The sequence below is a fragment of the Drosophila willistoni genome, chromosome 3R (genome assembly GCF_018902025.1).
Source record: "Drosophila willistoni isolate 14030-0811.24 chromosome 3R, UCI_dwil_1.1, whole genome shotgun sequence".
Classification (NCBI taxonomy): Eukaryota; Metazoa; Arthropoda; class Insecta; order Diptera; family Drosophilidae; genus Drosophila; species Drosophila willistoni.
Window position 1 is genome coordinate 20091719 of NC_061086.1, and position 118513 is coordinate 20210231.

At 39.8% G+C, this 118513-nt stretch overlaps 4 protein-coding genes and 3 long non-coding RNA genes across 12 annotated transcripts; 4 read left to right on the forward strand and 3 right to left on the reverse strand.

Annotated features, from left to right (window-relative positions):
• Positions 1 to 14529: 14529 nt before the first annotated feature.
• On the reverse strand, positions 14530 to 15586 carry LOC111519204. Its single transcript, XR_002724284.2, has 2 exons — positions 14699 to 15586; positions 14530 to 14639 (listed from the first exon to the last, which is right to left on the reverse strand). It is a non-coding gene; the product is annotated as an uncharacterized LOC111519204 (long non-coding RNA).
• A 24520-nt stretch (positions 15587 to 40106) lies between these two features.
• On the forward strand, positions 40107 to 42562 carry LOC6648073 (translation initiation factor IF-2, mitochondrial). Of its 2 annotated transcripts, none has more exons than XM_023178247.2 (4): positions 40107 to 40281; positions 40392 to 41090; positions 41156 to 41575; positions 41639 to 42562. In XM_023178247.2, the coding sequence occupies exons 1-4, from the start codon at positions 40180 to 40182 to the stop codon at positions 42470 to 42472; spliced, it is 2055 nt and encodes a 684-aa protein (XP_023034015.1). In that variant the 5' UTR covers positions 40107 to 40179; the 3' UTR covers positions 42473 to 42562. The 2 variants fall into 2 exon arrangements, with proteins under 2 accessions (XP_023034015.1, XP_046869479.1); XM_047013523.1 differs by having other exon boundaries at positions 40214 to 40281; positions 40403 to 41090.
• A 1660-nt stretch (positions 42563 to 44222) lies between these two features.
• Positions 44223 to 66335, forward strand: LOC6648072 (papilin). Of its 4 annotated transcripts, XM_023178653.2 has the most exons (18): positions 44224 to 44643; positions 55938 to 55998; positions 56066 to 56244; positions 56303 to 57331; positions 57395 to 57698; positions 57765 to 61353; positions 61472 to 61651; positions 61926 to 62096; positions 62208 to 63256; positions 63325 to 63508; positions 63576 to 63776; positions 63856 to 64026; positions 64279 to 64847; positions 64916 to 65066; positions 65193 to 65618; positions 65749 to 65907; positions 65973 to 66092; positions 66158 to 66335. In XM_023178653.2, the coding sequence occupies exons 1-18, from the start codon at positions 44621 to 44623 to the stop codon at positions 66319 to 66321; spliced, it is 8730 nt and encodes a 2909-aa protein (XP_023034421.1). In that variant the 5' UTR covers positions 44224 to 44620; the 3' UTR covers positions 66322 to 66335. The 4 variants fall into 4 exon arrangements, with proteins under 4 accessions (XP_023034424.1, XP_023034421.1, XP_023034422.1 ...); XM_023178656.2 differs by lacking the exon at positions 65193 to 65618 and having other exon boundaries at positions 44223 to 44643; XM_023178654.2 differs by lacking the exon at positions 61926 to 62096.
• A 984-nt stretch (positions 66336 to 67319) lies between these two features.
• LOC6647196 lies at positions 67320 to 68730 on the forward strand. The gene is made up of 4 exons (XM_002070464.4): positions 67320 to 67688; positions 67758 to 67850; positions 67921 to 68139; positions 68203 to 68730. Exons 2-4 carry the CDS (start codon positions 67773 to 67775, stop codon positions 68533 to 68535), a joined length of 630 nt encoding a protein of 209 aa, XP_002070500.1. The 5' UTR covers positions 67320 to 67688; positions 67758 to 67772; the 3' UTR covers positions 68536 to 68730.
• LOC6647195 (dynein axonemal heavy chain 10) lies at positions 68662 to 101986 on the reverse strand. The gene is made up of 47 exons (XM_002070463.4): positions 100840 to 101986; positions 99912 to 99964; positions 99693 to 99816; positions 99232 to 99338; positions 98138 to 98367; positions 97091 to 97239; positions 96405 to 97033; positions 96156 to 96346; positions 95500 to 96094; positions 95132 to 95438; positions 94683 to 95072; positions 93736 to 94624; positions 93513 to 93674; positions 93267 to 93458; positions 92916 to 93207; positions 92646 to 92804; positions 91773 to 91925; positions 91154 to 91372; positions 90954 to 91088; positions 89068 to 89489; positions 88806 to 89001; positions 87590 to 87823; positions 87027 to 87132; positions 86486 to 86606; positions 85338 to 86082; positions 84755 to 85282; positions 84081 to 84239; positions 83179 to 83289; positions 81929 to 82762; positions 81768 to 81860; positions 81530 to 81690; positions 81133 to 81457; positions 79620 to 79808; positions 78756 to 79561; positions 78329 to 78693; positions 75968 to 78273; positions 75474 to 75545; positions 74257 to 74725; positions 74050 to 74192; positions 73446 to 73776; positions 73239 to 73370; positions 70486 to 70697; positions 69945 to 70085; positions 69735 to 69839; positions 69538 to 69639; positions 69204 to 69350; positions 68662 to 68922 (listed from the first exon to the last, which is right to left on the reverse strand). Exons 1-47 carry the CDS (start codon positions 101510 to 101512, stop codon positions 68773 to 68775), a joined length of 15354 nt encoding a protein of 5117 aa, XP_002070499.3. The 5' UTR covers positions 101513 to 101986; the 3' UTR covers positions 68662 to 68772.
• Positions 101987 to 106734: 4748 nt separating this feature from the next.
• Positions 106735 to 107667, reverse strand: LOC124459777. 2 transcript variants are annotated; one of them, XR_006953792.1, is made up of 3 exons: positions 107107 to 107667; positions 106954 to 107026; positions 106735 to 106839 (listed from the first exon to the last, which is right to left on the reverse strand). It is a non-coding gene; the product is annotated as an uncharacterized LOC124459777 (long non-coding RNA). The 2 variants fall into 2 exon arrangements; XR_006953793.1 differs by having other exon boundaries at positions 107082 to 107667.
• A 78-nt stretch (positions 107668 to 107745) lies between these two features.
• On the forward strand, positions 107746 to 108277 carry LOC124460742. Its single transcript, XR_006954750.1, has 2 exons — positions 107746 to 107799; positions 108135 to 108277. It is a non-coding gene; the product is annotated as an uncharacterized LOC124460742 (long non-coding RNA).
• Positions 108278 to 118513: the final 10236 nt, after the last annotated feature.

Here is a 118513-nt window from a genome sequence, read left to right on the forward strand (position 1 = left end):
GATGTTAAAACACACATTTAGTAGTTATTTGGCAAAAATGCAATCAAATTCTCGTATTAAATTAATTCAATTTATTTGAAAATGTATTTGCACACGCAGACGAAATTAATGCGAAATCATCAACAACATCGACTGGCAACCGCTTCCGGTGCGGAGAAACGGAAGAGAAACGTCAGAAGGACATGGTCCTGGCACAGTTGGAGCGTGGAGCCCGGAATCATGCCCAATGCCCAAATGAACGAGCAGCAACTGACTGACTGACTGACTGGCTGACTGACGAACTAAGTGATTGAGTGAATGAATGAACGAGTGAATGGGCAAGTGAGTGAGTGGTTGAATCGACAACAACAAAACTTGCGCACAGGCAACAATTTCATGCAATCTAATTCACAATTAATGGCAAATTCCATGCCACTTACGAGTCGTCTCTGTGTATGTGAAAATATTTGCACAATAATTAATTGAATAATGTCAATAAATTTTCAACACATTTCCACACACACACACAAGCACATAGAATGAAACATAGAGTCAAACTTTTCCCCACACACACACACACACACACACAGATACACACATGTTCTATGTCCTGGGACAGGACAAACACATTTGCGTACAGAGCTGGGACAATGCTTGAACTGGACAAGTTTGTCTGCTGCCCGCCCGGCTACTCTGCCATATACTCTTGACTCTGCCCTGCCATACCCTGGCTAGCTGACTCTGGTTCTGGCTCTGATTCTGATGGTGGTGGTGCGATTAGGCGAAACGAATCAACAAATCAACACACTCAGCAAATTCGTCAGCAGGATGCGGATGCCTCTCTGCTGCACATTGTGTCTCATTTCCATTTTCCAGCAGACAACGGCAACGACGATGATGACGATGAGGATGACGACGACAATGACGACGACGACAACGACGACGCCAACATCGACGTCGACTGTTCAAAAGTTTGTCTTTCAATTTCGAAAATGGTATTTGTCAAGTGGGCGCCGCTACCCCTCCGCCCTCCGCTCTCCTGCCTCTTCCCTTTTCTATTTATTGTGTGCTTTTGGATTTTGGATTTGCATAGCTCAGCAGAGCAGGCCATCCCAGCCCAGCCCAGCCCAGCCCGGCGCAGCGCAGACCAAACCAAAACAGGAGCCCAGTCCAACAGCCATAGAAATAGCATTTTCCGACATCTCTGACCGTAGGGTCCATGTGTTGCCTGTGTGTCCTTCAAATTACTCAAGTGCTATACTAACCAGGAGGAGACAAGCAAACGGTATCACTTATTTGACACAGAAACCGCCTGCCCCAATTTAAGCCATGATTTTTTCATACTTTTTTCGTGAACCCTTGGTTGTCAAACCTAAAAACAATTGCAACCAAAGGAGATGCTTAAATAAATGAAAGTATAGGAATATCAGAAATTTCAGAAGGATTTTGAAAATTTTAAAAGGAATTCATTTTATTTATCTATGCATTTCTCTATGATGTGGAATAAAACGTTATTTCTCATCAAAATATTCCTTTTAATCCTTGTTACAAATGCCTAAACTCTGCATAAGATACATTAATTGACAGGACAAAAGGTAAATGCATTGCACCTACCTTTTGCCCGGCAGCCAGGCTCAAACTCAGATTCAGTCAGCCTCAAGCCAGCATTCATTGATGCACTTTATGAATGAACTGCATTCTGCAGGATGGAATCTTTCTTTTTTTTTGCGTTTTGTTTGGCCAGCTAAGCCATGACAACAAAGCCATTTCTTTAGCCAATAAAGAAAACAGGATAATCCACTATTTCCGAATTGCAAGTCAAAAAGATTTAAGCAAGCGGAATTCCCCGCAATTGAAGAATGAAATGAGATTCTTCTCAACCAAAAAAAAAAAAAAAGAGCAGCCCAGCAAAGTGCCTGGCAGTTTTTCTTTAATTTTTAGTCATGTGTCTGAGTGGTCTAAGTGCGGGTGCTCAAACAGTATTTTTTTTCTCTCTGTTTTCTGTTTCTGGCCAATTGAGCAAGGGGAAAAACAGTCATAACAACAACTAGCGACTAACAACTGAAGCTTACCGCAACACATGTAAATGTCAAATAAGGCAAATCCGTTGTAATTGATCGACACATGGAGCGAAGCTTACCGACTGTCGCCGCGGGTGCATTCCCGATGTCGATGTCGATGTCGCCAGGCTAGCTTAAGTACCTACCTGCGTGGCCTGGCCTGGCCTGGCTGACTGGCTCTTTGAACAATGGGTGCCCATTCATAGGGTTAAACGTCTGAATGTCAATCAAGCCTATAAACCAAGAAGCAACCCCAATAGAATCAAATGTTAGCAGATGTTCTATGGCCCAAAGTTTTCTTCGTTTATATATTTTTTCAATTCTTTTTGAACAGACTGGCTGAGTATCTGACTGTCTGACTGACATCATGCAAATGAAAATCCGCTCGGACAAGCCTCACGGCAGGTGTTTAAGGTAAAGGACTCAAACTTTGCCGCAAGTCAAGTGGGTAAATGCTAACAGCAGGTCAACTAGCAATATGCCAAAACGAAACGAAAGATCTCCAAAATGGCCAACACCCACGCAACCTTATTCGATTGTTATCTTAGTTTAATGTGCCAATATTTTTACATTGTTAAAACATGTTAAACAATTGTCAGACCCGGTCGAGAGAGACAACTAAATTAAGCCATTTGTCACAGCTTATTTTCCCATATGCTGGCATTTAACACGCAGGTTCTCAACATTCAAAACGTTGGTGGTGACTCTCGCCTTTTGATTGGGAAATATTAGAATAACAACAACAGAAATCCAATGAAAACAAAACCGCCCATCAACACCCTCGAAATAAATTGCCAAAATGTATCAGATGGGCGGGGGTGGCGGTTGATGTTGTTATTGTTGCTCATGTCCCTGCCCCTGCCCCTGGCCCTGCTCTTGCCTCTGATGCTGCGCGCCCCCATGTAGCATTTAATTGAAATGGGCGCAAGCATTTGTTTCTGCATTTTATGCTCACTAGCCGCATTAAAGTGCTAATGCATTGTTGTTGTTTTTACCGGGGGTTTCTCTACGGACAAACGAACGGACTTACGGACAGACGGAACCATTCAACCCCTCGAAGCAAACGCACGTTTCACGTACAATCAACCCCAAATAATAGCAAGGATTACGTTCATATTGAACAAAGCAAAACGAGAAAAACCAAGGGAAAGCAAGCAAGACAGAGCGAGAGGCAGAGAGAGAGAGAGAGACTGAATGAGCGAGATAAAGAGAGAGGGATGGAGAGTGCATTGTCCTGGCATACAAAATACCGCACGTAAAGCAGAAATCAAGCATAAATTCATTGTTATGACACTACTTTATACCCTTACAACCAACATAACAAAAAATCTGAAATTAAGACTAAAATTTCTTACCCTTAACTATAGATTTGGAAATTTCAAGAATACCTTTACATAAAACTATCATTTTTATATATAATGTTGATCAGAAAAGGTTTAAATTAAATTAATTATTACCGATTGATGACTTTAATATTTTCTTGACCAAGTTTTAGCTTATTTCAACACATACAAATGTACAAAGATATTCCATTTAAAGAGTATTCAAGATGACATAGAAATTAATTCATACCGTCTGAATACGTCTGTGTGTGGGGAGAGAGGAGGGGCTGATACATGCGAGATTCTTGGTGTTTTGCGTTCTTCGTTATTGCCCGGTTTTTGGTTGATGTTTTGAGGCTACACACCCAGATATATCAGGGCAATAAAATAATTGCGACAATAAGCGTTTCATTATTCATTTGTGTGACTGCTGCAAGGGGCGCGAGAGCAATTTGTACGAGCAGGTCCTCAGTTCATGTGAAGGGCAGGAGATGACGGGTGACGACAGCGCTGATTCCTGGCGATGGGGTGGTGCCAAAGCCAGTGGCATGGGCTGATGTTAATCCAACTGTGTTCGGTTTTCTTGCATATTGCCCATTTTTACAGTTAATAGTTTGCCACAGCGGCTGAACTTTGATTTCATTACCATTCTCTATGGAATCATGGGGGTGGAGAGAAGTGTCAGTCATTTGGCCGATGATCTTGATTTGATTATTGCGGCGTTAATACAATTGATATATAAGTTCCATGGACTTGTTTAACTCTATGTACCAGCTTAAGGAAATTGTTGCAGTTGTTGATTGCTTTTTTATTTCGCTACGAATGAAGGGGGTGAGGATTGGAGGGAGGGGAATAGAATTTGTGACATTTGTTTTGTATGCAAACATTCTATAGAACTTGGCTTAAGCCAATCTGTTGGCTAGCTCTTAGCCATAGCCTGGCAAACACTTCAAGTTAATTGCAATCTTTGTTTTATTTCACTCTTTTTATTCCCATTTCCTCTTTTTTTTTAATGTTTCCCTTCCAATTGATTGGCCCATTTAATTGGCAAGACGTTTCTTTTTGTTTCTTGAGATAAAATTAAAAGAACTGGAAAATTAAGAAAACGAAATTGCTTGAAATAATTATAATTGAGCGCGCAAATACCGCATGAATTTTTAAATAAGATGATAAAAGTTTTCTTTCTTTCTTACTTTCCTTCATTCAAATGCCATGGAATTGCTGTAGGGTTTTGTCTAAACCAACTGAACAAACTGAAGGGCAAAAAAATTTGTAATTGAGTTTGCATAATTAGACAAGGTAATTGTCAGAAGAACGTACATTAAGGCAAATAAAAAATTTAAATTAGAATTTCCTTTTGCGGCACTTCGTGAGCTTACTCTGACAGTGGATTGGCAGTGGGGAAATTTATGGAACATTTATTAATAGAACCTAATTTGATTCAAGAAGAGCTCAACTTACATAGTTTTCTTTACCAGAAATAGTTTAATAGTTTAACATCTTAACATCTTTTAATCCATTGATCATTTATTATAATTAATTGATTATTGAGTTAGATTTCCGAAAATCCTGTTTATCATTATCAACTGATGCAAATTATCTTTTTACAGTCTAAATCATTATTTGCTCGTTTCGCACATAATAAAATAATCTTTTCAGATAATATGTACCTATAAGATCAATTTAGAATATTTGCTTGTTTGCAATGTCTTCATTTATTTACCACATCGCCCCTCAAACCCTCAACCCACAAAAAGGCATTCAAATTGGGAATTTGTATATTTGGCAACAATACATTCTTCAAATGTGTTCGCTACCTGCGACTTGTTATTACAGCAAACAAATGAAAGTGAAAGCACAAATTTAGCGATGTTTTTTTTTCATTTTTATAATACACACACGGAGATAGACCGAGATATGTACATATATATATAGATAGATAGAGTGAGAGAGGAAAGCTCGCTGTTCGCTTGGGTGCCAAAATTGCTTCCGAAATCAAGCAAAACCCAAAGTCTATAGTGCGGATGTGTGTGTGTGTGTGTGTATGATGGCCCTGTTAGCCATCTAGATCCAGTGGCAGAACTAACACAGAACAAACCCCAAAGAGCAAAAAGCCATAGGAGAAGAGAGAGAGCCATGCCAAGCCGAGCCGTAGCTGTCGAGTTTGAGTTTGCTTCACAAATATTATGCGAACGCAAATATTTTTATTTAGTAAATGTCATTTATTATTTATGTTTATTCGAGCACTTATCTAGCGCTGCTTAACAACTTCGGCTCTAATGCACAACCAAACTGGGGCGTTTGGCTGTGCTGTATTGTGGGCATGGTTGTCGATGTTGGGTGTTTGGTTGGCAAGGCCATGTGGCATCAAATTGAAAACGGAATCAACAAGAAATCGAACAGCAAAGCAAAGCAAAGCGAAACGAACTGAACTCGACGCGACGCGGCGCAACACCCACGCGTGCCTTTGCAAGGATGGCGACGGCGACGGCAGCGGCGGTGGCAGCGGCAGCGGCAACGTTGGGAATAAATTTAAACTCAAACTAAACTTGCGAGTAAATAGAAATACAAAAAGGCAAACAAAAACAACGTTGTTGCAACGTCGTTGTTGTTGTTGTTGTTGTTGTTGGTAAGGATGTCGATTGGCAAGAAGGCAGCTGGGAGACAACAACGAGATAGAGGAGGAAGACTGAGGCAGAGACAGAGGCAGAGGAGAGTGTACACAAGCCGGCGTCTAGCGCATGTCTGCCAAGTGCAGAAATGGGGGCGATCCGCCGTTCACCGCGTTTCACTCTGCTCTGCTCTGCTTCACTCCACTCACTTGGTTGGCTTGGCTTGCAGTAAGTATACTATTTGTGATTGTTTCGTATTCGATTTTCATTTCAGTATTGCAACGTCCTTGGATATTCTGGTTGTCAGATAGAGATAGCAGCAGCCCCCAACAGAAAGACCAAGACCGAGATAGAGATAGCTTTGGGGAGCCTCTTCTTCTATGAATGACTTTTTTATTTCAGTTTACTCTGGCTCTTTCTCTCTCTCTCTCTCTCTATCTGTCTCTCTTGGCTCCCCACCACCTTGGTGGTTTGTTGTTACGATTATTGTTATTAGTCGAGCAAACAAATTGGTAAATAATAAATATTTTTCAGTTAAATATTGTTAGTAGCATGCTTCTTCTTTTAGACTTGCAGAACCAATGTGAGGTGGCGGCACGAGCCTCCTTTTTGGATTCTTTTTTTTGTGCGTGGGTTTGTCTGAATGTCTGTCCGATGTCTAGATGTCTAGATATATATGTAGATCTCTCCCATGGAGGAATCGTCCACGTCACATTGCCAATGACTTGCGCTTTCATTGTGTGTACACATAAGTTGAGTCTTTCTCTCTCTCTCTCTCTCACACTCTATGTGTGTGTGTATGTGTGCTGAGGGAAATTGGTAGCCCACATTTACAAAATCAGAAAAGCGCTTGATTTGTAAAATATTTGCTTTGCGCAAACGAACGCAGCAATTGTTCAATTCATACAGGGCGCTCTGGGCTGGCTGACTGGCTGGCTGACTGGCTTGCTCCCTGGCTTTGGGAGCTGGGAGACGACGACGTTGAAAATGTTTATTAAACGACACCTGTAGGTGATAATAATAAACAATCGACTGAGCACGACTACTACGACTCACAATCGAAGTAGGTGGAGTAGGTGCTGAGACAACACCAGATACATCGCATATGTAAATATGAGGATTACAATTAGCCAGGGAATCAGACAAACAGCGAGAGAGAGAGATGACATTTGCATAGGAGAATGCCGTGACTCTAGGACCAAAGACCACTCAGATGCTCGATACTTAAGAAGTGTATCTACAATATCATTGAGATGATAAGAAGTTAAATAATATTAAAAGCAAAACAAGTAACTATGAAAACGTTTCAATGATGTTGCATTTGATATATCATTGGTTATAGCTTTTCCATTTGAAAGTGGGAAATGCAACAAAATTAAAATGAATCAGAATAGGATTAGCCAGATATAGGCACATATTGTTGGGACACAAATTCTTTATGTCGTAGTATGTTAATTATTCTAATTCTAATCATTTGAATATTTACTTATTCAGATTTTTTATGATCATATCTTGATTAACAGAATTTTCTAAATAACAGACTATAAAGTTATTAGTCATTGTTTTGTGGTTATATTTATTGTAATTTTTTATAAATGTTATAATTTCCAGATTTGTTAATTATTAAGTGTCTTCTTAAAATATTAAATAAAATATAAATAATGTAATTACATAATTATCCGAACTAAATACGGTCCGGAATAACACGAGGCAATGAGGTAAAATAAATTTCTCACACTATAAAGCATTTACTCATTTTGCACTTTGGAGTTCCTGTAAAAAGTATTATTCCAATAGTAAACAGATAAGAGTGATTTTAGGGAGTGCTGGATTACACAAGAGTCGTAATATACAGAAATTGCAAAGTTATGGGAATATACCCTAAGGCAGATAGAGATTGCTGATCAAGGGAATTGTCTCCTCAAAAGAAAAGCCATTTAACTCAATTGGCTTGTATAAGTATCTAAATTATTTCTTTGTAATCACATCCTGCATCCTGGAGAACGTAATAGCAACATATTCCACATTTTTCTCTCCTTTTCGCTGTTTTTAGGTCCATAGTCTTGGCCATGTACTAAACCCTTCAGCTTTACTGTCCATTACTGGTTGAAATCCCAGTTAATGGCTATGCCATTGTACATACATGTGCGAGAATTTCTTGGAATTTGTGCGTGCTTTTTGCTTTTCACACCAACCTCACCTCATCCCCATTCTCCCTCTCGCCCCTCCAAGCCACCCTCTCTATTCCCCTAACTCTGGTCAAGCCTTTTTCTTTTCGGTTTCTGTTTTTTTCTGTTTTTTTTTTGTTGCCTTGTTTGCCAATTTGAGTGGTTTTGATTACTTTAAGGCCAAAAAGAGAGAGTAATAAAGAGAAGGCAAGGCAAAGCTTTTTGGAACTGTGAAATATAATTTCATGCAAAATATCAGAGCCCAAAAGAATTGAAGAATTTTGGCTGGCAAATACGCTTATTGATATTTTTAAATGCGTCTAAATTGGTTAGGCCGGATATTTGTGGACTATTTGCAAAAGCATTAAGCCAAACTCAAAGGGGAGGGGAGTAGAGGGCTAACAGATGTGGTTCATGGGAATCTCTTGCGAGTTCGGAGGAGAGTTAAATAGCCGGGAGGTTTGGAGGCAACTGGGTGTTGGTCTGGGTGTGTGTGTGAGTGTGTGTCAGGTATTTTTACAGCGCCTTATTAAACGACGCTTTGGTCGGCATATATTTTTTGTTGTTCACCTTTTCTCGGAAAAGTTGTAAATTGCACTCTGTAAATAAAGCAGAAAATCAACGCTAAGACCCAGAGAGTGTGTGTTATCTCTCTTGTGGCATATGATAAAGTCGCGGTCTGTGTAAAATCTACCGCATTATCTGGGCACTAAGGCGATACACGGATGTGGTGAGAAAGAAAGAGACAACAGAAAGAAAGAGAGAGAGATAGAGATAGACGATATACCTGAGAACAGGAAGAGCGTCCAACAAAAAACGTTTGTATCGTATCGGGCATATTAAGACAGGGCATTGCTTATCTAATCAGACGCTGCATAAATGCAAATAATGAAAGATCGCTTCAGTACCGCGATTGCCGCTACGAACCCCGGATCCCTATGGGCTGTATAATGAGACACAGTTGTCGAGGTTAGCGATAAGCCAGCCCAACAGGAGAATGTGCATCCCGCCATTGAGGCGACAATGACAACAGCAACAACAACAACAACAACAACAAGAACAGAGTTGGTAAACAATCACAAGAACAGAGCAAATTCTTTCTTCTTTCTGGGCAATGAGATAAGAAGGAAGGAACGCTGGGCGAAAAGGTCGACTGTGTAAGCGTCTATATATAGAATCGGGCCCGGGCAGACTCAATCTGCTCTAAACTGTAGTTCGCTCTTCTTATCGGCCGTTGCGGCCAGGCAAATATGGCTGCTGATTAAGATTAAGGCAAGAACAAAATGGTTTCCTATCATCAGCTGCTGCTGCTGCTGAACTTTCGTTTGGCTGTTGACCCAACTAAAAGTCAGAGTGAGTAATGCGGAGAAGGAGGTGGAAGTCGGTGTAGGCGGAGACGGCTAGGTTGGAGTGGGGGTGGCCTTTTATAACCTGGCTTAATTAAGAACAAGTTGGCAAACATGACAGACAATGTATGTATATATATACATACATACTCGCACATATATATACATAGTTGGCCTTGCTTATCGCTCTCCATCAATCAGCCACGAATTTTCCCGCAGGACAACGACTGCGCACCAAATGACCTGCCCAAAACTGAAATGATTACGTAAACAACACTATCACTGAGAGCATGGACGACCTTTGGATATCCTTAATTTGATTTTGTCTTAAGAAAACGCAACTCAAGTTGAGGATTTTAAAGCCAAGGACAATTTCTTTTAAGTAAATGCCTTTGTCTTGGTTTATCGACCTTAATTTGTTGGATTTGCCTTTTAAGAAGAGGACATAGGTGAATCGACTTTAATTTTTATGCTTGTAATTATTTACTGGACTAAAGCCCCAAGCGGCTCAAGCGCATATTCCCATTTTGGGGACTAAGTCTGGTTAGCGTGTTCGGTAGCCATTGCCCCGGGCACACACTCATACACACACACACACACACACACACGTTCACAACAAACTGTCTATCTCTCGATGTGAGTCCTTATGACAATTTGATGAGGACGTTATTTACACTAGTTAAAAGCCAGGGACTCCCCGCGCCCGCACATCGACCAATCTCGCTGTTGTCAATAAAACAAAATAAGCAGCAGCAGTAGCAGGATTCGAAAAAAAGCAACGAACAAAAAAACATACCTCACCTCGGCCCAAAAAACAGGAATGGGGCTGACCCTAGCATTCGCATGACAAGCAGCCATTTCCATTTCCATTTCAATTTTGATGGCCGTTGGCCGGCTGACATTTTTTGGTATACGCGCGTATCCAATCAAGCATATATCGTTGGGCGTTTGATGGGTGGGACAGACGGGGGTCGGTCCTGGTGGTGCGTGGTGGACGTGGTCAACATTCCGTTGATTACGTATACGACTGGGGCGCCAATCAACCAAACGTCAACGTCAGCAACGCGACGCGACGCAACTCAACGACTCGTTTTACGTTTGGTTATATTGCCTCTTATTGTTGCTTTTTACTGTTGTTGTTGTTGTTGTTGTTGCTGTTGCTACTCAGTTGCAGCAATAGCAATGGCAAAAGCAACAACAACAAACAATGCGTTGACATTTTTTCTCGTGGCCCGAATCAATATTAGTAATTTGAATTATTCAGAAGACAAATATGAAGCTTTAATGGCCAAACAGTTCGCCCGCACATGGACCCCAAAAACTTGCACTCTACCCTCCATCCATCCATGCCCCACCCTCTTGTCAAAGAGCTCCCATTTTTGGGGGGCGGGTGTAACTCCTGCAGGCCATTGGGTTGACATTCTGCCTCGCGACAACTCAATAATTTGGCGAGCCGCCCAATTTAATACCAGTTTTCGAGGGTGGCTAAAGGGGGGGGACGGAGGCAAGCTGGGACCTCTACCATCATTGTCTGCTTGTTCTCGGCCAGGCCCATCGCCACGCCCATACCTATAGTTCCAGAGGCTCTGCCATTGCTCAGGTAAATACGTCAATTTAAATCCGTGGATTGGATTGTAAGTCAATGTTTGACTTTTGCTTGCTGATTGATTGCTCAACAGCAACTGCAACAGCGGCAGCAGCAGCAACAGCAGCAGCAACCATGGCCAAAAGTCGAATTGGAGACGCTGTTACCTGCATATGCATACGTCCCACGGCTGATGACTCTCGGCCAGTTCCAGAGGGCAATCGAATTGCTATTGGAATTGCCTGGCCAACTGGCTGTGTATGAGTTGGTTGAATGGGTCGAATTTGGGTGGCCGCCACATCAGCATCAACAGTTTACCCGATTTACTCCCAGTTGAGTTTGCATAGCGGAGTCAACCGTATGAATCAACGATTTTCTGCTGTGCCGGCATAATTTCCAAAAAAAGAAAAGGGAAAGAATGGAAGAAATTTACACACTTGCAACATCACGACACACAGACGACAAGGCAATATGCATTGTGGCTGGCTGACAGACTGGCTCGACTTGAAGGAGCTCCTGCCTCTACGACTTTGCCTACTGCTGCTGCTGCTTGTGACTTTAAGTGGCAAAATCAACAAATTATAGTGTGTGTGTGTGTGTGTGTACTGCTAGTTGGTACCATTCATTGTGCGTGGCTCCCCACAGGGATCCAACCACCCGCACAACTTGCTGAAAGTTCAAATTTGGTTCCCACTGCAACACGTAATACTATTTAACTTTAGATTTTGGTCGACAGGCATGCGGACAATGCATATGTAAAAGACATTCCTGGCAACTGTCTGTTTACGACCATTTATATGTATGTACATGTATCTATACTTACATATACATAGATATGTTTAGGTGCGAATATTTCAGTAAATGTGACTGGGTAGCTTGAGAAGTTTTAAGATCATTAGATTTTGACCAACTACTGCTATTTTGAGCATCTTCTTATCAGTAAATTCACTTTCTCTATTGGCAGAGACTTTGAAACTAGAAATTGTATTATGAAAAGTCTCATTTAAGTGCTTGTGACCTGATAAAGTAAGATGGATATAGTTTCTTATGAGTCATTCTTAGAACAAAAAACTATCTCTCTAGAATTCAATCTCCTGAAATGTTGCTTCTAAGTCTGCTTATCTTTTTGCGCTGCCTATGGATAAAATTGACTTCGAGCTAAGATTTAAACTAGAAGTTTTCGATGAGTTTGATGAGCGAAGTTCTTTACAGGTCCTTGTAAATTTTTGGGATTGTTACAAATTTAGAACTATTTTCAAATAAAAATCTATATAGTACTGTATTAAAGTATAGGGTATAGTTGTAAACTATCAACATAACTATATTTTACAAGCACTGGCAACAAAGGCCTTCGGCTTAGACGAAAACTACATCCATACACTAGCCTGGGATTCGAACTCGGATCCTCGTTGTTCAGTTGACTAAATGACTAGGCCACTTAGACAACTCATCTACCGAGGACTGCAAAAAATCTATTAAATTTATCATGCCTTTAGCTAAATTTTAAACTATTTTATATTTATTGTCAGAAAATATTTCACAAATAGAGTAACTTGTAATCTATTACTATGTAGAAATTCATAGTTTGTCATCATTTAGCTCGGAATTAAGCGTCAGTGATTCATGGTTTTCGCTTTCTGTTATAAAATTTGTTTATTTGAGAATGTTTTAAATTATGCTTTAAAGAGCAAAAACATTAAATATAATTTCTGTAAGTTACTTTAAACTTTTTTTTGGTTATTCTTAAGCTTTAGTTACTCGATTCTCTATGATCTTTATATACTAAGTTGCAGTTTGCGTTTTTATAGTTATTGATTACTGCGACGCCATTACAAATGTACGTAATGAAAATAATAATTTTTTTTTTTTTTTTGAGTGATGTAACCTGGAATATACATATGTTTGTATATATAGATTGTTGTTTTCCCACATTGTATTGCCCCGATATTTGCATAGCAGTTTCCCGTTACTGATCAGTTGATGTTTTGTAACTCACTTACTGAACGAGCCAACCATGTTAATGTTTATGTGTAAATTCTTAAACACAAGTATATATATATTTATATAGGTATATATATTTATATGTATGTATATTTAAACTCAATTTTAGACACATGTGCATTATTGTTGCCTATCTGGCGGATGTTCTCTATCCGACCGCAGCAACAATGCCAACAACAAATAGACAGGACCAAAGCCACCGCAACAGCAGCAATAACAACAATGACAACAACAACAACAACAACGATTTCGCCTCGTCCTTGCAGCAAATGCAGCTCATATAAAACCGTTCGCATATCCTTGTGTGGTGCGGCCTCAACAAATGTGTGTGTGTGTGTGCTGGTTAGTGTGTTCCGTGTGTGTGTGTGTGTGTAGAGGTATATGCATATCCTTTGCGTTGCGTTGTTTTGCCGCTCTGGATAATGATGCTGGCCGGCATATTCATAATGAAATTTCATTGCGGCAATATGCGTATCAGTATGTGTGTTCGTGTGTGTAAGTGGCTGTATGTACACAGTGGGAAACTGGGTACACCCGGACCCAGGCATATTATGTATAAACACAAATTAATTTCGTTTCAGTGGCTCCAACCGTAGTAGCCTCATATACATACAAAGCCATAGCCATATAGCTACAGCAATAGCCTGGGACCGTGCAATGACGGACCCGGACATTTGCATAAAATATTTGCACAGCTTTCGGCTAGTGCAACGCTGTTGCTCCTGCTGCTGTTGCCGTTGCCGTTGCTGTTGCCGTTGTTGTTTCTGCTTCTACTGGCCAACTACTACTAGCATCTGTGGGGGTTTGCCTTTGCTTTGAGCAACCCGTGTGTCCATAAACTAGGCAACACAACACAAGCATAGATTTAATGAATCAGCAACAGCCTAAACTGTAGGATGTTTTCATACGTTTTAGTTTCCGTTTCAACAGAACCTGCCGCATCAGCAAACGTCTTTGGCCAATGTTCAACAATCTCTCCACCTCTCTCTCTCTCTCTGTCATTCTCTCGGTCATTTTTGATAAATTAGCACAAATTCACCAGGTCCCAAATCTGAAACTTACAATCATCAATTATTGTAGCTAAAAAGCAACGACCCATCATTTACCCTGGAAATTAGAAAAGGCAAATGTAAATTGAAACAAATTGCAAAATATTTTTCAATATAATGTAAAAAAGGTGAATTAAAATAAAAATTTCTTTTAGTTACAATCATTAGTACTCCTAAAAAAATGTTTTTTACGATCAATAAAAGTTTTTTTTAGTGGTATTGAGTTTTTCTTGTATTTCTCAACATCAAAAATAAGTATTTCCAAAATTTACAAATAGAATACAATGACTTTCAAATGCTATTCTTAATATTTACTTTTCGTTAAGCTAATGTATCACTCTAACTATTACAAGAATGATTTAACATTTCTTTTTAGAAAATATCTAAAATGTATTTTGAATAAAATATAAAGATTATTGCCATTTATTCTCAAAATAAATCTTCAAAGTGACGTTCAATATAAATTTCTTCTTAATATTTCAGTAACAACTTCTGATGGGTATTAGTCCTTGCTTAGCTAATTACAGGGTATTCAAATACATATAAATAAACGACATTTTCTATATATGTACATACATTTGTATGGTAAGTGCATTTGCACATAGAATAAAGGTTGCTTCTGCTGCTGCTACTGACTGCTGACTGGGTTGGAGTCAACCTTTAAAATATGATGGTGGACCTAATCAAATAACCAAAATGTCAGCCATTGATGCATTGCCTTTAACTAGGTACATATGTGGCCATAAATCGAGAGAGTGATATCATATTTCAAGATTTTATGTAAAAGGCATTTTCTCTATCTGCGTCTCCCCCTTCTCTTTCTCAGCTTGACAAGGAGACAAGACTCATCGTCGTCGTTGTCCCATACTTTAGCACATAATTAACCTAAAAATGTAACTCCATCTTGTTTATCAGCGAAAATACAGCAAAAACGCAGGCGATGGCGTGGGCAGAGTGGGCAATTGGCATGATGAGAGAGGGCTACGAGGAGGTTGGCGGTGGGAGTGGGCTTGATGGTGTAGAGCCAACTGGGGGAAAAAAAAGGCGCGCATCTCATTATCACTCGGACGTGAATATCTCGACATGTTTGTTGTTGTCGTCGTCGTCGTCGTTGTTCGTCATCTTTGAGGACGGATAGACGGACGGGAATGGAACTGTTGTCGTCTTACCCATCACCCATCATCTCCTTACGTCCACATCCAAGTCCAGCAACAACTCAAAGTCTTGACATCTCCCCCGTCTCCGTCTCCATCTCCATCTCCCTCTCCACCGTCACACGCAAAACATTTAAAGTGAATTTGTGTTGAGCTCACATCGTTAAAATATCCGTCAAAAACTTATGCAAACAGACATAACTACGTGCATTTTAAATTGAATTCGAACACGAACAAAACGAACGAACGAACGAAAAAAATAAAAAAAAAAACACCAAGCGACAGTGAAAATTTACACATATGACTTGAAAATAGCCTGTGTGATATCTACCTACTACATACATACAAACAGATATATGTACATATGAATGTATGTATATATACTATTGTGATGATACTTATCCCACCTATCACTTGCCTATACCTCAAATTAACCTGCTGTCCGCGCCCATTTCTTTTGCCTTTTACCCCTCATACCCTCCAGTCCAGGTCATTATTTGCCAAAAAAATTAAAGACAAGTAAAAGTCGTGATTAACGTTGAATTGACTCGCTGTATCTGTCTCTGACTCTGCCGGGCAATGGGGCTTCGGGCAACGGGCATCGGACTCTCCTCCGGTCGTCTCTGGCTCAAGCGTCATTATCACCGCAAACAACATCTTTTGGTCGCCATAATGAGTGTTTGAAATGAGTATAGGGTACATTGTACTACAAAAATGCCGCGCTCAGTTGACTCTAAATGGTGGATAGAGTTTTTTTTCTCGTTATTTGGTGTTTTTTTTTTTGGTTTTTTGTTTTTTTGGGCTTGGAGTTGGCCAGGTTGTAGTTGGGCTTGTTGCTGTTGTTGCTGTTGTTGGTGTGGCAAGCAAAAGCTTTTGACTTAAGTAAACAATATTCATATGCCATTGAATGGCTTTTAATTGCCTTGCATATTGGTAACTTGTTGTTAAACAAAGGTTTTGTTGATTAGAGACCAAATGAAAATTAACCACTTGCTAAAGGGGGAAGACTCCGTTTGTGATTCTGTCTTAAAAGGTTTAAAATAGCTCGTTAGAAATTTCAATTATTTACCCACATATGCAAATGTTTTACCTTTTGCGGAAAGACATTTGAAAATGTCTATTAGACCACATACATATGACAAATAATCATATAAAGGAGTTAGCAAAAAGCTCTTCATAGGAATTATTAGAGAGGCTCATTGTAGGAGGACCTTTCCTCCTCAAACAATCGAAAATGAATTTATTGGGTGGTATATGATGATAGATGCCAAGATTGTAAAGGAAAAAACAATTTATAACCCCGTAAATTCTTAGGTAAGTCCCGAGTTTGATCTATTTAGCCTTACTGTTTAATTAAATGACTTCGACTTGACAACCTAGAAGAAGCAAGTATATATGGGGAATCCTCGAATCCTCTTCTGCAGACTTCTTTGTAGAAGTTTCTTACTCAATAGTAGATATATTCCATCTTATATAGTCTTCAATTGCAGGAAATAGTTTGCTAGTTCTATTTTAGTTGGTTTCGAGTTCACAATGTCAACGGGCCAATCAATTGCGGCATTTCATAGGCAAATATACAAACGGCAAGCCCGTCGCACATGCGCAAAAAAGATTGCTAAATCATTTGCAGGAGCGCCGCCTACCGCACTGCACCGCACCTTGGTTTTTGCCTAGTATCGCCATCATATTTTTGCTAAGGCATTTCGCGTTAAATATTTATGCACACACACACACACACACACACACAAACACGGCCAATAAGCAATATAAGCAAAGTGTGCCAGCCAGCAGCAGCAAAAAACGATGGCGGGGTCAAGTGCCGCATCGATCGTTGGGGCTGGGGCTGGGACTGAGGCTGACGCTGGAGCTTCATCCTCCTTCATCTCTCATATGGGCATGACGTGACGCGAAGGCGAGTGGCTGGCACTTTGCATATTTTAGCGCGTGCATTTTTTCTCTCTATCTCTCTGTTGGCCCCCTTCCGTTCGGTTTGCTAATTGAAATAGTGTCGCTGCGGTGGAGATCATCATCATCATCATTATCATTATCGTTGCGACGTTATGGCCGACCGATCGATGGAACGTTGTTGTTATGTGTTTGCACATTGCCAGAGATGCGCAACGAAGTGGAAGTGTTTGCCACTACGTCGACTACTGCTGGGCGACCTCGCCTAGGCTAGAAAGAAGGTGCGTGTGCGTTGCTTAGCCAATGGAAAGGGCTGGGGCCAAGTAATAATCGCATGTGTTTAATATAATACCCACAATTGCGTCACAGACGCGTACCTCATCCAGTAATAGCATTCCAATCGAATGACTTGTTGTTGTTGCAGTCACGTTTGCCTTCTGTTACCGGACAGCCAGGATATAGGTATGTATATCGACCATGTCGGGAACGTCATGATTTTTTGATTGATCTGTAAGGTACACAGCGCAATTGGCCTTCCACATGCTTACATACATACATCCGAATGTATGATGGTTTTCTTTTCTTTTTTTTTTATTATTATTTTTCTTTTTTTTTGTTATGAAAAATGAAACGATTTTCATTACGTGGACTCTGCCAAAGTGTTGCCTGGAGGCATTTGCTGATGCATTTTCATATTTATAAGATAATTGAAAGCGGGTATTGCCAAATTAACAACGCTCGGTAAACAAAAGAAGGAAACGAAATAAAGAAAAGCCAGCCAGAGTGACGACGACGACAAGGACGACGGGCAATATGGCGATTGCCAGTGCCACACAGAAAAGAGGCAGGAACGAGAAGTTCCACCTATGTATATGTATATGTGTGTGTGTGTGTGTGGAGAGACAGAAGCATATCCCTTGTGTACACAAACGCGCTTTATTGTTTTGCGCTGGCTTTACTCCTTGGTTAAAGGCAAGCCAAAGACCAGGCAAGAGCAGAGCCACAGATGAAGAGAACCCCAACCAACCCCGCCGCCATGGAATACAAAACGCTGCTTCTGCTGGGAATGAGAATCCACCACCAGAAAAATAACGTAATGTAACGTTGGGTGCTGCCTTTACCGGGTTCTCGCACCAATTTGTCTTTTATCCTGGGCAAGTTGATGCTGTTGGTGTATTTCGCTCGTGCACGGATTTTATTAAATTGCATTCGTAGTTGTTTTGAATTGATTCGACTACGTGAAATCGCCCGCAGCGGCAAGCGAGATCAACAACTAAAGAACTGCTTCCTCCTTCATCCTCCAGCCCTGTCATCCCCCTTCTCTTTCTCTACATATATCTTTTATTTTCTACTTTGTTTTACTTTTGATTTTTACTTTTATTTCAGTTTATTGCTGTCTGCCCGGCCAGGCAGGAAGCACCCCGTCAACTATTACAAATGGCAGCAGGTCCTTTTCACTCCCACTGGCACAACCAGCATCGCCCTCTCCTGCAGCCCCCCTTCCTCTCGCATGGCCAAGGCTTGGGCATATCCACATTCTCATCTAAACAGGCACTTGAGTATTTTTTTTGGGTTTCCTCTTGTTTTTCTTGTTGCTTTTGTTGTCTTAATATTTTTCTTGAAATTTTCTTCTTGTGCTTTTCTCGTTGCCGCTGCTCTCGGCTCAAGACTACAAGAGTTTCATTTGTTTTATGCGCTCTCCTTTTTGGCCTTCTGTTTGCTAATACTTTGTCGGTACTTTTCGGCTACTTTTTCAAGGAGGCACTAGTGGCCCAAGTTATTGTATCTTGTAGATACACATGGAGCCAGCTGAAAACGTTTGCCATTTCATGGCATTTTGTTCTTGAACTTTTTTCGTTTTGTTACATTTTGTAACTTTAAAGATTTTTCATTACAACTGTGACGGAAAGTCTTGGAAATTTAATTTCACATTTAAAGCCCAAAAAATTAATTTTATCTCCTCCTAAGGGTACATGCAAACATTACCCGTTTTTTCATACATCCACCCGCTACCACTCACATGTGTTTCTGTGTGTGTGTGTGTGTGTGCGTGCCTTAGCCTACACACGCATATGGCGCATCCTGGACATAAAGGATATTATAAGAGATTTAGCAGTTTGTTTGCACACGGATGATGCATTGTCATCGAGCTGGGCCGAGATTTATGATGGATTCGGTTTGTGCCTGGAGAGCGCAAAAATTATTAGAATTTTGCCAGACCTCCTTGTCCCCTACAATGAAATCAAGCGAGTTGATGACATTTTTCATCAAATTTGAATAAATTTCAGCAAAATCAGAGAAATTAAAAAAAGGCAACGTCAATTATTGAATTAATTAAAACTAAATTTATAAGATAAAAACAAAGTAAATGAAATATGTTTTTGAGTAGACAGTTATTATTTACATATAAATAATTTGTTTTCAGTATAAAAAAAAAACCAAATAATCATTAAATTAATATGTGTATAATTCTCTTACATAACTTTGTATAATAAATTTGTATAAAGAGATCATGGAAAAGGACCACAAATCAGCAAATATCTGCAAAATCTAATGGTTTTTGTGATTTTGAAGTTATAAGATTGAATTTAATATGCGTGTTTGCAAATTGAACTAAAAGTCAACTCAAGAGAACCCACTAAATCTTTGTAGAATTCACAGAATTAATCAGTTAGTTATGAGATTAAGTCAAGTATTTATGAGATTAATCTTTAGATTATAAATATTAGTTAAAGAGTTGAAAAAAAACATATCAATATTCCATTAGTCTTAGGAACTTATTCTTGTCTTGATTCTACTAAAGTTATTGATTATAGAATATGATGATAATAAAAAGCAATACGAATTTTCAACCATCAACTGAATATTCATATATCAATATAATTTTAATTTCAACCAAGCTGTTTAATTCATTATATAAATATCTGGTAAATTGTTTTAAACAATAAAACTGTTGGTTTAATTTCAGATCAATGGAAATCGAAGAGATTTTTCAATACGTTTTGACATTCTTTATATTATGATGAATTTTTCATTTGTTCTTTGTTTTATTTTATTGTCTTTCACATTAGAGCATAAAAACTTCGCTATGGCCCTAAAGCTATTTGCTTGCTCTTATATATTAAAAAATATTCTGTTTTTTTTTCATTTTTTGTATTTTCTGTTATGTTTTTTTTTCTTTTTTTTGTTTTGTGAAAGCTTTTCCGGTTCGGTTTCGGCTTTCAAACTTTCTTTTTTATCATCTCTTTTTTTTTTTTTGAGTTTAATATTCAACACGCAGTGAAAATTTTGCGATAAAATTGTGACACATGCGCAGGATTTTGCCGCGTTGGCAACTTGGCTAACACAGACACACACACACATAGAAATATATACACATAGACATAATGTCAGGACGTACAGTTGTCCTGGCGAAAGTTATAAATAAAGAATGTGTGGGTGTGTGTGTGTGTGTGTGTGTGTGTGTGTGTGTGTGTGTGTATACACGTAAAAAGCAGACACAAAAAGCAATTCAATTGAAAAGCCAATAGACTAGCAGGCAGGGACCCATTCGCTTGTTCGCCCATTGTTTTTATTTGCGGCGTGTTGAAAAATTAAAACATAAAATACGAGTATAACAATAAATGCAATTCTTTTGTTTTAAATAAATTATTATGCAAAATTAAATGACCTAAAGCCACACACCTACCCATACACACATACACACACACACACAACAAACAAATACACACATGTACATATATGCATATGTTGTAAAAATTATACTCTTTAGTCAAACATTTTGTTGTTTTTTGTTTTCGCTTAATAAAATAAAATAGAATTTTCAATTCAAACTAGTTGACTTCAAAAAGAAAATTATGGGGTTGGGCAGAAGGGAGGGGGGTTTTGGAGCCATGTAGACGACGTCACCAGGCGTCAACGTCGCAGTCACTGAACGTTTTGCTATATATGCCAATGGTAAATATTTGAAAAGGATTTTGTTTGTTTATTGTTTGCACACACACCTCGCACGGTGTTAGTCGGTGTTAGCTTTTTAATTATAAAATATTTAACCAAAAAACTCACACTCGACTGACTCCAACCTGCCCCGCAACCGTGTAGTGAAGTGTAGTGTATATGAATGTTTCTATATGTTGTTGTTGCTGTTTTTTTTTCTTTTCTTGTTTTGGCATTTTTATTAGTTAGTTTTGTTGGCAACACTCTGGCTAAAAGCTTACCTACCGCCTGGTTATCGCTCACTAAACACAACAATGGCCAAGGCAATTTAGCATTTTAAAAAATTCACAAACCAAAATTGATGACATTCTCCCCCCCGCCATCATCACCTTTTCCAACCTGTGTGTGTGTGTGATGGGTGATGGGGAGAAAACAGCTTCATTGTCATTTTTATTAACTGAGAATTGAGAGGGGCCTTGCAAATTAAACAAATATTGGCCCAAAGCAGCAGCAGCAGCAGCATCAGAGTGGAATGGAGGATGACTGGTCGCAGGATTTGCGCTAAGGCAAATAAGAGCAACGACTTTGTCTCTGGCTGATTGCTGCATTAGGACAAATACAAAATACAAAATGCCGCCAAACACAGAGAGTGGGCACAGACAGTTTGACTAATCGTCCAGCCAAGATGATGATGTTAAAACAAAACTGAGAAGGATAGGCGGATAGGGGCGGTTGAGGGTATTAAACTTAACAACTTTTGCTTCAATAAAATTTAACAAACAGATTTTTGCCTAAGCTAGAATAAACACAGAAAATTGTATGGACAAATAGTGGAAAAAAGTGTGGGGAAAACATTGTCTGAGTGAGAGGGGGCCAAAAAAAGATTGTTGTATTGCGTATACGCAACGTTTGCCAATGCAATTTGATTTGCCACGCCTTCTCACATCGGCCTCAGCCTGAGCCAGTTCGCAACTGCAGCATCACAATATTTGCACTCCCAAACTACAATACAACAAGTCGAAACCCCTTCGCAAAAAGGGCTTTTCGGCCGAGAAGGGAGGCTGCTGGCTACTGTTGCAGATATGTGTTGGTTGGTTGCTTATTGCAATAAGCCAAACAGAAGGCTACCCTCAAAAATCTAGGGTATTTGCAAATTGTTAGATGCGAGGAAACATCTTCATTTCCTTGAGCTGATAATTCTATTAGAGATTTCATCAACCATGTCTATTGAGGGTTCCCATAGCTAATTGAGGCTAAAAAGGCAAGTTCTTTAAGTACAAGGCAAGACTAATGGGATTTCTTTAGATAGAGTATTTTAGGTTTCGCCTTTGCCAAATGGGGAAATTTGCTCGGCTGTTGTTCTCACTTGGACAAACTTAATTTTCCTCGTCGAGTTTTCATTTGTTCAAAAAACCGCGATTTTTGATGGAATTTTACATGTGGCCACGTGCAATAGAATTCTTCGTTTTCTATCTGCAAACAAAAACATAAAAATGCCATTTGAAGTCATCTTGCTTGAATGAAATTCCATTGAAATTATGTGGAAAAAATTCTTCTTTTTTTTGGCTTTCTATTTGCTGACGATTGACAAATGAAAAATGGCGGCTAAAGGCATTTAATTCTTATGCAAATTTCACAATTACATTTATTGCTAATTGGAGGCTCATGCGGCCACAGCTGCCCCTCCTCTTACTCTCCTTCACTCTCTCTTCCTTTCGCTCCTCTTTGCCTCTTATATGCGCTGTCATATGTCCTCTTTTGCAGAAATCGGACAAATAATGGCCATTAATGTTGTTGGCAATGGCCATTTAATGTTTAATATTTGTCTCTGTTCAGCGTTGTGTGAGATTTGTACACAAACAGACAGATACACACACACACACACATCCAACCACACACATACTTAAATTGTGCATACTATAAATAAATTATTATTATAAAATTTATATTACCGTTTTTCGCTACATATAAATATAATTTTATATAAGTGATTAATTTTCAACAGAAATTATTGCAATTATAAATAGCCAAGTACATATTATTCGCTTTGTAATCACGAATTTCATTTAATAAGATTAATCACTACAAATTGAGATGACTTGAGTATAAATGATGATGAATAATTAAAGCAAACAGGATATCTTTAATACAGCGGTGCCCCACCTATATGTGATTTATTGATATCACCAAGCCTGTTAATCAAACATTTTGCGGAGGTCACTTGATCCACTACAAAGATAAATTATTTATTATTTAAGTTCCCATATGGCTATCTATTATCCTTTTGGTTGGATACTTTATATGCCTATACTAAATACCTTGCAAAATCAATTCCAACTTAGTTAAAAGTATTCTAAATAAGCCAAGTCTTTGGTATTCTCTCTCTGATTTGATAATTTATTCATTTAAAACTCACTTTAATCTGGGATTATATTAATCTTTTTGTTATTACAATTATTGGCATTATCTATACCACAAAATGTTAGCCTTATATTTCTCATTTCGATTTGCCACTCATGGTGACAGACAACCATGTGAACAGACAACCATCGCCACCTACATACACTTGGCCCCAATTAGTTGACCAACTTAATGGTTGCCTCATTAGCCATGCCAAGAAGCACTTTGACTAAGCCAAAGCCGTGCCGGAGCTGAATGCTAAAGCGCCAATATCGCTTTGGCGGCATTTTTTGTTGTTTCATTTTTGTGGAGCATAATAAAGGCGCAAAAATTTGCATACAGCATCCGCTACTGTATTGAGTAGAGAAACGTGAGCGCCCCATTGAACACACTGGAACTCTCCGTCGATATGAACGGAAACGGGCTCCACTTTGAGCCCTCGGTCTGAGCCCTGGCTAGTTGGTCTTTGGTTGAATTTCGTAATAATGTGGAATAAATTGCATGAGGAATATTTCTCAGTGGCAGCAAAGAAGATTTGTCATTCGGGCCGGATGTGTTTTGTGTCATACCATGACAATGTCATGCCCATCGTTGTCTCTTTGGCTGACAGGTAGTCTTGGCCCCAGGGCCATATAAAGGCCATTGTTAGAAAATGTGCGGAAGCAGCAGTTTCTTTTTCCTTCTATACATCGTCTCATTTTTTTCCTCTTTTTGTGTTTTTTTTTGGGCGTGCAAACATTTGACGTGTGTTTTGACGCGAGTCAAGATATTGCCATAGACTATAGTCGTTGGATATCTATCTATCTATCTATCTATCGTAACTCGGGATCGTCCAAGATCGTTACAAAAACTGACTATAGAGCTCTCGGCCTGTGTAAATACAATTGAAATTTTCTATTATATTGATAGGCAAGAAAATTGGAACAAATGCCAGATCATGTTTACCTAACGAGACAATGTGAATTGTATTTTTGTTATTTTTTTTTGTTTCTTCCTCTCTCGCTCTCTCTGTGTGTGTGTCGTATTTTCCTATTTATTTGGAATTTTGCTGCGACTTACAATGCAACAACTGTGCAAATAGCAGGCGACAACATCAACAACAACAACCACAACAACAACAACAACAGTAACAACGATATGCCAAAAGCTGTTTGGAAAGTTAGAAACATGGCATGGAATCGTCCAGCAACAACAACGACAAATACAATGTTCAAGATCGAGATCTCTGTCTGGTGTAAGTTTCTGTTTCTATATATGTATGTACATTTTTTTTTTTTGCTGTATGTACATTTCAATACTCTACTGAAGGGTATGCAAATTAGATGGAATTCATATATGCATGATATCATCGAAGTACATACAAAACAACGGGGAATTTTATACAATTTTGCATGAGAAGATTAAAAATGAATCAGTTTACCTTTAATTTTTTTTGGAACGAACAAAATTTCTCAGGAAAACGCACTTTGTTGAGAAAATAAATTTAGCATTGCTGAAAAAGATTTCCTTAAAAAGAGTACAACAATTAGTAATGGCATCATATATAGTTTTACCTTGGAGGTTATATAACTAGTTATTGAATAACAATTTAATCAATCAACATTGTGTACTTTGAGCATCGCTTGGTATTTGCTTTAACCAGTTGATATCAAAGTGGCAGTGGATCAATAGATCAATTCAGAAGCTGTAAATTAATACAAATATTTGGAAATTAATCAATTACCAATGCAAATTTTGTTTCGTTTCACTTATAAATAACTTTATAATTATTAGTTAGATGTTTTTTTAAACATTTCATTAAACTTGCGATCTTAATAATCCACTTAGAAGATAGTCCTATAAGAGGTTGCAAAATTTATTTGTTATCTTTTTTTCCTTAATAGAAATTAATTTAATTAAGTTTAAGTTCCTTTAGATTCCATTTTGCAGCTTTCTTTCCTTGAAATTTTAACATTTTAGATGAATATTTAGAAAACTAAATCTAAACACTTAAAGTTAGTTAACGATTATCTATATTATTTAATATTTGAAAACAAAAGAGATTTAAAAACATAAATCCTACATAAAATACTATTGTTTATGCTTTGTTCATTATTGTTCTTACTACATTTGGTTAATAAAATTTTGCACTCAATTTATTTCTTCAAATATAAGACTTTTATAAACAATTTCATTTTAATTTCCATTAATTTTTATAGCCACTAATTAAGCAAAGCAATTCACTTTTCATTCCTTAATTAAAGAGCATCAAATGTTCTGCAAAGATGCATCATTTAATACCACATTTTGTTTCTTACTTGTTCTTTTTTTTTTGATTCTGTCTTGTTTCTATTTGTGGTATTTGAATTTGAGGCGTGATATTTGCTTAGCTGAAACACACATACACATATATACATACATATATATGTATATGTGTATGTAGTACTTATTATTTTTCATTTAGCACGCTTTGAATATAATATTTGAACAAGCCGGAACAGTTGTTTTTGAGGCAAGACAATAGATTCAATTTAACATTATCGCTGCATGATGATAACGGAGCGATTGTTGCTTTTAATTACACACACACACACACACGCACACAGACACATAAAAACGATGTCTGATACCCTTACCCGCCTTCTATCCGCCTTCCCTGCTGTGTCGACCCCAAATGACCTTCGGCCTTTTTTCTCCTCGAAGAAGGAGACGGAGGAGGATGGAGTGACGGAGGCTGTGGTGTGTGTGCGGCGTGTGAAAGTTGTTTGCTGACCAAAATCTAAAATCTACCATGAAAGTGTAGACAAATTGCATGTGTATGAAAGGACATCATTGCCCACAAAAACATACAAAGAATGTGAGAGAGAGAGGGAGAGAGAGGGAAAAACAGGACAAGGCCAGATCACTGAGGAGAACAACAAACAGATAACGCCCCGCTCGTTAGGCTCACACGGACAAAGGGACCAAACAATCAACTACCGGGTAATTAGAGTTGAATGCGTTAGTCAAAAAGTCGTGTAATGCGATTTGTATGGCCCAGCAGGAGATCCCAACAGGATGGCAAAAAAAAAAAAAGGAGAAGAAAAACTGTCATAAAGACACATTGCATGGCCCATTAGATGAATGAACGGGGAGCCGAGAACGGGGATGACGACAACATTTCGGTTGCAGAACCTAGAAAGAACAAATTTATGAACCAAAATGGCACAACAATGGCAAATTCGTTTTGGTTTTTATTTCCTTTGACACATCATTTCCGTCCCTCTGGACTGCTGGATAAATATTTAGAAATTCTTCAAGTCCATTCTTTTTTTCTGTCTTTTTTTTTTTGGACCCAGATGATGATGATGATGATGCTGCTGCTGCTCCTGTTTCTACTGCTGGTTTTTGACCAGCCGCCCGTCGGCTATTTGTTGCTGCACTTGTCGTCTTAGGCCTGCCTCAAATTGTGTTAGGGTTAAGACTAGGCCTACGTTTTAGCCTGCAGGCGTCAGGGCTCGAACCGGATTCAGTGCAGGTTGTAGTCCTGGTTCCTGGTCACGCTTATTATAGCCACGGGCGTAGTGCGACGACTATTTGTCCAAACGCTTGACTGCTGCTGCTGCTGCTGCTGCCACAGTAGCAAAGGGGCCGTCTCTGCTCTTTGGTATCCTTTTGCCTGCTAAACATCAGCACAATATCCGTCGTACGTTGTGCAAATATAGCTGCTGCGACCTAGCGAGCCAAGTTGAAGCTGCGTCCTGTTCTGCCACCATCTTTGTGCCCTGATGATGTTTGCTTAGCTGTCTTTGCATCTTTTTGCAGCAGCAAGCAACATCGCTGTCAGTTGAGCTCTAAAACGGAAATGATGGCGGGCCGCCGCCGCTTGCAGAAAGCTGTGTTTGCCCCGCTGCTCTCTCTCTCTCTTCCTTTCACTCGCCTTTTCACAGACAATGGCCAGGACAATAAAATGAATTTTTAAGAACGCCAACCCGAACCCCAACCCCTATCGTAGTCTCAGTGTTCCTGTTGCCCTAGATGCGTTCAGGCACTTCAAAGTCATATGCCCAGGCAGCATCTTAAGGGTGCTGCATTCGGTTGGTTGGTTGCTCGGTTGGCACAGGAGTCCCAGCACATTTTGCAGTTGCTGTGATATGCAGTTTTCCGTGTGACCGAACGCTGGGAAGGCTGCGAGTAGCGTACAACATTGTTTGCATAAGCATGCAGGTGCAGTTGCAGTTGCAGTTGCCTTCACATTCTCAGCTCTCTCTCTCTCTCTCGGTCTCTGTCTCTTCTCTGCAATTTGCATTCGACCAACCGACAGATAGGGAGAGGTACATATATAGATGTGTGTCTGTGTGTACTGTTACTGCTATTTGCCAACCGTTTTTCGTGTGTGCACGTCAAATTCAAACGTTTGCATATTTCGCAAGACCGTCAGGCACAATTAACCAACATCATCAGCTTCACCATCATCAGCAGGACGGTCGACATAACGAAAATGACAAAAAAAAAGCATTATAATTTGCTGTGCTAATGAAACACTTGCTGCACTCCGGGCTCGACATATAATGGGGCACAAATGTATAAGTACATACTTGCACTTGCAACTCACTTGCTAAGAAGGCAATAAACAACATTTCTTCATCTCCATGAAAACAAAGTCATACGAATAGAAAACAAAAACATCCAAGTCGATGCCGAGAAATGACAAAGGAGTGTGTCTTTTTGCAGTAGTAAATATTTGAACCATAGGAAAGTGTTTTTCTCAAACTGTAAACGACAATAATTTTAAAAAGCAACTTCATTGCATTCCAATGATTTTATTGGGATTCTTTATTTATACCGAAATATAAAATTATTGTTTCTAACTTTGACATCGAAGAGCATTTTTACATAAGACATTCCGGAAAAAAGATTCGTAGCAAAATGTCGAGGTCTTCCTAGGAACCATAAACTTTATATGAGATAAGCAAACTCTCTTACATAAATTTTAATTAAATGCGAAATAAAACTCTGTTTTATAATTAACTATAATTATTAATATATATACATATATATTTTTAAATGGGAATTCTTTAGTTAAGATCTGTGCTTACTACAACAATTAAATCTATGAAAACATTATTGAATTTCAGTTGTATAAGAATTATTATATTATTTTTATTGATTTATTTTGCAACATCTATTTACTTTTCACTTGAATTATGATCATTTTTATTCTGTTTAATATTAAAGTACTAAATAGTTTATAAGAAGGATGAACAGGACTGGTAACAGAATCGCTTATCAGTAGGATTTCATATTATCTATTATATAGATATACTGAGATATTTATAACTAGAAACCCTGCCACGCTTCGCTGTGCCCGCTTTTGAAAAATTAAAATTGCGACTATAATTTGAGATTTACACGTATGTATCTCTCAAGTTAGATCGACTTGCACATGGTCTGCGAATTTTATTATAATCGGTTAAGTGGTTTAGGAGTCCATTGAGGACAAACATTGCGACACGAGATTTATATGTATTAAGATAGGCAACGAAATTTTATAGAGCTCACTGAAAGACTTAAAAACGTTGGTATAAGTCTTTACTTACTAAAATCTTTTGAGTTAAACGAGAAAAAGTCAGTAAAACTCACGACTGATTTTTCTTTACATCATATATGATCAGCATTAATAAATTGCTTAAAATTAAACCAAATAAGCAATTTATTTTATACAATGAATATAAACAATCGTTTATTTTTAAGCATGCATTTACACATTCATTATATAAACTTTTAATTTATTTGAATTTATGTTTCAATTTGATAACCTTAACAGAATTGACTTATTCACAAAAGTCTTGTTAAAACACTAGTTTAAAGATTTTTATCTAATATTAGACTCAGTCTAATTCTCATAAATATATACATAGATATAATTAGTCTGAAGAGATTTCTATTGTAAGTCTGAATTTATCATCTATTGTGAGGTAAGCCTGATTTATGATTGTCTGTGTCAAATAGTTAATTAAGTGACAATTCTAAATTGATTTGGTAAATAAGTATATGTACTTATATTTACAATATAATGACATTGGAAAGCAAACTAATTTGCTTGACAAACAACTTGTTCTAAGTACAACAAATAACAATATATCAATAACAACTTATTGAGTTCAAATTGGTATTAATAAATATATATAGCAAGTGAGATACAAATATCGAGCATATATGTACATATCGATCTATATCTATATCTAGATATAATAAGTACATAGATGGAATATGAAAATAGCGTATTGTTGTGCATTTACAAATCTGGTTTATTAATCGACATTGACATATTTTCGATTTGTTCTAAAAAATGTTTTTTTATTCACTCAGAAACTTAAACTTACAATTAGATATCTTTGATGAACATAACATGACCAATTAATTCATTCGCCTTTGGGTTAAAGCTATTAAAAAGTATGTTTTAAAATTCACCTATAAATATTTCCAATACAATATTTGGAAATCTACTGAGAATATTTCAACCAAATAAGGATATGGATCCCATTGACATTGCAGATGGAACTATTTTTATAAGCAGTTCTCAAAAGCTTTATAAACAGTTTCTTCCCTATGACTAAGTCTCTCTAACGAAACTGTCATATCTCCCAACTAATTAGTTATCTTTAAATGTTACTCATAGAACTTAAACACTCTTGGGATGAGAGCTTATCAACACACAACACATACAACTCTTGTAAACGAAACTAAACTGTGATTCATACATATTTGGATGGCTAAAGCAGAGTTAGTCCGGGCAAAGAACCCTTCACATGGATGATAATGTGGAATGATTGTTAGCTAGGTGACTGTTAAATTGAGTTTCATTTGGGTAAATGATGCAATTGAATGCATGATTTTATTTTCTTTTTAACGTTATTTGGTTTTTATTTTCGTTTTTTTGATGCCACACTTGTACGCTAATTAATCCTTACGCCGACAAACGCAAACACAGTCAAGCCAAGTCGAGACACGGACAGATGGAGAGTGAGAGGGATGGGGGCAGAGTGCGAGTGAGAGGCAAAAGAGAAATGGCGATGAAAGAGTGGAGTCAAATATGCACAAATATAAAAAGCTGACGACTCGTTGGCTCGCCTGGCTGACTGGATGGGTGACTGGGAGGCTGACTGGGTTGGATGGTTGGAGCCTTCTATGTATGTGTGTCTGTGTGTGTGTGTGTGGGTTAGTGGGTGGGCGTGGAGCGAACGACTCGCTATGTACATATTTGTGCAGTTATGTTCACATTTGTACTGATCATAATGTACACACACTAGCTAGAGAGAGACAGCACGAGAAGGAGGACTGAGCAAGGGGAAAATATATCCTGGCACACATACAACACGAGAACTGACTGACTATATGTATATAGATTTCAGTCAAACACTCGAGCAAGCACAGACAAATTCTATTTGCAAACATTTCACTTGATTTGCAAGCTAGTAGCAGGACCCTAGCAGTCAGACTCCCAGAGTCCTTTCATTTCCCTTCGTCACTCAGTTTGTCTCTCTCGTTCTCTCTCTCTCTCTCTCTCGCTCTGTCTCTCTTTTATATGTGTGTTTTGTGAACAGAGAGCAGCAGCAGCAGCAGCAGCAGCAACACACACAGTTGACATTCGTGTAGGAGACGACGACATCGGGTGTCAAGGACGAAAGCAGGAGTTACTCTGCCAGGGCATGGGGCGAGCTGAAGCTGATGAGTACGATGAGCGCCAAAGTTGCACTCGACAAATCGAAATTGTGTGCTCTGGAAAAATATTGGCACAAGAAATCATTCCTTCCTGTTGTTGGTGTCGTCGTCCTGGTCCTGCTCCCCGTCCCTGTCCCTTTTTTTTCTCCCATGGCTCTCTTTGCTCTTGTTGTTGTCGGCACTTTGCTGTTGACATGATTGGGCGGGCTTTCATTTGCCAACTTGTCGCAAAATGTTTTAATATTTTCAAGTTGCATTTAATCCATCCTTTAGCCATCATCCAACCAAGCATTCAACATTCTGTTCCGGTAAGGACGCACAACCGTCTACGATCTGCCACGTGAATGCGATTCATGTAAACAAAAGGCACGCGCTGAAGTTGTTTCCCTTGGGGGGGCCGAGGCGGGCGGCAAAGAGGTGGAACTTGCCTAGGTCTAAAAACTTAATGGAAAATTAAAAATTTGCTCTTGTTGCGTAAAAATAACAAATTGCACGCGTCCCACAGATGAAAAAAAGAAGGATAAGAGTTCAGTTTGGGAATTGAGGGATGTCCTCCACTTTTCATTTTTTTTCTTTCTTTTTTGTTTCTTTTACTATTTGCACGCTCATTTGTTTGTATGTTTGAACTTTCTCCTGTTTCGTTTGCATTTGCAAATATAAAACGAGTCTTCCTACTGAAGAAGAAGAAGAAGAGAGTTGCAGTCAGTCAGCTCTTACAACTGGAGCTTGTTGGCCAGGCCAAAAAACAACGGGCCAGGCACATCTCTATCTCTCTCTCTCACACACTTTTGGCAGGGGCGGAGGAGCATTTTTTTTCTTATTTTTTTTTTTGAGAGGGGAGGAGGCGTGTCTGGTTAGTGGAATCGAACAAATATGTTTACATTTAGCACATGTGCAATTATTTGATTAAAACTGTTAAAAGCACACAAAATCAGGCAAAAGTTTACCAACACCAACACTGAATGAGAGATAACTAGAGAAAGGTAGAAAGAGAAAGAGAGAAAGCCTGAGAGGGGAGCGGATGGCGGTTAAGATAGACCAGGCAACGCGCAAATGGAGCAGTCTCCCCATATTGAAGTTGGATGCCTGAGATGAGTTTAAGGTTGGCTCATCGTACATTTTGTGATGTAAACTGGGCGTGTAAACAGACAGAGACAGAGAGCTACAGCCTGAGATAGCGAGTGTGAGAGAGAGAAAGCCAAAAACAGAGAGAGAGAGAGAGAAATGTAATAAAGGCGGCTTGGTTTAGCTGGGGCACTGGCTCTATCTCTGGTTCGGTCTCCGGCTCGGTCTCGGGTTCGACTTGGGTTGTAGGTAATGCGAAATGAAAACAAATTAAAATCAAACTTTCCAATTACTTCGAGTCTCGCATTTCAATGTAAATTTAACTGACAACAACCCAATGGATAGACTCAGACCGGGTGTCGCTTTGGCATTCCAACAATGTAGGGGGATTGTAGGGGGGGATGGGTGTCAACGTTGGGAGAGTTGCATAAATTAGGGTGAGCCACAACCAAATACATTCACATAAATACATATGTAGGTGCCAATTTACAAAGTGTAAGTTATACAAATACGAGCAAAATGGAGAATATTCAACATTTTCTCTCAATTGTAGTTCCTTCGAGAGATTAATTTAGTCACAGCTAAAGTCCTTTAGTTACTAAAGGTTTCTTAAGCCTATAAGAGGCAAAAAGCTTCACCCATTAGGTCGTTTATAAATCTCACCTGATATCCCCCAAAGGAAAAAGCAGGAGAGAAAAGCTGTAACATATTTTCGGTTACATTCTCGATCTGTTAAAAACGCATTTCAAAGCGAAACATTGTTTAACTAAATGATATTTTAGTATCAGTTCATTTAAAATGTAATTAAAAATGCCAAAGTCCTAATCTACATTAAGACGTCATTGAAATTTTAATCAGACCTTGCGCTTAAAACGGCTCGAAGTCACTTTTGAAGAAGATTGTTTCGAAGGCAGCACAAAAATCCGTAAAAATGGTTTAATTGGCCATTTAAAGGACATTTTATACATGAAAAACTCTGTGCCAAGTCTTCAAAGACACAAACATTCAGATGACTCCAAATTAGGCGAGGCAGGGAAATGGAAATGGGAAATTCTAGTTACATTCATGACAATACGATAATAAAAACAAATTTTTCATTCTCTTTTTATCAATGGCTTTAATTGGAGACTTAAAACAAGTATTGAGACCTGCAGTCGGTCGCCCTCTTTTCAGTTTGGGCTTTGGTGTTGAAAATAATTGAAAATTTCAATAACTTGTTAGTCGCTCAAATGTTTCGCGTTCATTTTGAAGGACTTTTTCAAGCATATCGTTGTTGATTAAGTGCCGCATTGTTGTTGTTATTGTAGTTGTTGTTTATTGTTGGCATTGTTATTGTTATATTGGGCCTTATGTTTATTACCACCCTTTGAATCCCGCCCGCTCACTCACTCTAAAGCTAAGCAAGACACACACACACAAACACAAACACGCGTTACCTCAATGAACTTTAAGTGGCATGACCCCGCCTCAGTCTCTTGCTCTCTCTTTCTCTCCCTTTGACCCGCACCAGTTTGCCAAGTCCGTCCCCCTCTTCCTTTTGCTTTTGGTATTTCGTCTTCGTTGTTTAATTTTCGCATTTTCCGTTGCGCGTTTTCATCTTTGATTGACATACAAACAATTTAGGCTGAATGACACTCGAAGTAGCAGCAAACCGCAAACAGTAGCCGTCGACAACAATGAAATCCAATGAACATCCCACCCTTCTTCCCACCCTCCTCCTCCTTCTCCTCCTCCACCTCCTCCTCATTCACATTCAACTAAACTAAATGTAGTAATATTTTTTGATATTTTGTATTTATGGGACACAAAACTTGCCCTCAGCAGCCCTCAGATACTCACACTCACACTCCCACTCTCATATACTCCAACCCCAAAAAGCATCTCCCATCCGGACTTTGGCTTGATGTAGTGGCCACTAGAGAGAATCGAGCATCGAGCATCGAGAGGACTGGTGACAACTGCAGAATTTGTTTGCCCAAGTGCTAAATGGAAACTTCCTGCAGTAAATTAACAACAGACTCGCTTGGCTAGCAGGGACGCTTGAGATGCGATCAAAGCATCAGAGATGATGATGATGCTGCTGCTGACCACCAGCGTTGATGGGTTTTTTGCATCTCGCGAACGCTCGCTCACCATCTCACCAATCAATCAGCTCAAGTGTCCACTGGCCATGTGTGTGGTCCATCCAATAATCAAAGGGCAAGGCCGACAGAGAGACAGAGTCAGCGTCAGCGTCAGCCACAGCGAGATGCATTTGTTGTAAGTGGCCGTGTCTGTCCGTGGCCATCTACTCCTCGCATACAGGTGAAATTTACCACTTCAATGGCTAAAAACAACAAAATTTTGTTCGAATCGACAGCGACGACAGTCGGCAACGGCTACAACGGATGTCGGGTCTCTAATGTGTGTAAACAGTGAAAACTCAAAAAAATAAAACACAAAACAAAACGTCTGTATAGTTGGGTACCTGAACGCCAAAAAAAAAGAATAAGAAAAAAACACCAAAGTAGAAGAATCGGCAACGTCATACGTCTATATCCCACATATATATGCATATTTGTCGGTGTCGTTTGCCTTAGACTTTGCCGCTCTGTCAATATTTTGCTTATGTTTGAAAGCCGCCATCGAAATGATTACCTGTCCCATAGCGAAAAAAAAAAAAAAAAACAAAATGAAACCCTAAAAGACCTCAGCGCTCTGTGTGGTAGGATGCACTCTTGAGAAAGAGTGACCAAGTCGAGGCGACACTTTTCCTCACAAGTGCTGCAAGCCAATGGTCAATAACTTTTGAGAAACACACAACTTTTCCAGCTTTCAAGTACACCGATTTTTAAGTGCCATGTGACAGGGTCATCATCACATCACATCACACACACACACACACACAGAAGCCAACTAATTAACTGAAAATGTTTTATAATTAAAAAGCGCTTGAAATTCAATAGATACAAAAGTGTTTTCCCCCATTAAAAAAGTTCAAGTGCTCGGAGACAACATTTGGACCCATTAAATCATTTGAAATTGTAAATATACATGGAAATCAAAGAAAGAATGCTAAAACTTGATTAACTAATAAAGGGAACTTCTTTTTTGGTTTATAAGATTGTATGAGCATGAGAGAATGAGTAAGGATTCAAGGATTAGAGCCTTAGCTAAATATCTTAAACTCTTTAAAACAAACACTTAATAAATATGATTACAAAATTAACATATGCGAATATAACTTATCGATTTAAATATGCAGATTATTCTAATGCCAAAGTAAAGCCAAATTTGCTACTAGTTTTCAAAAGTACTCACTGCAATGTCTGGATTTCGTCTCTAAGTTAAAGATCTAATCTTAAGGCTGGTAAAGTTAATATGTTCCTTCTCTAATAATGCTTATTTTCTCTTATGAATGTAGTCCATTATAAAAGTGTGGAAAATTTACAAATTTATCTACCAAACTTAACCATTTTGGACCTTAGGGCATCTTCAATTTCATTTCTAAAAAATGAAAATGGACTCTGCTTATATTTGCTGTAGCTATTGTTGTCTTAACTGATACAATATTTTACTTTCTTAAAAATTGTAATCCAATATAAAATACATAAACAGAAAAGCCCTTATTTTCAAATCCTTATTCAACTTTAAAAAGTTTAATTTTCAAGTTGGAATAAGAAAATACAATTGAAATATTTAAAAGCGATTTAATCGAACAAATTAATTTGAAATTTAAAGAAAAACCACAAATTTATTTGAAGCTAAATAGAGAAAAAATCCCTAATATTTTTGTTAATAGATAATAATAATTAAATATAAAAATTTTAAAAATGAGACTTTTTAAGTAAGACTAGAAGAAGTTTTGTGTGCATATCTAAAGTAAATTAGGTTCAAAAAATAAAAAACAATTTGTTCGCTAATATTTTTACTTAAAACAATTGTTACCTGAACAATAAGAAACTGAAAATGAAAGGAATAACCATATAAAAGTTTGAAGGAGAAGAGAAAGGAAAAACAACTACATATAAAGATAAGAAAGATCAATAGAATGAATAATATTTTTAATAATCTACAATGTAAATTCTACATACATTCATTATTAACTTTTTTTTTTTTTATATATGTACATATACATAAATATAAATATATATACCTATAAATATAATACACATGTATAAATACTTAAGTAGATTTAATTACTCGTCTGTACAACTTAGAGTTTATATATAATAGTTGACTCAGTGGAGCCGACTATTCCTGTTATGTTTTTATGTATCTCCAAATTTACTGATTGTCCAAGGACAGATTGTAAATAAAAAGAATTGGTAAAAAAAAAAAAAAAAAAAAAAAAATTCATTATTAACTTACATATGAATACAACCAAGCATGAATTGTGTTAGCCTTAAGTCTAAAGTCTAAATCTAAAAATAAGTATATTAATTACTTCTAATATAAGCTATAGACAGTAACATATTGAGGTGGCTTAAATATGTATTTATGCTATTTGGATATACGAGATATCAGACTTTGGAATTAAGAGTAGAGAACAAACTCGCCATAATTCCACAACCCAAAGATCTGTCAATTGCCTACAGCATAATTAAAAACACTCAGTAAATATTTATAAAACTATTTAAGAATAAGTTTAATTATTTAATTTATAACATAGAATTATAACAATCGTATAAAAAAATGCATAAAGACTAAACAATAATTCCATAAATTTCTCAAAGAAGAAAAAAGAAAGAAAAACAAAAAGTCAACAGTTTAAGCAAATTTGTTGAAGTTTTCGCAGACTTTAATTAATCCTCTTGATTGCTCAATAATCAAAAATTATTTCAACATTTTCATAGATCAAAATGTTTATTGATTTGAGAGAAAAGCGGCAAAGAGAAATCATTTGAAAAGTTTGGACTTTGCTGTGACTAACACCTGGTGAAGTAGTTTGCAAATCTTTGAGATGAATTTTGCGTTAGTTTTTATTTTACTTTTGGCCTTAACCATATTTAGATATTTCTCTTCAAGTATGCATATGTAAGTGAGTGAGTGAGTGAGTGTGTTTCTGTGTGTGTAGGCATTTGCGTTTGTATCAGATTATGAGCAACAAACATTTTCGGCCATGTTTGTTTACTTTGCTCCGCCTTATTCGTCTCTTTTAAACGTGTATATCTCTCTGTGTGAGTTTCTGTCTCTGTGTGTGTGTGTGTGAGACCCGCAAACCCGCATCTATGTAGAGATACAAATGTATCTGTGAGTACGCGTGTGTGTGTGTGTGTGTGTGCCGTCTGTGCATCTGTATGTATCTCTGTATCTCAGCCGCATCGAAAGTCGCTCTTGCGCATGTCTTATGCGCAGGATGTATAAACAGTTTGGCCAGCCACTCAACTAAATAAACCCGAATAACTGATGCGGCCAAAGTCTTAAAGTGACCCTCGCGCAACGCCATTTTCACTTTGCTGGCAGCAACAAAAATCAATTTCTTCTAGCACCAAAAACCTCAACAAAAAACAAAATATATTGAATATCTGCCGGCGGCCAAAATTCATGGATTTAGGACATTTTTCGATACGAAGCAAATGCATTTTAAAGCTGTTAAAGCAAAATCCTTATCTTACTTTGCCTCTCTCAAAGTTGGAACGACAAATTGACAATTATTTAAATTGTGAGGAATAGTTTAGGTGTCTCTCAGAACTGTTTGCCTAAAGGTCGATTGTCAATTTAAAATGATTTTAATTAAGCCAACATAATTTGATTATAGATTATTTTAAATGGATTAAAACCTTTTTAAAACTTAAGACGTTAAGCAAGTTTAATAAGTCATTGGAATAATTATGCAATCAATTAAATCTCTTAAAGGATAAATAATTCAATAAATATTTTCCTGCGTTTTCTCAAAATAAATTTCGAATAAAGGGAAAAGATAATTCCTTTTCGGCAATATAGCAATTATCTATATGAAAAGAAAACTTGGTTTAATTTCTTAGTTTATTTTCAAACTAAAAAATAAGAAAAAAAAATAATTAAATAAATATTCAATCACGTATTTAAAACTATAACTAAATAGAATTTAGACAGTTAATTATAGGATTATTATTTATTATTCTATCTTTTAGAAGTGTAAAACATATAAATAAATGTTTATGTGTATATTATCTATAAAATAGAGAATAGGTCTATATTAATTTAGACGCTTGGATGGAATAATAAAAAATTAATATAAATTACAGACTTGCAAATTTTCTCATTATCTAAAGTTTCTTATACACTTTTTTTTTTGTCGGCCTTTTAACTATTGTAAATACTTATGACTCTTTTTAGTTTGCTCTTCAATTTAAAAGCTTCTCAGGGATTTCTGCTCTCTCTAAAACAAAATTTAATTCCATCTGTCGACTAAGTCTTAAAGTCAAAGTGAAACATTGCAACCCACACGCACAACTGAAGGCGTATCCTTGCCCTCACCCGCACCTCGTCTCCCTCTCTGTTTTGGTTGATGGTTTGAGGTGCCTGCACCAGGATCCTAATTACATTTTACTAGATAAATTGTAAACTTTTTCTGTCCTCGCTGCTGCCTGCTGCTGTTGCTGCCATTGCAGGCGTCTTCTTTCAACAGTTATATTTTGTTTGAGTTCTCAACGTCGCTGGCGTCTTTTGCGCTGCAAAGCAAACAGATGAACCCCACCAACACCATCATCATCAACATCACCCTGGACTGGAGGGGGGCCATGTTGAAATGGAGTAGTTAGAGGACTATGGACAGAGCACCCTGTATGAGCTGGTAGATGCTGCGTTTGTAAGCATATTTCCGGCAACGGATGTCTGCAATAGCAGCAACAACAGCAACAGCCACAGCTACGGCAAACGGCGGCAGCAGCTGCGACTGCAAATGTTGGCTCCGGCCAAACGAGTCCTCTGTCCGGAGGTCCTCGTAGTCAGATAGGAGAAAGTCAGTCAGTGCCGGTTACACATTTTGAAAAGTGCTTGGCGCTACCGACATGGCACGCCTGCCTTTAGTTCTCCGCCCGAAGGATGGGCTAGGTAGTAGGGGGTTGCAATGGAGGAGTGGGCGACTGAGTTGAAGAGTGTCCTGTATCTGCAGCTACATATTCCTGGGCAAAATAAGTGTTGCACTTCAAACTGCCATGTGTGTGTGTGCCAGTGTGCGTGTGTGTGCGAGTGTGTGTGTTTGTAGTTTTGCACAAATATTTGCATCTGGAATATTTGCGCGCTCCATCATAATTCAAACACAGATGCGATGTTTGCAGAAGAGCAATCATTTTGACATGCAACTCGCTTCAAAACCGAATTAAGTGGCATTCAGCGTCAGTCGGAAACCTCCAACCACCTCCATCCCTAAGCCCTTATCTCATTGTGTGTGTGTGTGTGGTGTTTCCGGCTCTGGCTGTCCTTCGAAACTTATTGACTCTAGTTGGGGAAAAATTGAAGTTCGCTTCTCATGGCAGTGATTGGCATTCACGCCATTGAGAAGGGCAATTGAAAGTTTCCCATTTCAAAAAAAAAATAAGTAACCATACACATTGTTTTAAATTTGCCCGCCAAATTGATCGATTATTTACAGATCAACCAGCGCCACCTAGCAGGCATGGTGGCGACGCCATTCACTCACTGGCGACCTCTGGGTGGGCTATAGTAACTTGCGAGTCGTTCTAATCTGTATGTCTGGCAACTCTATTGAATACTTAGTGTCGCCTCCTTTTCGAACATGGTGCGGCGAATTTAGCAGGCACAGTGGCGACACCAGATACTCACTAGCGACCTAGCTTTGATAACTTTCGAGCCCTTCTTATCTGTATGTCTGGCAACTCTCTTCTTTTCACCGCCTCCCACAACAGACAAACCGCTATCGATAGTAATTCGATAATAACATACATAACAAATGAATTGCGAGGCATTGGATTTAAATAATAATGCAAAATGTTGAACGTAAGCTGTTTTTATAGACTGAGTAACTCGCTTAGGAGACAACTGCACGTCGGTTCCACACATCTGAAGCGTAGGAAGACAGCAGAAGAGAAGGTAAATTGTAATTTACAACCCACAAGTGGTACAGTTTGACAGTCACTGCGGCGCATTAACCAAATAACAGCGGCTGGTGCTAAAACTGTACACGCTGACTAATGATATAGAAATCCCCCAGAATTATAGAGTACTCCCCCAAGAAGACACAAACGAGCAATGGGGAAGCATCCGCTGCAGCAAGCATCTGGCGGCACATGAGCGTAGCTCAATTGGCCAAGACCCTCGGGAGACCCATTGACGATGTGCAAGAGGCAATGTTGTATGTAAAGGGAGCGGACAATATTGAGGCCACGGCCAAGCTGCAAGATTTGAAGATCATTCAGGAAATCGCTAAAAAACTGGGCACAAAAACGCGGATTGTGGCCACACCCGAAACTGCTGTCGAGGATGAGCAAAAGGATCGCGATGTGGCACCCAGGCCACCAGCATCTGCGGAACTGCTGAAGGCACGTCCTCCCGTGGTCACGGTAATGGGTCATGTGGATCACGGCAAGACAACTCTGCTAGACTCGCTCCGTGGCGCCGATGTGGCCGCTGGTGAGGCTGGTGGCATCACCCAACACATTGGGGCCTTCACTGTGACCTTGGAAAATGGCGAGCGGGTCACATTTCTGGACACACCCGGTCATGCCGCATTCAGTGCCATGCGGGCACGTGGCGCTGTGGCCACAGATATCATTGTTCTGGTCGTGGCTGCCGAGGATGGGGTAATGGCTCAAACCCGTGAGGTTATCCAACTGGCCAAGGAAGTGGAAGTGCCCATTATTGTGGCTCTCAACAAGATTGACAAACCCGAGGCGAATATTGTAAGCCAAGTGACTCCCTTTCTTAGTAATCCCAATTAATCCTCTCTCTCCGTCTATAATTGCAGGAGAAAAGTAAACAACAATTGGCCCAAATGGGTCTCACGCTGGAGGAGCATGGCGGCGATGTGCAAGTCATACCAATCTCGGCGCTTAAGGGCACTAATCTGCAGCTCTTGGCTGAAGCTGTTAGCACGCAGGCCACATTGATGGGCCTGAAAGCAGATCCCACTGGTCTAGTCGAAGGCATTGTGGTGGAATCAAAGACAGATCCACGTCGAGGAAAACTATCCACTGCCATTGTTTCCAGAGGCACTCTCAGAAAGGGTTCAGTTCTTCTCAGTGGTCTTGCCCATGCCAAAGTCAGGGGTCTCTTTGATCACAATGGTCAACCGCTGACAGAGGCGCCGCCTGGAACACCAGTGGAGATTCTTGGCTGGCGTGAGCTTCCCCTGGCCGGAGAACTCATCTTGGAGGTGGAAACTGAGGTGAGTAGATAACAGATTTAACTCTCAGAGTCAAGTTATAATTAAGATTTCCAATTCTTGCAGAAAAAAGCCCATGCCGTCTTAAAATATCGTGAGCATGAGGCTCAACGGGAAAAGATCGAGTCCAGCGGCGATGAGATTCGCAAAAAGGAGGAGGAACATCAGGCCAAGTATCGAGCAGAACGAGAGGCACGTCGTTTGGCTGGACGGTTTCGTACGAGAGGTGGTCAACGGGTCAAGCAGATGGACATAAATGATGGCATACCCAGGGTCAGTGTGATAGTCAAGGGCGATGTCCATGGATCGGTGGAGGCCATTTTGGATGTGCTCGAGACCTACAACAGCAACGAACGCTGTCGCCTCGATATTGTCCATTACGGGGTCGGCAACGTCTCCGAGGGTGATCTGGAATTGGCCAAGGCATTCGATGCCATCATTTATGCCTTTGCCGTGGAAACACCACAAGCCAAAGCAGCGGGAGATGTGAAAATACGTAGCTACAATGTGATCTATCGGCTGATTGATGACCTCAAAGAGCAACTGAGCAGCAAGTTGCCACCTGTCGAGGTGGAGGAACAACTGGGCGAGGCCAATGTACTGCAGAGTTTCATCATCAACGAGGGACGCAAAGAGGTGCCGGTGGCCGGATGTCGCTGTACCAAGGGCGTTCTTAAAAAATCACACAAGTTCCGCTTGCTACGCGATGGAGAAGTGATCTATGACGGCCATTTGGAGTCTATGCGTCATCTAAAGAACGAAGTGGACTCTATCAAAAAGGATGTAGAGTGTGGTCTACGCTTCAAAGATACAAAAATTCTGGCTCAAGCTGGTGATATACTTCAATGCTATGCCACACAAATGGAAAGTCAGCAAACAGATTGGGATCCAGGTTTCTAATAAATGCACCACTGTTCCTACAAAGCCATCGACGGCGTTGTTATCGTTATCCATTACTACACAAATTGAATGAATTATATTATATATATATACATATATATTTGTGTGAAGATTATATAAAACAAATTCTCTATATAACATATCCAACTTCCTGTTGATCTCGCGCCCGAGCTATGCTACTCGATCACACACCCTTCACCCACATGCGCTTAGAATTGCTTAGGAACCACAGTACAATATGCAGCTGATAAGGAGCTCCCATGGACGGAAGCTGCTCCAAAATGGGTCAAAGCAATGCTAATTGGTGGTTCGTCGCACTTCTTTCTCGTCTCCAGTACCGCCCCCAGCCCCTGCTCCACCCGTTACCGCAGATAAACGATTTCCGTTGATGCCTGCCTAGGCCCAATTAGTATCGCATTTAGAAGAGTCCTACATACATATTCATACCAAATGAATGAATGAATGCCATTTACATACATTTTAGCGCGCCAAGTCAAGTGTATTTCTATAATATTATCTATCATTCCAAGAGTCAAGAGTCGTTCTATATAAATTTTTATCGCATATTCCCTTGAAATTCTAGCAACATTTTGAATGAGAGTGAATTTTTTTTTCTTTCTTTTTTAGCAAATTATAGATTTCAAATATCAAATTGGAACATTCTAACGAAAGCAAAAGTAATTTCCAAAAAAAACTTGAAGCCTTGAAGATTCAAAAAAAGAAACAGTTATTGATCAAGAAACTATATAAAGTTTTCAAGTTTTTTGGCTTGATATTAAGTCTTCAAATTTTTTTTTGGAAAGGAAAAGCAGAATTATCAAAAACCATGACAGGAAGTGTGGCTTAGGATTGATAATTAAAATAAAATAAATTAGAATTATAAATAGAATGAATGGTTTAATCGGAATGCGGAAGTAGAGACCAAAAAAAAAAAAACTTCTGGAAAACGTTACTTTAGTTTTGTTTTATGAATGAACTAATGGCAAGTAATCCACACCATGGGCTATTCGATATTTTACAACAATGTCAGACAAATTGAATGGCAGACAGACAGAGAGAAAGATCATGTGAAATGGACATGCTATATCCAATACGTCTGGGGGGCTTGTTAAAAAAAAAAAAGCAAGAAATCTGCCTACGCACACATGTGTTTTGTTTTGCTGTGGGTAATTAAAGGCCAAAGGATAAGCGGCAAAAGAGCAAAGGATCGCCTAGGCTACTGAAATTAATGTTGTCGACACATGTGCCCAACTTATCCAACTCATTAGGGGGTGTCAAGTGCAACTTGAAGATGTGTAAACGCATACAAAACACACACACACACACACACATGGACAGAAGAAAAGAAGGGGAGAGAGGAAGAGAGAGAATAACCAGTTGAAGACTTGGAGTTGGTTAAAGAGCATAACGAAAAGTTAGTCTCTTTTGATGGCTACAAGAAGCCGGTTGACCAAAAGGATCATTGGCCAAAAAACAAAACAAAAAAGTTAGTTATTCACTAAGTGGAGGGCCATTAACTTAAATACATTTTGGTATACGTTTGATCTTTCGTTTTTTGACTCGAAAAAAAAACCCTTTTATCCAGTGCCTCAGCCCTGATTAGGCAGCGGAAGCGATTGTATTTCTGGCATTATCGCAGCAGCCAGCAACAGCAGCGACGACGCATCGACGCAGCGCAACGTCGATCGGGGGGAAACTCATGATGATGGCACAGCACACACAGAATTAGAGCGATCGCATGTGCTGCGACTCGATCAGTTGCTGGCGGGCGCTCTAACCCTTCGGTTGTTTCAGTCTCATTGTGTGTGTGTTGCAAGTAAAGAAAGAAAGTGACCCGCGAGTGGAGTAGTCCTCCTCCTCCTCCGCCGCCCTTCACACTCCCACAACCAGTTAGTCGCGCTTCTTAATTCATCGTCAATGTGTGTCCTTGCCATGCGCAAGCGCAAAGTGCAAATTGAAAAATTTTATTTTCCCACATGATAAGAAGAAGTGTGCAAAATAATTAAAACTCAAGTGGCAAAAAACTCCAATCAATTTCAATATTTATCTACATATTAACTGTATCACAGAAAGTTAAATTATTCGTTTATAACCAACTAAACTGACGGCTGGAGCTGCTTCTGCTGCTGCAATCTTCAAGTGACAAAAATGGATTTATCGAGGCGGTTGTGGTAAGCATCTGACAAACAACATCCATGTACATATATCCCCCTTCTTCCTTCCATCTATCGAAATGGCAAACTGTGTTCGTGTTTGGCATGAAATTGATTCCTTTTGTGTGGCCCGCAAATTACTGTGTCAATGGGAATTTTAATTTCATTTGAACTACATGGGCAAACACTTGATATGTCGCTCCTGGCTGGTTGCCATCATCCTTCACTGATTGTCCTCTCACTCTCTCTCTGTGTGTGTGTGTGTGTGTGTTGGCCATGTGTGGAGGGTGTGGGTGGGTGGTTGGTTGGGTGGGTGTGAGTGACTTTCTGCTACTCATTTCCTGACTACGTGCTGACTATGCAACAGGCAGGCAACGGCCACGACACCACGACCACGACGTTGACTATGAGGATGACTCCTCCAGCGTTTCGTTATTGACACTACGCGACTGGCATTATCCTGGCCAGCGTTTTGTTTGCATGCCAAATTACATTGCCAACGTAATTGAAGTTTGTTAATGAAAATTGCACAAAATGTTTCAAACAATTTTATTGCAAACAGAATAAAAGCCCTCCTTCTTCTCTCTCAATTTCTCTCTATTTGCTTGTCTCTCGTTTTAATTGACAGCAATCACAATTAGCGTAATTCGATTCAAAAATCTTTTATTTCTCCCATATAATGAGAGTTTTTCTAAGGCAATTAAAAAAAGGGTTCAAGGTGAAAACTACAATCTATAAGCGGTAATTTAACGAGAAATTTTAAATCCTTAGAGTTCATAATTTCAAAATAAATTTTCATTAATTTAAAGTATAATGGGAAAACACCTTAATAATAATGATAAATTATGAGAAATTTCAAGTTATATATTTGATTTAAGCAAATTTACAAAGATTAAGATTTTTCTAGCAGAATTTTAAACCAAAATCCAATTAATGTCGATTATCATCGTTTTTGAACTTTAATCGATTTATTAGACAAGTCGTATTGGAATTGAAAATTGCAATTGAAATGTTTATGAGATAGTAAACTGTCTAAAATACAAACGGCAAAGGCAAATTTAATAAGCGAGATTAGAAATCAATTAGGATTTTGATAAATTTATATAAATTCGAAAATGGGAACCTGATAAGAAGTAGATAGATCAGCCCAGTAAAAATTAGGGTCGTTTATATGAATCCTTAGAATTTTGAGTAAATGTTAGACTAAGTAAATATATCTTTAACTTGTTGTTGGGCTTTGAGCTTGGATAAAATGCAACAAATACATTAAACGTTAAAAACAAAAAAAAAGTACGATGCACACACAAAATGTTCAATTCTGTGATTTTCAATTTTAGTTACAAGAGATTGATTAAATGGAAAAATAAGTTAAACAAAATTTTATTTAAAGCCTTGTTATTTTATAAAAGGTGTTGGATATATGTAGCATAACATTTCAATTGAAATATTTCACAAAACTTTAAGAATAATAGCTAAAAAGTTTGATTTGGAGTTAATTCCATACCTACTATATAGTTTTATTTTTAGTATCACATGTGTGTGGCAGAGCGTTTTATTACTTTTTCAAGAAGTTTTGTAATTTTTTCAAATGGTTTATTTCCAAGCTTTGTATGGATCTCGAAGCAATTGTACTTTTAGTTACAGGCTTTTTTTGCTTTACGAAGGAGAAAGATTTCTTTTGATAATAGTTTATACTGGAGTTGGTTTCTTTGTTGAATATAATGAGTAAATTTTGTTATATTAGAGACTTAATAACATAATAAAGAATAATCAAGACAACATTCAGAAAAACTCCAAAAGAAATGTGTTAAAATGTTTTTCTATCTAATAAAAAAGAAAGAATCACATTCGGCTAAGTTGCCATTTGAACAGTTAAATGGTTTTCAGTTTCTTTTACTAATAAATTATGAATGATTTAAAAAAAAACAATCGAAAAATGTTGTTAAACACTTTGCTTAACTTTAAACTTTAACAAAATTGATGAAATAATTGCTTTATTTCAAGTTTAAAGCAGTTTAGTTTATTATGCCAAGTTAATTTAAATGGCATTTAAAATCAGTAAAATATCCATGTTCTTCGAGGAGCTGAAACAAATTTAAATATACTATATACATAGTTAGCGTTTAGTTAAACGCTCATTCCACAAAAGATTCAAAACTCTGCCCTCTTCAAACATATATTCTTGAAATTTTCCTTGATTAAGCCATCTGATTTCCATAGATCGAGTATAGTTCTGCCCCACATTTTATACAATTTCGAATTTCCGGCTAAAAAATTAACTTCAAAAAGCCCACTGATCACATTGGTTCACATTTTCTGTTACACATTCTCACCTGTTAGTGTGTGTGTGTGTGTTTGTGTTTTTTCAAATGCCTTTTGTTGGTTTTTTAAATTGTGTGTGCCATGAGGAATCAAATCAAATTTTCGTATTGAAATGTAAATATTTATTCCCAACTAACATCCCACCTCCTCCTCCATGTCTCTCTGTGTGTGTATGTGTGTGTGTGTGCCCAGTTTAGGTGAAGTGCTTGCGCTTTGAAGTGCTTTCAGCGCAAATCCCAAAAAGAGTCAAAAATGTACAAAGAGAAGAGACAGAGGAGATACATAGACATCAGTTCAAAGTTGACGGCTAACTTGGAGAGAGATCAGGCCACAAAATGTGCTATACACGCACAGACAGCAAAAGCGTGTGTTGGGATATCTATTTTGTATAATCTGGCCATTTGGCCAGAGAGTTGACCGCAGCATTGCGTGCGTTTTATTTTTGGCCAAAGTCATAAACCTGGCACCGACAACATAAAAGCCCAGAAACTTGTTGCCTTCTGTGAACGATGGACGTACCGACCGACTGACTGACTGACTGACACTATGACTCTCAGATTCACTGGCTGGCAGTTAGCACAACCATTCGTCAAGTAGTTTTGTATTTTAAAGTCTTTTTTTTGTTGTTGTTGTTGTTTTGCGCGAAACAGTTTCCACTTGAAGGCGAAAATTCCCAACGCGTTGTCAACCCAAGAAGGATGGGAGAAGAGACGATGTTAGAGGGGATGAGAGGGAGGGGAGTCGGAGGAGAAGGCACACATCTCTGCTGATGAGATCTTTTATTTTCCATTTGGCTGTGTAAAATATGGTCAACATATGAAAACGTTTTTTCTCGAGGTTGAAATGCATGAAAGGAAGTTAATCAGAAAATTTTCGCAGAACACACACCAAATTTTTCGCTGCTTTTATAGTCTTGGGCAATTGAATTTATTCTAATTGAATTTTATCTTAACATTTTTCTGTCGGCCATTAACTTGGACCGACCATGGGGTCAAAAACTCTCTCTCTCTCTCTATCTCTCTGTTTCTCTCTTTCCATTAAGCCAGAATTTGTGACTCGTGACGTCTATGAACTTGAGCAGTAAAAAAAAAAACACTAAAACTTAAAGTAGAAGAAAGTGTTAAGACAAAAGGCATACAAATTAGTGAAATATTATATAGTTCAAGTTCTTGTTATATCATCATGCGATTGGAATTCTTCTTAGATTTAACCATAATTTTTCTTGGAAAAGGCACTAAATTCTCCAAACCAGAGGCACGCACAATTGTTTATTAAGTGTTTGTGTGTTTTTTTTCGTGTTTTGTTGATATTCAGTAAACAGCAAATTTTTTGAAAAATGTATGCTTCGGAAATGATATTCAGACACGAGCCTTGAAAGATATATATATGTACATATATACCCCACCTTTGACTGCCTCCACCCTGCGGATTTGAATTCGGTTCGTAGCATAAACACTCCAATTGCATAATGACTTCTTAATATACCAAATTGCCAATCTATAAACATATATTCCGATACATGGCGTGGGTGTTCGAAACGTGCAGAAATGCTAAGGAAATGCGTATGTCTGACATTTTGAAAATAAATCTAAAATCTGTTGCAAATTCATGGGAATATCGAATGATGCAGCAAATTAGCAAATAATTCTCATAATGATCGCTCCATGGATCAATTACAATCGCTGAAGAGCCAAGTTCATGGCGGCAAATGTTGCATGCTGCATTTGCAACATATGCGTTTGAGAATGAATGTGTTTCTCTTATGACAAGTTCTGCTGGATCGTCTGCTAATCTCTATCTCTGTCTCTCTGTCCCTTTTTGCTGATTGTTCCCATGACTTTATGTTCTCGTTCTGCTTAATTAACAAAGGCTGCCGACTATCTGCAGCATTTAATTGTAGTTCAGAGTCATTCAAAATCAAATGCTGCAAATATGTTAATGTTTAATGCCTCCCAAACGAACTGAAACCACATTGGTGCAGAGGTCGATGAACGCGGTCTGCAACGCGGAAGATAAAAAAGGATGCCCCGAAAATATGCCAAAGACGACAAAGAGCGAGAGAGAGAGAGAAAAAAAAACATTTTTGCTCGACTGCAAAAATATCCAAAATTTCTGCAAAAACTAGAGGCCAACACAAGACACAGGCAAGAGAAAAAACCACAAACGGCGATGCGTCACATGCAGCAGAAGCAGCAGCAGCAAAAAAAGGAGAGAAAAAATCGGCAACAAGTGAAACATGCGTCGAGGAAGAAGAGTCTGGCAAAGGCAGACAACGATACAGAAAAAAAAACAAGAAACATTCAACATACATATATAAATATTTTGACTGCCGGCAAAAAAGAAATATCGCGATCAGCGCTGGTGTTCCAACCCATCTCCTCCTCCTCGCTCTCCCCTACGCTGGCAGAGACGTGCCATGCATCTTGATGACAGGGACAAAATGATGACCAAAAATTTAAATCAGCCACAGTAAACATTTATTCTCATAAATACATGTATGTGTAAATGTATTGGGGCATGGGGCATGCCCCCACCCCAACCACCCAATGCCACTAATGTTTGTTACGTTGCAGCACAGCTTCCGTTCCCTTTTGAAGGAGTAGTGAATTTTATTTTTGGCCATTTAGAAAGTATGAGTAGGTAAAACGGGTAATGGTAATTACGTTATAAATCAATGTCTGGTCTACATTTTGGCTGTCAGTGATAAAATTTCAGGCAATTGACTTGGTTAACAATTCATTCGAAGGCTATTATAAATAACTTAAAAATCGTGTGCGTCAAACAACCTGTACAACCTGTGAGTTGATGCTCCCTCCCACCAATTGTTTATTTGTTATGCTGACTGGTGCTGACTAAAGCAATTTAAATGCTAACAAGGTCATGGAAGAGCAGATCCGCAATGACAGTTCGTGGAATACTTCTTAATCTCCAGCGAATTTCGAGGATATTTCAAGTATTTAGGGTACTTAATCCTAATCATTTAAACCATATGTATTAAAGATTGCTTAGAATTATGCAAGTTCAGTTCTCACACTATTAATTAAAAGTTCAGATAAGTGCAAACTTTAATTGTGTAGATAAGAAATCGAATTTCACTCACCTTATCACATCCCAGTGAATCAATTTTAGCCACATTTGAAATTATTAAAATAAAAAAGGCTAAAAAATTAGCTAGATCCAAATATCGATAACTTTTTCCTCTAAGCACACTTACACACACCCACACAAATGCGAACTGTTACTTTTTCTGCTGCTTCTTCTCTTTTTCGTCTTATAAAAGTTTTCAATATAAAAGTAATTTTTAATATAAATGTGAACCACTGAAAAGATTTTCATGTGAATAGCAGCATTTAAAGGTAATCACTTGAACTTTAACAAGATTTAATTTAATTTACATATATAATATACACTTTTTAAAAGCAAAAAAATAATTATTTTTGCCGGCATCACAAGTGAACGCAATAAGCAAAAAACAGGGAGAGAGAGAGAGAGAGTGCAGAGAGTAAGCTTTCTATTCTATTTTCTTAATGATATTCAGAAACAGGATTTCTATTACATAGACAAAATTCAAAAAATTAAAACAAGTCCGCCGATTTATTTTTTAAATTTATTACTATTTGTGATTTTAAAATTGTATATAAAAATAGGAAAATTCTTTGAATCTTTATAAAATGTAAAGGATTAATGTACGACAGGATTCCACACATTGTCTTTCAAGTAATCCTCACTTGGTAAAAGCATTTTAAAATCATAGAAACAGTTGCTCTAGGGAATATTTGACTTTTATAACTTTTAACTTAAATAAGTTAAGACCTAAGAAAAAACAAATCCTAAACTCTATTGGTTCACTCTGAATCAAATTCCGAATTTGGTGACACTTAAAATAAAAGCAATGGCATTAATTAAGACTTTTCATAGGGATAATCAAGTCTATAAATAAAGAGAAAGCATCATATCCTATTCCTGATATAATCTTTAAAAATACCAAAATTTTCACAATTCTTCAGATTTTTTTATTTTGATTAAGTAAGATTAATGAATTTTTTCCGCTTAATTCTCTGAATTTTGCCATGCATCCATTATAATCATTTGCTGAAAACATAACAAACATAACAATTCTAAAAAAAGAACGAAAAAGCGAAAAAAATACTAATAATTTTTATGCAGAATTGGGATATATTGTTGAAAACATTATATACATAATACATATATATTTTCATTTTTGTTTCTGCCTCCCTTTCAGCCATGGCTATGCTGTGTGTAGTTTATTGGCCACATATGTGTAATATCATGGTGCTAATTATGTGCTGATATATGCCAGATTAGGGGGCATCCTGTGAGAACTATTTTTATCATTAACTGACGTGGAAATGTTTATAAAAGCAACTTGATTAAGAGACTCACTTGCTGGCTCTCACCCACTTGTTCAACTGGGTGCAAAGTTCGCAAGAGTGCCTATAATAATTGGGTAGGCAGGTGGGTTGTTAGGTAGGCAGGTGGGTTGTCAGGTAGGCAGGTGGCCGCCTCCTCCATCTCCCCCATGTCGATGTTGTTTTTTGTTTCTCAAGTGCTATTAGTTATAAGTGAATGCAACTTGAAGCTCAAGCAGCTTGTTGCAATCTCAAACCAAATGAGTTGGGCAAATAGAAAATTACCAATGTTTGTTTGGGTCTAGCATGGGGTTCGGCTGTTGTTGCTGTTGGGTTGATGTGTCGTTGCATTATGATTGCCTCTAATTAGTTGCAGACGCATATATATTGCACTTCAAGTGGTCGCCTGCATTTGCCATTAAAATGTTGTTTACAAGTTAAATATTTTTGCTGTTGCCGCCGTCAGCGAGTGTGAGTGAAATTTATGGGTCAGTAAGTTTTGCAAAAAAAAGTTTGCAACCAAAGTGAAATCCCTCCACATATATCTTCTCTATGTATGTATGTATCTGTCTGAGTTTTCTTTTGAGTCTCCTAACTGTAGATTGTTTGTTTGGCCATTTACTTTGCTCATTTGGTCAAATGCGTGACAAATATTTCAATAGGCAAACATTGTTGTTGCCATTGCTGTTGCTGCCGTAGATGTTGCTGTTGCAGATAAAATGCCTTTTAGCAACATTACAAAATGTTGCATAACCCCTTTTTAGATATGTTTATTATTTTCACCACTCAATTAAGTTTAATTAATTTTGAAATTGATAATTGCATGGCCTAGGTACATAGGCTCTTATGCCAGTCAAAATGACAATCTGCCAAAGGCACAAACACTCACACACACACACAGAGGCTGTACGTGTGTGTACCTTACTTTATGCAAATGCAATTAAAATTTCAACAATGCAAACATTTACTTCCGTTGCAACAAATGTCGTAGTTGTCGTCTTTGTAGCTAGAGAGGCAGCATCCTCCTTCTCATAGAGTCATCATCACCAGCAACAGCAACAGCAATGGCAATGGCAACGGCAGCAACAGCAACAGCATTTACCTGGCCACAATTTGGCGTTTTGCATTAGTCTATGTTTATCTTGCGTTAATTGTGTGACTATGTAATTGTGTTTGCACGTGTGCGTACAAAACTTCTAAATACATATCAAGAAGAGATACGTATAGCATGCAGTTAGTTAGTTATATAGATACTCAAGGATACTATAAACTAATGAGGCAAATCTTAATATAATTGTTGCCTGTTTAGCTTTGTGTGCCCTACCAATAATAATGCTGATTAAGGCCACACTTGAAAAATGTTTGATAACAAAGTCTCAAAATGTTGCCGAGACGCTCCAAAGTTTTGCACAAAAATTTTGAACGCTAAAATATTTCGCCTGGCTGCAATTTTTATTTGCTGCAATGAAAAGTAAGGCAACTAAAAGGAGAGCGAAAACGAAGATAAAATGCAGCAGCAACACCAACAACAAGAACAAAATAAAATGCCAGCATTTTATTACAATCAGCATAAAAAGGCAAGAAAAGAAAAAAATATAAAAACGAGGGGGGCCAGCAAAAGTCAAATGATTGCATTGCAGCTGGAAAATCGGTGGTGAATCGGTGGGGGGTTGCCCATGAAGCATTCAAGGAACATTCCATCTTCATCAAAGGCTCCAGTGCGGCATCAGCATGCCACGCACAATTGTTGCACCCAGCAACATTTCGATTGGCATTCAACGAGTATGTATGCACAATACTTTACTTACCCTCAATGCCCTTATTGCCCCCTGTTCGACTCAAGTGGCATGGGAACAGGCACTAAGTGTTGCGATGTGCTGCGGGGTTGTGGGGTTGTGGGGTTGTGTGGTTTGTGGGTGGGGATGCAACCTCGGGGAACGATGAGTCATGAGTGATGTAAACAAATCAAACGCCAGCCTTTGTCTTCAGGTGTGAAATCTGCTTAGAATTTATTTTTGCTACAGCAACTTTTGTTTAGATTTGAAAAATAAAACTTGCCACATACTATACAGTCTATTTGTATATAGGTATGTAGTACATAAAATTAAATGTAATTTGTTATTGTTCTTGAGTTCTTGGTGGGAGTAAGTGGCTAAATGTTATTGTTGCTCTGCTGTGGCTCATTACCGAGGCGCTTTAGTTATTTATGAATTTGTATTTTGTGGTAATGGGGGAGGAACATTGCAACATTTTTGGAAATGCACTTGTTGCCTAGACGATATTTCCAAATACTTAAAACAAAACGCACTTTTCCATGGCCATATAGACAAATGGTATGTGAAGTGATTTTGAACAAATACTTATTGTTGACTTAGTTTCGCCCTGAAATATTGATGGAAATTGTGGTAGGGGTGTGTGGGGTGAGATCTCAATTAATATCTATTTGTTTGACCTGAAAAGTTTATATTAAGAACTACAGGAAGCAAGCAAAGCAAAAGGGGTTAGGTGGTTAAGATATGTATGTATGTGTACCTATAAACTAACTAAAATATATAGTGAATTTAGAAAAGTATTCAAAAATGAGCACAATTTGAGTACCTGAAACTCCCCTGACTCAAAGCATTATCATTACCGAATGACAAATTTCATGTTTGCGTGTCCTTACATGGTTTGCAGTTAAGTCTGAAGATCTATAAGAATGTTGGGTTTGAGTCTCTTGTAAATCTCTGTTTTATTTTTCTCTCTTTCTTCAGCTCTCTCTCTCTCTCTCTCTGTTCCACTCACTAGCAGACAATGCACAATGGTTGCTATTGTTCAAATGACACATTATTCTCCAGCGGCCTGACCTGATCTTGGGGGCTATTAGTGTTGAAAATCCTTCACTACCAATTTAGGGCATTGGCAAAAGGCAAACCAAACTATTGTTTGGCCCCCATTGGCTTTTGTGGTTATTATTCTTTTGGTATTATTGTTGGGGTTTCTGTTGAATTTAGCATTTCCGCTGTGGGGGCTATTTGTTTGACATTTATGTGGCGGTGTCGGTGGGTGGAGTTGGTTTACATGTCAGAGGAGAGTATGCTCTATCACATACATATGTAACTCATTTGATGTTTATGTTGTATATATCACGTGGCATCCGCCACATGTGGCACATTGCCTTTTTCCTTTCTTATTTTTTTGTGTGTGTGTGTGTGTATGTTGGCAAAAGGGGGCATAATTTTTGCGTAATCAGTGGCACCACAAAGAACAAAAATATAAACCGGGCATAAAAATTCATGAACCAGTTGCGGTTGTGCTTATGTTGTCTCAGCAGATTTTGTCCAATTAATTGTGTCTTCTTGTGTATCCTGTGCCAGAGGAGGCGTCTGCTCGACGCCATCCTATCCCCAATCCCCGAATTTCTGTTACTGTGACATCTCTAGCTACAACCGATGCTCAATGGACTGTGAAATGTGTGACGTTGTCGTCGTCTTGGTGGCATTTGCCAAAGCAATAGGTGTCCTGGCATTGGTTTCAAAAGGGAAATGCGCTCAAATTGCATTAAAATGCCAACACAGAAGCATAAAAATTATGGCCACACACTTGGCGTGCCTTACTGACTACGACTGCAACTTGTCCTGAACTTGGTTGGTTGGTTGGTTGCCTCGTTGGCTCTCTGCTCCTGTCATAAGCAGCACGCCTGCTGCGTGCTCCTCCCCGGCCCCTTAAAAAGACATCAACTCGAAGGCGTCCATGTGTAACAAAACGAGGCGGTAACTGTTAAGGAGGACAGGGGATTGCACGCAGTGTCAGAAATTAAATTGGCAAGACCCCAACAATGAGTAGCAACTACTACTACTGGTAGTAGTAGTAGTAGTTCCTGCTGGCTCTCTTTGTCTCTCTGACTGCAACATTGAACGCTTTTGACATATTCACGCAAGTTGTCCGCGTGTTCCTTGCCTCCTCCTGGCAGCGGTGGCGGCGTCGCCTTGTCTGCGGCATAATCATATATTCTCCTACTAGCGGGGAAGGGGGTACTTATTATTTTTGCTTGTTCGTTTTGGGTTCGCTTTTTATTTTTTTGGCAAATCGGCAGGAAGCGCTTCTAAATTATGTCTTGTTTATGTGGCATTGCATATTTATGGCCCCAGCGACGCATAATAATAAAAACAAAAACTGAATCTTACCAAAAAGAAATTGCAAATTTTTACTTGACCAAGTTACCCATCTTTGACTGCTTTGAATGCCCCACTCCATCTACACCATCTCCTTCTCCAGCATTTCGGTTTGTCTTTGAGCAAAAACAAGTTCAATGTTTGTTTGCACTGACCAGAGAGCATAAACAAGTTCATGATGACAATATTGCAGTTGTTGTTGTTGCTGGGAAGCCCTAGAAAAGTTTATTTGTACACCTTGGCCGGACGTGGTGTGTGTGTGTGTGTGAGAAAGTCCAAGTTGCTTGACAAGCAATGCATAGTAACATGTCAACCATCGTCACCTACACTTACCGCAATGGCCTGTTGCATCTTTAATGAGACTCCGAGTGTCTCTTTGGTCAAGCATGCGGCAAAGTCAACAAAAATGCAACATGTGACGTAGTCACGCTACAACGTTTAATTAAATTATCTTTCACTTTTGCAGCTCAACTGCCTTGATAGCATTCATCATACTTATAGGCATCCATAATTCACAGAGTAGATTCGTAAGTAAACAAGATTGGAATTCATTTACACAATTCCCCGCATAATGGCACGCGTTTCCCCCTTTAGCCTGGACTACGACAAAAAAGACAATATGGTGCGAATATGTATCTACCGGCCAGCTCGGTGACGCCGGGTGGCGAGGGTGAAGATCCCAATGAGTGGACTGAATGGAGTACTCCTTCCGATTGTTCACGCACCTGCGGTGGGGGTGTCTCTTATCAGACGCGCGAGTGTCTAAACAGAGAGTAAGCAATGCCCTTCGATCAAGAAGTCCTTATGATACTACTTTTGAATCCTTTCCAGTCACAATGGCGATGCCGTTTGCAGTGGTGGCGATCGCCGTTATTATTCCTGCAACACTCAAGATTGTCCGGACGAAGATCCCGACTTTCGTTCGCTGCAATGTTCGCGTTTCAATGACCAGAAATTCGATGGAGTTCTCTACGAATGGGTGCCCTATACCAATGCACCGAATCCGTGTGAGTTGAATTGTATGCCAAAGGGCGAACGGTTTTACTACAGGCAGAAGGAGAAGGTTGTCGATGGCACACGTTGCAATGACAAGGATCTCGATGTCTGTGTGAATGGACAATGCGAGAAAGTGGGCTGCGACATGATGTTGGGCAGCGATGCCCAGGAAGACAAGTGCCGCAAGTGTGGTGGAGATGGTAGCACCTGTAAGACAATTCAGAATACTTATAGCTCCAGAGATCTGGCTGCTGGATATAATGATTTGTTGTTGGTACCACAAGGCGCCACCAATATACGCATCATAGAGTCAAGCCCGTCAAATAACTATTTGGCCTGCCGCAATCAGAGTGGTCACTACTACCTGAACGGTAATTGGCGCATTGATTTCCCACGTCCCATGTTCTTTGCTGATTCCTGGTGGAACTATCAGCGCAAACCCATGGGATTCGCTGCACCCGATCAATTGACTTGCAGTGGTCCCATATCCGAGAGCATTTACATTGTGATGTTGGTTCAGGATAAGAATGTTAGCATTGATTACGAGTACAGCATTCCCGAGTCGCTGAGTCACAGTCAACCGGACGCCCATACATGGACACATCGCGAATTTGGTCCCTGCAGTGCCTCGTGCGGCGGTGGCACTCACAAGCGTACCGTGACTTGCCACAATCGCATCAACTTGCAGGAGGTGGACAGTGGACTCTGCGATCCTAATGCCAAGCCCGATGAGGAACAAGCCTGCGGCACAGAGCCCTGTGCTCCCCACTGGGTTGAGGGCGAATGGAGCAAATGCTCAAAGGGTTGCGGCTCCGATGGTTTCCAAAACCGAACAGTTACCTGCACTCGCATCTCATCAGATGGGTAAGACACAGTCACACTTTGAAGCCTTATCTAAGATATGTGAGTAAACCTTTAATTTTACAGGGAACATACAGTTGAAGATGATGCAGTATGCCTGGAGAAGGTTGGCAATAAGCCGGCTACGACTCAGGAGTGCAATCGTGATGTTAAAAACTGCCCGAAATATCATTTGGGTCCCTGGACACCATGCGATAAACTGTGCGGCGATGGCAAGCAAACCCGTAAAGTTACCTGTTATATTGAAGAGAACGGCCGTAAACGCGTCTTGCCCGATGAGGATTGTGTCGAGGATAAGCCTGAGGCGGAGAAGTCCTGTCTCCTGGCACCTTGTGAGGGTGTTGATTGGATTATTTCACAATGGAGTGGTGTAAGTATTTTGCATAAAACGTATGACGGGTAGTACCTTTTCACAGGATCCCTATTTTACCAACAGTGCAACGCTTGCGGACAGAATACTGAGACTCGTACGGCTATTTGTGGATCGAAGGACGGCAAGGTATATCCCGAGGAGTTCTGTCAACCAGAAGTCCCCTCACTAACCAGGGAGTGCAAGTCACCGAAATGCGATTCACAATGGTTCTCATCGGAATGGAGCAAATGCTCGGCACCTTGCGGCAAGGGAGTCCAGTCCCGCATAGTTATCTGCGGTGAATTCGATGGCAAAACGGTTACGCCAGCCGCTGATGATTCCAAATGTAATGCCGATACAAAACCAAAGGCTGAACAAGAATGCGAGGGCGAAGCAAAGGAGTGTCCGGGAGAATGGTTTACTGGCCCATGGGATGAGTGCAGCAAACCTTGCGGTGGCGGTGAACGTGTTCGTGAGGTCTTGTGTCTTTCCAATGGTACCAAGGCATCTAATTGTGATGGAAATAAGGTGGAGTCCATCTCCGAGAAGTGTAATACTGATGCTTGCACCGATGATGAGGTTTTGCCTCTTACCAGCACTGATAAACCCATTGAAGACGATGAGGATGAGTGCTCTGAAGATGACAGTGATGTTGAGTTGATCACGGATAGTCTTCCAGACGAAACAAAGAGCACCGACCAATTTGAAACCGACGATGATTCGGAAACGGAATCTACTCTGTTCACTGATGAGCTGATGTTGAGTGATAGCCCTGATACATCAACCACTGAAGACTTGGCTTCGACAGATAGTACTGTGGAAGGCTCTGGAGATAATACAGAGAGTACATCGGACAGTGGTATTTCATCTGTTGAAGGCAGTGGAGATACCGATGAAACAACAGATTCATCTTCAGACGCAACAACTGATGTATCAGGTTCCACTGATGTCTCAGACACTTCCAGTTCTGAAAGCAGCGACGCAACATCCGAAGGATCCTCGGGTGCAAGTTCTGAATCGAGCGATTCAACTGATGCGTCTACAGAATCCAGCGATCTTTCATCAGCAACATCTGATGTCTCGACTGAAATATCTGGATCAACAGATGCTTCCAGCTCCACAGATGCCTCAAGCATCTCTTCAGACTTGACCTCTGACTCCACAGATTCCTCCGATAAAACAACTGACAGCAGTGATGCTACATCTTCAGTTACCGATTCAAGTGACACCACAGATATTCCTGCTTCCGAAGGATCAACTGAGCAATCGGCTTCTACAAGTGGATCAGAATCAACCGATGCTTCATCTACATCTGGTTCAACTGATGCATCTTCTTCAAGTGATGCATCGTCCACGACTGATGGTACAACCTCCAGTGATGTCTCCGCATCGACAGAGTCTACCTCAGAAGACACCACTGAAAGTACACCCGAGACTTCTACGGATACAACCGAATCCTCATCGACTGACGATTCAAGCACCACAGATGCTTCAAGTTCAGAAAGTACAGCGGACATATCTTCCAGTTCCTCAGTATCAAGCGATCTATCAAGCGAAGAATCAACAACCGAAGGAGGTAGCACTGTTGAAAGTTCTACTGATGGTTCAAGTTCATCTGATGGTTCCAGCGATGGCTCCACCGATGTCACAACCGATGCATCAAGCGATGCCTCAACTGTTGGCTCCTCCGATGATACGACCGATGGCACATCAGATGGCTCCACTGAAGGTTCATCAGATGACACAACTGATTCTACCAAGGAAGACAACACCGGCTCAACCGAAAGCACCGAAGCTGGTTCTTCAGATGGATCGACTACTGACGTTAGTAGTTCTAGCGGCTCGTCGGATGCCACTGAATCGACTGATCTTACTGATTCAACTGCGTCACCTGGATCAACTGATTCTTCCACCGACGCATCCACAGATTCAAGTGGATCAACGGAATCTACCGAAAGTGTTGCAACTGAAGAAAGCACATCCGAAGGATCAACCGAAAGTACGACTGAAGGATCTACAGACAGTTCAACTGAAGGATCCTCTGATAGCACCACTGAAGGAACCTCCGATAGCACCACTGAGGGATCTACTGATAGTTCGTTATCCACAGACTATGGCAGCAGTACTAGCGACATCTGGAGTTCATCCGACAAAGATGAGGAGGCTGACTCTACTACGCCAAATACCTGGGAATCCACAATCGGAAAGGATAAGCTGCGCAAGTGCAAGCCCAAGAAGAAGGAGTGCTCCAAGTCCAAATACGGATGTTGTCCGGATGGCAAATCTACACCGAAAGGTCCATTTGACAAAGGCTGCCCCATTGCCAAAACTTGTGCTGATACCAAGTACGGTTGCTGCTTGGATGGTGTCTCACCAGCTGAGGGCAAGAACCACAAGGGTTGTCCGAAATCGCAGTGCGCCGAAACTCTCTTTGGATGTTGCCCAGACAAGTTCACTGCTGCTGAAGGTGAGGATAATGAGGGATGCCCAGAAACGACAACGGTGCCACCTACAACAACCTCCGCCCCTGAAGAGACAACCATTGAAGTTGAGGGCTCCGGCGAACCTGAAGCTGAGGTTGCTAAGTCATGTTCGTTTGGTAAATTTGGCTGCTGTCCGGATGGTAAGTCGCCAGCGAAGGGTGAGAACTTCCAAGGATGTGAGGAGAAAGCAGCGCCAAAGGAACAACCAAAGGGCTGTGAGAGTACAACACACGGCTGTTGCCCAGATCGTCGCACTCCTGCTGCTGGTCCTGATGGACAAGGCTGCTCAGCTTGCACAGCGGAACCATTCGGATGTTGTCCTGACAACGAGACACCAGCTCATGGCCCAAGTGGTGAGGGCTGCTGTCTAAGCGCTGCCTATGGATGTTGTCCTGATAATATTGTGCCCGCTCGTGGTCCCAACTTTGAAGGATGCGATTGTAATGCTTCTCCCTATGGCTGCTGTCCAGATCAAAAGACTGCCGCCCGTGGCTACAACCAAGAGGGTTGTGCCTGCGAAACCACTCGCCATGGCTGCTGTCCCGACAAGATCACAGCTGCCAGTGGCCCCAAGTTCGAGGGTTGCCCCTGCGAAACAACTCAATTCGGTTGCTGTCCCGATGGTCTTACCTTTGCCAAGGGACCACATCATCACGGCTGTTACTGCTCTCAGACGGAGTTTAAGTGCTGCGAGGATGGCAAGACTCCGGCCAAGGGTCCCAACCACGAGGGTTGCACCTGCCTGGAAAGCGAGCACGGCTGTTGTCCCGATGGCGTTAGCAAGGCCACAGACGACAAGTTTGGTGGCTGCGAGAACGTGCAAGAACCACCACAGAAGGCTTGTGGATTGCCCAAGGAGACGGGCACCTGTGGAAACTTCAGCGTCAAATACTACTTCGATACGTCATATGGCGGTTGCGCCAGATTCTGGTACGGAGGCTGCGATGGTAATGCTAATCGTTTCGAGACGGAAGCCGAGTGCAAGGATACTTGTCAAGAATACGAAGGACAACATGTGTGTCTGCTACCCAAGAGTTCTGGCCCCTGTCAGGGATACACCAAGAAGTGGTACTTCGATGCTGATCGCAATCGTTGCGAGGAATTCCAATATGGCGGCTGCTACGGCACGAACAATCGTTTCAACAGTCTGGAGGAGTGCAAGGGCACTTGTGCGATCAGTGAAAGCTTACGTAAGTAAAGGGACCATTCAATCTAGGGATGAGGAAAGGAGAAAAGGAGTCAGTTATCTGGCTAAAGCATACCAGTTTAAATTACTTAATTAATAGATTATTTTTGATTATATTGCAGCTGCTTGCGAGCAGCCAGTGGAGAGTGGTCCATGTGCTGGAAACTTTGAGCGTTGGTACTATGACAATCAGACCGATGTCTGTCGTCCCTTCACCTATGGCGGTTGCAAGGGCAACAAGAACAACTATCCCACCGAACATGCCTGCTCCTATAGCTGTCGTCAACCGGGCGTACTTAAAGGTTTGATCTCCTCAACTACTAACTTAGTTTGTATCTATTTATTAGTTTGGGGTCTTGTTTAATATTTGCTTGGGCTTATTGTTAAGCTATTACTTAATTTCTTTTATCCTGGTTAACGGTTATGTTTTTCCCACAATTTCCTTCCTATTGCTTGGTCTATTGGTTAAATTGTATGCGCATGATTGCTTCTTACTTCTTACCTGCACCTGAACCTGAACCTGAACCCGACTTCCCCACACCAAACAAACTCCTCCTGTCACTTACAACCACCCAGAGCAATGCTCACTTCCTAAGCAAACTGGTGATTGCAGCGAACAGCATGCCAGATGGCAATTCTCTGAGACCGAGAAACGCTGCGTGCCCTTCTACTACACGGGTTGTGGTGGCAACAAGAACAATTTCCCCACATTGGAGTCATGTGAAGACCATTGTCCCCGGCAAGTTGGTAAGCTTTAAATGTTGTTGGCGGCTGCTTTAAATGTGTGCAGGAATCCCCAGTGGGATGCCAAGAGCAAATAATTACTTAACAAATTTTCATCCATTCATTGTCCGGCAGCCAAGGATATATGTGAAATACCCGCTGAGGTGGGTGAGTGTGCCAACTATGAGAGTGTCTGGTATTATGACACCAAGGAAGAGTCCTGTCGCCAGTTCTACTACGGAGGTTGTGGCGGCAACGAGAATCGTTTCACCTCCGAGGAGGCTTGTCAGACACGCTGCGAGAAGAAGAAAGAAGAGCCAACCCCCCCGCCAGCCTTAAGTACAGCCCATGTTTGTGATGAGCCCGAGAGTGCGGGTGATTGTGACAAGTGGATTATCAAATGGCGTTTCGACAAAACTTCTAGCTCATGTACTCAGTTCTATTATGGTGGATGCGGTGGCAACGGCAACCGTTTCGACACAGAATCCGACTGCCAGCAACGTTGTGGCAGACAGCCCGAACCTGAGCCTGAGCCCCAGCCACAGCCACGTCCAGTGCAGACCCAAACCCGTCCAAGACCGGCCGTTAATCTGTGCGATCAGCCGGCAGATGTGGGTACATGCGATCAATATGTACTCAAATGGAATTACAATGCTACAGAGAATCGTTGTCAGCAATTCTATTATGGCGGTTGCGGAGGCAACGATAATCGTTTCGAGACAGAGCAAGACTGTTCCGCACGTTGTGCTCCTGCGATAGACAATCGGTTCGATGGGCCCGATCCTGAGGAGCAGCATCCAGAGCCCGATACATCAAAATGCTTCCTGGCCTACGATTCGGGCAATTGCTATGAAAATGTGACACGTTGGTACTACAACAGTCAGGAGGGTTTGTGCGATGAATTCACGTACACGGGCTGTGGCGGCAATGCAAATAACTATGGCAGCGAAGAGGAGTGTCAAAACGAGTGCAATGATGCCCAAACCACTTGCTCCCTGCCTCCAGTTCGTGGACGTTGCGATACTCTGTCTACCCGCTGGTTCTTCGATGAGCGTACTGGCGGATGCCAGGAGTTCGAGTTCACCGGTTGCCGCGGCAATCGCAACAACTTTGTTTCAGAACAAGCCTGCTTGCAGTATTGTCGCGATCAGACAGCACCCGAACCAGAACAACCACAACAACCAGTAAGGATTAGGCCCAGACTATGTATGTGGAGCAATAGTTTTAAGGAGTGTTTGCATTTCTATTGCAGGTCTACTCAGTCTGTACGTTGGCTCCCGAGAGTGGAGAGTGCGACAATCATACCACAGCCTGGTTCTACGATAACGATAAACTGGCCTGCACAGCTTTCACCTACAGCGGCTGCGGCGGCAATGGCAATCGTTTCGAGACCCGTGATCAGTGCGAACGTCAATGTGGCGAATTTAAGGATGTCGGTAAGTTATTGTAGTCTCTTTTTTTCATTGAATAGCTAATCAATATGTGCGTGTGTATGCGTTGAAGACGTTTGCCATGAGCAAGTGGATTCAGGTCCTTGCACTCAGTGGCAGACCAAATACTATTTCAATAGCGACAAGAACGCCTGTGAACCCTTCACTTATGGCGGTTGCGATGGCACAGGCAATCGATTTAACGATCTTTATGAATGTCAAACGGTTTGCATAGCAGGACGTGAACCCCAATCCCCGGCAGGTACTGCCAAAGGTAATGAAAGAAATGTCAGTCCGACAAGTGTTCAAGGTTTCTAATCCATTTGTATATGTATCTCTGGTTCTGTAAGTAGAAATCTGTTTGCTGCCGGTGGTTATCGGTCGCTGTAATGGACCAGCGGTCCAGGAGCGTCGTTGGTACTACGATGATGCTCGCGGAAATTGTGTATCCTTTATCTATTCTGGTTGTTCAGGCAATCAGAACAATTTCCGCTCCTTTGAAGCATGCACGAATCAATGCGGAAGTAAGCCTCTCCAAGAGCTTCTACACCAACTTGCACCTTGTACCTTGCACTTTGCACCCTGCACCCATCTTTTGCCCACCTTAATTTAGAATGCTTGATTCAGTAGAAAAATAGTTGAAGTAGTTTTAGTTTCTTCTGCACTTTCATTACCCTTAAGTTTGCACGGGTTCTTCTTCGGGCGGGATATACTAAAAGTAAATTGAAGCATTTATCATAATAAATCTAATTACAAAATTAATATCGTCTTCACAGAGCCTGTCGACAATGAGATTGATAATGAAATTGGCCAAAGTCGCTGCGAGAGTTACGAGAACGAGTGCCGCGATCTACGTTGTCCTTATGGCGTTCGCCAGGAGGCGGCCCGTTCGCAACCAGAGTGCACCCAATGCGTGTGTGAGAATCCCTGCGAGAACTTCGACTGTCCCGAAGGCCAGCAATGTGCCATTGAGGTGGTTAGTTCCGGCGATCGTCAATTTGAGCCCATCTGTCGCGACATTAACAAGCCCGGAGAATGCCCACAATTGGCAGCCAATGCCAGCAACTGTGCTCGCGAATGTTACAATGATGCGGACTGTCGTGGTGACAATAAATGCTGCAGTGATGGCTGTGGCCATCTCTGTGTCCGCCCATCACGGCCCACTCTGCCACCAGTTACTCGTGCGCCTGCCGTCCTTTATCCAGGTGACGTGAAGGCTGCTCTGGAACCCAAAGAACAGCACGAGCTGGATACTCACACCTCAATTGGTGGCATTGCTGTCTTACGTTGCTTCGCCACCGGCAATCCAGCACCAAATATCACCTGGTCTCTTAAGAATGTCGTGGTAGGTTAACAATTCAACTCTCAAAAGAATGTTGACCGTAAAAAATGTTCTCTTATATTCACTTGCAGATCGATACTAATCAGGGTAGATACGTCTTGACCTCCAATGGTGATTTGACGATTGTCCAGGTGCGTCAAACCGATGATGGCACCTATGTCTGTGTAGCCAGCAATGGCCTGGGTGAGCCAGTTCGTCGTGAGGTGAATCTACAGGTGACAGGTAAGTCGAAAATTGAACTATATTTGATCTGGTCTTGTGCTTTGTTTATGTTTTTGTTTGGTGCTTGGTAACTAACTGAAATTTATGCATGTTGCTTGTTCTGATTAATTCGCTTGGTGTTGGTAGCTGCTACGGATATATCCGCTTATGTGTTTGGCGAGAAGAATGTTACCCAGATTGTGCAATTGAATAGTCCAGCTCTGGTGCGTTGTCCAGCCGGTGGCTATCCAGCACCGCATGTTAGCTGGTGGCGAAACAATCAACTATTCGGTCGTCGTGCCAGCGAGCGGGCTGAAATGACTCGCGATTATTCGCTCTTCTTCCGATCGATTCAATTGTCGGATCTGGGTGTCTATACCTGCGATGCCTATAACAATCAACGACCTGCCTCACTAATTGTCACTCTAAAGGCGGTGGGCCCAGCCCGATCGCTAAATCCGGCGGATGACCAATATTTGCAGTATGTGATAGATCCGGCCACAGCGCCAGTGACACAGAGGCCAAGTTATCCATATAGACCCTCGCGTCCAGCTTATATACCGCCACCGACAAGTAAGTAGACGCTTTGCATGATTTACCTTGGCATGGGAGCTTGGAAATTCGAATGTTGAAAGGGTCCAAAATTCGGTGGAGTTACTTTGTTATTAATAATACCTAATCATGTTTTTTCGCTCTCTCTTAGTCAATGCCAATGCTGTTCTTAGTGCGAACCCTCAAAATTCGTACACGCCCGGCTCTACCATTGCCCTTAGCTGCGCTGTGCAGGGCTACCCAGTGCCCGAGGTGACATGGACCAAGGATAAGGTGCCATTGCAAAATAGTGAACGCATACAGATTACATGTGAGTCAACTTATTTGCTTAAGTTGAAACCCGGATGATTACTAGTAATGTTTTTATTATTCTAGCATCCGAGCCTCATCGTTTGGTAATCAGTAATGTGAATGTTCAAGATTCTGGACTCTATGGATGCACAGCTCGCAATAATATCAACTGGAGCTCAAGCGAAGAGACGATTACAATTCAATGTAAGAGATTTTGACTCCAAATTGATTGTTTCTCTATCTAATATCAATTGGATTTTTCTTTCTAGCTATCATACCTGTGTCTCCTGAGTGCATTGATAATCCTTACTTTGCCAACTGCAAGCTAATCGTGGCTGGACAATATTGTGTCAATAAATATTATGCCCAGTTCTGTTGCAGATCCTGTACGCTTGCTGGCCAAATTGCGCAGCCACATCCAAATGCTCTATAATTCCGCACATAAAAGAAAGAAAAAGAAAAACAACAAAAAAAATTGCCCCACAAAACTTAATTTTAGTCAAACTTTCACTCGAATAATTTGCAGCGATCCCATTCTTAAAATGCAGTTAAACCAAATATCTAATTTACAGAGATCAATCAACGAAATAACGAACAATTTTTTAAGTTAGTTACGATATACATATATTTTTTTCTTCCAAGCACACCAAGCAAATAGTATTAGTTCTGTTTTATGTTTTGTTCCTATTTATATTCTTGAATTATCTTAAATTCAATCTCCATAGTTAAAGGAAGAAACATGGTTAAAAAGCGTTTTTCACTCTTATTGTTCTATATATATATAGAGTCTACGATAAATATTTGTGCAACGAGCAAAAGTCTTTAAGTCTTAAAAAAAAAACCATAATATTTGTAAATAATTTAAAAAATTTATCTAATAAACACGAGTGCATATGTATAAATAACCAGGTGATTTGGCGTTGTTGTGTGTTAACTAAAATGAAAATCGAACTGGTAATCGTGCTCGTATTTTTTTTTTGTGGAGGAAATCAAGCATTTTGACTACAAAATTGCTCTGGGATACCGAAAATTGATCAGTTTCAAAGGTAATATATTGGGATTGAGGAGGGAATTTTAATCGTTTCGCCATCAAGGATTCGCCACTTTAACAAGAGCTCAATGAATGCCATTATATTAATATTCACTTCCGTAGTTACGAAATTATGCAAGTAATGAAGTAATAGTCAAATGTATAGGACGAATGAATAGTAATAATAATTCCATACATGAGGAATTCAAACTCTGAAAGAACAATGATTGCTTCACGTCTAAATACTTAAAACTTTACGAATATTTCAAGTATTATGTGTGTTTTAATGATTCATTCATGATATAAAATTTCATTAAATGAGTACTCATCAAGCAGTTTTCTGTCAACCGAATTCAAATACAAGTAACCATAGTTTAAAAAGTCATTATTGTTAACTCAGGAGTGAAAGTAATATAAACTATATAGGTTATCAAAAAGTTTTCACAAATTTTAAACAACATAAATATAAAGTAAAAAGAATTTTCTACTGCCAAAAAATTAACACAAAATCATAGAAATCGTTCTCTTCAGACCAAGGAAAGAGTGATAAATAATAATTCTAGTCAATAAAAGTTTGTGAGGGATAAATTTTGAAACCTTTCGACCATGTGGCAACTCCAGCTATAGCGAATCAACGGGGTTTTTATTGATTTTTAACCAAAACCAAGTGCACCAGAAGCAGCAACAGCAGAAGCAGCTGTTGGATGTTTGGAGTCTGCGCCGTGGCCAAACTTTGGGGTTGATTCTATTTTATTGTGTGAAGTTTTGAAGTAAAAAACTTTTTGTTTGTATTTATTGGCATCGCGTGCAAACGTTTATTTTGCAACATTTTTTTGTAGAAAATAACAAACGATATGGAAGATAGTGGCATAGACAGCGAGGATAGGCAATCGAATATCTATGATGATGGTGCAGGGGCAGCAGGTTTATTGGTAAGTATCTTTTTTTAGTTTTAGTCAAACAGTCAGTCCCATTAAATTCATGGCCAAATTGCATATGCAGAAAACTGTCAGTGGAGCACCCAAACATATGTCAGATCTGGAGTTTGAGGTGGCATTCAGGGGTGCAAGTAAAGTGTATGCACCGACAACCATAGAGATCGATGAGGATGAAGCGACTACAAATCATGAGCCACCAAATACCTGCCGGATATTGCAACGTAAACTGGAGCTGAAGGTCGAACGAGCTAGACGTAATTATACACAATTCCAAGAGGAACAGGTACCACACACATATCAAGAATTGTTTTGTACTCAATGTAACACAAATACTTTTCTTTTGTAGGCCACCAAAACTCAGTCGTCCACACTTATTCCAATCAATCGTTTGCCCATACCAGGTGAGGCAGAACAAAAGCCACTGGTCGACTACAAGTCTGAGAGCAGCGATGAGGCCGAGGAGATATCCTTTTTTCCTGCTCAGCTGAAGCGCGCCAAACGTCGTCAGCAGAATCATGAACTAACTGATACATTTAGTATACAGGAAATGACCATTGAGTCGGATTTAGAGTCAGACGATAGCAATGCCACTCAGAATCTTGAGCTCCTGTTGCCCTCCATGAAATCAAACATATTGGATAAGTTAAAGAGCTGTTTTGGCTGCCTGCGGCGTAGGTAATAATAATGGCTGTGGCATATCATCAAGCAACCAATTGAGGCACAATACACTTTATTGAATGACACTAGAAATAGGCACAAACAAACAAACAAAATAAACTTACAATGAAACTCCATTGCCAGGACATAGATTTATAATCGGCTTTAATACAAAGAACGAATCATTAAGAATAATCACAATTACTAAAAAGCTAAATCAGTCTTTGTTATGGTTTCTTTTTATTGACGCTCCTTTCCACTAGGTATCCGTATTGAGAGTAAGGCAAACTCCTTGCAGCACCCAATGGCTTAGATCCTCAGATGTGGCTAAATTGGCCTCAAATACTAGACCCACACCCATGGCATTGCGACGCAACGAGGTGGTATACACGGGGGCCAGGAAAGTATTCTGCAAAATAAATAGAAAAAAAAATACATATATTTTAAATTAGAAACAATTAGCCCAATGGATGCTCCATTAGAGCTGGGCTGGGGTAATTTACTGTGCTGTATTTAAACAAATATCAGCACAGCAGCCACGCCCTGAAGCCCAACTACTCTAGTGTTTTCCCCATCCTCGCAGCATGTGCATGTAGATACAAAAGCACATTAGTACTTGTCACTAGCAGGCGGCGTCGAACCCAAGGAATAAAGCCCTCCACCCTCCCCTCCTCAATAGCCAAAACAAACCTGTAGCTTAAGTCTGTGCGCTTCAATGGGTTCCACTGCCAAAATGGCCAACTCCTCGACCAGAACTTTGGGATGAGACCGCGCCAACTGATTAGTTGCCAAGTCAAAGCGTGCACCCTCTATATACAAACCATGCACAAAGCAGCCCTGCAAAAAAAAAAAAGGAGCAAGCAGGAAAAAAGTTAAACGATTAAAATGCAAACAGAATTCTTAATTACGAAATTAGTGTCCATGCAGCAGGACATGGACAACCCAACAGTACAGTGGGGGGGTGGAACGGAATGGAGGTCATGGTTTTGCATTTAGAGCTCTTAAATGGGTGGTAAAAACTTACCGTTACTGGACGCTCCTCAACGTCATCGGGGTCTGCATAGTTGGTCACATAGGTGAATAGGGTAGACCGATCCAAAGGCCAGGCATTTTTACGACAGGCAATCTGCAAGGGGGATAAATGCATTTGAATGGAGTTTGGGTAGGAATTTAGGCAGAAATGTCTGTGTGTGTGTGTGTGTGTGCGTTTGTGGTACTTACCTGTACTAGAGCTGTTAGATAACTCTGGGGTATATGTAGACCAGACAACCATATTACCAATGGCTCACCAGAGAGTGTCCAATACTTATATTGCACAGCTCGTTGCTATAGGAGGCGAAAAAGACTGATTAGTTGACACGCAGAATTCTTTCTCTCCTTCTCTCTCTCTCTCTTGGTGTCACCTTGATTGATGCAACTGCTGCGACTCACCTGCAAATGATTCAACCAGCTAGCTAACTGTTTGCATGTGGCCGGCGCCAGTGAGGCCCACGCGTTTGGCAAAAGGCCATTGAACAACGAGTTGGCAATGTTGTCCAGAACATTGTCCATGCCGATTTCTCCAGCAATAGCCTGCGGGGAGAATGCAATTAAATTAAAATGGCACATGTGTGTGGGCGGGATATCTCGGTCTCTCCCCGCCACCCCCCTCCCCCCACTATGTGTGGCATCAAGACAATGCCAACACAACAACAGCAGCAGCGACTCTGCGACTTTGGCGAGCCGAGTTCATTTGCATTTGTAAATTTATTTTGGCAACAAAATGCACTCTCCCGGATTCTAACAAATTTGCTTATGGGGTGGGTGATTGGGTGGGTCATGGCTGGCAGCCAAAGCCAAGTTGGCAAATGCATAAACAAAATGCAAAACAAAGCTGAAGGATTTATGTGACGCATCTATTGACAGCCCAGCGGCGAATAACGCCTCCATCTCCTATCACCCCATTTGCAATTCAAACTCCGCAAAAGCTTACCTTGCGCAGCAGCTCCAATGTCTTCTTAATACGTATCACCAGTAGATTAAACCTATCCAATTCCTGCAATAGGACCACACCAGTTGGCGATAGACTCATTTGGATTTGTTTGCGTATGCGCCAGGTCTCGAAGGCGGCGGGCAGCTTCTTTAGAATACCAGCGGCCACCGAGTCAATGAAGTCATCCCGACTGATGCCGCCGGTGCCCTCACCTAGGAGAGGCGATTAGAAAGGTATATATAAGTAAGGATTCAAACTGTCAGCCAACAGGCAAACAAAAAAAGAAGCCCCGTAAACCAATGAAAAAAACCGCAGTAATGTATGCACAGGCTGTGGTTATCACGTTGTGCCTTTTTAATACATATCTCCCCCGGTAGTGCCCTTTCCCCGCCTCTCTCTCCCTCTCTCTCGTCAGCATTCGTAAATACCAGTTTTTATTAATTTGCGTTTTTATCTTGGTTATATTGGGGCATCCAGATAGGATTTTCTTTTTGTTGCTCTGCTTTATTTTTTGTTAAAGTGTCAATTAGCAAATACTAAAGCTCATGAATATGCAAATTATCCGAGTTTTTCACAAAAGACCTACACAGTGCCGCATCAGGCATATTGGTTACCTAACAAAAATATGTGTACCTACATATAAATATTTTAATAGCTAAAAACAAAATTTCCATTATCTCCCCCATAAAAAAAAGCCATTGAAGCAGTTCAAAAATAAAGTTAATTTTAAAGTAATTGAAAGACGATATAGATAGATGATTAGCTGTTTGCTTATGTTGGGTATTCGGTTTATCAATTATAAAACTGAAAATTGGATAAGGTTTCTCTTATCATTGTGTTTTAGATAAGCCTTCAAATTAAATGTAAATTAAGGTTCGAAATATATTCGAAATTAATTTATAATTTTAGTTAGTAAGTTTGGTTTATATATATATACATTATCAAAGAATCTCAATTGTGTTTTTATCGAATGGTTAGTAGTAGTTGGTAACTCTTTCTCTTCTTGCTGTACTGTGAAATTCAGATAGTTGTGGCTAATATAAAAAATCTGGCTGGGATATAACTACAAGATCACTCGATAGAAAAATAGGCAATGTCTTTTGCCCTTCTTTTTGCAATTTTTTAGAATTAAACATACTATTGTATATTTAAATGAGCTGTGAATAAGTGAATAAGAAACTTATAGTTGGAATATTTAAAGAACTTTAAAGACATTCCAACTAAAAGTTTCCCAATCACTTTTTATTTTAATAATTATACTAAAGAATAAATCTCTATCTAAAGAGATTCTATATCTATATCTTCTATATCTGAATATTGAATAGAATATGACTTGAATATATACACGTATACTTCCTATATAGTATGAGTAATTTGATCTTGCAGTTTCTAAAAGTATGCTATGATAAGCCAAGGAGTATTGAAAATTACATAACTTTACTTTCAATCGACTCGAATAGCTATAGTTATTTCAATAACTTGTGTAGCACATTAACAATTCGTGATAACTAAACAATTTAAAATCGATTGATGCACTTTTTACATTGATTTTTGTTGTTGATATTTTACATTTCTCTGTCGATGAATTGAAATGAAATTGTTAAACTTTTTGACTGTGCTCGGTAAATGTTGTCACTACTGCTGCTGCATTTTTTCCCTTCACATACTTTTGCTGTGTTTTTCTGCTCTTTTTTTATTTTTAATCAATTGCAATATTTGCTCTTATTATTATTATGTTTTACATTTTACATTCAAAACGTTGATGCTGGAATGTTTGCTTGTGCAATGCCTTACCATCCTCATCCTCATCATCATCATCTTTAACATTGCTCGGCGTCCATTTGGTCACTTTTTATGTGTGTTTGGATGTGCGTGTGTGTGTGTGTGCAGAAAAAATGGTATTGCAGGCGGGGGAAAAAAACACAGGAATTGTATATACAATTATTTACAAGGGATGTTGCTACCTCTTTCTGTATATATATTAAGTACATACTTGTTCGCCAGAGCGATGTATAAACATATATATTTGTGGAGAAAATGTGAATGGTGGCAAAAGTGCATTCTGATGGCAGGCTTAACAAATTTAAGCTCGTAATGCAAAATTATCGACTTTCGTGTGACGGTTTTACCCAATTTTTTCTTCGTTTTGGTGCACATACAGTTGGCGGTCAGTGCGGTAAAATTTTGAACTCAATTCGTAGCGAATGAATGAATGAAAGTGAGTGAGAGAATGGGCCCATCCTTTGGACAGGTCATATAAAAGTGTGTGTGTGTGTGCATTTGAGTGTGTGTGCGTCTATTTTAATTTTTAATGTATGCTATATGCTATGTTCCCTTTGTGTCTGTGTGTGTGTGTGTTTGTAGTTCGGCAATAATGGCGCATGCAATAAAGTTAATTGCAAAACCGCAACTAATTAATTAAATTAAATTAAAAATTCAACATGCCAAAAATACAATGTACAGCAATGAAAATCAACAAGATAAAATGTAATAAACGGCTGACAATTGGCATACGTTGCATGCAAATTGAACCATTTACCAGGGCTACAAAAAAGTGTTATTCAGCGTATTTGTTATTGTTTTTTTTTTTTGGTTATTGTCCAAAACTTTCAATATCAATTTAGTGAAAGGTGAGAATTGGCAAATCGTACAATGCTATTACCATGGCCAGAAAAACAAAAATTAAATAAAACTACCTTTTTGTTTAGGGTAATATAAAACCTTTCGCTACATTTTGGGGTTTAAGTACTCACCAGTTTGTGGCTGCAACTCAATCAGACTGTTCCAAATATTCCGTGCTGCCATTGTGTAATAACCGATTTCCGCGTTCGGATGCAAACCAAATACATCCGGCTTATTGACCAATGGCAGTTTGTCAATGTGAGCTGTTATCAATGCATTACATATGTAAATAGCCTCTCCACTCACTCACTGACTGACCGAACCCATTATAGACTCACCTATGTAGTCCTCCTTTAGTATGGTCTCATCCTCGGGCAAACAGTAATCAACATTGTCATCCTCATAGAAATGGAACGTTTGGAATTCATCGAAAAGAAAATCACCCATATATTCGTTCATATAGCAATTGGTGATGCGACGATCGAAATCGTCGATAACACGGCCACCGTACATGACTTCACCAATTAGATACTTGAGACTGTTCCAGGGTATTTTATCGTCCGCACAGCGATTTAGATATGTACGAAGAATTTCGGTACATACCTCAAAGTCTGAATCGTTAAAATCGTACGCTATATTCCAGCCAAGTTTGTCGTATTTTCGGCGTTCCTGGATGGGGTGGATGGGTGAAAGGGTAAAGTGATTAATTGACATGACTGTAACTACTCTACTCTATATACTATCAATAACAATTTGTAGTTCATGTATGTGTGTCGTTGTCGTTGTTGTAGTTGAAGCAGCAGAACCATCAATTGTGCCACTCTGGCGCAGTTGTGTCTGCAAAGCTTTCAGCAGTTAAAATTAAGAAATTAATAAATAAAATCATGTACACACTCAAGCAGCTGGGGTCCTGGACTACAAATTCGAGTGAGTTACACTTACTTGCACCACTGCATGGAAGAAGGCCAGCACATAGACCAGTGGGCGGAAGCCACGATGTGTGCAGCACTCAAGACGCTCCTGACGTACTTTGAAGTAGGTTGAGCGCAGATTAAGTTTTAAGCCATTTGGAGGTTCAGTTACCACTATTAAGAATAGAATGATAAGTTGTTTAAACAATTTAGACATTGTCTTCTCATTTGGACTTACCCTTCAATGACTTCTGCAATATGCCTATGGGGAATGTCGGCGTTGGATCAGTGGTTATCCACAGTCTAAAATCAGGATGAGGATTCTCAATTTTGTCCAAATACTTTTCCAACTCGCGCACAAATTTAATCAGCAAGTGGCCATTCTGCAGCATTAACCATTGACCCTGTCGTATGGCATTATCGAGAAGTCGCAGGGCAGCCTTCTCTTGTCCCTGACCCAATGATATATGGCAAAAGTTGGCCATGCCACCAATTACCAAATCAGCCAATTTTATTAAATCATTTGTGGGATCAGAGCCGGCACTTAGGATAAAGCAAACCGGAATGGTGCATGAAGTTTGCTCATAAATGGCTGAGAAACTCACAACCGGCGGCATAATATAGAACTCATCCATGGTATCGACAATATATTGATTTATGCAACGGAAGATGCGATCCACACGGAAGCAGCGCAGGAACATTAATTTCTAAATGGCAAAATAGAAAGACGATACAAAAGAGTATGAGAAATTGTTAAGCTCTAGACATTATAATATAACAATGACAACGAGCTCGCGTTGACGGCTCATCATTTCACCAATAGTTAGCCTTGTTGTTGTCCCAGTCTTAGTCTTTCTAGGAGCAGTTCAAGTGCAAATTGGGCTCGCTTGGCTTGGCTTGGCTTTGGTTTGGCTCTGGTTTCGTGCTGGGTTTCAAGTGCGACGACTGTGGGCGTAAATTGCCGCTCATCTAATGGCTTGGAAAATTGATAAAATATGGTAATGCACACACACACGCGCACATACCAACGCACACACACACACACACAAATAGATATTGCCACCATGCTGGCTGACAAAAACAGGCTGCTAATAACTTGAGCTGAAAATGTGCGCTAAAGTTGCAGGACGTAGCAAAAGTCGAGTAAAACTAAACGCCCTCGAACTGGGAGTTTTCTCAGTTTGTATGTCCGCGTGTGTGTGTGTGTGTGTGTGTATGTGGGTTCGTAGGGTATGGAAGAGTGTGCGGCTTGTACATAATAATCCACTAGAAACGAGCATAAAGTACGAAATCCAATAACGCTCAATGGCAACGGCAGCAGAGCCAACTCTTGGCCAGAACCAAGCCACTCGAAGCTGAAAGCATGCAAAGCGAAAATACACAGCACAGAAAGGACGTCGTCGTCGTCCTCATCGTCATCGTCGACGACGGCGACTCTTCTCCACTCTCACTTGCCTGGAATGCATTGCAATTGATGTTGTAGTCGCCCGGACACGCCACTGCCTCAGGATTCTCCAAGTCATACCACTGATGTTACGTTGGATGGAACGACACAAAATGGAGGACAGAGAATGGGATTCCATGGGCATTCGGTAGAAGCGATGGCGATAAGTGCAAGCAAAATGAGCGTCGGCAACAGAACGGAAGTCAGTGAATGCCACATGCCAGTCAGAATCAGAAGCAGTTCCCAAGTCCATGAGAGTCCATGTTGTTGTTATTATTGTTATCGTTGTTGTGCATTTTATGGCATCGTCACAGCAGCAGCAATTTGATAACAGCATTGGAGTTGACGTTGACGTTGCAAATGGTGGGCAGGCGATCCCAAAAAAATAAAAAAAAAGGCGAACAAAAAATGAGAAATGTAAAACATGAATATTTACCAATGATTCGTTCTGCAACCATTCAAACATGGAATCTTTAAGCATATTGGAATGGTTATAGACTCTTACCTCTTTCCATTCCGTTACAAAACGACCAAAATGATCGGGTAATGAGCCAAATGGCTCTGGGAAATCAAAGGCCAACTTGAGTATATCTTCCCAACATTTGTCCGGCAGCCATTTGGTTGGATTCTGTCGTTCGCTCTTGGTCAAAGCAATGCTACCTTTGATGAAAAAGTCCAGTTCGGATTGCTGCAGAACGCCATCGCGTTGAGCCAACTTGGTAGCAATCTGGAATGAGAAGAGCAACTTGTGCCGCTCAAAGATGCCAGTGCAGCCGTAGCAATAGACATTTTCCGTCAAAGTTTTAATGATGTTATTCAAACGTTTCGCCAGCACAGTATCGGGCACAGCTTTGCGCAGGGAATAGATAAATACATCTAGATAGGCGGCCAGAGCATATTGATACATGCTATTCACTGTCGACATGTCGGAGAGGGCAAAGAAGAGGACAGCACCACGCTTTGCCGCCGGTCGATAACCATTGCGTAGCACTTCAATATCTGCAGCTGTCTCAGAGGCCAACTTAAGTTGCGTCATAACAAGCCCGGCCTTGGATTTGGTATTCTCTAGTGTCTCCACCAATTCCACATTGTCCAACATGTTGCCAGTTGAGGTGGCCAATTCACGCAAAAGAGAATCCTCAAGTTGTTGCAACAATTGCTTATTCTCACTAGTCTGAGCTATCAACGATTCACGTTGCTGTTCGAGATCAGGACGTTCGGTGCCCACCACAACGCTAAGTAGCTGATCTTCCAGACCCGTCTGGGTTACCGTGTAATTAATGACCAAGGCTTTGGCATATACAGCCGGATCAAATTTGGGATTTGAGAATTTAGTGGTCAAATACAAACGGAAACCGGGATCCCAGTCGACTTCCTTGTCACCCAGCATAATAAATTTACGGCCACCTTGGACTCGGACATTCTTTTGTAGAATATCATCAATCACTGGATCAATGTAGTCATCCACATCTTCAAATAGCACTGGCAAGCCATACATAATGGCCATTTCCAATTGCTTAAGGAAATCAAAATCGCTGAATGAGAGAATCTTCAAATTATTTCGATACTCTTTCTTGCGTATCCATTGCAAGGCCTGCAACTGTGGATCAATACAGAGAGGGAAACGTGAGGCTCGCATTGTCAGTATGCCATTCTGAACAGACAACTCATCAGGGGGCAATCCTTCGCTGGTCCATTGCGAAATCTCAACGTCTGTTGTTAGATAGGCATCAATTTTGAATGGCAAATTGATTGGAATGCCCAGCGATTTAATGTCCTCGAGCCAATCTTCAAATACCATCGTTTTGCGGAACTCCCAGGTAAAGGCGCCCGTATAGGCCAGGAAGGAGGAACTAATCAAGCATACACCGACACTATCAATCAATTGCTGACCCAGACTTGCCATCTCCTTGCTCCAGCGTATCAGCTCAGAGGACAGGCCACTAATCAGTTTATCGGCAGCAATCAAACGACGTTCCGCCTGTTGCATCATCTCAACCAGAGCTTTCATCTGCTTCATTGAGACGGCATAGTTCTCATTCAGTTGCTCCAATTTCTCTTCTAGCTTTTGTATCTCAGCATTGAGATGATTAAGCAGCTTAATTTGCACTTCTTGCTCCTCCACCAAGAAATCTACACGCTCTTTCTTCGGCTTGACCTCACGATAAACATCAAAGAAGCCAAGAACAGCTTTCACGAACTTCAGTAGACCAGCACCTGCTATCGAAATCTTTCCCATGTCATCCAAATTTTGAGTTTTCATGTGTGCCCGACATGCACTTATTTGCTTCTGGGTAAGAGCCTCACAATCCATTTCCATCAAACTCTTCAAGAAGTTCACATCGCTCATCATGCCCTTGGCGGTCTTCCAGCTGATCTCCTTGATGCCCTTCAAAATGGCCACACACTCACAGACAACCTGCACGGCTGCTGGTGGCGTGGCAAACGAACGAATTTCAGTAATCTGCGCTTTGTCCAGTTCGGATAGCGCACGTCGTGCTTCCTCTAGAGCTGGCATAGCTTCAGCTAGAATTTCTTCGGCTTCCTCTTTTTCGATAGCAATTTGTTTTCCTTTAATTTCCACCTCAACAGATTTTTCCGAAGCTTCCACTTTTTTAATATTTGCCTTCTGTGTGGATGCTTCAATGGTAACCAGCATGGCTTCGCATTCCTCGGAAGCAATTGCCACATTCTTCTTTTGCTCTGTGACTATGAGACGCAGCTCATCAATTTGTACAGAAGCTTCTTCAATCTTTTTAATGCCCTCGCCGAGACGTTCGCGCTGTTGAGTGATGAAATGATGTTTCTCCTCTGCAAAAAAACAAAGGATAAGTCATAGTTCAATCCGATTGACAGGATGTCTTACCTAATAGTCCCAAATAGGTGTTAATATAATCCAAGTAATGTTTAGGTGTAACAAAATTATTGCGCCTCAACTTGGCCTGATAGTCCCTAGAGTATATTTGTATTGTTTTATGGACATGAACCACGTGTTCAATAATGGCATCACGATGATCGGCCGGTATCATGGGATGTTCAGTAAGGAAAAGTTTAGCCACAGCATAGAGAGCTTGCTTGGGCCACGGGAAAACCCAGTCAATGTATGTGCTACCAATTAGACCGGGGAAATTACGGCAACGATTGCGCAGGGCATCACCAGCTGGTGACATGCATAGCACAACATGAAGATTCTCTGCACAGGTGCGCAGGAAATAGGCCCAAACAGAGTCTCTGGAGGCCATAATGGGTTAACACAAATAAATAAACTAAGAATATTCTCTAGCAGTACTTACTTCGAAGCCGATAAGCCCTCTTCTTCGGCAAATTTGCGTACTTGATTGACAATAGAGTCCTTATCTTCATCAGCAAACAGAGCTGGGACTTGACCCACTGTTAGAATGTTATTAATTAGCTCAAGGAAACCTTCTTCTGCGACTTGAGCGGCTGTAAACAGAAATACGACTTTCTTTCGCTTTACCCCCGCAAGGGTATACAAGGCTTTCAAATCTTCTCGGAATGCTGCCTCATTGTAGCCACGCGATATGGTTATTTCGAATACCTCACATTCGGCTGCAAAGGATGACAATCGAGTGATGCACTTTTTGCCGCTGCCGCCAACTCCTATAAGCAGGACATGACCGCGATTCATACGCAATGTGCGATGGACACGGGTCAAGTGTTCCAGACAGTCTTCGAACAGAACCAAAGTCATCTTTTGCCTACGCTCACAGTACTCTTCCAATATTTCGGTAAACAAGGCAAAGACAGAACTATAATCCAAAAGATCTTCATATAGCCGTGGCTCCGATTCATTGGTAAAATTACGGAAATCACCAAAGAGCAATGGATCACGCAGCACATAATCTTTGAGAGATAGTATTACTGGTGGACCCTCCTCACCAGCATCCTCCTCTTCCTCGCCTTCCTCACCTTCGGCAGCAGCCGCAGCCGCATCGTCTGCATATGCCTCGTAAAGTAAACGAGCCTGAGCTTCAGCTGCCGCTGCATCCAGGTCGATGAAACCATTCAGTTCTTCAAATTCGGGCGGAAAACGATCCGCAACCTCCATGGACAAGTTGCGCCGCACAGTATTTATATCCTGGAAAATGTAAGATTAAAGATTAGAAGAGAGAAAAAAAATGTTCAGGATTACTTACCGTTTCTGATATCAAACGATCGCAAATGATGCGAGTGAACTCATTACGCCAAACCCTTATCATTTCGCGCAAATTCTTGAAATTCGCCGGCTTAATTAATAACATGCCAGCGAAAATGCGGGATAGATCCTTCAGATTGAAAATATAATGGAACTTCGATGGCGTCGGTGGTAAATCCGCAATGACCAACTAAATGGAAGACAATTAGCATTAGCAGGTCACTTCCGTTTGCAAAGAGCCCAAGCATTCAGACACTACACAAATCAATTTTATCTCAACTAGCAATATGCATTTGAAATGGGTATTCTTGCATCCAATCCACCCCGTCCTCCCAATCCACTCTCGGACCACCCAGTGCGAGGCCAAGTTGCTGAATTTACAGCCATTATCGAGTTGCAGACGCCGGCGCAAGCAGCATGGGGGACTGAGTAACGGCAATTCTATTCAAATAATTCATTTTACTCCATTTCGTGGCGCATTAATATCTTTGGCTCGGCGTGTCGAGTGTGTAAAGAAGACATACGAACTGGCAGCCATAGAGGCTAGAGCAGGGGCAGGACCTGCAGGTGTGAGTAAATCATTTTCCCCCTCCCTCTATTTCTTTTTTTTTTATATATATAGTTTTTTGGTGCAAACCAAGGAGCTACTGGTACTGCTGCTGGTTGTGGCAATTGCGGCGACAAATGCATTTTTATCTGCACGCAATGAAATGCGATAATATTTTAGTGTCAACAATTGTTAAAAGGACCATAAACCTAGCCCCTGTCTGCCTGCCTGCCTAGCTGCTGCTCTGCTGCCACGCCCATAATAACTGAGCAGTGCTGTGAAAAGAGCCATCTACAGTTCAATACTTGAACATAATCAAATTTTGCTCCGGCCAAGATACTCAGCCAGAGATAGGCGGCCAGCATACACACACACACACACACAGTCATAGACACAGTCAACTAGGCAGCAGTTGAGGCGAATAAGGGGCGAGAATGTGGACAAGGAATAAGTATGCTGATAGAAAGGAAAGGTCTGCGGGGTAGGGGAGGCAACCATTGTGAGAGAGCAACGAGAGTTGCACTCGAAAAACCAATGGAGCAGGCTTTGAAGCAGAGAGATGGAACCGACAAGGACTCTGCCGAAGCCGGAGCGTCGCTCGACATAGTGCATTACAGACCATTGAATAATTTCCATTTCCATTGTACATATACATATACATATACATATACATATACATATACATATACATATACATATACATATACATATACATATACATATACATATATATATATATATATATATAAATGGGGAGCAACAAAGAAGGAATCCACAGGGATGGGGAGATGGGGGAGCAGTAAAGCAGATTATGAAAAATTGTCGTTATTTGCATATGTAAATCGAATTTCATAAAATTTGTGAGAGTCGGCCTTTAAAGCATCATAGATTTTGCAACACTTTGAGAAAAAGTAACCCGATATGTGTCGAGTAAGTGCATTCAGTGTTTTAATTTATCTGAACTCACCTTGAATAATTTGAGTGTCATTATGACAATTATATCGGCTATCATCATATAACGATTATGGAAACTCACGAATTCCAAATGGCCCTTAAATATGGACGAATAGATTTGTACGAGCGACTCATCGTTGGGGAATACAATGTTATATGTGGAGAACATGCTAATGAAACGAGCATCGACCTCATTACGACCACCCCCAGCAGTTCCCATTGCGGCATAGAATGTCATATCCTTGAACTTTTTCCAATTAAGATCCTTGTCCCGGTCATACATGCCGCCGCGTTCAAAGAATAGCTTCAGCAATGCAATTGGCTGTTGAGTGCCATATCTACAGAGAGTAGAGTGCAAGTTAGTTCCATCATTGAAGTTGAATGTCGTTTGTCATTTGTCTTATACTCACTCATCCACCTGGGGCATATTCATGTCATCAATAAAGCACGCAATTTTCTTACCCATCGGTGGGCCATACGTATCCTTGGTTCGTTTCTCTACCGCAGCCTCTAATGTACGCTGCACATCTAATGATGAGGTTCTCGATGAGAAATTAATGTTGAGTATAATCTGAAAGAAGTAAACGAGAAGGATAGGAGTCAGCAGCCAGTCAGTGAGAATGCTGCAAAGAGAGATTTTTCAATTACATTGACATTCTGATTGAGATTGCGCAAATATTGCATGATGGTTGCCGTCTTTGATGTGCCAGCCTCACCCACAAGTAGCACAGGTCGTTTGATCTACAAAAATAAGAAAAAAGAATTCTAATATTAAAAAATCTCTTTCCCTAAAAGAAAAGAGCGCTCACCTCACTCATCAGTGCTAGAAGATGATTGGTTCGCGTATTATCCACAGTAGGTACGAGAATTTCGCTAAACTTAACATCTGGATTGTGTGTATAGGGCTTAACTACCCATTCCCAGGCCTTCCAACAATTATCCCTTATATCCCAGAAATAGTCGTACAGAGTGGGCTTACTTTGTGGAAACTGTCCGCCTCTGGCCGGTGATTCCGGTGTATCCTGGAACTGAGGGAATCCTGATGTACGTTTCATGAACTCATCAAATATCAATTGATGCTTCTCCAAAAGACAGGCACCCAAGGAGCCATAAATTCCCTGCAGGAAACAGCATTCCAAGGTATCTGTATTATAGACTTGAATGACGGGCTCATCGAAGTTTTTGTTGTCCGAAGGTCCGTAGATGGGCAGCATGGCATCGTACATGTTACAGAATTGTGTCACCATATTGAGATCCGTTTGCATAATGACCATTTTCAGGGGTAAGCCCTGAGTGGTGCCATCGACTCCCTCCAATATAAAAGCAATTGCTTGAGTAATTATCTTTTCGAAGAAATTATTGAGCAGCTCACGCTGTGGCTCGGGCCGCGTAAGGACCCAACGATGCCAATAGGGACTGTAGCGTAGATTTTTGGGGTCCACATACACCATGCCAGCACGCGAAACTGTGGCCGGTGAGGCGTAGTTCAAATTGCCCACCTCGAAGAGTAGAGCACAATAGTTCTCCAGGCGAATACGTTCACCATTGGCCAAAGTCAGCAGTTTGTTATCGTCCATAACAGAGTTCATGTTCTCAATCCACAGGGCATCGACATCGCCGTCAAAGCAAGCATATCGCCGCTCCTGTTTGCGAGAACAGCATATTGTGTGGGTGTGTGTGTGTGTGTGTGTGTGCATGTGTGTAGGGGGGGTTGGTTATTTTAGGTGGGTTTTTTGGTGTTGGGTTGCATTAGCCTAAGTGTGTTATTCAATGCCTGTCGCCTGGCGCTGTCAGTGCGAAAGATTACCTAGAAAAGTCATTTCGGAGTGAAGAGCTATCTCTCGCCCAGTGTGAGACTCTCAGAGTCCTAGTTTTTGCCGTGTCTCGTTGTGTAATGGGATTTAGTAGCGCATGTGCGCGATTTCCACATGAATGATGCACAAACTGAAGCACTACAGCCTGCGGTAACATGGCATACGTACATACATAGATGTAGTCGTCAAGCCGAATAGACACTGAAAGCAGCCAGTAGTCAGGCAAGGTTACAACGAATACATACCTCACGTTCAATTGGCTTATTCATTTCGCGGAAGATATTTGAAAATAATCCATCAATCCAATCTCGAGTTTCCATATCCAAATAGCCATATAACTCTATTACCGAACAGGCCTGGAAAAAATACAAAGCACAGGGTACATGAAAACAGAGTTTAAACAAACAAACGTAGAACCAATTAGTTTATATATCAGTATCTATCCATTTTACATTAATAATTCCTTAGAAAGCCTACACTAAGCAAGTAACTAAGGAAAGGAATCATCAAAAGCAATACAATGAAAGATTTACCTTACTAAAATGTAAATAAATTTATTACATAGTTTCTGTAATAATTCTAATGCTTACTATCGTTAACATTTTATTACTACTCAGGTAAGAGCATTAAATTCCCTTAGAGCCATGACTTTGATTCGCACTTAAATTGTAATTAACGTTCAATTGATATTTATGACTAAGTAATGTTATTTAGGTAAGAATGACTTAATTTTTCAACTATTCTATTCTAACATCTCATTCACTTCTTTTGCCTACTATCCCTCTCTCTTCTCTCTCTATACTTTGTCATAACTAATTATAGTTATACCATTCTATTGAACCATTTTCACAAGCACTTAAGGTCTTGGCTTTGTGAAAGTAAAATAAGTAAAACAAAGAGTGAGTGAGAGTGAGAAAGAACTGGCAAAAAGGAAAGCATATTGCACAGGATGGCAGGGACGGACTGAACGGACAGAACTAGTGTTAACCCAGCGTGCTTATAATGGTCGAAGCAGAGAACAAAAAAATGAAACGGACAGAAAACGAAAACGAGCAAAAAACAAAAGGAGAAGTAGAGAAAAAGGGAAAACAAATATTAGAGAAACGCAGAGCAATTTGCGAGCAAAAAATCTACCTTGTCCACTTACCTTAGGGTTAAGCACAATGCACTTGGTGGGCAGGCCCATGTGGGTTTGCGCTTTGACCAGAGCATTTATGACGACAGTTTTGCCACCACCTGTTGGGCCCACAATCATGGTCGAGTGCCGGGTCATCATGGTTTCATACATTTGCACCACTTTGTCCTCCTGCCGAGGTTGTAGGTTGAAGTTGACATGGAAGGCGTTGCCGTTGTCGGGAATTTAGTTGTCATAAATGACGTCCAAGTAGTAGTGGTAGATACAAGCGAAGCAGGTGCCAACCACCCACCCAGCCAAGTGGACATCAGTTGGACATTTGTGCAACGTTTTGTTTGATGAAAACGGCACAAAATTGTTGTTAGTCAGCAGAGAGAACACACAGAAGCACATGGAAAATGTGGAAGGTGAAAAGAAAGAGGGGGAAAACGTATTAGTGAAAATTGTCAACAAAGTACAGAGAAGCATCAGGGCAAAGTTGAAATTAGATGTGGGCTGGCCCCACTATTCGAAACTAAGTGAGTGAGTGCGAATGTGCGAAAGTTCAAAGTTGGGATAGAAGGATGTGTCGCTCTGGAAAATGCTTTGTAACATTTCCTTCATTTGCGCAATTTACAAAGTGTCAAACTAAGGACAGGTGACAATTCCAGCTAGTTTTCCTTTTTTGTTGATGACAAAGCAAGTACCTGATCGGGCAGTAGAATGTAACCATCGTTGACCAAAACATGTCTAACAGCCGCATTAAAGTCTGGATAACCGATGCGTGGGCAATCGATGCCAGGAAACAGATCCTTGATGAGACCCAAGAAGAGAGGAACATCTTCGAATATGAATTTGGGGAAATTCATATCGCGAAGTACACGCATAAGAACCACAGCCTCAGGTAGATCCTCAGATTGACGCTTCATTACACCGGCCATGCGGAGTACCGAGTTCAGCGAACGTAAACCCCAATCGTAATGGCACTGCTTTGAGAGTTGAGCCTGCGCCAGGGAATAGAGTACAGTCATCTTCTTGGCCAGCACTTTGGCAGTGAGAAAACCATCCGAGAAAAGTGAGATAAGACAAATTAGTTCCAAATCTGGCTTGATACAGGTCACTGGACGGAAGAGAGCCTTCACAGACTCGGGAAGCTCTGTGCGGCCAGCGTAGCCTGGATTCATCGTAACAAAGACGCCGCATTTGGGATCCAGTTTAATTTCCACACCTTCAAACTGCAAAGAAAAATGATTACCCAGAAAGAGGGAATAGAATATCTTATGTACTTACGACAAAACGTTCTAATTTGCGTATTAAACCATTTCGTATTGTCTGAAGTTGCGTGGATATTACACTAAGCACGGAAATATCAATACGATTGAATTCATCAAAGCATCCCCAGGCACCGCATTGCACCAGACCAGAGAGTATAGTGCCCACTGCACGATAATCCATGCCTTCACCGCAATTGGTGACTACACAGAGCAAACCCATGGCTTTGGCCAAATCTTTGACTGTCTCAGTTTTTCCTGTGCCTGCCGGTCCAGCTGGCGCTCCGCCCAGATTCATCAACAGGGCCTGCGTAATTGTCAAATATATGCGATCTGTGAGCGGAGTAATCACCAAACGTCCATTGAGGCCCATGTACTCGTAGCCATACTCAAAGCTGCCAGAACATTGCAGAACATGCAGATTGTCATAGAATTTGACCCAATAGAAACGCAATTGGCTCTCCCAGCTAAATTCGCTGGCATCTAGAACATTATCTCGAACAAATGTATCGATAATGTCCCTGGCATGGACATCAATGGTACACAGAGCCTTGAACTTAAGGCGATCATTGCGCGAGAGATTGGAACGCACTTTTAGCACCAACTCCTCAATCTGATAGTTATTCTTGTTAAGGAAATCTTTCATGGCACGCATATTGCCATGATTTTGAGCCTGATCGAATGCTTCTTCCACTTCGGCAGTCCACCAAACTTGACTGGCGGCCAGGCCAACCATACCCTGGTAGTTCATTAGCCAATCGGGTCTAGAAAGACATAGGGGAGAGAGAGAGAGCGAGGGAGAAGGAGAAGAGATAGTGAAATCGAAATCGAAGAAAGTGCCCCAATGACTGTCAATTTAATACAATTGGCCATAAATATGCTCAGGCATGCGTTTGGGCTTATACAAAATAATAAATCGCGCGAAATGACAAAATTATACAGTCCGAGACTGAAGTGGGTAACGGAAGTGGGAGAAAAAGAGTCGTTGGAGCCACAATTTAAATCGCTGGCCATAAAAGGAATTGGCTGCTGAAGTGTCAGGCCAGAACAGGCCACTCTCCACACTCTCTTTCTATCTGTATCAATATGTCTGTCTGTGTCTCTTATTGTTCCCGAAAGAAAGGCATAAAATATGTTTTATGCCCATTTCTGACTTTAACCACTTACCTTGAAATTTCCAGATCCGTGCCGAAATCGTAGATGGCCGTCTTGGTTATGAAGCGATTCGAGCGTCGCATTTCATCCAGCACATCGTTCATCCAGTGTTCAACGCGACCCTGGGCGCGGGCTGCCCTCAAAAAGAACAACAAATGGAGTATAAGGGAAAAAAAAGGAAGTCAAAAAAACAATAACCACATAAATAAACCCCAGTTGCCAATATCAATAAGTGTATACAACAATAATAAAATTCAGCAACAACAGCAGCAACAACAACTGAGGCAATCATCTGCAGTCTGATTCCGACTGGCTTCAAATTAATTAAAAGAAATTGGCCGAGCCTCCCAGTCCTACCCCCTCCCTCCCCCTTCAGCCGGGCAGACAATAATGCCATAAAAAAGTTGAATTTTAAAATTGGCAATCAGTGCTGAAATGGAGGGCGGGGAGTCGACGTTGGTTGATGCTGATGGTAATGGTTTGGTAGGTAGTAGGTAGGTAGGTAGGTAGGTTGGTAGACAGAGTATGGTAAATGGCTAGGCATTGTACTTACCAACATGGCGAAATTCCATTACTTCTCCCTCGCTGGATATCATGGCGGTAACAATTGTCTGGCTACCCTCCTTGACCAGCCGCAGTGACTTGATATTGTCGTACATCTGCGAAAAGTCAAATGAGAATTGCAAAATCAATGCAGCAGTTCCCCAACAAAAAAAAAAAAGAAATCATTTTTATTTATAAGCCAAATAAATTCATAAAAATTCGACGAATACAGAGACAGAGACGGAGACTGAGGAGAGCAGCAGTAGGAGAATGAGTATATTCCAAGTGGTCTGCATGTGTTGCAAAAATGGTGTAATTTCCGCCATTCGCCTGGACATTGGCCAGAACGTATAAACAGTGACATTAACTTTTATGACAAGACCTCTCATACAGCTTCTTCCTCCTCCACCTCCTGCTCCAGCTCCTCATCTTCCCAACGCCCCAACATAAAAATAATGTTGGCTGGCAGTTTGGTAAATCTGTTGTTGTCACCCTCTCCGCCACCAACCCCAACCCTCACAGAACCAATCTCCCCCATTAGCATCGACTTGAAAGCATTGTAATAGTACCCACCTTAATGATGTGGTTCTGCACTGCAGATGGCTCACTGCTGCCCAAAATTGAGAGCAACTCATCGGTGGATATGAAATAGAAACGCGGAAAAATGCGACGTTTCGAGTCCAAATATTCGTTTAACGATTTCTGACAATTTTCCAAGCCAATGCCCAAACCTTGGATTTCCACTAAACGTCCGGGTATTGAGCAAAATGGCACCACTAACGGATTTTTGGCACAATCGACCATGATCTGCAATGGAAAATGTATGTGAGGAAGCCAAGAATGTGAGACAAAGAGAGGCTTGATGGCGGCAACGGCCGTTCGAGTAGTAAATTATTATGAAAAGCAATGAGAAACAACAACAAAATATATACAACACAAATACAAATCTAACATATTATTGGAAATGGTCTTAAATACTCTTACACGACACGATGGGGCATCTATGTGTTTCTTAAAGATTAAAGGGGGAAAATGAAAATAACAGAACACAAAGAAACATTTTTTGCCAAAAATTAAGTCTTATTAACTAAGATTCTAAATGAATTTGTGAGTTTAATTAATTAGAAATATTCCCTCAAATTGAATGCAGAAACTGCAAGGACCCAACTCGGATAAGAGAATCAAGTATAACACGAATGTCGAGAGCAAATCAAAATAATAAATCATTTCACAAATGGCATCAAATATGGCGGCAAATGTTACAAATGAAACGTAAAGCAAACGAACCAAGTGGCTGGCAAGGTTAAGTGAAGTTAAGCGCCAAACACAAAGGCAAACATACACACACACACACTCACAAACACATACACATACTGAGCATATTCCAGTAGAGTGTGGAAGGTGAAAGTGCTGAAGCTTGGCTCACTCTGCGTATGTGTAATATGGCCTTAGATATTTCAGTGTGCATATATAGATGTGTGTGTGTGTGTGGGTAGGTCACACAATTACGCATACACAAAGCGGTCGTTTGCATGCGTATTATGTTTACCGTTAAGTAAGGCGTCGCCATATTGTCGGCGCACATTAAATCAACTCAAATAAATTGAGTAGATACTCTATATACACACACACACATTCTTACAATATTGTCTGGAGTTAGCATTATGTGTGTGTGTGCGTGTAATTGGGCCTGGCCAAATAACCACAACCAGCATCTGAAGCAGAATTAGAACAACCAGAACAAACAAACAGAAGTCCTATCCTCATCACCCCATTCTCCACATCTTACCCGACGATATGCCTTGTCAATGTCATCAAATTTGCGTGCCTCCTCTGGCAATTGAGTACGTATATCGCCTCCAATGAATATGCCCTCCAGATATAGCCATTTACGTTGTACCACCAGCCACTCGTCAATGATCTCAGAAATGAGTGCCAACAAACGTTCCCATTTGTTAACAGTCTCCAGAAATGGTCCAATAAATCTGCCCAAAACAACAACATTATTATTACAATCGACATGAAGAATGTATTGTATGAAATAAACTTACTGACTGGCTCCCATGGACTGTAGATTCATGCCATTATCCTCTAATTGTTGCATTATCTCATCGACTGGTCCCAATATCCAGCCACGATCTTCCATGCCCTTGTAATGTTTAATTACCTTAAAGGCCATCGCCGCCCAAGTCTCTTCAACGGCCCGAACACCTCGTTCAATTTGCAACTCCTTGATGGCATTCGTTAGTATTTGTTCGGCTATTTCCTGATATTTATGCAGCTGCATGCCAAACATATTTTCCAATGTAAAACGAGCCGGTGACATATCGAAATGTTGTCCGGTCTTCTCCATCAGTTGAAGCCAATGGCGTTCACGCAAAGCTTCATGTTTCAGACTGACCATCAGGGGAACTGTGCCCTTGAATTGCTTCATATGCAATTCCAATTGCTGGCCCACGGGCAGCTGTCGCACCTGAAATGTGGGAGAGTGGTTAGTTAACGCCAGCAGAAGCTGCAGCAGCAGCAGGAACAGCAGCAAATCAGTTGAAACAATAGTGCGGTTGCCTGGTGCTGGTTGCCGCATTGAATTATGACGAACGCGCATGCTGTGGCCAGTGGTTTTTGGTTTCGGTTAGATGGTTTCCGTTCGTGTTATTGTTGTTGTTATTGTCCCCAAAAAGCGCAGTCTGTTTGCCTGCCCCAACCGGCTTGCTCTCTTATTCTCTTCCTCTCTATCACTTTTACAGTGTCGACTGTCTGCTGTCTATTGTGTTTGCGCATACAAAATGCATGGGCATAAATTCAATAGCAACACCAACATTGGCTTGTCAACAAGTCCTGGAACAGCCGTTGGCATTTTAATTATTTTCAATATTGAACAAATTGATTTACATTTTGAGGACACACACTGATTATGCACAAGCATTTGACTACTTGCAATACACACACACACACAAACACACATACAGTTTGTTTGGGATTTGGTTTTTAGGGCTGCCGACCCAAATCTCTGCAGATAAAAACTGCATTAAAATACATATAATATATGCCCTCCGATTATATTCAAATTTATGTATATTAATCGAAAAATGTAATGAAATATTTGAGATTCTAATCAACGTATAGTGTTGGAAATACTGCACCACCCTGCACCCCTGCACATACCCCACAACAGCTCTCACCGAATGAGTCGGACCTCTATACGTCGCACGTTCAAGTTCGTTTGTATTATGGCTAAAAGTTTTTATACTGAGACGGTAAAACTTTTTGGACAGCGAAATTCTTCAGAAAACTTGTTAGTGAAGTAAATAAATCAATTTGTCATAATCAGTTTAGGTGCAAAATTTTGTCGCTGTAAGGCGTGGCCCAAAGTAAATTTCACTTTTCATCCTAAAGGAAACCTAAAGACCACGCCAAAGTATTAGACGTGGATATGTTCTATAAATTGGAGATGACTGTGCGTTTAAAGACAGGAAATTTATGAACAGGAAGTCTATTTAAATCGATTAATTATCTAACCCCGAAATCTAAATTTTCTAGACGCGAGCGAAACCCTTTTAATAATTTAAATATATTAATCTAATTATGATTTACAGTCTTTATATTGATTATTCCATTAAGAGGCAACAACTCTTGTCTAAATCTAGGCTAGGAACTTCTTATTTGAATTAACATTAATCAATTTTGTGTAGCAATGTCGCCTTTTTTATTACAAAACTCTTCTGCTTAAGGGAAGAGTATAAACGCGGTCGTGACCTTAAAAATTCATTAGACATGCGTTTTCCACTTTTGTTTTTGTTGTTTTTTTTTGTTTTTTATGAAAATTCAACCAGGCTAAAAACCAAATTAAATAAGGAAAAAAAAAACTTTGCTTAATTGGCAAAGTTTTCGACCATAGCTAAACGGCTCTTTTTGTTGAAAGGAAAGCAGAACTTACCGGCTTGGGTAATTTCCGGAATTCCTTTAAATAGCTCTCAACGCCCTCGGTCAAGACAGTGGGATCCAAATCGGCCCACAAGGTCTTGGCCCAGCCTTCACGTCCATTCTTTTGTGCCTTGTACAGTTTGTAGATCTAAAGATGTAAATAAAGCGTTTTAGTATTCAAGGAGGTTCAATAAAAATATGTTTCCGCCTAACCTGCTGCAATCCCTCAAATTCGGTCTGAACTCGTCCAAACTCATGGTAATCCATCATGGGCATATCAAAGAGACGTTCCGCATTGGCCAGCTCTTGACGACGATCCTCACGCTCGCTGATTTTATGACCATAGGGATCCATGAGACGTACGCCACGTTCCAATTCGGGACCAACAGAGCCGGGGCCATTCTCATCCCAATCTTTGATGAATTCCGCCAACTGTTCAAATAGGTGTGAAATAACGAATGGTTAGTGCAGCGTGAATGTTATCATCACCACCACCCCGTCTCTATTTTTTGCCCATTCACGCCCTAATTCAAATAATAAACACTTCAAGTTAATTCATTTTACGCTGTCGTCGCCGCTAACAATTGACAATAATGGTTGAGCGCACGGAAAAATCCAATTAAAATGCCATTGAAAGGAAATAATAATGGAAGGAAACAAAACGGAATTGCAGAAAGCAAAGCGAAACGAATAAACGGAAAGCGGGCAAAAAAAAGGAGGAAAGGGAAAAGCCAACAGCAACAGCAGAGAAAACCCAACTGACGCTAAATGGCGGAAATGCAAAGTCGGCAAGGACTGGCAGGACGTCCTTTTGTGAGGCTTGACAACTTACATCATCGTAGAAGACTTCGATTTCCACGGAAGTCATATCTGCGAATTTCTGCTTAATTGGTTGCAGCTTCTCCGAGCGATACAATGCCGATAGGAACAGTCGCTTCCAGCGTTTCTCCAGGTGATGGGCCATCAGCATGTCCTCGTAAGGGAACTGCATAAAGTCAATTCGAGAAAGAAAAAGAAATAGTAAAAATTCTTTAATTATATCAGAGTGCAAATAATAATCAAGAAAAGTGTGGCACACACACAGAAGTTGGCGGAAAGCAAAAAAAAAAAAAACCATAGCATAGCTTTCAGGGCCGCAGCTACATACATAAATTTTCATTTGCTTTTGCGCTTTGAATGCATTCATTAATTTATATAAAATGCAAGTTAATTCCATTTTGTCTGGCCAAGAAAAAAGTAAAACTAAACGGCATTGTAACATCGATTGGCATCAATAAATGAATGAACCATGGAACGAATCCAAAATGGCTGGCAAATGTATAACCCATACGCAGCATTGTCCATCGAATCGATCCGTTACGCTTTTGAGGTGGAGCATTTACTGCATTTATGTAACCAAATGCGGAAAAGCCATTTTCAAATGGCACTGCCCACTGATGCCAACGGGCTACCAAATATGCATATGTAAACAGAAACAGCGTGGGCTCTGAACCTGACCACAGCGCTATTTGAGAGGATTTTTTGGAAAAACTGCTCATTTGAATACACAAATAAGCATCGAGTTTAGCAACTCGCATTAAAGCTGAAAATAGGTATTAAGAGATTGTTTTCTGGCAAAACCGGAAAATGGTTATAGAGTAAAAGCAATAGCCAGCTACCATTACTATTAGACACGCATACACACACACTTCATTTCAGTACTCACCATAATCTCATGTTCGCTTAGCACCGTAAATGTCTCTTGCATTTCATGTATCTTCTGCTCATTGGTAAGAGTTGTTGACTGAATGGTGGCAACTGTTTGCATGACAAGCTTAAAGTCCTCCAGTTCGCGTGTAGGCTTATTGAGATTCATGCTGAGAGTCTGTGTAGGGAGAATGAAGGTTTTTTTTTTTGCATTTGCAGATTGACTTGGCAATGAGTGACTGGCTGTGACTGAACGGTTGCATCTGGTGGTTGCAGTGGTGGTACTCACTTTGATTTCGTTTCGCATTGCCCTCATGTTCTCGTTGACATGCCGCAACAACTCCTCGCCCAATATGGTGCACCATTCCTGGGCATGTTGGGTGATGCTGTCCAGCAATGGCTGCAAATTTATGCGCACACACTTCACATCCTGATACTTGCGCATGTTGGCCATATCTTCCACAATGGCCGAGTAAAATGTAAATTTCTCATCGATTTCGATAAGCGTCACTTGGCGTTCAACAAATTTTTGGCATATTAGATTCTTTTCGTAGGCCCACAGATTGAAATACTTGCGAAATCTGCAAAAATACATAGAGTACATTGATAGGAAGTTAACATTGCTTAGTAATCAACCCACTGGACAACGAATCCTCTTGCTTCGTTAGCTATTTTGGAAGCTAAATCGTGTATGCTGATAATTAGTTCGACAATTGCAGAATTTTGCATAATATCCTCGTAGAAGGTATAATTGAATTTCCATTGTGTACCAGTCTCAATGGGTGGACAATTAACACATGTCCCTGCCATCCAACGGGTAAATATCTGCAGGCTATATCAGAGAATTAGATATTTACGGTATAAAAGAAACAAACTAAAAACTCACCGCGACAAATAGTCTTTTGCAGCAGTTACAATTATATTCTGTAATTCCTGGACAGAGGGCTCCAAAACAATTTCTGACATCAAGAGGACTGCATTGACCTCAAACATAGGGCTATCCGAGAGCAATCGATTGATATAACATTTAAGATTCTGAAATGTCATGCTATAAAGAAATGAAATCTAGCTTAGATGATAATTCTCAGGAATAATCTTATCACTCTTACTCAACAATACACTTGAAAGTCTCCTCCTCCCAAAATTTATAGTAAGTTCGCATCTTTTCAGATCGACCAGTAAATGTGCCAAGGACCAAACTTTCTAATTTAATTAGAACAGGACCCAATGAATCGTATAGTTTCTTCATTTGAGCTGCTTTACGATTACGCGATGCTTCCAAGCGCTCAAAATAGCCCTGACATTGATAGATTTCAGTGCCGCAGGCTTGTTGTTCCTTCTTCTCCTCATCGGGCTCCTCCTCAGCTTGATAGATGGTAATATTTTCACCGCCACTTGAAACAAAATTTCGTATCGTTGATGATGTTCCTCGCGTAGCGGACTGGGTACGGGATCGTCTGAAATTTATACTTGGTGTGGCCGATTCTTGAATTTCGTCGTCGAGATTGAATAAATTGTAAGCTTTGATCATTTCAATGCGGTTTCTCAGATCGACGCGTATGAAATTAATTTGAGCAACAATTGAAGTCAATTTGCGCAACTGAGAATTGACTTGGTCACAGAATTTGGCAATATTAAATGATATCCAACTGTAACGTCCCACACCCATTTGTATATACAATTCGGTGTCGTAGATATGATCGCGCAAGAAGATCACCTCCGAAAGCGACAAATTGCCAATGATTTTGTTATATCGCTCTATTACTTCCGTTAGTTTCTCATAGTCATTGAAAAGTAGATTTTTCTTCATGATGGCCGTGCGCAGAACAGCTGGCAATTCAAAGCCAAGATGCTCAAATAATTGTCCTTCGAACATTACATCGAATATTTCGCGATTGAGATTAACCACAAAATGCATGTCATATTCAATAAGAACTCTATCGCCCACAAGCTCACGCCAAGTGGGCAGAAGACGCTGAGTTTCAGCACGAACAAGCACTGAAAAAGATGGAGAGTCTCTTTATAGACACTATCAAAAACTATTAAGTAAACTTACATTCGCAAATCTTGGCATGCTCCTTATCTTGCGCTTTAATATCCCTAGCCTTTCTATCCTTTATCAGTGATAGAAAAGCTATGCATTTCTGCAGTTGTACATTGCCATGCCTTGTCTTGCTCACCATCCACATAATCATGGCAGTCAGGACAGTGAATCTATTTATACGACACATAAAACCAACTGGGCCCGTGTCGCCAACGTCTACTGTGTCCTCTTCTGTATCAGCATCTTCCGAAAAATTATAAGACTCAGCCAAACTCATTGTGCCCTCTGACTGCACATTGGCTAGACTTAGCATTTGGCTAACACCATGACGAGAGCCAGCTGTATTCAAATTGTCTCGTGGCTTGGCTTTTAAAGTCTGCGAGGCTTCAGCAATAGCGTTCACTAAAGATATATATATGATATATGAGCATCACACAAAAGAAAGCATCATATGAACCTACTTGTATCTTCTCGGCAGATGCGGATGCCCAGTATATTAGAGCGATTCGTGTGATTTATAATATAGGTGGCCGATTGTATATACTTTTCAAATAGCACTTTCTCAAACTGGAACATTACGGCCATCAATTCGAAATACTGTTTAAACGATGTGCGTTTTAAAAAACTATTCGCTAATGCCGGATCGTCTTCGATAGATTTAAAAGCTAGCACCGATTTCTTGAGTTTGCGTCCAAGTAAACGAGACCAACAAATGGCACTAATCTTTGCAGGCTGATGCTTGGCCATTGGTGGAGTTTTGCGATTGTTCTACAAGATAAAAAGGAATTCAAGTCACTCAAGAGTTCAGTTTCAAACAAAAAAAGCTTACCAAAAATACAGTCTCTACAGCATTGATTTCGGTTACAAAATAACGTAAAAGATTTTCATGTTTTGTGGCCACAAACTCTTGCAGACTTTGACGTGTGTCCAGAGTGCTGGCATTTGTAATTAATTGAAGACCCTTCTCTGATGAAAGCAATGAATTTATACTCTGATCAATCACCATTTTGGCTTCAATTTCAAGCACTTCTAAACGCCGATTAAATTGTTCCAGCGAATATTCCCAATTCTCCCAGTTACTGGGCAGAAACATATCATAATCCACACTGCGAATCAGCTCATCCAACATTCGATAGACTTTACGCATTAAATTATCCACAATTGAAGGATCGGCAATCAGAGCCTTGAGACGATGACCAAACAGATTCTCATATTGAATAAAAACGCGTCCTATATAGGCAATATCTACGGCCACACGATGTATGTGATTGACTTCATTAAACAGAGCCACTCGATCGAATTCCCAACGGGAACCAGCACCAGACTCCTCAATGTGCTGGCGACTCAGTTTGTATGCCTGCTTCCAGCAGCGCAGTAAATTGGCGCAATTGGTGGCCGTTTCATGGGTGTAAGTAGCCGAATAGCTAAGATAGAGTAAGCCGAGTTAATTCGTTTAATTAAATTGTTATTAATGTGCTTACTTACCGAAAAATATTATCAAAATTAATGATGTTTTTCACCTTCTGGACAAAAACATTCGAGATCTGACAGAGTAGCACCTGCATTTCAGGATCACGACAAAAATAACTAGACATGGTCCAAATGTGTCGTAGTCCAACCATTATATTGGGTATTTGGAGTACAGTCATTTTGAAACTCTCATAGCTTCGAATTTTCTATAATAATAACAATTAGTTGATAAGCAATTCTTTTTCAATACTCTCAAGGACTCACCTCCAAGTAGTCTGTGATTGTGCCTAGATAATCAGAGTTCTCTTTGGCCAACTTGAAGCGCTCTTGTGTCTTTTCCAGAACAGCTTCCCATTCGGGAAGAATTTTGGACTCATCGTCGGCCAGACGTTGCAACACTGCGACAACAAAATCAGTTTTCAGCTGCTCCAAAGTACCATAGAGTTCAAGTTCCATTTTATGCCAATATCGATACTCAGCCATGGGGGTAAATTCATCCAATTTGGTGTCTTTGAGAGTTTTCATGGTTTTAGTTAAATATTTCATCCATCCGCTAACAACATCTTCTAATTGGGTTGTAGTGTATGTGGGAATTAAGTCAAGTTTCTTGGGATCGACGGGTATTCGTACGATCGCATCTTCAAATTCGGTAGCCTCTTGGCCGGGCATTACATACGATGAGGGCAAATTGAAAGCCCAGACAATGTGATTAATAGTCCAGGCGATTTCCTTATCGAATTCGTCAATCTCTTTGAATATCAGCTTCTGTATGGGATTAACACGTGGCGGTGTGGCCTCTTCGGCTGCATGTTCTGCCGCGACCTTGGCCTTGGTCTCAGTAAGTAACTTTTCCCATCGCTCACCTACTGTCAGCCGTTCTGGTTTCTGATCCTCTGCAATTGACATAGAATATATTGAAATATTTAATTGACTTTAAAATTCAACCTCACCTTCTTCCTCGGAGGAGGAGGCTGCCTCTACCACAGGCTTTTTCTCGTGCTCGCCTTCTTCATCATCACCATCCTCATGCTCGGCATCGGGTACAACGTTCTTGGTTTTATCCTGCTTTTTAGACATGGCCTCCATCTCCTTTTGCTTCCTGCGCACAAAAGGGATAAACAGACATATACAAAAATCAGCAAACAAAATTAAAGGCGCGCTTAATGAAAGCTGATAAGCGAAATGAGCTACAAATACGAGTGCCAACAACAAAGAATGCTAACAAAGGATGTACCCGAGACCCCCCCTCATCACCACCACCACCTCCTTTTTCTCTCGACTACTTCGAATTCAACTCTGACTCCATCTACACTGGTATTTTTTAATCTGCATGCCTAACCGAGAAAAAAAAACAGCGACGACAAAGAATAAAGAACGGAATACAAAAAAAAAATGCCAACGGTCAAGTGGCAATCGCGAGAAGGCAATGAAGGGTCCACTGCAGGCTAGGATGAATGAGACGCGGCGGTGGCCAGGATGTGCCATAAATGTTGGGCTGCCAAACAAATGGAAAATGGCCAGAAGACAACAGGGACAGCTCCGACACTACCACCGCCAACGACGACGACGACGACGACGTCGACGGCGATGGTGGCGCCGCCGTTGATGGCAGCATGAAATCCGATTAAAAATAAAAATTTTCTTATCGGATGTGCTGTAATTTATGTGCGAAAAGGGTTATGCAGGACCCATCGCCGTCAAAAAACAAAAACAGCAACAATACCAACAAGAAAAAAGGAACTGTAACCGCTTCGATGGCAACCAGCGATAAACGCAAAACAAAGGCAAACAGCAAGAATGAAAGAAAAATCAAGCGCTCACAGTTGGAGGCACAGTCGTTGCCGCGGCTCCAGTAGCATGAAACCAATAAAGCGCGGGAGCAGTGCCTCCAACTACCTACTTCTCGTTCCCTTTTCCCGCCTGACAGCTTCCTGCAATCAACCCCTAGCCCAACCAGCGAAGCGAATGCCGCATTGCCTTTGTTAAAAGTTAAATACTTTTGTTGTTTAAGCGCTTTCAAACGAAATTCCGATGGTTTGGATAGCTCCAATAGACCCGGTCCCGATTCCTTGGCCTCGCTCGAAATATCCTCGCCAGCATCCCCAGCAGCGCCAGCTGCACTACCAACTCCACCATCGCCTCCGGCTTGGCCATCATAACTGTCCATTTGTTGGGTATCCGTGGTGGTCGGTTCGCGAAATTGAAATTGATAGGCGCTTCTGTAAACCTGCAACACACAAAAAATAAAAAAAAAGCTTAAAAAAAATATAGAAACAAAGAACGAAAACTGGGCAAATTTCATTCATATGGAGTGAAGTGTATGCTGAGTGAGAGCCAATGCCAATGCCAGTGACTGGGCCTGAGCCTGAGCTGGGCTTGCGGTTCGCGTAGACTCTCTAATTGATTTGCCGCGTTGATTTGACGAAAAACTCTGATTTTCCAACAAAATTTTCCAATTTATTTTCATGCAAAAACCAAATATTATGGCAGCAGCAGGATCTGCTTTCGCTTTGCTCTTACTGACCCACTCTCCCTCTCTATCTCTCTCTCTTTTTCTGTGTGTGGCGCGCTTTGCACAACAGACCGCAAAATTTGCAAAGCTGCCAAGTCTTTGATTGGGTGGGGTCGACTTGTTATACAAGGTCGGGGACCAGCCTAATGGAAACCGCAGCACATTTTGAGGCTATGATGAAGCAATTTGCCCGCTTAAGGCTTTGTAGGCGTGACACAACTCCCTACCATGGGCCAACCACCACCCATACGACTTGAAAATCACTTCTGCCATGCAGTGAAGCGTAAAAATCTTGCGGCAAAGTGCGGGCATTTTGATAGATGACTGCCTTGTTTTTGGGAATTAATTACAATTCGTCACAACATTTTGTTTTGCGGTCGGCAGCAACGATGGACAAACGATGGACGAGAAGACGCTAACGCTGATGCTGACGACAACGACAAAGGCTTTTGAAACAATGGTCTTAAGGCCATTGATTGATTGAATAACGTTTTATGGTGTGTGAAATGAGTGAAAAAGGGCGAAAATTTGAGTGATTTTGGATTAGGTGTAGCGTGCATTCAAGAAACGTATACTTACCACATTGAGGTCCTCACGCAGGGAATCGATCAATGAACCGCGTATGGTTCCCAATACAAAGAGTGAAGGCATTTCAGCAAAACACTGCGCTATTTCATTGAACCAGGCTGTAACATGGCAAAGGAATAAAAGAAAATTAATACACAAACTAATAAATAAATGAATAATAAAAAATATTTATATATATTTGACTCTGAAAAGCTGTTTCATAAAGATAATGGGAAATTCAATAAAAAGAATAGTGAAAAAAAATAAATATATATAATATAATTAAAGACTAAGCGACAAAAGTCCCCAAAAGTATGCTGAGAATCTCAAAGATGATCTCAAAATTGTTCACTTTTAATAGCCAAGTAAAATGTGTAAGTACAAATAAATTTGTGAATCCTAAAAGAATGGTAGAAATTCCAAAACGAAACTAACCCGTTTGCTCAATTCATGATTAATTTACTCTTACTTACGTATCTCGCGACGGTTTTTTCGCACTATGTAAACATAACGAATTTTAGGATCGAAATTTGCCGATTGCATTTCACCAAAGTGACAATGAAGTAATGGAGTCTTGACATAAGCTGGCACCAGTTTCTATATAAGAAAAAAAATCCATGTTTTATAATGAAAATGCGATTAGTGACAAAAAAAAAAGAAGAATGATAATTTGCATAGAATTTCGCACTTACCTTAACCTCCACATAGACGGGTACATAAATGCTCTTTTTCTTCGTTTTGCGACCTGTCGTGAATTGAGTTTGATGTGATGCATGGGGTGTGGGATGAAAAGGTTGGGAAGGAAGAGAATGGAAAAGGATTGTAAAGTGCATTAGCAACCAATGCAAGGCAAATGGGTGTGTCAAATCCAAGTGGAATGAATTGCAACTCTGTGTGACTGCGATTTAGATTGACGTGAGTGAACAAAGTCTCCTCTGCATTGTGGCTAACTTTCGCCAGAGAATTTCGCGTTTTTGCGGATCCCATTTCAAATGCAATGAATGAGCCCAAAAAAGTTAACTATTATCTTTGCGCCACGCTGGGCGCAAAATCAAATGAACTGCATCTGAAAATGGGACTACCGACCAACGAGATGGAGAGAGAGAGAGAGAAAAGGGTGGCCGAATTCAAATTAAAAGTTACAAAAGAAATGAGTTTTCAGTCGCTGAAGAAGAAAGAGGAAAATGAGCCCCTTAAATATTTATGATGTGATGTGGTGCGGCCGCGTGAATGTGAATCAAAGAACGTGGAGAAAGATTTGCGTTTGATATTAACTTGGACGGAGCTAAAAATTTATGCGATGACCAAAAAGAAGAGTAAAAAAAGAAAACTTAAAATATAAGAAATTACTTGAAATGCAGTGAAAAACTTTTGAAATTAAAATGGTTGGACAGAAACAAAAGAAAGTAGCACACAAAGAACGGACAAAATGAAAATAAATGAGAAAAAAAAAATGGAGGAAAAGATGAAGCGTCATATATTTACCGTTTTCCGTATCAGAGCTGGCTGCTAGAGTTCGACATGGATGAAAGACAATGAGAGTTGTGAGGAGTTGAGAGCAAGAATGTGTGATGCGATGTGATGAGTGGGGATGAGTGTGTGTCCAGGAACTCTACTTACGTGAACGCTTGGAACGGGCCGAGCTTTTGCCGCTACCCGCCACAGTGGTTTCTTCTTCGCCTTCCAGTTCACCTTCCAGATCGGCATCGGTGGTCTCGCCACCCGTATAAGTGGCGTCCGGATCTGTTATCTCCAGTTCAGTGCCCGATGGACGTCCCGAATCTGTTTCAATGGCCGACTCTTGGCCACCCTTTTTGCGTCCTTTGGGGCCGCCAGCGGCTTTTGCCGAAGCTTTACCGCCAGCTTTGCCATCACCCTTGCCCTTTTTGCCCTTGGCTTTCTTGTCGACAACCGGTGGCGGTGGTCGTGGCACTTCCTCCAGCACTGTAATCTCCTCTTCAACCAACTTGTCATAGAATGTACGCCATACAAACATCACCACACAATCCAGATCGGCCTGGCGTTCATAGCGCTTGCGAAAAAATGTATTGACAGCTTCCTCATTTTTGGCTATCAAAGTGTTTACATGTTCGGGCTCAAAAACGCCTAAAGAATTGGCAATAATCGTCTTTAGCCAAATGATACGCGGCTCATCGTTGCTAATGGATCCCACCGAATACTGAGCTGAGTGACTCTGACTCTGATTATCATAGCTGCTGCTTTGACTTTCTTTCGGATTGATATGTGATGTATTTGAGGATAGATCCACAGGTACAACGCGAACCTGCGACATTTGTAGGTGCTCCGGTGCTTTCCTTATTTGACTTTGTTTTCCACTCTCTCTCTTTGCTTGTTTGGTTTCCCTCTTCAAATGGCAACGACAACGACAGAATCTTCGCGCGGCTGCACATCAAACGAGGCTGCGGTGGCAAGAAGCAGGAGCAGAAGTAGTAGCAGTAGAAGGAGCAACTGATTGCTCCTCTTTCACCTGCTCGTTGCTTTTTGTTGTACTTTCAATCAATTTCAGTTGCCGTTGCTCAGTTCGTTTTCGTTTTCGCGTTTGCCTTGCCCCTTCTTGTATGCCTGTGTGTTTGTGGGTGTATGTGTGGGTGTGTATGTGCGTGTGTGTGTGTGTGTGTGTGTATGCTTGTGTGTGTTTACTTCTGGGCGTCTGGCAAATCCTTTTGTGTATCCCAGGACAACACAGTTGCGGCTGTGGCCGAATACAAACGCTTTTGAAATGTTGCACACGTTTGGGAGAAGTTACTTGTTCAATTTGTTAGGTTGGGTTTATGGAAAATATTTCATTTCCGTTTTCAGTTATTTCTTTCTCTCACATCAACATTTTTTGTTTGTTTTTTCTTTCTATTTTTTATACACATATATATATATATTATTTATTTTCATAGCGTCACTTTGATTTTCAGTTTAAACTCGGCGACTAAAGTTCCGTTCTGTTCTTGCCTGTTGTTATTGCTGTTGGTGTTGCCTTGGTCGTGGTTGTTGTTGCAGTTGTTGTTGTTGGGTTGGTTAGCAACCAACAACTCGAGTTAATATGATTTTTGCCGCTTTGCCTTACTCTATTCCTTCCACCTGTCAGTTGCAGCAGCAGCAACAGCAGTTTGCCACATGCAACAATGCAATGGCCATGGAATAAAAGTGTTGCCTGCTTCTGGGCGCATGCCGTTGCGTAAACAAAACACGCAGCACTCCGGCTTCGACTTAATGGCCATGCACATTAGCAACGTGCCAGGGACGTTGCCACCGCTGCCGCCTTTGCTGCTGCTTCTGTTGCCTTTGCCAACCCGTCAGGTCAAGTAGCTAGCGGGTAAGTAGCCTGGAAACGTGGTCGCTGGCTCAATAACGATATACAAAAAAAAAAAAAAAATAAAGCATAAATAGAAATATTTACACAGCAACGTCAATACACACAGCAACGATGAGAAAACCAGAGGAGAAAACTAAAAGCGATATAGAGAGAGAGAGAGACAGAGCGAGACAGAGAGCTAAATGAATAATAAACTTTGCCATTAGAAACTGCAAAAAGCCTTCAGATAAGTGGTTTACTTTGATTTCACAGATCAGGACAGACCAGACCAGTCAATCAAAGTTTAACCTTTTTGCTTCTTCAGTCGTACATAATAAAGTAAAATCAGTTTTATATCAGCTAAGAAAATTGCATTTCACTAGTGACTCTTCGTTCGATTAAACTAAAAAAAATGTTTAAAAATAGTTTTTAAAATTATCAAACTTTCTTGTCTGTGGAAAAATAATATATTCTGTACGAGCTCAGTGACAGTTAATCTGTCATAAATTCCGATAACCTATGCAGAAGTGTTGTAATTTGATTAAATTACTATGTAGTCTTGATCTCTATGATATTATAAACTTTAAAGATCTTCTATTTTATGTTAAGCAAACTCCTACCTGCTATCAGTAAAGAAAGTTACTCCTAATAAAAGAAATTATTGAGAGATGAACCAATATTAAACAGGTAAATGCATAGATAATTTAGTCTCAATTTGTTTGCTCAAGTTTAACGATTATTTAAATTGAAGCCACCTCCATTTTTTTTTTTTAAATATTAAGCAGCTTGGTTTAAATTGAAAAGGTGGTGAAAAGAAATTATTATGTGTAAGCTAATATCTATTTTAATAAGTTGACAGTCAGATACTTATTGTTGATATTAGCTGAAGGCTATGATGGCTTTGAGTTTCATCTGCGGGTTGAATTCAATACTAATTGAAATAAATGAACCTTTTCGTGTCCTCAGAGTCAACCAGCCAGCAGCTTCAGCAACCAGCAAATAGAATGTTGAAGTAAACAGGCAACAGATACACATTGAATTGGCACCCAAGGCGACGGCAACATCATTAAAATGCATGGTTCAAACGGTGCGTATACTTAATATAGATTGGAGTGGCAAATAACAAGGCCGGGGAGGTGACATAAGAGAGGGGTATTCGTTCATTTGTTTGTGGCGGTTGTGTAATCTTTATGCGCCATGTTTTTATTTGTATTTATTATTGCGTCGCTTGACTTTGCTCTGCAGCAAAGACATAAGGAAGGTTTGTTCGTTTGCTTTGCAGGTGAAATGCTCCACGCATTTCGCGAAATGAGAATTTATTGACTTCGTTCAGTGCATACTGTGTGGGTGTGTGTGTGTGTGTGTGTTTGTAAATGTCTCTGTTTACGTAGCGTTGTTTCCGCTTGAGTCCCACCTATCCTTTTGCTTCCCTATGCGTATTTATCTACGTCACATGAGTTTGATAAACATGCCACATCTCTGACTTCGTAAGACAACTTTGCGCTTTGTTTGCATTTGTGCTTAATAACCTCTGAACGTTGCCAGGCGTATAAGAGACAGAGATACTAAAATTGACTTCAACTTCCATGGAAGAGAGCATTGATTTGCGTCGATAACATTTCATAATTAAAGCGAAATATGCAATAAGCTGGCACTGCATCAAAGCCACTCAAATACTACTACTACTCAACCGAAAAATTTCTCATTCATTGCATCTGCAAAATGGTCTGACGCTTGCTAACAAAGCCACATTAGTATTATCAGAAAATTTTTCCAAGTGTTCGATTGTGAGTGAGTTAAAGCAGTATATTGAGCAGTAAGACGGCCTTTCAACCATGTTAATTAATAAACGTAGTCTACTTAAACGGCATTTTCTGAAACACCCAATTGCTGCTGCTGCTGCTACTGCTGTATGGTTGTTCCAACCACCAGGAGGCATAACCACAGCAGTTCAGTTCAATTCAGTTCGAATGCAATTTTATTCTCGACAAAGGCCAGTTAGATTACAAACGCATTGAGGCAATGCTGCATACCATACGGGTGGAAAGGGAAGGAACTGCAATCAGAACTGCCAGAGATTGCAGGCTTTGCGGCCATTTAATGAGTGGACGCTTCAAGAGCTTCAGCATCAGCATAACCCAAGCGATTCGATACTGACCTCTTTCTCTGACCAAACCAACTCCATTAGGGAGGGAGCTCTTTTTGTCTATCTCTTTCCCTTGTTTCGCTTTGATCTAAACATTTGCCAAATACCGCATTTTTGAAGTAATAAAGCTCTGGACCAAGGCCCAATGAGTGTTCGCATGTGTTCATGTGTTTGTCTGCCTCCGTGTGTGTTTGTAAAAGAACTTTACTGTGTATGCATGTGTCTGATTACACCATATAACAGAATTTCAATCTTTTCCTTTTGCTTATGCAAATATCAACCTTCATAACCTTCTCTTTATCAATCATTCATATGGCAATTAAAAATGTTTGAAAATAAAGCTTTAAGAGCTTAGGTTAACTTGTTTATGCAAAATCTAGTGGAATTCCCAAAACCCGTATAGGATGGGATAGAAGAAAAAAAAACTTTTGAAAATGTCTGAAAATATAATAAAGGGAATAAGATAATATATGTATATTTATTTTATCCAGTCGCTTGCTTCTGCTTATTACTTTCCAATTCCAACAATTTTACAATTTTATTGAAATTTTTTAAGCACCTAGTAAATTGTATTACTTTTATTTGAGGCAATCACTCGGAAATTTCAAGAAATGAAGGGGTAATCGGTTTTGAAAATCGAAATATAACTATTTCGTACATTTTAGTATCTAAACTAATAAATTAACTTGTTGTGCAGTGTAACCAAAAAGCCTATTAGACCACCACTTCACTAGATATAAAGCTAAATGCCCTTTTAGAGGACTGACCAATTAACAGAGTTGCTCCCTCCTGCCAAGCCAAATGATTTCCTCTACTAACATTTTCCATCAGCAGCTTAATCAAAATGTGTGTCTACCACAATATTAACCTAAAACGGCAGCTAGTCAGCAACTAGAGCCAGCATCAGTCTCCCTCTTACCCCGTCCTCTGAAAATTCCATCGTGCAAAAGTCAAAAACTTTTTGACTGACTCAAGTTTTATCATATTTTTGCACCAAACCAAATCTCAGCCAGAAAGTAGGAGAGATAGAGACAGAGAGTCTCGGTTCAATTTGCATACAGAGTTTGAGCATTATTTTTATTTACCTGATTCAGCGCTGATTTATGATTTTATCGTGGGGGCAAAAAAAAAAAACAGAAGAGAAAAGAAAACGCGCACAGGCAAGTGAGAGTGATGCTGGATTTGAAGGAGAGTAAGTGGAGCTTGCTTGCAAAATTGAAATGCAAACGTGGTCTGGTGGTAGTTCGGCTTTTGGACTTCCAGACTTTGGGCCAGCGAGTTTGGGCCATGGAGTTGAGTTGTTTGTGTATTCCATTGCGTTTGCCATAACTCAAAGCTGAAGCTTTGTTGCTTACCAATTGCTTTGGCGTCACGTGTTTTCATTTGACGCCTTTCGTTTTATGCCAAGTGCTTGAAAGGAAGTCGCTTCGAGCTCGGAACTCTTGGATGAGTTGTCACGTCAACGGAATTCGCAGGCGACGTCATTGACTCATAAATAATATTGCAGAGATGGTGGAGTATGGCATTAAAAAGACAGAGACACAGCAGATAGTGCATGAGGAAGAGAAAAAGAAGTGATTTCAGATGAAATCAATTGCATTGATAAATTTTTGAGACCCAAAGCCAAATCCAAAGAAAGAAATTCCGTATATATTTGATGAAAAGTTAAAAAAAAATAAAGAAAAAAAATGATAGAATCAATTGGTTTTTTTCCTTGCTTTTTCTACATTGAACAGCAAATATTTGCTTTAATTTTTTTTTAAGTCTAACAATGCAAAGGAATTTTTATCGAACAAATACACTTAAACTAAACATAAACTGAAAGGAATCAAATTTAAATATTCATTGCTCTTTCAGCTAAATTCAACAAATAGTTGCTATATCTGCCATATACCAAAAGTTGGCAATATTTTGATATTGTTTCAGAACTATAGTACTAATAAATTTATAAAAATAGTGTATATTTCGTTTTGTCTAGCTTGGACGACTAATCTATATGGCATTCATATGAATGAATAGTTATTGAATAGAATTTATTCTTTCAAGTTGAAGAATGGTTTTATAATTTAAAAATAATCCACGAAACAGAAACAATGGATAAATGTAAGCCTGGCGTCGAGTTCTAGAATACATAGAGAACCAAAGGGCAGTTGGGGTTCTTGACATTCTTAATAAATAAAGAAAAAAAAAAGATTTTTAGAAACTCAAACTCCCTAGTGATAGAATTAGATATTTGTAAAAGATATTTCCTCTCTGTAACCCTTTATTGGGTTGTACTTACAGGACGTGAAGCTTGCATCTCTCTAAGGCGATAAGTAGCTATCTCTAAGGTCTTCAAGGAATGGGCCTGATCTCTGGAAGTAAGGGATGCTGGGATTAATTGCAAAGTTATAATATGTAAATAAATACCTTATTAACCTACAGACATACATACATATATTGCATCTAGTGTTTCATTTGACATGGTAACAACTCTCAAGCCATGATATAGAGGGTCTTCCTGAACGAAGATCGTTACATGTTAGGTATTAAAAGTTAGTCTGGGTAGCCATACATATATTGCATTTTGGGTTTTCCTCCAAAGGGCACGACCTCTCAATCCAACACCAACAAATATTAGACGAGTCGGTGGTATCTGACCATTTTTTCCTTTCTTCTTCTTCCTTTTTTCCAATTAGAAAGTTTTTGCAATATTCCAACAACCGTCGAATTGTTTTTAGTGGGAATAGAATCATTTGGACTACAATTGCATTAGTTTTCTGAAAATTCAATTTGTATGCACTTTTCTGCATTTTAAGCACTAAATTAAAAAACTATTTGCAAGTGGAAGCGTCTAGTGACAAAAACGAGTTAATAGTGTGACCAGATGTTGGTGATCTAGCTATGCTTATTTGGCGGGTTTTAGCTACAGCATAGCTACTTTTTAAAGTCTGGCAACGCTGTCAGAGTATTTGTTTTGCCGCTAGTCGCTTCTGATTGTAGAATTAGATTTTGTTTTAAAATATTAAAACTTAAAGAAAGTAAAAAGAAATTTAAAAAATGTTGAAATGTATACAATCGATTGCTGCATTTATTTTTGTTATCATGATCGTTTTGCTTATTGCTGAATTAAACTAAAAAGATGTAGGTGTGTATGTGTGTTTTTTATGTTCAGCTGAGTAAGCTACAGTTTTGTGAGAATGGTAAACGGTAAATAGGGAAAGACTGATCCGAAGACGAATGTGTGTGAAGGATAAAAAGAGAAAAACGTAAGAGAATATGCATGATGCGGTAAATTTTGGGATTCAAATTAAAAATGGATGCAAGTATTTATCTTTGTTTATCCTGTTGGACTTATTACTAAATTATTATTTGAGTTACAACTTACTCACGTTAAACATTTTCTTGTCAAGTGACAATTTCAAGCTACAAGGGCTGCCAACTTGGTGGATTGTTAATTGCTAAACTTTTCATTTACTTCAGATGGCCGTGCGACAATTTCAATATTCTGGTCAGACACCTTCCGAAAATATGTTCTAGATCCCCTACTTGTAAAGAAAAAATATGCATGAAAAAGTACATCAAAAATGAATGCAAAATTAATGGAATAACAATATTTATATTTACATATATGTATTTTATTATATTTCTATTATAATGATAATCACCAAGAGACTTAACGAACGGACAGTGGGTTAATTTTTTGGGCGGTCTGCGGGTGTGGGTGGTCTCATTGCTGTGGCCATGCTTGTCAGTCAATACTGCCAAGGACAGAACGTGTGGCTGGACTGGAGATCAGCAACTGTTAGCCTGAATGCGATGTGTTGTTGGGGACAGTCGTGTCCTGTAGGCGTTTCATTAAAATATGCGAGCAATATTGCGGCATAAAAACACAAACACACAAATTCACACAGAGAGATACAAACACAAGCGAAAAGTCTACGCCCACGTTGCCCGTCGCTGCGAGTTTTTCATAATTTTCAACGTTTTGCAATATTTAACGTACGCAACTGTCCTGTCAACTGGCAACTGGAGCAGTTGGAGGAGCAAAGAAGAGCAAGTAGTAAACAGACAGCAGCAGGCAAGGACAACGAACACATTGAAATCGCATTTATTTGTCACTTGTCACACGGTGCAACGTTATGTCCGTTGGCCAACTGGCATTTTTATAATTCCCGGATGTTCAGACCCAGAGTCGCTGAGAAATTTCACTTGATTGTCGGCGCAAGAGACAGACAGACAGACAGAGAGAGAGAACGAGAGAGAAAGAGTAAGGCAGATACACACCCGCGCGCCCGTAACGTATGCGGTTTGGCCAGGACAAGGAGTGAACTTTTATTAATTACCTGCATGCAACGGACAGCGGCTCGGTGGGCCGGGCAATTGGTCGTCAGACCACTCGGTGGCACTCCATGCATACATACATACATATGTCTGTATGCATGTATGAGACACTGCCAAGGCTGTTTTCATTTAATTTCATGTTTCAATTTTCAAGCAATTAACGCATAAAAAAAAACAAAAATAAATAAAAAACCTTGTCTTTGTCTTTCCCAAATAATTGGGCAAGCAGCTGCAATTTGCAATATGCAAATGGTTAAAAAACCATTGCAAGAATGAAATATAGAATGCAGTTGGCACTGGGTCTTCCTTGGTTTGTTTTTTTTTTGGTTTTCGTTCCTTCTTTCTAATAAATGAAGTGAAAATGTGTTCAGCAAACAAATTTATGAGGCGTGCAGCATCAAAATTATGATAAAAGATTGAAGTATTTGTGTGTGTTGTACATACCACACATACCACTCCCAATGTAACTCATTCCAATGCCCTCTGTATGCGGGTAAAAGCAAAGTAAATATGCGCAATTTCGTGTTTTGGCAGTGGCAAGAACCGTAGTCGAAGCCAAAGCGAAGCAAAAGTGGCGCGTACTCAAACGTAAAATATTTGTTTGCGGCTGTCGAAAAAAGGGAGTTGGCCCACTCTCTATGCTCGCATACATCAATCACGGCACCAAGAACAGGACCCGGACCAGGAACCAGGACCAAGACCAGAACCCTAGTCCATGGCACAGGGAAAAAAACCAAAATAAGCAACGAAAATTTTCAAATTCAAAAGATGCGCATTGAATATGTCTGCCAGTGTGTGTTCATATGTATGTGTATGTGTGTGTGTGTGTGTACAATCATAACTACAGCAGAGTGGAAAAATAAATACTCGAAATACACACACTCACACATACAGAACGCTAATTTCCGTCACGTTGAGCACACAAAGGAGCGGCAAGAAACGTGAGGATACCACCAACGGAAAAAAATACTACACAGACAGGTGTACACATACATACATATCCTTGAACTTGCCAATTGCTAAAAGAAACACAGCAAAAAGATAATGTTCAACAATAGAATCTGGGGTGCTCATGTGTGCTTGTGTGGGTCTAGTTGTAGTTTCCCATAGCATACTTTTCAGCTGAAGTTAAGGACCTGCTCCATACGTATGCACCATGGGTAAAAAGTCAAAAAGTTTCACGAGTTTTTGCTTCTTTATTTGTAATATAAATTAAAATGAAACTAATTAAATTTTAGACCGTGTATTTCTTAAGCTTAAGATAAATACTAAAGCACTTACATAAATTGTGCTTAGTGACAAAAAAAAAATTAACATTTTGCCCATAGTATTTTGATAAACAATTGGTTTCATTTATCTGATGATTGACCACGGCTAAATGCTTGCGGAAAGTAAGAATTCACCTTAATTCCAAAATTGAAATTAGTTTGCAAAGAAAATAAAATTTTTGAAGTTCTCTTGTCCAATCTCTTTTGATATTTCAAATAGGCAAATTCGTAGAAAATTTCAACCTGTTTGCTTACGTTTAATTGCTATGTCAAGTGTGTGTGTTTGAAAAACATTTTAAATGCCATTTCAAGCCAAACTAAATACATGCTGAGAAATGGAAAACATTGGCATGGAATCCCCCAGAGAACTCTCAAAAAATGGACGTATTCTAAAGTGCTTTGAACTGTTCAAGCCACTAAATAGGAATTTAAATAATTTTCAATTGGTTTTTGGGGGTAAAGTTTTTTGACTTTTAGAAGCAATGCGGGCGGATTGAAATGGAAATGCAAATTGAATTTTGCTACTTAAATAGACCAACAAAAAACTTTTCGACTTTTACCTTAAACACACTTCCTCTTCCACTCATTCTCTCTCTTTCTCTCTCTCTCTCTCTCTATATTTCTCTCTCCCTCCCTGCCTCTGGTGTGTACCACAAGGCGTTTGATTGTTTTGCTAACAAACAACTCACATGGACATTTCACTAAATTAACATTTCCAAAACTGTTTTGAGTAAGTAAGCAAGCACTCACTTAAAGTTGCTTAGCTTCAATGATAACAAACTAACCGCAAGGCAAATTAATTTACATACCTCACACCGCACAACACTCTACCCTTTTGTCTAAACAAATTGGGGCGAGGTGGCAAAGTGATTTTAAGGGGGGAGGGGGCACGGCTTTGACTTGTTGATGCGTGCAACGTGCAAATGTAATGAGTTGGGCGTGAGAAATCCTTGTGACTTTTAGCTGCGATTTTCAACTTAATTAATTAAAAGCAAATTAAAAGTTGTAATCTTTGCTGTTGCTGGTGCAAAAAAGGATTTTTGGCAAAACAGCCCCAGCAAAACATGAAACAGTAAGGTTGCCAGGCAAAAAAGTAAAAAAAAAAAAAACTTTTACATAGAAAGGATTGCTGGGCGAGAATTTTGTGGGAGTCTGATGAGCAAAAATAATAAACTGTAACCTTATTGTTCTTGCTGCTGCTGCTGCTGCTGTAGCTGATGCCGATGTAAAAACAATCAAGTCAAAGCCCATAACAGCAACAACAATAGACAATGTCTGTCTGTCTGTCTGGCTGGCTGGCTGCCTGCCTGCCAGTCAGACCCGCCTCTCTCTTGGTCTTGTTGCCTGGGAACTTTGGTTTTATAAGCCCAATGTAATCAGATTTTATCTTAATTCAGGGCAAAATTAACAAATTGCCAAGCCAAACAACGGCTGACAAAACAGGCAAAGTTCATTTACTTAAACGACGGTAAACTTTACATAATATAATGTATGTTGTGAGTGTGTGTATCTATGCTTAAGGCAACAACACTGAAATCTGAAACTGGCAAGTGGCAACCTCTGAATTCTGATCTATGTATGTCTTGCGAATCAAAGCCAAATCGAATGCACGTAAAAGCCTTATGACATGGCCATCATCTTCAACTTCAGCCATCCCCCAACCATTCCCCTTTCAACCTTGGCAACTCCTCCTTGCCTGTCTGTGGATGTTGCTGCTGCTGCTGCTGCTGCTGATGCTGTCGCCTTGGCGAATTTATGATGCAATGTCATCGTTGCAGCTCAAGTAGCATTCATCACATCGCATCAGCCGTCAGTGGCATGTCCGAGGCGTCGGATAGTTGTCATAAAAGATGCTCATCACACAGTTTTCGGTGTGGCTAAGGGAATGGGGCATGGGGCATGGGGCATGGGGCATGGGGCGTGGCCATAGTGATGGAGGTATCATAAAACGTTTATATCTTTAAGCAACGTCTGTACTTCGTTTGAAGATTTTCAGATTATTAGATTTTCTTTTATTTCCATCACTAATTGCAGTGCAAAAGAACATAAAATTTATAGGCTGTCTTGGCTGGGCGTGGGCGTGGCTGGTTGTCTTGTTTTGCATTTGCAAAATGGAAAAATATATAGAATAGTAAAGAATTTTGTCTATACGGCGCCTTGCCCATTTAGTTGCAACATTTTATTGTTGAGTTTTTGGCAATGCCTGATGTTGATGCTGCTTCTGCTGCTGCTGCTCCACTCCACTCCACTCTACTCGTAAATGTCATGCCAGGCATTTGCATTTCAATTTCCATTACAATTTTACATTTTTGGAACGGCAACAAACACACAAACACACACACACACATAAAGTCTGGGGCTGGACATCCACCCACTGAGGGCGGCCCAATGTCTCCTTTTTACTGTTTGGCCGCGATTAGCGCGCTATAAATCCAACAAATGTTGCTGCATTTTAACAATGTTTTTTTTTGCTGTTTTGCTGTTTTGCCTCTGGCAGTTTTGGCCAATACTCTTCATCTCTTCATCCTCCCGTTGTTTGTGTTGTTAAATGCATGCAAAGGCCATAAACCAAATCATTCAGCATAGCCACGCCCATTGCGAGACTATAAAACATAGTCCCCCAGCCGCTTAAATTTCATGCACATGGACACCGAGAGAGCAGAGCGAATTGGAGGGAAAGCTTCCATATCAAAACGATTCAAAATATGCAACTCATTTTGGTGATGTTTTTGGCAAGCGGCAGTTTTATTCGTTACCCGATACGCATTTAATTATAACATCGCATTTACATTAGCATTGCGCCGATTCCGAATTGCATTAGCAATGTATATATACATTCGTATATATACTCGCAACATGAACGTTGAAAAACAGGACAAAATTGGCAGTTGCAGGCAAATAAAACATGACAAAATCTACTACTAAATTACCTTCTGCACATTGCTGATTGAGGTTGCATAATTTATTCCAAATTCCGTTAAATTCATTTTAAAATTATGTTGACCAAATATGTGTAAAAAATTATCTCTCACAGCATTGCAAATGTATATTTAAGCCTTAGGCATAAGCTCAATTATTTGCGTAAGTTTTGATTGTTTTAAAAACAGCCATTTATACATATATTGGGGATATAACTTTAGAAATTTTAACATTATTTTACAATTCGATATAACAATAACATTTTTAGTACATATTACTAGCGAAAGTTACAACTTTGTCCCATCTTTTTGGCTGCTTTGTTGCGATGTAAAGTGTTTCTGTTGTCGGACTAAATGTCTGGTCAGATATTCCACGAGGTTTTCGGTTCTCTACCAATGTTTCTGCGTGCTATTTTTGTAATCCGGATTAATCGTCATTGGGTAACACTTGTTTATCTTCTAATTGATCATTCTTCGCCTTCTTTGCAATCAGCTAAAGCACCTCCAAAATAAACTGCCCCTTAAATATGATGACTTTATGCGGCTCTCGTCTTCATGTTGAGTTGAGGAATAAGAACTCGCAGCAAAAACCTCCTTCTTTTTTAATTATGTTAAAAATAACTTAAATAAAATAAATTTTCTATTTATAGTGAGTGCCAAATCATATTTCTTTCATTATGTGAATATTTGAATAGAAAGCAAACCACACGAAATAAGTTATAGCCGAATATATTCCTACTTAATATTCTTACCTATCGTGCTGAAAATTCAAATACACTATGAGATTTATTATTATTCGAAACATTTTAATTAGCGAATTTGAAAAATATATTAAACTTTGCTTTTAAATACGATTCTCCTTTGATTTGAGAACGGTTCCTTTGAAAATATGAGATATATAAAATAAACCAAATCTCAATTGATGCATCTTTTAGTTAATCTTCTATCCTGCAAGCACTTAATGAATATTTGACTAGAGTTACCTAGGTCAGAACTGTTTTTTTTTTTTCAGAAATATATGCTATACAATTTACAAATAATGCCAACTTACACAAAAGAACAATAGGCATTATAAAATCAATAAACCATCATCCCATTACAGAGAGTTTCGAGTTGGGATGGAGAAGATTAACATATATACTAACAGCACATACTACATACTTATAGTATATTATCTACAGTGCCTAGTATTGACTTAGTTGCTGTGTCAGCAACTTTTTTCGGTTCGTCGTTTAATTTAGTGCGTAAGTGGAGTGAATTGTTAGTAGAGGACGAGTTGTAAATTCTTGTGGCACGTGCTCACTTTAACTCTTGCGCGTGGCAACGTCTACATATATACATATATATATTTTGCCTACTCATTTCGCATTACGCATACGTCGTGTTGCCAGCCAAGCAGCCAACAATATGCGAGTGCACAAAACTTTAAACAGCACGATGACTGCACAATTATGGGGAAAGGACCGTTCGCTTAGGGAGTTGAAATTGTGGTTGAGTCTTGGTAGCAGCGGCAGCAGCAGCATTATCAGGCAACAGCAGCCAATGGCTTGTAAATAATACGTGCAAAAGCAGGTGGCCAAGGTTGGCTTTACCATTTTGTGGTGTATGCAACCGATACTCGTCGGGGTTGAAGGAATTGGCGGGGAAGGAAATGCCGCTCTCTCTCTCTCTCTCTGCTGGTGGCGCTTCAACTAATTAAGACAAACTAACGTGTGCAGTGCGTGTGTGGCAATGTGTTTTTTCATGGGGTCGCGAACTAAAAACTCCGTGTCCTTGGTTAAGTAACGGTGCCTCTACTCAAGGGCGATTCCACACTCCCCCACTCTGCTGTGTATGTGTTTTGATATATGGCTTTGTTACAATCACAATGTGTTTACATGTAGCGCAACAGTGCGCCCCAAGACTCGGGCGCCAAGTGCACTTAATTTGTTTGCTTAATTTACAAAACATGACGACGACGACGACGACGTCGACTGCGATGAGGAGCAGAAGGAAGACAACAACAGAAACATTGCCAATGTGCCCCCACCTAAGGGCTATGTCTATTCCCTGTTAAATGTTTGCTCAACTCGCCGACTGCCTCAACATCTCTACATCAGCATCAGGACTCGGAATCTAGCTGGCATTGCAAGTACCTATCTGTGTACATACAAACATAAGTGCAGCTGTTGGTAACATGGTAACATAACAACATGGACCCAACTTTGGTATCGGTCTGGCAAATGGCAATGTCAGGCTCCCTATATATGTTGTCTTGTAAGCACGTGTGTGTGTGTGTTTGTGTGTGTTTGGGTGTGCGTATGTGTTGTGTGCTAATAACAGGTTTATTGTCTTAATTATCTGCATGAAGAAATCTCTCATAAATTTTAAACATCAAAAACTGAAAATAGCAATATGCGAAATATGTGGAATTTTGAAAATGAACAGTAAAGTTTTAACTAACTAATTACTGACTAGCTATTACTATTGTTTTTTTTCATAAAATTAAAAGCGTCATTTTCATTTATATCTCCTCTTTTTAAATATCCATTAATTCATATGAGTGAAATGTGAGAATAATTTAAAACCAAATTGAAGGCAAAAAAAATATCCTTTTTGTATAGCATTATTAAGTGGGCAAAAATAGATGCTTTTAAAATGTATAGATTGATATATTCAAATAAAATTACTGCCAAACAACCTAGTTAGTTAGATTCATAGAATAGTCAACTTGCTATGAGATTTTTTTTTAAAACCTGTGTTAGCGTTTATCCAAAGTACTAAACAAAAGAATCGTACTTAAATTTGGTGGCATGATCATCTCTTAAATAATTAAATTTTGTTAACTTAATTGTTGCATAATAAACTGGAAAAATGGTGAAAATTTTAATTTTTGTTTTAACCTTTCAGCAAATTATTATTAATGTAAAATGCTGCTCAATTTTTTTTTCTAAATATATAAAATCTAAGCCTCAAACCATTCACCCAATTAAATAATAAAAACATATTTTCCAAAGCGAATCATTTCAAAAAAAGGTGTAAGAAACTGTTCAGAGTACCTAAAAAAATGCTTTAATTAATTCTAGTAAATAATTATTGCTATCAAAGATCTTGAAAAAAACACAAAGAAACAGCCTCATAATGGGTTTGCCTCCTTTTAAATCACTTTCCTAATTGAACAGGATTAGATAAACACTTTGAGATTTTTTCTCCACCTGTCAAGGATTAAGTAATTACCTTGGACTACATGGATTCGGTTTGGAGCCTTGATAATAGATATCTTACCTCATTGACAACTTAATCTTGGAAACAAAAGAATGCAATTTATATGATTAAGAAATGAAACACTTTTTGCATACATTTTATATATTTATTTTTCGGTTTTCTTTGATTTATTTCATCATATAATTTTCTTGGCATTCATTTTGAGCTAAATTCACGCAACTTTTGCATGCTTTAGTTGCCTTTCAATTGTGTGTATGTGTGTGTGTGTGTGTTTGTGTTGTGTCAGTGTGTGTGTTTGTGTGTGTGCCTTGATTTAGTGTTATATTTTCTTCGGCTTTGCTTAACATCAATTAGTTAATTCATAATTATGCACATACATATGTACATATACATACATATGATTCATTATGAATTTTTCTGCATTTTTGTTGTTATTTCTTGCTGTTGTTGTTCATTATTCCTGTATTAAAGTTTGATTTTACATATTATTATTTAGTTGTAGTTTTATTTATATATATTTAGTTATATATCGCGTTTGTTTTTTTTTTTTGTTTTTGTTTTTTTTTGTGTGGTTTGCAAATTCGAGGCTAAAATAATTTCGTTCATTTTCCCGTTCTCATTACTTATTATTCTTTATTTTTGTTTTCGCTAAATTTCTGTGTCTTGTTGGTTTTGATTTACAATTTGATTTCCGGCTTTTTTTTGTTTGTGTCTGCAACATTTTGAACTCCATGCCAAGCGCAATTCATCTTAGTCATCGGTTTTTAATTATGGTTAATTGTTTAAAACAAATGAAAATAGATTTATTGATTAAGCAAACATCGATTCGATCAATTGCGCTGAGCTTAGAACTCTAAAGTTAACATCTTAGTAATTAAACTAACATTTATTTGCTTACATTTATTCATTAATTTATATATTTAAACTTTTATCTGTTGCTCCTTTTTATTTTTTTTTGGTTTATCCATTAATATTATGTAAATTTTCACTAAAAAAACAAACTTCATAATGTTCATCTTAGGGCAGCTAACACAGAGAATTGTTTAAAACAATATCAAAAATGTGAAATGCAAATGAAAACCGCAATGCAAATTAATTTTTCCAATCATTTACGACAGTTTGTTTTTCTTTGTTTTTGTTTTTATAATTATTGATTTCTTTTTAGGACTTAATTAGTTCATTTTTGTTATTTTTTTTTTGTGTTTGTTGCTTTTTGTTTTGTTTTGTTGCTTTAATTAATATTTGTTTAATTTACGCTTTGCACAATAGTGTTTTTTTTTTACTCATCTCATATTTATTTTTTTTGGTTTTGTTTTTGTTTTTTACAATTTATTATTTACATAACTTATGGTACTAGGCTGCGGTTGTTGTTGTTCTTGTTGGAGGGTAGGTTAGGGGGAGGGTGTACTTAGTTCATAAATTTGTCTGACTTATGCTTATTAATTGTTTTCATTTCTCATATTTCTTTTTTTTTTCCATTTCTCTCAGTTTAATTTTTGCAATTTACTTAACGTTTTGCAAATGTGTGTGTGTGTGTGCTTTTTAATTAGTTTTATTTATTTATCGATTCGACTTTGGATTTGTTTTTTTTTTTTTTTTGTATTTTATGGTTTAAGTTTGATTTCGGTTTTTGGTTTTGTTTTTTTTTTTTTTTGATTTTTTGTGCTCACTTTTTTTAGAGCAACATCACACCACGCCCACAACATATTAATTTACGCCTCTGTTACGTATTGTATTTATACTAGATAATTAAATTTCTTCTTTGCCTCGGTTTTTGCATTTTTTGTTTTTTAAATTTTGTTTATTATTTTTTTTATTTTTCGTGTATGGCTTACTCGTGTTTCATAATTTTGTTATTATCGGAAATTGTTGATTTTCTTTTCGTTTCTTTTTTTTTTTGTTTTTTGTTATGCAGCGGCCACAAATTAATTAATGTATTGAAAATATTCATTTTAAAAGTCTCTCCTGACCAGCTGGGTGCTTTTTTTTTTTTAAGCAAACAATTATAACATAAAAAAAGTATAAAAAATAGTCTTGCTAACGTGTCGGTGAACCGACTACAATTTACCCCATACCAAGCAAGCTTAATTCAGGTATTCAAAATCAACTAAATCATCTGACCCACTTT

Coding starts and splice junctions, on each gene's coding strand:
- LOC6648073 (XM_023178247.2), top strand. CDS start 40,180: ATGTTGAACGTAAGCTGTTTTTATAGACTGAGTAACTCGCTTAGGAGA. Junction 40,282..40,391: donor GGAAGACAGCAGAAGAGAAG/GTAAATTGTAAT, acceptor CTAATGATATAG/AAATCCCCCAGAATTATAGA. Junction 41,091..41,155: donor ACAAACCCGAGGCGAATATT/GTAAGCCAAGTG, acceptor CTATAATTGCAG/GAGAAAAGTAAACAACAATT.
- LOC6648072 (XM_023178653.2), top strand. CDS start 44,621: ATGGATTTATCGAGGCGGTTGTG. Junction 62,097..62,207: donor CCATTGTCCCCGGCAAGTTG/GTAAGCTTTAAA, acceptor ATTGTCCGGCAG/CCAAGGATATATGTGAAATA. Junction 65,908..65,972: donor TGAACGCATACAGATTACAT/GTGAGTCAACTT, acceptor TTATTATTCTAG/CATCCGAGCCTCATCGTTTG.
- LOC6647196 (XM_002070464.4), top strand. CDS start 67,773: ATGGAAGATAGTGGCATAGACAGCGAGGATAGGCAATCGAATATCTAT. Junction 67,851..67,920: donor CAGGGGCAGCAGGTTTATTG/GTAAGTATCTTT, acceptor TTGCATATGCAG/AAAACTGTCAGTGGAGCACC. Junction 68,140..68,202: donor CACAATTCCAAGAGGAACAG/GTACCACACACA, acceptor TTTCTTTTGTAG/GCCACCAAAACTCAGTCGTC.
- LOC6647195 (XM_002070463.4), bottom strand. CDS start 101,512: ATGTCGCAGGTTCGCGTTGTACCTGTGGATCTATCCTCAAATACATCA. Junction 93,459..93,512: donor GCAAAAGACTATTTGTCGCG/GTGAGTTTTTAG, acceptor TCTCTGATATAG/CCTGCAGATATTTACCCGTT. Junction 93,208..93,266: donor GCAAGAGGATTCGTTGTCCA/GTGGGTTGATTA, acceptor GTATTTTTGCAG/ATTTCGCAAGTATTTCAATC.